The sequence below is a fragment of the Bos taurus genome, chromosome 15 (assembly GCF_002263795.3).
Source record: "Bos taurus isolate L1 Dominette 01449 registration number 42190680 breed Hereford chromosome 15, ARS-UCD2.0, whole genome shotgun sequence".
Taxonomy (NCBI): domain Eukaryota; kingdom Metazoa; phylum Chordata; class Mammalia; order Artiodactyla; family Bovidae; genus Bos; species Bos taurus.
Genome location: NC_037342.1, coordinates 23,969,071 through 24,112,861, shown reverse-complemented (window position 1 = coordinate 24,112,861; position 143,791 = coordinate 23,969,071). Strand labels below are relative to the sequence as shown.

General features: G+C 47.7%; 1 protein-coding gene and 1 long non-coding RNA gene across 4 annotated transcripts; one reads left to right on the top strand and one right to left on the bottom strand.

Moving 5' to 3' along the window:
* Window positions 1-70,561: 70,561 nt before the first annotated feature.
* On the bottom strand, window positions 70,562-72,077 carry LOC132342280 (uncharacterized). The gene is made up of 3 exons (XR_009490594.1): window positions 72,012-72,077; window positions 71,667-71,746; window positions 70,562-71,262 (listed from the first exon to the last, which is right to left on the bottom strand). It is a non-coding gene; the product is annotated as an uncharacterized lncRNA (long non-coding RNA).
* A 403-nt stretch (window positions 72,078-72,480) lies between these two features.
* Window positions 72,481-143,122, top strand: DRD2 (dopamine receptor D2). Of its 3 annotated transcripts, none has more exons than XM_024974984.2 (8): window positions 72,481-72,558; window positions 130,123-130,438; window positions 135,511-135,620; window positions 136,626-136,762; window positions 137,938-138,128; window positions 139,033-139,119; window positions 140,674-141,001; window positions 141,877-143,121. In XM_024974984.2, the coding sequence occupies exons 2-8, from the start codon at window positions 130,154-130,156 to the stop codon at window positions 142,068-142,070; spliced, it is 1,332 nt and encodes a 443-aa protein (XP_024830752.1). In that variant the 5' UTR covers window positions 72,481-72,558; window positions 130,123-130,153; the 3' UTR covers window positions 142,071-143,121. The 3 variants fall into 3 exon arrangements, with proteins under 3 accessions (XP_024830752.1, XP_005215857.1, NP_776468.2); XM_005215800.5 differs by lacking the exon at window positions 72,481-72,558 and adding an exon at window positions 115,060-115,136; NM_174043.3 differs by lacking the exon at window positions 72,481-72,558 and having other exon boundaries at window positions 141,877-143,122.
* Window positions 143,123-143,791: the final 669 nt, after the last annotated feature.

The window sequence follows — 143,791 nt, the reverse complement described above, 5'->3', positions numbered from 1 at the left end:
AAGTTTTAACTGGAGGATAATTACAATATCGTGATGGCCTCATACATCAACATGAGTCAGTCATGGGTATACATATGTGCCCTTCCTCACAAACCTCCCTGCTACCTCCCCCCCCATTCCACCCCTCTAGGCCGTCCCAGAACACCAGCTTTGGGTTCCTTGTGTCATACAACAGGGCTTCCCTGGTGGCTCAGATGGTAAAGAACCTGCCTGCAATGTGGGAGAGCTGGATTCTCTCCCTGGGTCGGGAAGACAGCAAATTCCCACTGGTTGCTACTGAAAAGATCAGTAGCAGTTGTTTCCTGATCTTGGACTTAAGAGTACCTAAACAATAACCAAATATAGCTTGAAAGTCTGTGGTGGGCAGAATTCTGAAGATGGCTCCCTCGAGATCCCTGCCCAGATTATTCAATCAGACACTAACTTAGCTACTGCTGTGAAAGGACTTTGCAGACACAAATAGTCCTGGGTTGCTTGGCCTTAAGACACAGACATTATTTGAGGGGCCTGATGCAATCAGGGGAGACTTTTAAAAACAGAGAGTTTTCTCTGGCAAGTGACAGGAGAGGAAGTCATGGGGAGACAGGCCCCCGCTGGCTTTGAGGAAGAAGCAATAAGCTGTTACACTGCAAGATACTGTGGAGGACACGTGCCACCAAACCAGGAAAGGGACCCTAGCCGCAGATAAAAACTGCGGCTCCACTGACACTATGATTTCAGCCCCTGAGACCTGAGCAGAGGATTCAGGTCAGCTGTACCCTAGCCTCCTCATCCACAACAATGAATGTGTGTTGTTTTACAGCAGCTGAGTTTGTGATGACTTGTTATGGCAGCAAAAAATGATGATTAGGAGGATGCCTCCTGCAGCCAGACTGGGTTCAAATATCCACTCTGGCACCTCCTAGCTATGTGAGCTTGATGAAATTACTTAGCCTAAGTTCCTTCATCTAGAAAGTAAGGATAAGTATAGAACCTGCCTCATAGTTTAGTTGAAAGTTAGATTGTGTGAGTTAATGCATGGAATACATGCATACAATGCTTAGAATACATCTGGTACAGAGTCCGTGCTCTATAATTGTTAATCATTTTTATGCCTCTAAATTTAGATGGAAAAGTCATCTGTTGAAAATAACCAAAGTGAAAGTGTCAGTTGCTCAGTTGTGTCTGACTCTTTGCAACCCCATGGACCGTAGCCTGACAGGCTCTTCTGTCTATGGAATTCTCCAGGGAAGAATACTGGAATGGGTTGCCATTCCCTTCTCCAGGGGATCTTCCTGACCCAGGTATCGAACCCAGGTCTCCTGCATTGCAGGCAGATTCTTTACTGTCTGAGCCACCAGGGAAGAAAATAACCAAGGAGAAGTGTAAAAGAAGATGAACGAGAGGGTTGACTCTGTCAGATGTTTTTTTATTAATAAAAAGCAAACTTATGAAGCTATGATAATTAAATCAATATGATAATGATTCAAGAGAATAGAACTGAGAGCCAAATACACACATGCACACACATGTATTCATTCATTTAACAAATATTTATCAAATGGGTGCTATTCTATACACTGGGGATATGACAATAAAAGAAAACCAAAACGTAACACATAAAGTTCTTTTTCTTAGGGATTTTTAGTCTAATAGACAGAGCCAGACAATAAATAATATGTAGCATTAAATAAATAAAGTATATAACGTTATGGTGGGGGATGAACATTACATAAAGAACCAGTTAGAATGAGGCCTGGGGAGAGATGGACTGTTGTTCTAGATAGAATGGTGGGAGGCAGGAGGGGCTTTTAATAAGTGGATAAGGAGTCATGCAAATCACAGGGGAGGAGTGTCTAGGTAGAAGGAGAAGGAACAAGGGCTGAGGCTGTGGCAGGCACAGGTGACCTGTGCCAGGTTGATACGTTTGCAGAAGAACAAAGGAAGGAAGCCAGTGGCTAAAATGAGACTTGCCTGAGTTTTTAACCAGAAACTTGCCAGATAAAATATAAGACACCATTTATATTTTAATTTCAGAGACACAATGAATAATTTTTTTTAGTATAAGTGTGTCCCATGAAGTACTTAGGAAATACTTATGCTACAAATTTATTTACCTGTCTCCAAAATTCAGTTTTAACTGGGTGTCCTGCATTTTTGTTTGCTAAACTTGGCAGCCTTATCTGAGGAAGATGGTCATGAAATAATATTACATTTAAAAATCACTGTTATAGACTGAACATTTGCATGCCTCCCCACAGTTCATATGTTAAAATCCTAACCTCTCAGTGTGATGGATTTAGGAGGTGGGGCTTTTGGAAGGTGATTAGGTCATGAGGGTGGCACTCTCATGAATGAGATTAGTGTCATTATAAAAGAGACTTCAGAGAGCTCCCTTACCTCTTTTGCCATGTAAGGACACAGTGAGATGACCAGGAGGTGAGCTCTCACCAAACACCAAATCTGCTGGCACCTTGATCTTGGACTTTCCAGCCTCCAAACTGTGAGAAATAAATGTTTTTTCAGGCACTCTTGTATTTTGTCATATAAGCCTAAATGGATGAAGACAATCATGATACAAAATTAGGTTTGTCCAATTTGTTCAAATCGGTATTATAAACACCTAGAAGAATGCCCTTGGTAGATACTGAATGATTGTTGAATTATTGAATTAATTCTACATGTGTTACTTTTAAATCAGGACATCTTCAATTCAACCACGGGGCAAAGTTGCTGTAGGTAAGTTCACAACCTATAGGGCTTAGAAGGGAGAGAGGAGAGAGTCCAGGAGGACCTCTGGGTGCTGACTGCCTTGTCTGTCCCAGCAGGAAGAAGCTGAGTGCTTATCTGAGGCTTCCATTCAGTGGGTGCAGGTTCCGTGAGGTTTGGCTTGGATGGTGTGATTCTGAGACCACGAGGTGTAAGGGACCATAGTGACAGGACTGGATGACTGTGGACCCTGTGAGATGAATAAGGGCCTCTAAAACTGGGTAGGTCTGGGGTTTGCAGGAGTATGCTTCAGGCTGCAAGTGGCCTGCCTTAGGGACCTACAGTTTCTTGAAGACAGTCTGAGTCACTTGCATCCCTCCATGCCCCTAGGTTAAGTATTTAGGGGAAATTTTAATTCTTTCAAAAGCTTAATGGATTCTGGATTAGTCCCTAAAAAGCATTTGCCTTGAATGGACTGACCCCCTCATGGCCTGCAATCTTATAATCGCCAGAGATTTGGAGTGTACTATTAGCAAGCATAACACTTCAATAATGCATCCTCCTGTTGGCAACCACAGCTTCCAGAATTCCAAACCTCAATGCCTGTGTTTGGGCTCATGTTAGAAAACAAACAAAAGAGCAATAAGCAGCAGTTGGAGAGCGGCTGTCAAACCCACACTGCGATCTTTTTCTGTGGCTTTGCAGGAGCAAAGCCCTGGACAGTTACTGATCAGCCTGACAGTGTAGGTGGGCCTTTGTGTTCTGTTTATGAGGCTGTCTCTTCTTCTAGGCTACTCTTCATTCATCCTCAAACCCCCCAGGCCAGTCTACCGCCCAGCACTTAGCAGACCAGGGCCGCACAGGTTTGTCAATCTCAGTTGGACGCTGCAGGCAGTCCTGCCAACTTACAAGTGGAAACCACGCCTAAAACACCTCCCCTTAGAAAACAAACTCCTCTGCCCCACAGAGCGAATGGCACCAGCATGGGGAGTCCTGAAGGCCTTGTCTCCAGCCTGGGTCTTTGAGGGTAAACCCAGGAGAAGCTCCAGGCAGCGACAGGACCTCAGAGTCCCTGAGTGTCTACGGCATCCTTCGTGGAAAGAGGGTTTGGTCTGGACGCTTCAAATAGAAGCGTCCCTTTTTTCCATATAGGGGTTGATTTCAGTATCCCAGAGACAAGCTTTTTCTGCAAAGAAGAGGGACTGAAGTCAGCTTTAGGGTCTCCCAGCTGAGAGATCCTCATTTTGATCTATCCCTTTCTGCTTTAGTAATGGGTTCCTGCCAGGAGAACCGCATGGCGGGGGGTGAGGATTCAAACCTGGAGGGCTGGAGGAGGTCTGTAATGGGAAAGCCATCAGTCACCACTTTCATCCCCCCAGGGCCACCCCTCACGGATGAATCTAGGCCCTGTCTCACGTATGTGTTCACTCAGCAGATACTTTTTAAGCACGCGTTCTCTGAGAACTCAGCTAGGCTCTGGGGCATGGAAAAGAAGTGAGGTTCTCCTGGGGCTCCCCTTGCTGACTGAGCCTTCCAGCTACTTTGCCTTCAGCTTGCATCCCAGCCCCTCCCTTCATTTACCAGGTGCTAACCACGCTCACCTCCAGCTGTCTCTCCAGCACACCAAGTTTCGGTCTATCTCGGGGCTTTGGTGTGTGCTGTGCTGTCTACCTAGGACTTTGCAAGATGGATTTCTTCTCTTCATACTGCTGTAAGATACCTCATTACCACCTTGGAGGGGTGCCCATAAACACATTTCTATGTCCTTATTATTCAAAATTCACTTTCTAGCATTTGCTCAGCACTGTGCTGTGTGCTCCCCTCCTCTAAAAGTTAGTTTCGTCAGAGCAGAGGCCCTTTCGGCTCTGCCTGTGCTTTCTACCTGGAACATGGAACAGGACATGGCAAAAGGCAGGTGCTGGGGAGGAACGCATTGGCTGGCTGGGCGTTCATTACCTCACCTGGCCTCTAGGGGCGCTCTGCTCAGCCAGAGGGATAAGCATTAACCCAGCCTTGCAATGTTGGAGACCCGAGTTTGAACCCTGAGTTGGGAAGATCCTGTGGAGAAGGCAACCCACTCCAGTATTCTTGCCTGGAGTATTCCATGGACAGAGGAGTCTGGTCGGCTGCCGTCCATGGGGTCGCAAAGAGTAAGGCACGACTGAGTAACTAACATTTTCACTTTGGCTCATACAGGCTGATGTATTTGGAAAGAAAAATTATGAAGGAAAGATAGAAAACTCAGTTCATTCCAAAAGTTGACTGTTAATCAAATGTGTATCCTAAGGTGACCTAAAATCTCATGGGCGTCTTGACTGCCACTGATACTGGTTGATCCTGCTTTCATTGGACATCAGGCAGCTGTGCCTCCTCACTGCCGGATTCAGAGGGACTGTCAGGCCTGCTGCCCAGCCTCCTCTCTGGCTGAGTGTTCTCCATGTGCTTCCTGGCCCTGAGTTGCCATGTGTATCCCTCTGCAGCTGTCCCGGCCTCTGGGGTTGACGTGGGCTTTTGCTCTGGCACAGTCACTTTACAGAAAGTGTCATGGGCTCCGGCTGTGCTGCACGGAACAGCAGGCATCTCCACTGTATATTCTGCAGGAAAGCCTCTCCCTTTGATCCTTTTAGCCTCCCTTTCTGTAGCATGATCACTAATTGACATATGGATGGTTTTCTTTCGTCTCACTACCTCATCTAACCCAAGGCCTGCCCCAGCTGCACCTGGGGCCTTATGGCCTTGAAATGAAAGGCGTCCACTCCCTATGTGGAATCTTGGGATGTTTGTTATAGAACTTCTGAGTTTTGTTGCTCTCAGTCTACAAAGTAGAGGTGATAAGACATGGCTCATAAAATTTTGTGAGGTCCAAAGAGATAATAAATGTACAGACATTGCAAAAAGTGGGGGAAAGGCAGAGATGATGATCCTTGTGACCATCATCAGGTCTTTAGCCCCATTACCTGCTGAGCTCCTGATTGGCTGGTAGGGGTTTCAGGACTCCCTGAAAAATGGGTGAATTTCTTCCCATTCTTAGGGGAAGGGCACTCCCAGGTTTCCCCCAGGCAGGCAGTGTGCTGAAAGGCAAGGACATTAGACTGGAAGTCAGGACCTGGTATGAGCCTGACTCTGGGTGACTATAACCAGGTATCCCCCATGTGATCAAGCATTTCCTCTTCAGATCTGCTGTGCCGGGCTTTGCAGCCTGTGTGTTCTGAAACCTACAGGAATAGCTGGAGAGCTGCTTTCAAGGACTGAGGAGGGGGATGTCGAGCCTTGTAGAGTGAGTGAGGGCTGTAGACAGTGCTTGCCCAGACCTGAAGGTGGTTTTTTAGAGATAAGGGGATCATTTGGATTCATGAAACCAATTTTGAGTGATCTCTGAAGCTGAATCCCTATTGAGAGTAAGATCCACAGGAGTTTTCCAAGCTCCTGAGAAAGCAGAAGGGGTTCTTTGCTTTGGTTATATTTGAGACATGGAACAACAGACTGATTCAAAATTGGGAAAGGAGTATGTCTAGGCTGTATATTGTCACCCTGTTTATTTAACTGCAATGCAGAGTACATCATGTGAAATGCTGGGCTGGATGAAGCACAAGTTGGAATCAAGATTGCCAGGAGAAATATCAATAACCTCAGATATGCAGATACCTCTCTAATGGCAGAAAATGAAGAGGAAGTAAAGAGCCTCTTGATGAGGGTGAAACAGGAGAGTGAGAAAGCTGGTATAAAACTCAACATTAAAAAAACGAAGATGATAGCATTCTGTCCCATCACTTCATGGCAAATAGAAGGGGGAAAAGTGGAAACAGTGCCAGATTTTATTTTCTTGGGCTCCAAGATCACTGCAGCCATGAATTAAAAGATGCTTGTTCCTTGGAAAGAAAGAGATGACAAACCTAGACAGCACATTAAAAAGCAGAGACATGACTGCAGAGAAAGGTCCATATAGTCAAAGCTATGGTTTTTCTATAGTCATGTACGGATGTGAGAGCTGGACTGTAAGGCTGAGCACTGAAGAACTAATTCTTTCGAATTGTGGTGTTGGAGAAGACTCTTGAGAGAGTCCCTTGAACTGCAAGGAGATCAAACCAGTCAATCATAAAGGAAATTAGCCCTGAATATTCACTGGAAGGACTGATGCTGAAACTCTAATACTTTGGCCACCTGATGTGAAGAGCTGACTCATTAGAAAAAAACCCTGATGCTGGGAAAGATTGAAGGAGGGAGGAGAAGGGGACAACAGAGGATGAGATGGTTGGATGGCATCACTGACTTGATGGATGTGAGTTTGAGCAAGCTCCAGGAGTTAGTGATGGATGGAGAAGCCTGGTGTGCTGCAGTCCATGGGATCGGAAAGAGTCAGACATGCGCAACAAATGATCACGGCAGTGGGCCCCACGGCCCTGGCACAGAGACATCTAAGGAATGTCCCTCAGGCACAAGAGAGAGAGAGAGAGAGGCTGGGCTGCTTTGCTGGGGATGGTCCAGGCGGTCCTGTGCTTCTCTGCTGCCACAAGCCATGAGCACAAGTCTCTGTCCGGGTCCTCAGGAAGCAGAGTGTAACGAGAGGGTCTAACCTCATTTAACGGCAGATGCTCCAGGTGCCCTGTTAGGGCACTTTGGGGAAAGCATCTAACCTCTAAGCCCCGCCCCCTTCCTCCTGCTGTGAACCAGAGAGAAGTATTGTGGTGTGATGATCTTTGCCTTGCCAGGATGCAGTGCAGTCAGTGAGACTGAGAAAGTGACTTCCTCACTTGGAAGATGCATTACTACTGATAAAACTCCTGGAGGAAGGGCGTCCACGTTATTTCAGGTGAAGAGACCTGAAACTGACTGATTTATTATTTATTTCCATGCTTCACCTCAAGTTAGCAAGCATTTAGTATCTTCTACTCTTGGTGATGCAAAAATGAACTGAACATGGCTTCTGCCTGTAGAACTCACATTGTAAGTCCCCACTGTCTCCCCTTGGGTACTGTCACCCTTCATACGAAAGGCTCTGAGCCTGTCAGCATTCTGCTTGCCTTCCAGCCTCCTGGATGTGCTTATGTGTTTCACTTAAGTCTCATAGTGACACCCGCTGCAGTTGCTATTTAAGCATTGCTTTGCAGGTGTGGCACAGAGGCTCTGAGATGTTTCTAGTGGGGTGGAGCCAATGTGAGTGTGAGGAAGGGGCAGGGCTCCTCCAGAGAACCTGGAGGGCTTCATGGAGGATGTGACACCTGCCTGGATTTTCATGGACAAGCTGAAGGTCCCTGGATGGACAAGAGGGCAAGAGGATTGCAGGCAAAGGGAAAAAGTTTGCTCAAAAGCTTAGAGGTGGGAACCAGCTGCCCATGTAATGCAAAGAGCAGGCAGTTACAGTGGCACTTTAGAAAAGTCAGGAAGACCCTTGTGTACCAGGCTGAGGAACTGGGACTTCATCCTGGGGCGGGGCTGTGTTTGTGTAACCCTGTGTGTATGTGTGCATGCACGTGTGTGTGATGTGTTTACACTGCACAGAGTCGTCGCTTGGTTGTAGATGTGATCGCTGCTCTGATGAGAGGCAGATGATGCAGACGGAGATGGGGCTGGTGGTGGACAGACCAGTTGAGAGGTCCTCGCAACCGCCCAGCGTGTCAGCGTGCCAGCATGTTTACTGAATACTCTCCCCACGCCAGGCATGGTGCTCAGCGCTTGCAGAGCTTATCTCAGAAATCTTACAACAGCCCCTGAGACGGTACAGTGATTCTCCCCAGCATTACCCAAATGGAGACTGAAATTTTGAAAGGTTCAATAATTTGCCTGAGATCACACAGCTACCTGTGTAAACTGGGATGTGAACACAGTTCTCTCTGATCAGATTCCAAACTCTCGGCCAACATGACTTACTATGAACCTACGTTTGGGCAGAGACAGGGGGACTGACAGTAGAGGAAAAGTCTAAGGAACATTTGGGAGGCAAAGCCATTGAATTTGATGAGTGGATGGATGTGGGGAATGAGTGAGAGGGAGACTCCTCTGGCCCAGATGACTCTGGAGTGTGAAGAATAAAAATAATTTATGGAAACAGTGTTGCCTTTCTAACCCCAGATTCAGTTGGCACAGGTGTATTAGACCTGACTCTGCTCCCCAACACACGAGCTGCCTCTTCTTGTTTTGTTTATAAACTGATCAGCAATTCATCTACGCTGTTCTCCAACTGATAAAAAAAAATGTTGACCAAGATAAGCGCCCTGCCTGAGGACTCCAGGACCTCCTCACCAGATTGGTTATGACCCAGCTAATCTAATCTCTTTGGTATGGTCAACCCGTCCATCACTAAGCCCCTGACTGCATTATCGTCCAAGCCACATTTCTCCACTTGGGACCATGATCCTCAAGACACTGCACTTTGGCTATTCATTTATCAACTCTTATCAGAAAAGGAAATGAAGTATGTCAGGTGTGATGTATTCTTGATGGACCCACGTTGAGGATCACAGCATCTCTGCCTGAGGATTCAAAAGCCACCTGTTTAATAAGCAGTTCTGGAGTTGCACCTAGAAGACACTGCAAGTGTGCCATCTATCCCTTTGAGAAAATCAAGGCATTTGTTAGTCTCTTAACACTTCTCAACTGCATCCAACAGATTCTAACTTAGCACTTGCTGTGTCCCAGGTATGTCTTTTGTTTCCTTTTCCATTCTGTGGGATTCTTTGAGGATTCACAGCAGCAAGTCCGTGCTCTGCATGTTATCCTCAGACGATGGCATGTAACTCTTCTGGGGCAAGAAGCTTGACCTCATTTTAACAATCCATGGGCTACCGGATGCATCACTTCTCCTCGAGTGTCCATTCTAGACATGCTGATCTGAGGACTATTGTCCTCAACAGGAAGATGGAATCTGAAGAGTGATGCTTGGGGTTAATTTTAAACCATTAGTCACAGAGGATGGGAGGACACTGATAACTAGTACTTTTGGAGAGCTTTCCCCTATGCTAGGGTTTAAACAATTTTTTTTTTTTTTACAATGTATCATTCTATGTAATCCTCACAACAAACCCAGTGTCAGAACTATTATTTCCCTCTTACAGATAGGAAACTGAAGTTCTGAGAGGTTAGGAAAGTCGCCCAAGGTCATCCCGCCAGTCCTTGAGAGCAGGACGTAGCCCTTCCCTGCTCTCGTTGCTCTGACTGTATCCAGGGAAGCCTTTTGTGTTGTGGGTTCCTCAGCTCCTTCTGGCTTCTGCCTTGCTGGAATGATACTTGAAAGTTTGTATCACTCCTTTGTATTCATCCTGTGCAACCACGTTTCTCCCATATTAGAGTTATTTGCAGTTGTATTGTCAGAATTTCATTTTTGAAAGTCATCCCTCCAGAGCTGTCTTTCTCAAGAGTGTAAGGTCATGAGATCAGCCCATCTTGTCCTCCGAAGGTTTTGCAATCTGCCTTCATAAAGACTAAAGTACATGTCAGACCATGCCCAGCTTTATTCTCTGTGAATAGCATGACCTTTGAGATGACCGGGATACTTTTTCTCAGGATTTCTCTCCCTGTTCCTTCTCCAAGCTGTTCAGCCTTGTTGGAGCAGAATTAAGTGCAAAATAGATGTCTTACCCTGTCCCCAACCTCTGCTTTGTGAGAGATTAAATTGCCATGGCAGAATAAGAAGGTGTTGAATATTCCCTGTTTTTACCTGTGGTGAGAGTTCCTGCAATGAAACGTAGTTGTAAATAGAATTGATTAGGTAACTCAGACTGGGAAATGATATTTCTGTGGGGTTTTTCAAAATAGAAATTTGATTTGTCTGTATGTCAGCTTATAGCAATTTACTTGAGTTTCTATCTGTACTTACGTAATATGAACACATGACTCTAAGAAGAGCTATATCGGAGTGCATGTGCTATTTTAGGGAAAACAACATTAAGTGACTTTCTATGAAGTAGACAATACAGAGGAGTGGTTAAGAGCATTAATTTTTGGAGACAAACAGACAGGGATTTCAGTGCTTTCTCGGCACTTCATTAGCTCTGAGACTCAGTGGATTCCTAATATTTTTAATCTTTAGTTGTCGTACCTGTAAAGTGATGATGAAACAGGGTCTCTATCAATCTCTCAAGGGTGTGTGAAGACTGAAGGACATAATGTATGTAAATGCTTAGCACAATGCTGACACGATAAACTATAAAATTCACTTGGGATATCATTATTATGCGTAAGCACACCTGTTCTTATGGGACATTGTTTTGGTTTGTGTCAGTGGGTGTGAATCTTAATGTGAAAGTCTGAGTATATGCTTCTGGAATATTTTAGTCTCATTGCTATTAATTAACCTTCACAGACACATTCTAGTGTGCCCTAGAGACAGGGAGACCTTAAGAGTGAGGAGACTGGATTCTGAAACCCTTTTATATATATATTATATTCCTTTTTAATATATAGATTATACTCCGTTTGTATTTACTATAAAATGTTGACGATAGTCCTTGTGCTGTGCAATATATTCTTGTAGCTCATTCATTTTACGTATGGAAACCTGCACCTGTTAATCCACGACCTCTATCTTGCCCCTCCTCACTTCCCGCTCACTGGTAACCACTAGCACGCTTTCATATCTGTGAGTCTGTTTCTGTTCTGTGATAGTCTCTAGTTTGTTTTATTTGTCAGATTCCACATATAAGTGTTAGCACACAATTTGTCTTTCTCTGTCTGACTTATTTCACTAAAGCATAATACCCTCCAGGTCTATCCATTTTGTTGCAAATGACAAAATTTCATTCTTTTTCATGGCTAAGTAGTATTCCATCATGTGCATATACACACACGTGTGTATCTATGCTACTCTTCTTTATCCGTTCATTCCTTGATGCGCACTTAGGTTGCTTTCATATATTTGCTATTGTAAATAACTGAGGTTCAGTCGTGTCCGACTCTTTGCAACCCAATGGACTGTAGCTTGCCAGGCTCCTCTGTCCATGGGATTTTCCAGGCAGAAAATCTGGAGTGGATTGTCATTTCCTTCTCCAGAGGATCTTCCTGACCCAGGGATCGAACCCGGGTCTCTCACATTGTAGACAGATGTTTTACTGTGTATGAACATTGAGGTACATATATCTTTTTTGAACTAGCATTTTTGTTTTCTTCAGATATATACCCAGGAGTGGAATTGCTGGATCATATGATGGTTCTATTTTTAGGTTTTTGAGGAATCTCCATATTTTTGGAGATTTTTTGGTTGCAAAAATTTACATTCCCACCAACAGTGTATGAGGGTTCCTCTTCCTCCGCACCCTCATCAGCATTTGCTATTTGGGCTCATTTTGGTCATGGCCATTCTGACAGATGTGAGGTTATCTCTTGTGGTTTTGATTTGCATTTCCCTGAGGCTTACTGATGTTGAGGATCTTTTCATGTGCCTGTTGGCCATCTGTATGAAAGTGTTGCTGTTGTTCAGTTGCTCAGTCATGTCCAACTCTTGTGACCCCACGGACTACAGCACGCCAGGCTTCCCTGTCCTTCACTATCTCCCAAAGATTGCTCAAACTCATGTCCATTGAGTCGGTCATGCCATCCAACCATTTCATCCTTGGTCACCCCCTTCTCATCCTGCCCTCAATCTTTCTCAGCATCAGGGTCTTTTCCAATGGGTTGGCTCTTTGCATCAGGTAGCCAGAGTATTAGAGCCTCAGCTTTAGCATCAGTGCTTCCAGTGAATAGTCAGGGTTGATTTCCTTTAGGATTGACTGGTTTGATCTCCTCACTGTCCAAGGGACTCTCAAGAGTCTTCTCCAGCACCACAGTTCAAAAGCACCAATTCTTTGGCACTCAGCCTTCTTTGTGGTCCAACTCTCACATCCATACATGACTACTGGAAAAACCATAGCTTTGACTATATGGACCATTGTTGGCAAAGTGATGTCTCTGCTTTTTAATATGCTGCTGCTGCTAAGTCGCTTCAGTAGTGTCTTACTCTGTGTGACCCCATAGACGGCAGCCCACCAGGCTCCCCCGTCCCTGGGATTCTCCAGGCAAGAACACTGGAGTGGGTTGCCATTTCCTTCTCCAGTGCATGAAAGTGAAAAGTGAAAGTGAAGACACTCAGTCGTGCCCGACTCTTAGCGACCCCATGGACCTCAACCTACCAGGCTCCTCTGTCCTTGGGAGTTTCCAGGCAACAGTACTGGAGTGAGTTGCCATTGCCTTCTCCCATTTTTTAATATGCTGTCTGGGTATTTCATAGCTTTTTCCTAGGAGCAAGCGTTTTTCAATTTCGTGGCTGCAGTCACTGTCTGCAGTGATTCTGGAGCCCAGGAAAATGCAACTGGAATGCTTCTGAACCCAGGGTCAGAAGACCCAGGGAGCATTTAGTTGGAGAAGAGAATTGGTCTCGGAAATGCATGGGCCAGAACTTGAAAGAGCCTCAGCAGGGAGGGAAGCTGAGACTTGTGTGTTTTCTGCCAAGGGCAGAAGGAAGATCCGTAGCTGAAGGCGGTATTGGATTAAACTAGAGGCTCATGGAGCTCTGACGGCCAAGCTGGCTGTGGGGTGGGACGCCTTCGCCGGGGGCAGTGCTCACACTGGGGCTGGCCGGCTATCCTCACTCAGCCTCTCTCCCCAGACCAGGGGCCAGACTTAGGCTCTCCTGCCTGTGCTTGTGAGAGTGAGAAAGAGTGCAGACTGCATGTGTGTGCTTTCCCAGCTGAAACTCCAACTTTGATTTCCAGGCAGCACAACATTTGTTTTTAGAGAAAAAAAAAAAAGCACGCAGCCAGCTCAGAGGTGACGAGGGAGACAGGGCTACAATTACCACCCGCTCCTCAGCACCTAGCGTATTGTGAGAGAGGCGCTGACAGCTCTGAACTCTCTTTGTGTGGGGAGCTGAAGCCCCCAACCTCTGCTCAGAATATCTGACACAGACAGACAGCTGTGGGACCGGCGTGGGGGTGCCTGGGGGTGGTGGGGGCGGTCACCGCCTCCCTTCTCTTAATTGGGCGGGAGGGGGCTGAACAGTCCTCCACGTGATTCCGTTTTTGGACGTACTTTTTATAATGCTCAACTAGCCTTTGTTTAAGAGTTTCTTCTGGGTGCTGGACTTTACCAAAAAAAAAAAGGGAAGGAAACCAATGGGTATTAATTTGAAAGCTCACTGGTAAAGAATCTGCCTGCCAATACAGGAGATGCAGGTTCAATCCCTGGGTTGGGAAGAACCCCCAGAGAAGGAAATGGCAACCCACTCTAGTATTCTTGCCTGGAGAGTCCCATGGACAGAGGAGCCTGGTGGACTACAGTTTGTGGGGTCACAAAGAGTGAGACATGGCTGAGTTACTGAGCGTGAGCAGGAGCCCGACCTTTTAAGGGGGCATGATGGAGGAGGGACCTGCAGAGGGCTCCAGAGTGATTCAGTGTTAAGAGAAGTCCTTCCTGCCACAAGACCCTGGTTAAAAGCTGATTATGCTTCTTATTTAACACGTGACCTTGCGTAACTTATTTAACTTCCTAGAGCCTCAGCTTTCTTATCTGTAAAACGGAGGTAGGTATATCTACCTGTGTGTGAAGGTTGCTCAGTTGTGTCCAACTCTTTGCGACCCTATGAACTGTAGCCCGCCAGGCTCCTCTGTCCAGGGAATTCTCTAGGCAAGAATACTGGAGTGGGTAGCCATTCCCTTCTCCAGGGGATCGTCCCAACCCAAGGATTGAACCCAGGTCTCCCACATTGCAACTGGATTCTTTACCAGCTGAACCACAAGGGCAGTTCAAGAATACTGGAGTGGGTAGCCGTTCCCTTCTCCAGGGGATCTTCCTGACCCAGGAATCAAATCAGGGTCTCCTGCATTGCATGTGCATTCTTTACCAGCTGAGCTACCAGGGAAGCCCATCTACCATGCAGGTTGTTATGAAGACTGTATGTGCTCAGTCTCTCAGTCGTGTCCGACTCTTTGCAACCCTATGGATGGTAGCCCACCAGGCTCCACTGTCCATGGGATTTTCCAGGCAAGAATACTGGAGTGGGTTGCCATTTCCTTCTCCAGGAGATCTTCCTGATCCAGAGATCGAACCTGCATCTCCTGCATTGGCAAGGGAATTCTTTACTACTGCTGCTCCCTGGTCATCTGAATACTTGTTAGAAATGTAAAATCTTAGCCCTCTTCCCTCCCCAGATCTACTGAATTAAAGCCTGCATTTTAACAAGATCCCCAGGTGACATTTCATGTATTAAAGTCTGAGAATCATGCATTTAATTCATATATGGACTCCCATCTCTGCTCAATTATCTTGTGACATTTAATGCACATATGGACTTCCATCTCTGCCCAATCTAAGTATTACTTGTAGCTACTCAGCACCAGGGGCAGAGGACACAGTACTGAGAAATGGTCATAGACATCTTGGCCGAAGGGCAGAGTAAGCCAGTTAGCATCATTAAGCCCTGTGTGCTAGGCCTGTTATAGGTATGATCTAATTTATCCTAACATCTTCTCTCCAAGACATCATGGTCCCCATACATGGAGGAGCAAACTGAGGATTGAGGAGGTTTGAAACTAGCTCACCGTTCCAGAGTTAGTAAGAAGGCTGAGTGCCAGTTAGACTTGGAGAGAGAGGGAATTCCAGGCAGAGAAACAGCCTATAGAGAGGCATGAAGATGGGAGAAAGCATCACTGGCATCATTGTTAAGAAATCCTATGTGCATGGCACTGGGCTGGATGTTCATTCATTTATTCATGTGTTCATTCCATAGCTACTTACCAAGTATCCATTCTGTGCCATGGTCTGTGCTGGGCAAGGTAGTTACAGTGCAAAATAACACAGACATAGTCTCTACTGTTACAGAGCTCTCTTTCTGCTGGGGAAATAGTGATTCACCAAAAAGGATTTAATTGAAATCCATTGAATTAATTGAAGTAAGAGCCATAAAGCTCCAGCTTTATGCTCAACCACGTTAGTTTTGGAGGAGGAGATACTTTATACAATCTTTCAACTGAAAGACATTGCTTCCTTTAGGGCTCTCAGATTTTTCAGGACTCCTGAGGGCTGCTATCTTCTGTCTGATTGACAGTTTATCTCCTTTTGTTCATAAGTCAAAATCATGGGTTTGTACACAGTGCCTGGCACAAGGGATTCTGGACAAAGGGAGCAGGAGCTGGCACTGATCCTGCTGGAGAAGGGGAACAGAGTGCAGAATTCCCCTTGGGTGGTGCATGGAGGAGGTGCTGTTGAACATAACGGTTTTTTCAAACAGCAAAAGTCCTGGAAGGCTGGAGTTCCTTGTGTTTTTTTGCTGCCAAGTGTGCTTGTGGAGAAGCTCCAGACAAAGGCAGCATCAAAGCTCAGCCTGACCTTCTTTTCTTCTCCCCAGCAAATGCCACTCACACTCAGACACAGGTGTGGCTCTTCCCCAGGTATTTCTGTTTTATGGTTGTGCTTTGATTTGGGGGTGTCTCTCATTTTCTCACTTGGGTTTGCTGCTCTGGTCCCAGAAAATGACCTTGGCACATAGAGCAGCTGCAAGACCAGCCAGGGTTGCCAGGGAGACTGTATTGCTACACTAGGAGTCAGGAACATGGGAATTTCCACGTGGGCCTGTTTCAGTTGTCTGTTGCTACAGAACAAATCACCCCAAAGCTATCGTAACGAATAGTGGCTGAAAGGAACAATGACATTATTTCTTGCAGTTCTGTAGGAAGACTGGGTTCAGCTGGGAGGTTCTTCTCTGCTCCACAAGGCGTAGCTGAGATCACTCATGAGGCTGCATTCAGCTGGAACCTGGATAGGGGCTGGAATTCCCTAGATGACCTACCATCCTTCACCCTCGTGGCCTCTCCTTGTTCAGTAATTCACTTCCAAAGTTCTCTACAATATGGCAGGTGGCTTCCAAGAGGGAGCCTTCCAAGAAGACAAGCCCCATTGTGCAAGGACTAACCTACCTTCTGTTTACATCATGCTTGCTGATGCCCCACTAGTCAAAGCAAGTCACATGGCAAAGTCCAGAGTTACTGTGGGAAGAAGAATGCTGTAACTTAGAAGGGTGCTGGAGACTGGGACAAGGATGTGAAGGTGAAAGTGTTAGTGGCTCAGTCATGTCCCCTTCTTTGTGACCCCATGGACTGTGACCCACCAAACTCCCCTGTCTGTGGAATTCTCCAGGCAAGAATACTGGAGTGGGTTGCCGTTTCCTTCGGCAGGAGATCTTCAAGACCCAGGGAGAACCTGGGTCTCCTGTACTGCAGGCAGATTCTTTACTGTCTGAACCCCAAGGAAGCCCCAAGAGAAGGGTGTAGCTATTCAGACATGTGGTGTAACGAGGACCACTAATGCAGCAGCCTACCATGCAGCCTGTGGGACTGCAACTGTGCCAATAAATGCTTAGGAAAGTAATGCAGGGTTTGATCGATAAGTCTTGAAAGTGGAAAAGCAGTCCTTGGAGGTGCACATGGCTTCAGCATATTTCATTCAATCAGTGTTCAAGAAGCAGTAAACCGCTCAAACAAGCACCAGGCCCCGTGCCGCCTACTGGGCACACCGAGATGACCGAGGCACTGTCCCTACTTTGAGGGAGCTCACAGATCACTGTTTACAGACAGATGAGGGTCTTGTATGTATGATCTGTACTGAGACCGAGTTTTGCCTTGGATCCCATAGAGTCAAAGAGGAGAGGAGTTTACATCAGACTCAGAGAGATGGCTTTCCTAGGAAGGAATAACTGAGCTGCATTTCAGGACAACAGTGGGAGCTGCCCCTGTGCATTTACAGTTGGGCATTCTGAACACAGGAGATCGTATATATGAAGGTCCAGGGATGAGAGATGCCTTGAAACCACCAGAAAGTTGGATGTAGCTCCTTGTTCCCCATATCTAGAAGGAAGAAATGGTGTGTGAGATGAGCCCAGAAAGCATGTAAGTTCTTGTATTTTTCATCCCCCAAGCCTTTGAAAAGGGAGAGCATTAGAAAGACATCTTCTTTGTGCATAATATCACTTAAATGGTTTACTATAATAAACACATTTACTTGTGTAGAATATAATATAAATGGTAAATCATTATTCTGGCCACCACCCACTGAATGAGGAGGTTGACGCCAAAATTTAGTTATGATTTGATGGAAGTCTGAACTGAGTCAGAGCCTGATAGAAGGAGGAAGAAGGGAGACACAGAGAGCCACTTAAGGAGTCATAAATGTGAGATTTGCTGCAGTGAGGACTGAAGACAAGGAGCTATAAATAATGCCATCTCCTAAAAGCACCCCACCCCCCATTCATACATCTATCTTCAGAGGATGCAGAAAGTCTAGCACTGACCCAGGGAATTGCTCTGTAGGCTGGGTGTCTGAAAGAACATGACTCTGAAAGCAGGAACCTCTCAGAAGGGACAGACCTGATCTATATTAATACACTGTCCACCTTGCGGGCAACCCACAAGTAGACATGCAGTGTGTGTATCGGAGGGATACTGGGGCTTCTGAGTACCCTTACTAGAACTACCCGGGTTCAGTCTACCTGAGTACCCTTGCAGCCAACCCACAAGTAGACATGCAGTGTGTGTATCAGAGGGAGGAACACCTGGGGCTTCTGAGTACCCTTACTAGAACTACCTGGGTTCAGTCCTGGCTTGAGTGCTGGGTATTTTCTAGTTCTGTGATTTTTAGATAAGTTACCTGTGCCTTAGTTTCCCCACCTATGGAAAGTAGGCTACTATATAGGGTTATTGCAAGCATTACATGGAATCATGCTTGTAAAATCTTAGAAGCATGCTGGGAAGTAGAAAGCAATTGATAAATGGAAGCTAAAATAATTATTAAAACAGTTTTTTCTGCTTCAGCACACTCTGGTCACTGCATCCAGAGATCCTGCTGCCCAGCTCTGCCCACCAGTGAGGCAGTACCAGCTCTAGGAGCCCCTTGGCTTTGACTCTGCTCACCAGTGGTCTGATACTGACTCTGAGACACCTGGTTCCTGTAGCCAGAGACCCCAGGGCCTGGCTCTGCCCACCAGTGGCCAGCACTAGCCCTAGGACCTGGCTTCACCCACCAGCAGATGGACACCAACCCCGGGACCACCACAGCACCACAGCCTGACTTGTCAGGACCCAGCCAATACACTAGCAGGCTGGCACAAGCCCCAGGACTCCTGGGTCCTCAACCTACCACCAGCAGGTTGACACCAGCCCTAAAGTGTGTTGAACCCCTCAGCCAGCCACCCCAGGATCCAGCCCCACCCACCTTTAGACCAGTACTAGCTTTGGGACACCTCAGAAGCTGCAGCAAGCTGTGTCAGGAACTGGCCCAACCCACCAGCAGGCTGACACTAGCTCTGGAAACTTTGGAGCACAGCCGCCCACCCCAGAACCTGGCTCTGCCCATCTGTGAGCCAGAACTAGTCCCGGGGCCACTTGGGTTCCACAGCCAGCTGCCTCATGAACTGACCCTTTCAACTAGTGGTTGCAGCCTCTGCCCAGGGCAGGGCCTCACATCCAACTAGACTGCCCACAGTAGCCAGACCACCAAAGCGGACAACCACACAACCCACATAGGGAGCACCTGTAGAGCAGATAGCTCCAGTGACAAGAGGGAAGTGTGCTGCTGGGATGCATAGGATGTCTCCTCCAATAGGCCTCCTCTCTAAGATCAGGAAATGTAACCAACCTACCAAATGCACAGAAATAAAAACTGCAAATTAGGTGATAGAGGAACGTGTTCCAACTGAAGGAATAAGATGAACACTCCAAAAAAGAATTGAGTGAAAGTGGAGACAGGCAATCTACTAGATAAAGAGTTCAAGGAAATGATCATAAAGATGATCAAAGAACTCAAAAAAGAATTGTTGAACAGAGTGAGAAATGAGAAGTTTTTAACAAGGAGTTAGAAAATATATAGACCCAAACATAATGAAGAATACAATAACTGAAATGAAAAAATACACTAGAAGGAATCAACAGCAGATTAAATGACACAGAGGAATAAATCAGCTAGCTGAAGACAGAGCAGTGTAAATCACAAGCTAAATAGAAAAAAAAAAAAAAAAAGAATAAGAAGAAGTAAGGACAGACCTCTGAGACATCAAGTATACTAACATTCACATTATAGGAGTCTCAGGAGCAGAAGGGAGAAAAGGGGGCAGAAAACATATTTGAAGACGTAAGAACTGAAAACATCCCAACTGAAAAAAGAGACAGATATCCAAGTATAGGAATCAGAGAGAGCTCCAAACGGGATCAATCCAAAGAGGACCACATCAAGACACGTTGTAATTAAAACAGTGAAAATGAAAGATAAAGACAGAACAGCAAAGGAATAAAAATAGCAAAGGAAAAGCCACATTACATACAAGGGAACTCCCATAAGGCTATCAGCTGACTTTTCAGTGAAAACTTTGCAGAACAAATGGGAATGGTGTCATACATTTAAAGTGATGAAAGGGAAAAACCTACAGCTGAAAAAACAAAAAACAAAAAAACCTGGAGACAAATGCAAACAAAAGCACAATGATCCACAACCTGCATGACAGCCAAAGCAGTTCTAAGAGGGGAGTTTACAATGATACAAACCTCCCTCAGGCAATAAGAAAAAATATCAAATGAACAGCATAACCTTACACCTGAAGGAACTTGAGAGAGAACAAACAAAATCCAAAGTTAATAGAAGGAAAGAAGTAATAAAGATCAGAGCAGAAATAAATGATACAGAGATCATGCTGCTAAGTCGCTTCAGTCGTGTCCGACTCTGTGCGACCCCATAGACGGCAGCCCACCAGGCTCCCCCGTCCCTGGGATTCTCTGGGCAAGGACACTGGAGTGGGTTGCCATTTCCTTCTCCAATGCATGAAAGTGAAAAGTGATCATAATACAGTAGAAAAGATCAAGGAAACTAACAGGTCCTTTGAAAAGATAAACACGTGATAAAATTTCAGCATCCTTCAGGCTCATCAAGGTAAAAAGAGAGGGGGCCCCAATCAATAAGATCAGAAATGAAAACAGAGAAGTTACAACAGGCACCACAGAAATACAAAGGGTCATAAAAGATTACTATAAACAACTATACACCAATAAAATGGACAACCTAGAAGAAAGAAATTCCTAGATATGTACAATATCCCATGACTGAACCAGAAAGAAATAGAAAATTTGAATAGCCCAAATACTAGTAATGAAATTTAATCATTAATTAAAAAAAAACTCCCCCCAAATAAAGGTCTAGGATTAGATGACTTTACAGGTGAATTCTACCAAACATTTAGAGAAGAGTTAACTATCCTTCACAAACTATTTCACAAAATTTAAGAGGAAGGAATGCCTCTGAACTCATTCTATGAGGCCAGTCTCATCCTGATACCAAAACCAGACAAAGTTATCACAAGAAAAGTAAAGTTCAGGTCAATATCACCAATGAACATAGATGCAAAAATCCTCAATGAAATATTTGTAAGCCAAATAAACAATATATTAATAGGATCATATATTATGACCAAGTGGGATTTATCTCAGGGATGCAAAGATGGCTCAGTATCCACAAATCAATATGATATACCACATTAATGAACTGAAGAATAAAAATTGTATGATCATTATAATAGATGTAGATAAAGCTTTTGATTTTCATTTATAATAAAAACTCTCAACAAAATCAGTATAGAGGGAGCATACGTAAATATAATAAAGATCATATGTGACACACCCTATTAAAATAATGGCATTTTTCACAGAACTAGATCAAATAATTCTAAGATTTGTATGAAAACACAAAAGACTCCAAGTAGCCAAAATAGTTTTGAGAAAGAACAGAGCTGGGGTGATCATGATCCTGGACTTCAGGTGATACTACAAAGCTACAGCCATTAAAACAGGATGGAACTGGCACAAATAAAGACACATAGATTACTGGAACAGAAAAGATAGTTCAGAAATAAACCTACACGCTTATGGTCAGTGAATCTATGACAAAGTGAGCAAAATTCACAAGAGGAAAGACAGTCTCTTCAGTACGTGGTGGTGGGAAAACTGGACAGCTGCATGTAAAATAAAGAAATTAGACTATTTGGTCATTCCATATACAAAAATAAACTCACAGTGGATTAAAGACCTAAACATAAGACTGGAAACCATAAAACTAGAAGAGAACATAGGGAGAAGCTCCTTGACATACAGTGTAGCAATAATCTTGGGGGATCTATCTCCTAAGGCAAAGGAAACAAAAGCAAAAATAAACAAGGGGACCTAATTAAACTTAAAGGCTTTTGACTAGAAAAGGAAACTATTGACAAAACCAAAATACAAACTACTGAATAGGAAGAAGGATTTGCAAATGCTGTGAACATGAAGGGGTTAATATCCAAAACATATAAAAAGCTCATACAACTGGATATTCAAAAACCAAACAATCCAATTAAAAATGGGCTGAAGATCCTTATAGACATTTTTCTAAAGAAGGTATACAGATGGACAACAGGCAAATAAAGAGATGCTCAACTAATCATCAATCATTGCTAATCATCACATAAATTAAAGTTAGAATGAGATGCCCTGCACCTGTCAGAATGGCTATTATTAAAAGATCTATAAATAACAAATGTTGGTGGAAGTTGTGGAGAAAAGAGAACTCTAGCACACTGTTGGTGGGAATGTAAATTTTTTCAGCCTCTGTGAAAAAAAAAACAGTATGAAGCTTCCTCAAAAAATGGAAACTAGAACTAGCATCTGACCCAACCATTCCACTCCTGGGTAAAAATCTGAAGACAGTGGAAATGCTAATTGGAAAAGAAACACTCCCAGCATTCGTTGCAGCATTATTTACAATAGCCAAGCTATGAAAGCAATCTAAGTGTTCATCAATAGATAAATGGATAAAGAAGATGTGGTGAATGGTAGAAAGTGAAGAGGAACTAAAGAGCCTCTTAATGAAAGTGAAAGTGGAGAGTGAAAAAGCTGGCTTAAAACTCAACATTCAAAAAACGAAAATCATGGCATTCAATCCTGTCACTTCGTGGCAAATGACAGTGAAAGTGAACGTCGCTCAGTCGTGTCCGACTCTTTGTGACCACGTGGACTATACAGTTCATGGAATTCTCCAGGCCAGAATACTGGAGTGGGTAGCCTTTCCCTTCTTCAGGGGATACTTCCCAACCCAGGGATTGAACCCAGGTCTCCGGCATTGCAGGCGGATTCTTTATCAACTGACTAGGAGGGAAGCCCTCATGGCAAATAGATGGGAAAAATATGAAAACAGTGTCAGATTTCATTTTCTTGAGTTCCAAAATCAATGTGGATGGTGACTGCAGATGCTTGCTCCTTGGAAGAATAACTACGACAAACCTAGAGTATTAAAAAAGCAGAGACATCACTTTGCTGACAAAGATCCGTATAGTTAAAGCTATGGATTTTCCAGTAGTCAAGTATGGAGGTGGTGTTGTTATTCAGTCGCTCAGTCGTGTCTGACTCTTTGTGATCCCATAGACTTCAGCGTGCCAAGCTCCTCTGTCCATGGCATTTCCCAGGCAAGAATTCTGGAGTGGGTTGCCATTTCCTTCTCCAGAGGATTTCCTGACCCAGGAATCGAATCCGTGTCTCCTGCATTGGCAGGTGGATTCTTTACCACTGAACCACCAGGGAAGCCCTACATTTATGGGACATCTTCCAAATCAGAATTCAAAAACTAAAAGATTATATATGTGAGAAAAGTCTTCTCTTACCACTGTCCCCTAGACATTTAGGTCTTCTCCCTGACAGTGACAAATGTTACTAGCTTCTTAGGCATTCTTTAAAGACACAGCTTAAAGGTTCAGTTTAGTTCAGTCACTCAGTCGTGTCTGACTCTTTGCGACCCCATGAATTGCAGCATGCCAGGCCTCCCTGTCCATCACCAACTCCTGGAGTTCACTCAAACTCATGTCCATTGAGTTGGTGATGCCATCCAGCCATCTCATCCTCTGTCGTCCCCTCCTCCTCCTGCCCCCAATCCCTCCCAGCATCAGAGTCTTTTCTAATGAGTCAACTCTTTGCATGAGGTGGCCAAAGTACTGGAGTTTCAGCTTTAGCATCATTCCTTCCAAAGAACACCCAGGACCGATCTCCTTTAGAATGGACTGGTTGGATCTCCTTGCAGTCCAAGGAGCTCTCAAGAGTCTTCTCCAACACCACAGTTCAAAAGCATCAATTCTTCAGTGCTCAGCTTTCTTCACAGTCCAACTCTCACATCCATACATGACCACAGGAAAAACCATAGCCTTGACTAGACTGACCTTTGTTGACAAAGTAATGTCTCTGCTTTTTAACATGATACCTAGGTTGGTCATAACTTTCCTTCCAAGGAGTAAGCGTCTTTTAGTATCATGGCTGCAATCACCATCTGCAGTGATTTTGGAGCCCCCAAAAATAAAGTCTGACACTGTTTCCACTGTTTCCCCATCTATTTTCCATGAAGTGATGGGACCAGATGACATGATCTTAGTTTTCTGAAAGAGATGGGAATACCAGACCACCTGACCTGCCTCTTGAGAAACCTATATGCAGGTCAGGAAGCAACAGTTAGAACTGGACATGGAACAACAGACTGGTTCCAAATAGGAAAAGAAGTACGTGAAGGCTATATATCGTCACCCTGCTTGTTTAACTTATATGCAGAGTACATAATGAGAAATGCTGGGCTGGAAGAAGCACAAGCTGGAATCAAGATTGCCGGGAGAAATCTCAGTAACCTCAGAGATGCAGATGACACCACCATTATGGCAGAAAGTGAAGAGGAACTAAAAAGCCTCCTGATGAAAGTGCAAGAGGAGAGTGAAAAAGTTGGCTTAAAGCTCAACATTCAGAAAATTAAGATCATGGCATCTGGTCCTGTCACTTCATGGGAAATAGATGGGGAAACAGTGGAAAGAGTGTCAAACTTCATTTTTTATACATATCCTATATATATATATGTATATATATATTTCCTCTTTCTTTTTACAACATAAGTGGTGGTATACTTTATAACGTTCTATTGCAACCCTTTGCACTTTTGGCCACAATTTCTCATAAGTACTTTCTTTAACTAGTTAACTACTGTCTAACTTTTTGCAGTCACAGTGGTGATGGAAAGAACAAATGAGTCTATTTCACTCATGCTGGAGTCTAGCCAAGAATAAATTTTTGGCAGTAGAATTTCTGGATCAAGAGTGTTCATGCATTTTTAATTTCACTAGATATTGCTAAATTATGTAGATGTTATACCAATTTACACCTCCATCAACAATGTATTGGGATATATGTTATCGTGCATTGTTAGAAGAAGTGTAAATTGGTATCACCTCTATGGAGAATAATTTAGCAATTTCTAACATTTTGATAATTGCCAATTTAATAGGTGACAAATGATATCTCAGCATAATTTTATTTTGTAGATCTCATCATCGGTGGAGTTATTTTTTCCCTGTGCTTAAAACCCATTTGCATTTTCTATCCAATAAAGTGTTCCAAATGTTTTGTGCCTTTTTCTATTGTTCTGTTAGATTCTTTTTCTTATTGATTTGTGAACTCTTTATATGTTAAAGAAATTGTGATACGACTTGCAAATATTTCCTCGGTTTTTAGTTTGTCTTTTCATCTTACATATGGTTGCTTTTGCTATGCAGGTCTTTAAAAACGTTTATGTTGATAATCTTTTTGGTGTTTCTTTTGTGGTCTTTGAGGTTTGGATCATATTTAGGTCATTTATACTCTAAGGTGATAAAAAAGTGTTCTCCCATGGTTTCTTCTGATAGTACCATGGTATCAGTTTTGCATTTGAAACTGTTGTTCAACATTTGGAATTTCTTCCTGTGGAGGTGTTGTATGAATAAAAATTAATTTCTTTGGGGGGGCGGTTTCTTCCTATTTTCCCAGAATTAATTTTTTAACAAGAATCCATTTATCCCTTCTGATTTCAGATGGTTTCTTTATAATGTACTAATTTCACAGGTTATTTGGATTTATTTCTGTTTTTTTTTTTTTTCTTCTGGGCCAATGATCTGTCAGTCTATTCATATGCCATATCACAATGCTTTAACTTTTGTAGCATTATATTTGAATATACTTTTATACTTGCATATACTTAAATGTATAGTTTACATGAATTATATTCATAGATAGAGGAGAATTTGTATCTTCGCACTGTTAAGTGTTGTCAAGACCATTCTATGCCTTTTCATTTGTTCAAGTCTTCTTTTGTATTTTTAGTTTTCTTCACATCAATCTTGCACATTTACCATTCATTTTCATTGCTTAGTATTTCATCTTTATCTGTATGTGTATTTTTTGCTGTTGCAAATGGAATTTGTCTTCTATTATGCCTTCAAATTGTCATTTGTTGTTTGCTTATGTGAAGCTCTTAAGTTCTATGTACTAATTCTGCATCTAGCCAGTGCAGTGAAATCTCTCACTGCTTGTAATAGTTTATTTGGTGTTTTTTCCTCCTTGTTGTATTTTTAGGGTTTCCCCAAATGAAAATACTGAAAAATTTTCCTCCTCCTTTCCAATATTTATAACTCCAATTTCTTTTTGTGTCTAACTGCATTGGCTAGTACTCTAGAATAGCTTAATACCAGTGATAGTGAACATTTTTTTTCTGAATTTCTACCATCAATGCAAATGCTTCTGATGTTTCCTCTTTAAACTCTGGGGTTCAGAGAGATATATTTTATCATGTTGAAGGAGTTGTCATTAAAACCTCTTAGTTAAGAGATTCTAATGAATGAATGTGACTATGGTATGATTCAATTTATGTGAAAATTCCTAAAGAGACAAAAAAATGAGGACAATATTTCCCCTGTGGAGAAATTACAGGCTGCGAAGATGGATTGAAGGAGTTCTCTGGAGGGCTGGAAATATCCCGTATTAGGATCAGGACGATGACTGAAAAGTGAAAGTGTTAGTTGCTCAGTAATGTTTGACTCTTTGTGACATTATGGACTGTAGCCCGCCAGGTTCTTCTGTCCATGGAATTCTCCAGGCAAGAATACCGGAGTGGGGTGCCATTTCCTACTTCTACTTCCTGACCCAGGGATCGAACCTGTGTCTCTTATGTCTCCTGCATTGACAGGCAGTTCTTTACCACTATCGCCACCCGGGAAGCCCCCACATATACAGCAAAGAGCACAATTCGCTAAGTATATAACTCAGTAATGGTTTGCACACGCGCGCGTGTGCGTGCGCACACATACACACACACACACACACACACACACACACACACACACACACACACAAAATCATCATCCAGTATTCTTGATTGGAAAATTTCACGGGCAGAGGAGCCTGGCTGGCTGTTGGGCATGGGGCTGCAAAGAGTGAGTAGGATGTAACAGAGCATCTGAGCACTAGTACGTATAAATGAAAACAAAAAGAGTGAGTATTGAATTCTATCATGTGCCTGTTTAGCATCTGTGCGGATAGTCGTATCATTTTTCTCTTTCTATCTGTTAGTACAGTCAATGTGTTAATGAATTTCTTCACATTGACTCTTCCTTGCATTACTGGAAAAAAAACCTCACCCAGTGTTAGTGTGTCCCTTTATTCAGAATTGTTGCTAATAATGTTTATAAGAGAGTCAGTTTATAGTTAGGTTTTGGAATTAACTTTATGCTTCCTTTATTCAAAAGAACTTGAAAGAATTATTTTCTTCTATGCTCTAAAAAATTTTCAGGGCTATTAGAAACCACTATTTTCTTTTTCTTCTTTTAAAAGTAGGTATAGAAAATTATAAACATTTCTCGCTTGGTAGTTTCATGGGGAGAAAATTTGCCAACATTCTCTATTTATTCTTTTGTAATTTTTCTATTTAGGTTTTCTATCTTTTATAGTCAGTTTAGAAAATTATACAATGTATGCCATTATTCATGTTCTTGAATTTTCAGATGTATTTATGTAGAGTTAAGTGTTTTAATTTCCTCTATATCTGTGGTTGTCCCCCTCCATATGCCTTATTTAGTAGTTTTGCTTTCTCTCTCTTTCATTAATTAGATTACTTATTTATTTTCCTAAAAGTCAGCTCCTAGATTTATCCAAACATTTTCCTTTTCAAATTAATATATTTATTTCTGCCTCCAGCTATTAAATCTTTCCTTACGCTTTCCAAAGGGTTGTTTTATTACTTTTATGGCTTCTAGAACTGAATTTTAACCCATTTATTTTATAGTCTCTTGATTATTACTACTATTTACTGAAATAAATTTCCTTCTTGATATTACTTTAGCTGCATTTTGTAGAATTTTTATATATTGTCTCAGTTGTCATGTTCTAGCTCTTCTACCACATTTATTTGTATACATTTTTTTGACTTAAGAGTTGTTTTAGAAAGTCTTTAAATGTTTTCCCCAGTGTACAAATTTTTTTGGTTTTGGTTTTATTATATATTTCTAGTTTTAGTGCAGTATGACCAGAGAATAAATTTTATACTAAAAAGTACTTTGAGTACATTTCAGATGAAGACATTTTGAGGATACAGAGTTGGAAATATATAAGCTAAATGTACTTACTGAGCTATGTTATTTTGGTATTCTATAAGCTTAATCTTTATCCACTTGACTTGTGATCATAGCTGAATTAAAACCATTTACTACTGATAAATTTTCATCTGTTTATCCTCGTGTTTCCTTTTATTTTTGTTTTGTAAATATTGGTGATATGAGATTAATATTTATCCGTAGGTAGTCATAACTTTAACTTCACTGTGAGTTATTATAAAGTGTTATTCTTTGTCTTACTGAGTACTTTCATACACATTCAACCTATCTGGTATTAGATGATGGCCCGTTCTGTTTTCCTGTACAAGTTCCTGGTATACCACTGTCTACCCGTTTGCTTTCAACCTTTCAAACCCCTTTGTTTTAGGTGGCTTTTCTATGCAGCAGAGTTGGTTTTGCTTTGTGATACAACCTGGTATCTTTTTCTTTTAATAAATGAGTTTAGTTCATTACATGGATTTATATGATGTATATGTTTGATCTTTCTTCTGTCATTGTGTAGTCAAGGCTATGGTCTTTCCAGAAGTCATGTACGAATGTGAGAGTTGGATCATTAAGAAGGCTGAGCACCGAAGAATTGATACTTTCCAACTGTGATGCTGGAGAAGACTCCAGCAAGGTGATAAAACCAGACAAACCTAAAGGAAATCAACCCTGAAAATTCATTGGAAGGACTGATGCTGAAGCTCCAGTACTTTGGCCACCTGATGCGAAGAGCCGACTCATTGGAAAAGACTCTGATGCTGGGAAAGATTGAAGGCAGAAGGAGAAGAGGGTGACAGAGGATGACATCACTGATTCAGAGGCAAGAACTTGGGCAAATTCCTGGAGATGGTGAGGGAGAGGGAGGCCTGGTGTGCTACAGTCTGTGGGGTCACAAAGAGTCACACGACTTGGAGACTGAACAACGACGACAAACATGTTTGGTCTACATTCTGCCATTGTTTTATCGTGTTTTCTGGTTTTTTACTTAAGAAAGTTCATCTTTGTGAACCATTTTCCTCCTTTTTCTTGTGTGTGTAATTTGGAAGATTTGTGTTTTTCTGGCAGTTACCTTCATAACTATAACTTTATATAACATGCTTAATCCTCTATTTCTTTAGACAGTCTGTTAATTATATAATGCATTCAATTCTCGATTTCCTTAGATAATAGGTAGTAATTTCGTTCATATCTTTGTTCAGTGCTTTTGCTTCACTGAGATAATTGCCTCATTACTTTCTTTTTACAAAATCATAGTGAAATATTTAGTCACAATTTGTTCAGCTCTGTGAAAACTGTTTCATGTTGACTCTGTTTCATCTGCTGTTTGTTTTCACTGTTTCTCTCCTCCTTTATTTTTGCTTTTTGTGCATAGACCTTGTTTTGGTTCCTTTTCAAATACTTTTGATGGAGGAGAGTTTTTCCATGAAGCAGCTCTTTCCGGTTGGTTTGTGTGGGGCGGGGTGGGTGGGTGAGTCTGTGATCTAGGTAACTAGAGTATCTTGTTAGTACTCAGAGTGTTGTATATGAGTGGCTGGGGCTTTACTTCTCTCTAGCCAGAGAGGACAGGCAGTCGTCGTGTGAATCACAGGGGAAAGACTCTCCTCCTCACTGTCAGAAGGATGGACCGTTTCTCACAATTATGGCTTGTTTGTGTGACACCTGGTCTCACCCCACCATCTCTGCTTCGTGGAACTGGGACCATGGACTCTCCTGACTCCACCGCATATACTCCATTCCTGTTTTTGAAACTACAGGGTTTAAGTTTTACATCTTGAGGAGGGCTGGCCTCTCACCTTTCAGAAATGTACTTTGAAAGTTCTTTCTGAACTCTGCTGCAAGGACTTCCTCTCCTAACTTCTTCCACCTGGGTCTTCACGGTGGATGACACTTTCCTCTTTCTATGGTTCTAAGACTCAGATCTCTCCTACTTTGCAAAGATGGTATTTGTGCTGCAGCCTGTCATTTGCCTTGTGGCTTGGAGGTGATTTCTCAGAGAAGAAAGGGACGCCAGCTTTATGTCACACCAGTCACGCTGGGAGCTGACTGTCCTAGCTAACATTATCATGACAAGTCCGTTGCTGGGGAGTGGGTCACAGTAAGGGTTGGCCCTGCCAGATGTCGAGAAGGTCTGCATTTCCAGGCTTAGAGGGGACCAGGTGTGGATGAAAATGATCTTACTGACAAGTGGGGCCCCAGCTTCTGATGACCAACCATAGGGGCAGGAGCTGAGGAAGTAAATTCAGCTCTGCCTCCTGAGCACCCAGATTCCCTCCACACGGCAGGGGTACCGTGACCTTCACCATGTTCAGTGGACAGAGGAGCAAAAGCATTCATCTTGCATGTACAGATGGTGCAACCAGGGGCTAGAGGGTAAAAAACATCTCCGCAAATGAGCTTTCCAGTTTCCAGCCAGGAGCTCGCTCTCATTTTGAACTTCCTGCTTCACAAATCATCCTGCGAGCCTTGCTCTTTAAGGAAGAGAACACCGTCAGCGTCCAGAAGGCTCTCTGCACTCTCAACCTCGGGGCCTGGCTTATCTGGCTCCTGGATGTGACTTCTTCCTCCAACTCCATTTCCAAGCCCTGACAGGCACAGTCCTCTTAGGCATCTCTCAGAGGTCAGCCCTCCTCGACTCTTTCCATTTCTCTCGCTTTGGTCTGATTAGGTAACTTGGACTTGAACTCCCTTTGTATCTCTCACTTGACCCATTGTTTGGAAAGATCCCATGCTTGTTCCTTTGCCTTCACTCTTTCCTATGCTTAGAGCTCTCTTTCCTTCCATTTTCCATTGTTTATTCCTTCATCTTCCTTAGGTGTTTGCTCAAAAGTTATCTGCTCAGAGAGGCTGTCCCTATCTTCCTTGCATAAAATAGCACCTCTGATTACCTTCTAACCAACTTGCTTCATTCATACAAAAATTACTGTACAGATGTTTTGTTTTTTACTTGTCTCTCTTCCTCATTAGAACATAAGCTTCATGAAAACAGGGATTTTATTTGTTACATGTGGCACGATGTTCTCAGAAACTAAAAAAGGGATGGTACATAACAGACATTACATAAACATTTTAGGGGGCTTCCCCAATGGCTCAGGGGGTAAAGAATCTGCCCGCGATGCAGGAGACACAGGAGACCCAGGTTCAATCCCTGGGTTGGGAAGATCCCCTGGAGGAGGAAATGGCAACCCACTCCAGTATTCTTGCCTGGAGAATTCCATGGACAGAGGAACCTGGTAACACACAGGTACTCACTGAGGGAGCTGGAAAACAGTGGCATCCAGTCCTCGCCAGAACTCTGGGAATTCACTGACAGAAAGGAGAATTCAGATGGAAGGGACTCGCTGGGGTTGGGAGTGCCTTGCTTTATCCACCCCTCACAGGAAATTGTTCGCTCCTCCTCCTGATCCCGTCACTCACCCTTGCTGTCGTTGTGTAGTCACTAAGTCGTGTCCGACTCTGCGACCCCTTGGACTGCAGCACGCCAGGCTCCCCTGTCCTTCAGTATTTCCCTGAGTGCGCTCAAAATTCGTGTCCAGTGAGTCAGTGATCACCATCACCCCAACATCGACTCACTCACCCTTAGCTTCCCCCCGAAGAAATCACTGCTCTGCAGCCACATTCTGAGAGCGTTTCTACAGAGGATCCATCTGGTGCTACCCAGCCGCGGTCCTCTGTAGGAGCCTGCGGTGCTCAAACCAGATTGTTCAAGCTTGAATAATTAATTGTGATGTTTAGTTCACATGGAAGAACATGAAATTGCTCAACATGCTGAGCAAGCAATTTGCCAAAAGAGGAAGAGACACCCTCAGGCTGGGGGAGCCAGGTCCCATACACAACACCTTGGCCTGTCCACCCACTGGAGCTGGTGGCATAGGACAGGCCGTCAGAGGGCGACTGGCTCTGAAGTTTCCAACCAGGGAGCTGGGAACAGCTGATGTGTTTGCTGGGACTTGGAGTGTGTGCTGCACACAGCTGGGGACAAATAACCAAGTAATAAACAATGCAAATGATTTATTGCATCAAAAAAAACATAAATTATAATGGATCTTCAGTTATAGCTTGATCAGTTATAGTTGATACCCTTTCTAGGGGAAGAGAAAGAGCTGGGGGGTTATACTCACATGAGTGCCTTAGAAATCTCTATAGAAAAGGACTGAAAATTGCTGAGCTGGTCCAAACTTCTTATCAATGATGGAATCCCTTCTGTACATCCTTGACATATTATCCGGCCTCTGTTTGAAAACTGCCAGCATGGCCTTTACAACCTCACACGGCAGCTTGATTAGACAGAAAGCTTTTATTGCTATTGAACTGTCTGTGGTTTCCACCCATCGCCCTAGTTTTCCCTCTTAGAGAGAAAGAATCTCTCCTGCAAGCTGCCTAAAGCAAATGCTGTGCTAATACCACCTTGGTTGCCATCATCATTTCTTTGTGACACCAGCTCCTGCTGGCAGGGCTACTAGAAGCTACTTGCCTGCATGACCAAGACAGAAATATCTTGGAATTAATATCTTCTCAGTGGCAGCCCTTTGCTGATAAGTGATGCAAGGAGGGGGTCCCTGGTCCCTTGGCTGAGCTAACTCTGAGGCATGTTTATTGATCTGTTTTTCCAGAGTTTTCCTGCAGGATTTGGCTCCAGTCATCTATTTGGAAGCTGGCTAATTTATGCAGGCTTTATTGGCTACCTTCCCTGGTGGCTCAAATGGTAAAGAATCTGCCCATAATACGGGAGACCTGGATTTGATCTCTGGGTCGGGAAGATCTCCTGGAGAAGGGAATGGCTACTTACTCCAGTATTCTTGCCTGGAGGAATCCATGGACGGAAGAGCCTGGCTGGCTAGAGTCCATGGTGTTGCAAAGAGTTGGACCCAACTGAGCAACTAACACTTTGACTCCCCACCCTGCTGCATTTCTTGTTTGAAATACATGGTTGAACGAAACCGTGCATTTGGTTTCAATAAACTCTTCACAATTGAATCTTTAGCTCAGAGACTGCTTCTGGGGGATCCCAAACCAACCTAACCACAAAAGTACAAGGCCTTTTTGGAGAAAATTGTATGAAAACAGAGAGATGTAATGTATTCGTTAACATGAAGACTTAGCACTATAAGGTGACCCTTTCTCCCCAGTTAATCTTTACATCTGATGAATTTGACTCAGACTCCCAGGAGGATACTTCAGAAATTTGATGAAATGATCCCAAAATTCACACTGTAGAATCAAGGGCACAAATAACTAAAACAATTTTGAGAAAGAAGAACAAAGAAGGGGACCTCCCTTGGCCGTCTATCAGGATGAATTTAAAGCTGTAGAAATAAAACCAGTGTGGCACTGGCCAGGAATGAACAAGTTGATTGTGACGAGAATGAGCTTCCCAGGTGGTTCAGATTGTAAAGAATCTGCCTGCAAAGTGGGAGACCTGGGTTCAGTCCCTGGGTCAGGAAGATTCCCTGGGGAAGGGAATGGCTATGTACTCCAGTATCCTTACCTGGAGAATTCTATGGACAGACAGATCTGGTGGGCTACAGTCCATGGGGTTGCAAAGAGTTGGACACAAATGAAGCTACTTAACACTTTCACTTTAAAGATGGCAGCCAAAGCTAAGCATGTGGGTGTGATGTAGGTGGTGGCAGCATTTAGGAGAGTGGGGGGGAACTTGGGAGAGGGTGATGGGCTATTGTCCATTTCTACAGAGACCAGAATAAAGGAAATGGGTTTGAACTCTGGGAGGGGTGTGGTTTAGACAAAAGTGAGAGGGTCAGGTCCCAGGCCTGATGGGTAAAGCAAACAGCAGCATATCTCACCGGATAATTGGGAGTGCCTGTCGTGCTGCGATTCATGGGGTTGCAAAGAGTCGGACACGACTGAGCGACTGAACTGAACTGAACTGAATTTTGAGGACACCAGAGTTTGTCCATCTCTCTGTATTCTGCGTGCCATTTCCTGGTTTGATAAACACATGCCACAGGCTTCTTGGGACAGCTGATTGCTGTATCAGCCGAGCCCTGAGCTCTTTGACATGACACTCCCCACTTAGTGCTGCTGTGATCTTGTAAAAAAAGGCCTGCACAGCAGGGTAATGGGAAACTCCCTGGACACTCTCTGATGTGTCATTATCACTGGGGAAGTGGCAGACAGCACGGCTGTGAAGAACAGGTGCTCATTTCCCTGGCCCTCAGTGAGCGCCACAGGCTTCCTGTCACTATCTGGTCACTTCCTGATACTCACCTCCAGAACCTGGACACAGAGCAACACTGGCACACCGCTCCTGCAGACGGGGACCCCCACCAGGAGACAGGCAGCGTCACACTGGCCGGGAACACACCCACCTGGACACAGAGCAACACCGCACACCGCTCCTGCAGACGGGGACCCCCACCAGGAGACAGGCGGCGCCACACTGGCCGGGAACACACCCGTCCTCACCGGCCTGAGAGCGACCCTCCCGGACTTACTTTGAGGCCATCTGCGTGAGCGTTGGTTTCTCATCACTGAATTCCACGGGAAGGACGCTTCCTGGTGCAGGGAGCTGGCGTGGGTGTGGGAGGCACTGTGCCTTCCACTCCTCCCCAAACACCATGCAAACACATGCTCTGTGACACGGTTAGTTTCATGTGTCAGCTCAGCTGGGCCGTGCGGTGGCCAGGATATTTAGTCAAGTTTTATTCTGGGTGTTTCTGTGAGGGTAGGTTTGGAAGAGATCAATATTTATATCTGTGGACTCTGAATAAAGCAGGTTCCCCTCCCTAATGTGGGTGGGCCTCATCCAATCAGTTGAAGGCTTGAAGAGAGGGGAAAAAAGCCAGCATCCCTTGAGCGAGAGATATTTCTTCCGCAAATAGCTTTTGGATTTCATCTGCAACACTAGTTTTTCTTGTTCTCTAGCGGATGGCCTTTGGATTCAAACTATAGCGTCAGCTCTCTGAGGTCTCCAACCTGCCAGATTCTGGCAAACTACAGATTCTGGATTTGCCAGCTCCATAATTGCATGAGCCTATCACCCAAAGCCTTATAATAAGTCTCTTTATTATACACACACACACACACACATATACATATATATGTATAGGATATGCATGTGTGCTAAGTCGCCTCAGTTGTGTCTGACTCTTTGTGACCCTATGGACCATAGCCTGCCAGGCTCCTCTGTCCATAGGATTCTCTAGGCAAGAACACTGGAGTGGATTGCCATGTCCTCCTCCAGGGGATCTTCCCAACCCAGAGATCGACCCTCGTCTCCTACGTCTCTTGCATTGGCAGGCAGGTTCTTTACCACTAGTGCCCCTTGGGAAGCCATATATGTGTATATATATTCTATATATAATATCACAGTCACATCCCATTGGCTCCTTTTCTCTAGAAAACTCTGACTAGCACATGTGCACACACACACACGTGCACACACACACACCCACACACACACGAGTTGAATTTGCCTCTGAGGCTGTAGTTTAGAATGCGGTTTGGCAACATGACTGTCTCTCTCTCTGCCCATTTCTTGCCTGTTTCTCTGCCTCACACCCATCTACACAGCCCCTGCAGAGCCCAAGGATAGATAAGGATGGACGTAGGATCTCTAGACTCAGCATCTCAAGAGCAGACAGGGGACCCTGGGGCTGACCCTGGGAGACCCATCTAGAGGAGCTCGGCCCCCACTCTGTTCCCATAATTTCTTCAGCCTTACCCAGACCTTCTGGAAATTTCCCGGAGGGCACTGCAGAATTACCTCTTCTGCCTGGGGGACAATAAGGCCTTAACAAGCTCCCATTTCTCTAGCCGATTCTCTTCTCTGCTGTCTCCCTCCCTCCTTCTCCCCCACCCCCACTTCATTTCCACTCCCCATACTCCTGGATGATGCAATCACTGCTATTCACTAAAGCTCAGGAACAGACCTCTGGTCTCAATGTCAGGAAGGAGCCAGACAAGGAGTCAGGAAGCAGGTCCCCGCGCTCAGATCACTACGTTCTGTTCAGTGACCTTGTACCTGTCACCGGGCAGTGCCCTTTCCCTCATCTGTGAGAGGAGGAGGGTGGATAAGATGGTCTCCCAGGCTGGGATTTGGGGTTGGTGGGGGCGCTCTGTTCTGTCCCAGCTTGGGTGTTGTGGAGAGAATGGCGGTGTGCCCAGCACTGGTGGGGGCCCAGTGCATTTTTGCTGAATGTCTCTGATGATGGAGTGAAAAAAACCTAGATTTGAGGTCGCTGGTGTGACTTTCGCCAAGCCCTGCTACTGCTGCTAAGTCACTTCGGTCGTGTCCGACTCTGTGCGACCACATAGACGGCAGCCCACCAGGCTCCCCCGTCCCTGGGATTCTCCAGGCAAGAACACTGGAGTGGGTTGCCATTTCCTTCTCCAATGCATGGAAGTGACAAGTGAAAGTGAAGTTGCTCCGTCATGTCTGACTCTTAGTCACCCCATGGACTGCAGCCTACCAGGCTCCTCCGTCCATGGGATTTTCCAGGCAAGAGTACTGGAGTGGGGTGCCATTGCCTTCTCCATTTGCCAAGCCCTAGACTTCCTTTAAGTCTCGGTTTCAGCAGAGATCAGTATCTCTGAAATGACCATCCTGGGAGGCTACACCTGGGAAAGGAATATTCCCCCTCAAGGTCGTCTAATTTCCTGCATAGGGCACAATCCTAGAAAACTTACATGTTCAGAGTCATATTCTCTCAAGAATTTTCTGACATTTCCTGAGTGTCAGGCATTGTACTAGCCTCATAGCCACAAGTCCTCATCTCAGCAATTCTACGCCGGACGCTTTGTAATCAGTGTTCAAAGATGTGGAAGGTGAGACTCAGCTGGTGAAGTGACCCTTGCAAAGTCCTAGAGCTAGAAAGTGCCTGAGCTGGGATCTGAACACTCACTCACTCACTCGTTTATCCACTCACAATTCCTCCATGCCCTGTGCTGACGTGCGCCTGCAGCCTGGAGTCAGGACTGCAGGGCTCCTGCGTCCTCGGAGCTTGGGTCTCAGAATCCCGCCCAGAGCCATTCCGCCCTCCCTTGTCATGTGGGCTCTAGGATGCCCCAGTCCCAACACTGATTCTAGGTCTTCTGATGGTTCTTGGTCTGGGGCTGTTGCCCTCTACCCCAGGCCAGCAGGGCCTTAGCAGCCCTTTGGGATCAGGTTGGGGGAATCAAACGGTGTCATTAGTCCATGTGGTATGATTCCCATTGGTCGTCCTGCCTTCAAACATTTGTCCAGCTGCTGGACACACCAATTCCAGAAGTCCAAGGTGGGTAGCATCCTGGCATCACTGTCCCTGTGGAGCCGGAGTCCAGAACAGGAACAGTGGAAGGAGACAAGAGAGAAGGCAGAAGGCAGCCAGGGGTGCTGGGCGCCCTGCGGTGAGACGGAGCAGACGTGACCACGTGACACTCTGTCTTGATCCTTCCAGTGGCTCCTCTTGCAGGGAAGTTAGAGAACCAGCCCTTACATGGCTCACAAAGGTCCCCAGATAATTCCTCCAATCCAGGCCACCCCCAGACTAGGTTAGGAGCCCATGCTTCGGGTGAATGTATCCAGCAGAATTTATTCTTAAGTATCTGATTGTGCACCTGTCCCCAACAGTCACCAGATTTCAAGGTCCTCCCAGGCACAGACCTCCAGGCCTTACTGCAGAGGCCTGGCACACACAGACGGTATTTAAGAAATAGTTGCTGAGTGAATGAGTGAACCCAGAGTTCAGCAAACATTCCTTGGGGGGCTGAGTGTGAGCCCTGGAGGCTGGGCTCAAAGTCATGGGCACCTTCCTCCTGCCACCTTTTCCAGATGGTCCCCGAGCACAGCTTCCTTCTTCCTTCCAGAGTCCATAATATATGCAGCACCCTCAGTAATAAACATGCGCCTTGCGGCCCCCAATCTTTCTCATTAGAGGCTGAGGCAGATTGCTTCTCTTCTCTTCCTGGTGTTAATGAATGAATCATGCTGCCCAGCAGATGGCCCTGTGCTGCCCTGGGGGGAAAGCACTCCCATCCTCTCAGGATCTGAAGCCAGCGGCCAGCACAGCCCTGACACTGAAGGGACACAGGCCCAGAGTTGGGGTCTTCAGGTGGAAGGTGGTCAGGGTGGCACCCAGCCCTAACGGGCTTCATGATAAAGCCACTGCTTCAGCCTGACACTCAAGGCCCTGCACAGCCTTAGTCTCTACCTGCCAGGTTGGACCTTCTGTTCTCTAAACACATCCCTGCAGAGCACAATTTCCTCCTCCAGGAGCTACTCATGAAGTTCCCTGTTATTGATACCTCTTCCTCATGTGTCTCTCTGAAGTTCATTCTTTGCAAAAAAGCCTATGAAAGTGACACCTCTTCCATGAAGCCCTCCTTGATCAGCTCAGTGCAGAATTCCCAGGTCCTCCTCATGCACTTGGCACACAATGTCTTCTAGCCTCAGCTCTGTCACTAACTGTCACTTTCCCTTCCTGTATCTCAGATTCCTTGTCTTTAGAGGAAAGAAAATTCCTCCAGAGACTTTTTTGTGAAGTTTAAATGACCTTCATTCATTGACCATTTACAAACATTTATTCTGTATTTAGTTGAAAACATGCAGGACTGGGTGCAGAGGACAAAAATGTGAATAAAATATAGCTTCACCCTCAAGTAGCTTGTAATTCAGTGTAAAATAAGGTAATAATAACAATAATAACCACATTTATGCTTTCCAGGACACATTGGACTAAATGCTTTGTATAAAGACAAATATAAAGATCATAATCAGTACAGTTCAGTTCAGTTCAGTCGTTCAGTCATGTCTGACTCTTTGCAACCCCATGAATTGCAGCACACCAGGCCTCCTTGTCCATCACCAGCTCCCGGAGTTTACCCAAACTTGTGTCCATTGAGTCGGTGATGCCATCCAGCCGTCTCATCCTCTGTCATCCCCTTCTCCTCCTGCCCCCAATCCCTCCCAGCATCAGAATCTTTTCCAATGAGTCAACTCTTTGCATGAGGTGGCCAAAGTACTGGAGTTTCAGCTTTAGCATCATTCCTTCCAAAGAACACCCAGGACCGATCTCCTTTAGAATGGACTGGTTGGATCTCCTTGCAGTCCAAGGAGCTCTCAAGAGTCTTCTCCAACACCACAGTTCAAAAGCATCAATTCTTCAGTGCTCAGCTTTCTTCACAGTCCAACTCTCACATCCATACATGACCACAGGAAAAACCATAGCCTTGACTAGACTGACCTTTGTTGGCAAAGTAATGTCTCTGCTTTTTAACATGATACCTAGGTTGGTCATAACTTTCCTTCCAAGGAGTAAGCGTCTTTTAATTTCATGGCTGCAGTCACCATCTGCAGTGATTTTGGAGCCCCTCAAAATACAGTTTGACACTGTTTCCACTGTTTCCCCATCTATTTCCCATGAAGTGATGGGACCAGATGCCATGATCTTAGTTTTCTGAATGTTGAGCTTTAAGCCAACTTTTTCACTCTCCTCTTTCACTTTCATCAAGAGGCTTTTTAGTTCCTCTTCACTTTCTGCCATAAGGGTGGTGTCATCTGCATATCTGAGGTTATTGATATTTCTCCTGGCAATCTTGATGATATCAAGTACTAAAATGCTTTGAATTAAAGTTGTAAGAAAGTTGAAGATGATCTTGTTATCACGACTCATCTTTATATGTCTGTCTTTCTTAGCTTCCTCTTTAGACTGTAAGTTCCATGAATCAGGACAGGACTCACGCTTCTTTGTGGTTTCCGTGGTGCCATCAGCAAAGTGGGTCTCCATCCATGACTCTGCTGGCTGCTTACTGTCCTTCCAGAACCAGAAGACCAGAGGACATGCTACCCAGGCGGAGGTAAATGCCGTTGAAGCCCAGTCCACAGGGCCTTAGAGAGGTTGTTTTGTCCAGTTCTGCCCTCCACCAGGCCTGGCAGGCAAGGAGCAGTTGCCCTTCCTAGAAGGGCTTCAGAGTAGAAATGTCTGCTTCTCCCAGTAGGTCCTGAGTTCTGACTTGTTCCTTATTCTCTGAAAATTCTTCTCTTGGTCTTACATCCCTCTCTCAGATCTTCTCTTCTCAACATCCCTCGACTGCAAGAACAGAGTCATGCCCTCACGGCCTCTGTCCTCACTTGTCCCCCACCTGGCAAAGTCTCCTCCTTCCCAACTCAACAGGTGCCCGATGGGGTCAGCCACTCCAGGGCCCACCTGGCAGGAAACGCATCCACGCTAGGTTGGTGGGAAGGACTGAGCATCGGAAGGCCTGGATGGGGGTCTGCCTCTGGAACTGGCCCGCTCCCCACCCCAGTTCTGCCTCAGGAACCGTGAAGAGCATCTCCTGTCCTTCCCCACTTAGGGTCACTGGGAGAATCACATGGTCTCTGTATTTATGGGCTTTACCACCTGGATCATGTGAAACAGAGTTGACAGGTTGTGATTACCTGCATTTTAAAGAGAAACACGTAGGTTTTGTGTTTTAAAGTGGCTTTACTAAGCACACTGATGGAAGTTCGGACCAAGTTCAGACCTTTCCTCCTTTCTGTGGAGAAAAGTAATACAGGGACACTTGCTCAGACCCAAACAGGGGCCACCATACAAGTGAGCGCAAATCTTCAGTCACCTATTATCCCGTCATCATCACCCCGGGGTAGGGGTAGGCACTGAGGGGCAGTGGGGATGGGAGATGAACTCGTGTTGCCCTGGGCAGGAAGTGGGGCAGGTGGGGAGATGGCTACAGGGTCCAGCTAGGTGCACGATGCTCCTTGGGGTCGAGCCAGTTTCTAGGCCACTTCACAAAAGGTCACTGCACCTGCATGGAGAATTTTCCAGCTTTTAATGAAGCCACCAAGGCAGCGCGTCGGTAAAGTTCAGCCACTAATCCCCAATTAAGGCGCTGGGCCTTAGCCGCATCTGGCATCTGGTTGCTGGTGGTGACGGTAATTGTGTTTCTCACTGTCTCTCCCACAATCCCCAGTACAGTTTCGAGTGGGAGAAGGTCCTTCCCTCCGGCTCCTGAAGATCAGAGATGTCTGGTCTCAAGGTGGTCTCAAGGTGACATCTCAGGGTGAGAATGGGGAAAAGGCTGGGCTCAGCCCTGCCTCCAGCTCCCCAACACCCCTGTCCTCCTTGACTCCCTTCAGTGTCCACATCCAATATCCCTAGTGGCTTGGATCTGTTTATTAAGAGCCTACTCTGTGCCAGGCGGGGCTTCCCAGATAGCTCTAGTGGTAAAGAACCTGTCTGCCAATGTAGGGGACATAAGAGATGCGGGTTCAATCCCTGGGTTAGGAAGATCCCCTTGAGGAGGGTATGGCAACCCACTCCAGTATTCTTGCCTGGAGAATCCCATGGACAGAGGAGCCTGGTGGTCTACAGTCCATGGGATCACAAAGAGCCAGACACGACTGAAGCGAGTCAGCACACACACACACACACACACTGTGCCAGGCACTTTGCGTCTGTAATCATGGATTCTGTAAAATGAGTTTTTGAGAAAGACTGACCCCCCTGCACCCCACTTTCACCAGAGGGAGAGCTGGGGATCATAGAGCATGATATACTGCAGCCCCACAGATGGGAGAGGACAGAGCTCAGACTTACTCTGGGTCCGTGTGAACCCACCAGTTCGTCTCCATTGATGACGTGACATGGACTCTGCAGGGGCCTGGGGCTTAGGACAAAGGATGACCAGATTGCGATCAAACAGCCTATTGCAGTAGTAATGGTTGCCATTTTTGAGTGAGTGGCCAGGCATTTAGTAGATGGCGAGTTTTCAGTTTTTACATGAAAACAGTATATTCAGGTACTGTCCCAGCACATTATCACCCATCTCACTTAGCTTCACTGCAATGCTGCCAGAGAAGTAAATTTATCCCCATTTTACAGATGAACAAACAGAGACGCAAAGAGATTAAATTCTTTCTCAGTTGTAATACTTTTAATTGAAGTGTAGTTGATTTACAGTGTTGTGTTCATTTCTGCTGTATAGTAGAGTGATTCAGATATCTACATATATATAGGCAGATATATGCACAATCTTTTAAAAATTTTCTTTCCATTACGGTTTATCATAGGATATTGAACATAGTTCTCTGTGCTATGTAAGACCTTGTTGTTTACCCATTTTAGACATAAAAAGCTTACATCTGCTAACCCTAACCTCCCACTCACCCCTCCCACAACCCGCTCCCCCTTGGCAACCACCAGTCTGTTAACTATGTCTGTGATTCTGTTTCTATTTCATAGATATGCTCATTTGTGTCATATTTTAGACTCCGTATATAAGTGATTTCATAAGGTATTTGTCTTTCTTGTTCTGACTTACTTCACTAGTATGCTCATCTCTAGTTACACCCATGTTGCTGCAAATGGCATTATTTCACTTTTTATGGCTACTATTCTATTATACATATATATATATATATATATATGCCACATATTCTTTATCATTCATCTGTTGATGGTCACTTAGTTTGTTTCCATGTCTTGGCCACTGTAAATAGTGCTGCTGCAAATACTGGCATGCATATATCTTTTTGAATTACAGTTCTGTCTGGATATATGCCCAGGCATGGGGTTGCTGGTAATTCCATTTTTAGTTTTCTGAGGAACCTCCATTCTGTTTTCCACAGCAGCTGCACCAACTTATATTCCTACCCACAGCAGAGGAGCATGCTATTTTCTCCATACCCTCTCCAGCATTTATTTGTAAACTTTTCAACGATTATCATCGTGACCAGTGTGAGGCGGCATCTCATCGTTGTTTCAATTTTCATTTCTCTAATAATTAGTGATGTTGAGCATCTTTGCATACGCCTATTGGCCATCTGTATATCTTCTTTGGGGAAAAGTTTAGGTCTTCTGTTCATGTTTCCATTGGGTGGTTGCTTTTTGTATGGACTGTTTATATATTTTGGAAATCAAGCCTTTGTCGGTCACATCATTTGCAAATGTTTTCTCCCAACTGAGCAGCAGAATAGCCTGGGAATGTTTTGCAAAATATACGAGCCCCTTCCAACCCCCCAATCTCCTCCATGCATGTCTCCATCCCCTACTAACGCAGATTCAGTTTGCTTGCCTACAGTTTGAGTTGTGTGCTTTCAAAAAAACTTTTCAGGTGACACTGATGTGCAGATTTGGTTAAGAAAAACGAACAAGTGAATGAATGAATGAAATATGAGCTAATAGGAGGAGTTTTAGTTGGGACCAAGAAACTGCAGGAGCGAAGACAGATGAACCTTCTTTACGGTTTGGGAAATTGGTAAGGTTGATCTCTCACTAGTCTTCTTTCCTTTCACTCAATTGGCAAAATAAACACCACTAGCTGGGGAAGCAAGGAGCCGCTCCCTCCCCTTTCCTATCGCTCCTTCTTCTTTCTAGAAGTCAATAATTGCTCGGAAACAGGAGTCTGTTGTTAGTAGTAGGTTGGATTGGAAATTGAGGTCATGGTGAGGGAGGGAGCTACAATTGGGAGGAGGAATGAGCCAGTTCGAAATCTGGTGATTAATGCACCGTGCTCAGCTCAGTCCAGCAGGACTCTGGAGTCTGAGCAACGGTTTAAGCTATTTAACCTGGGCAGTAACAGAAAAAGTCAGAGATGAGGGAGAGAAAGAAAGAGACTAGCCAGTCAGCCCTGCAGGCTGTGTGGAGGGGACCCCTCTTGACTCACCTGCTAACAGAAAGAGGCACAGTATCTGCTCTGCTCTGTGAGGACACATCTTCTCGTTCTTCAGGGCCCTTAGCAGTCAGGCAGGAGGAAGCTAGGGGTGTGAATCAGGAACGTGAACCGAGTCCAGGAATCTGCAAACCACCAGTGGCTGGACTTACAGTAATATTTATTAGAAATAGCAAGATAACATACACAAGAGTAATGAAGCCCCAGAAGTGGTTTTGGCTATCAATGTCCAGTGATATTTTCTGCAGTGGTGGAAATGTTCTACAGTGGGCTGTCCAACAGGCCAGCCACTAGCTGCATGGCTTCCCAGGTGGCGCTGTGGTAAAGAATCTGCCTGCCAATGCAGGAGACCCCAGAGGCATGGGTTCAATCCCTGGGTCAGGAAGAATTCCTGGAAAAGGAATCTGCCTGCCAATGCAGGAGACCCCAGAGACATGGGTTTGATCCCTGGGTCAGGAAGAATCCCTGGAAAAAGAATCTGCCTGCCAATGCAGGAGACCCCAGAGACATGGGTTCAATCCCTGGGTCGGGGACATTCCCTGGAGAAGGAAATGGCAACTCATTCTAGTATTCTTGCCTGGAAAAGTCCATGGACAGAGGAGCCTGGCTGGCTATAGTCCATGGGTCCCAAAGAGTTGGCCATGACTGAGCACATGCGCACACACTCAGCTAGTGTGTCTATGTGTAAAGTGATTAGAACAAGGAACTGACTTAAATTTTATTTCATGTTATTGAATTTAAATTTAAATAGCCATGTTAGTCAGTGGCTGCTATATGGATAGCTCAGCTCTAGGCAGAGAGCTGAATGGGTGGGCAAGGAGTAGGAAAACACTGGCACATAAGTTGGGCAAAAATTACAAGTCCCTGTTGTGTGGGGTGGATTACTTTATAAAACATTGACCCTCATAGTGAGAGCCAGGCTTTCTGAGCTGTGGCTTCCTGAGATCTTGGCCTAATGCAGAGAATTCTCATTTTCATGGCACCATAAGGGGAGGCTACCACTGCATCTTACAGCATTCTAGGGAGAAATGAATCTGTTCTTCCACTGCAACTGTTCTCAAAACACTTGCCTTAAGTTGGTGCAGCCACTACAGAGAACAGTATGGAGGCTCCTAAAAAACTAAAAATTAGAGCTACCATATGATTCTGCAATCTCACTCCTGAACATATATCTGGAAAAGACAAAAACTCTAACTCAGAAAGATACATGTACCTCAGTGTTCATAGCAGCACTGTTTACAACACTCAAGATGTGGAAGCAACCTAAATGCCCATCAGATGAATGGATAAAGAAGATATGGCATATACACACAATGGAAAGTTATTCATAAAAGGCTTCTCAGGTGGTGCTAGTGGTAAAGAATCCGCCTGCCAATACAGAAGACTCAAGAGACAGGGGTTTGATCCCTGGGTCCAGAAGATCCCCTGGAGAAGGGAATGGCAACCCACTCCAGTATTTTTGCCTGGGGAATCCCATGGGCAGAGGATCCTGGTGGGCTACAGTCCATGGGGTCGCAGAGTCGGACACAACTGAAGCAACTTAATACATACACTTGAACACATCATTGTAAATTAACTATACCTCAACTTAAAAAACCCTCCCTCTTGAATCTCCCTCCCACTCTCCCCCATCCCACCCATCCAGGTCATCACAGAGCATGGATTGAGCCTTCATGAATGGGATTAGTGCCCTTATAGGAGTTAGGAGAGAACTTGCTTTTTCTCTCTTTCTGCCACATGAGGTTATAAAGAAAACTGGCTGTTTGCAACTTGGAAGAGAGTTCTCACTAAGGCCCCTTTTCAAGTCCTATTCCTCTTTGTCAGTGGTAGCTGAGAAGCAGGGGAGGGGAAGACCTGTTGTCTCTAAATCTGCAGTCAGTCTGGAGTAGTGAAAAGAGCCCTAAGTCTGGGTTACTGGCCATAGCTACCACTTATGAGCCTTGTGTTCCCTCCAAGCCTCATTTTTTTTTTCATCTGTGAAATGAGAATGGAACACCTCCTTCACTGGGGACCTTATGAGAATGGAAAGGGTAGTAATAGATACCCCTTTGTCTTGGATGGTGGACGGTGGAGTTTGGTTAACCTGGAAGCCAGGGGATGGACTCAATAACCTCTTTAGGTCACTGCCTTCCTTGAGAATCTATAACTCTAGGGAAACTTAAGTGAGTCCAGAAATGACTGTGCAATTGGCTGAGATAGGTGGGGCTTAACAGCTCATTACTTGTGTGGCTGACAAAGCGACAGGGCCCTCAAGCAATTTCGAGAGAGTCAAGAGAAGGTGGCAATAATGGGCATCTGTTTAGCATCCGGAGCGAGTATCTCAGGCATCACACATCAATTTCCACGGCTCCTGCTGATTCGGTTTTCATGGTGGTGTGGTGCGGAACAGCTATCGCTGATGCGCTGCGAAGGGGAGAACAAAGGGAGCGTTGTCACTATTGAGTAATGTTGCCACTCAGCCAGGAACAAAGGCGCTTGTTATGCAATAGACATAATGGGAAGGGCCAGCCCAGGGCAGCAGCCTTGAATTGTAGAGCCATGGAGCGATTTCACCAAGGGAGACAGAACCAAACTAACTTCAGCTTCCAGCCTTGGGCAATGGGAGGGAAGTGGCTAAACTGAAAGACACTGGCCAGCCTTCAAGAAGAGAGATGTTCTTGATAACTACCCACCAGGGCCACTACTGGTTACTAGTCCAGTGTTACTAGTTTGGGTAGTAGCATAAGCTTGAGGGCAGTAAGTGATGGGTGCAGGGCTATAAAGAAAGGGCAGGTAATAGGTCAGTTACGGGAGCTGAGATACCAGGAAGCTGGTTAAGATAAAGGATCAGGTAAGTCTCAGTGACCAAGGGCGATGTGGATACCACTAGGGCCAGAGCTTACGGTGCCAGTGAACCAGAGGCACCTCCCCACAGAAGCTCCCTATCATCTCTGCAGGATTAGTGAGGTTGAAGGATGCTGGAGCCAGAGGCAGAATGCAGAAGCTTGCTTAGGACCAGGGCAGAGCTATGAGGTGGTGTCCCTCATAGCTCTGGGGCTTTCTTGTGGAAAACGAAAAGGCATCCCACATTCTGTGATGGATGATTTATTTAAAGAAGGGTGGCAGATGGTGCTAGTGGTAAAGAACCCATCTGCCAAAGCAGGAGATACAAGAGACACAGGTTTGATCTCTGGGTTGGGAAGATCCCCTGGAGGAGGGCATGGCACCCCACTCCAGGATTCTTGCCTGGAAAATCCCATGGACGGGGTTGCTGGCAGCTTGCAGTCCATAGGGCTGCACAGAGTCGGATATGACTGAGTGACTTGCACACACGCATGCAAGACGTCCTGACATCTGTATCTGCTGAGGAAAGAGAGTCTAATGGAGCAGTAAGACTGCCAGTGAAATCAGAGGAAGAGTTTCCTGATTATGAAGATGGTGAGCATGTGAACAGAAAGTTGGGGGATTTCTTTTCAAAGAGACAGGGTGACAAGCAGTATGGGAGGGGTTTCAAGGAGACTTTCTTTCCATCTGGGATGGTTAAGGGTAGTTTGTCTTATAGGAAAGGGCATGCAAATCATCTCTCTGATTGTCTGATTCTACAATCTTCTGATCCACCTGTACAGTCCCCCTTGCTCCCCAAACCATCTAACCAGACTCAACGTATATGATAGGGGTGGGTGACTTAACAGCCATACTGTTTATCACAGCAGATCATGTTCCATCTAAATACCCGCCAGGACCCAGCTGCATGAATAGGAGGGCTATCATTTTTTGATTTCCATGAATAATATTTCAAATATCTTGATATTACCTCCTTCTTCACTGCGCTGCTGTGTGAAAGTAGTCAGCCTTCTCTACCTCTTTTGTCTCTATTTCTGTCTCTGTCTGTCTGTCTCTCTCACACACACACGCCCCGATCAGAATCCAGCCCTGCACCATACATCTGAACTTGGTCTGCAAATCCTGATGTATTCATTGGCGGAGGGCACACAAGGGCCATTTGCATAAGTGAATCGAGACTAGTTATTACCAGGATACTGTTGTGATGGTTCTTCCCTTGGCTTCCTGCCATTCAAGTTGTCTGAGGACTGCATTCCTCAACTGCATGCGGAAATAACCAAAGAAGAAACACAAGGAGGTTCCAGAGTTGTGGAGCAGACAGCAAGGAGGGCAGAAGCAATTTTCTTGCCCTCTTTCCATCTCCAGGGGTCCTGGGAGACACTGCAGTCATGATGATAATGGTCACCATTGCTGAGCCTGCTGTGAGTGGATATGTACACAGAGATGCTGATATTGACATGTGTCACTCTTGAGTATCTGTCACTAAGATGTGTGTATCTGACATACATCACTGCATTTATTCATCTTACCAAGCTCAGGAGCAAAACATCATTATTCTCATTTTACAATTTTTCCATTTTACCACAGATACCTTCTACATAGGGTGAGGCATCTGCTCAGCCTCGCAGGCAACAGAACAGTCAGAATTTCCAAACCCAGGTTACTCTGGGTCTAGAGTCTCTGTACTCAGTTACCCACTGCTGTTTCCTGTTCACACATATATATGAATATACAGATTCTTTTCCAGATTCTTTTACATTATAGTTTGTTACAAGATATTGGATACAGTTTGCTTTCTATGTCTGTGAGCCTGTTTCCATTTTGTAAATAAGTTCATTTGTATCTTATCTTATTTAATTTTTTTGACAGCACAGCACAGCCTGTGGGATCTCAGCTCTCTGAACTCGGATTGCTACCAGAGCCCTCGACAGTCAAAATACCGAGTCCTAACTATTGGACTACCAAGGAATTTCCTGTATCATATTTTAGATTCCACACATAAGTGATGACAAATGATATTTGTCTTTCTCTGTCTGATTTACTTTACTTAATATGATTAACTCTAGGCGCATCCATGTTGCTGCAATTGGCATTATTTCATTCTTTTTTTATGGCTAATATTATATTCTATATATCTACTACATCTTCTTTATCCATTCATCTGTCAATGGACGTTTGGGTTGTTTCAAATACAAAAGTTGCTTGACTATTGTAAACAGTGCTTCCATGAGCATTATTGGTCTGAAACAGTCTGAAATCAACACCAAGACAGCTAAAAATGTTCATACTTTGTGACCCAGTAATTCCTTTAATAAGAATTTATCTTATAAAAATGTTTACAATGTAAAGGCAAGTAAACTTGCAAAATACTTGTATAAATGGATGTGTGTATCTTTTTGAATTATAGTTTTACCTGAATATAAATATAAAACTAATTTTAATTTGTAGTAAATGTGAATCACTTATTTTTTTCCAAGAAAAGTCAATAAACTGCAAACACCTATTAAAACTCTTAAATAATAATAGTAATAATAAAAAGAAAACACCTTATTTCTATTCAGCTGAAGGATCTTGTTTAAAATTATAAATGAATGTCACATTTTATCAAAAGACGTTCCCACAACTATTGGGATAGTCATATAGTTTTTCTCCTTATCCTATTAATAAGGTAAATGACCTTGGTTGATTTTTCTAATGTTGAACCAGCTTTGCATTTCAGCATTAAATCCAACTTACTCATGCTACATATCTTTCTACAAATCATTGGATTTGCCTTCTAAATTTTTTTTGAAAATTATTGCATCTATGTGCAAGAGTGAGATTTGCCTATAAGTTTCATTTCTTTTAATATTTCTGCCAGGTTTTGGTATCCAGGTTATGCTTATGTTGGAATGTATTTACTTTTTATTTCTCAGGATCGTACACAAATTCAGTTTTCAAGGTACACTTACAACTTCCTGGACACTAGTTCCTTCAAAAGGTGGATCTATTCCACAAATTTCTGATAGACTCATTGGTGAAATCATATAGGAAATTTATATGGTGAATATAATAAAACTTGGAGTTTTATATTCAGAAATGTATATTTCCTAATTCAATTTCTTTATTGCTTACCCAGAATTTTTCAGTACTTCTCCATAATTTAATTGACCTTTATTAATGGAAATGCTAATCACTTTGAGTTTTCACTATTACAAAGGATACTACAATGAACACACTTGTACAAGTATTTTGCAAGTTTCTGTGTTTTTACAGTGTAAACATTTTAATAAGATAAATTCTTATCAGAGGGATTTCTGGGTCACAAAGTCTGAACACTTTTAGCTGTCTTGGTGTTGAGTTCAGACCGTTTCTTTCCTGGAGGAGCAGCACTGGAGACAGCAACGGCCTCTGTATTAGTTATTTATTGTGGATAACAAACAACTGCAAAACCTGATGGTTTAAAACAATTATAGGCAATGATTATCCTCACAGTTTCTATGATCCAGAGGTTGGGAGTGGGTTAGCTGAGTGGTTCTGACATGAGATGGTCATCAAGATGTCAGCCAGGATTGCAACATATGAGGGCTTGTTGGAGGCTAGAGCACTACTTTCCAGACGGCTCCCTCATGTAGCTGAAGGTTGGTGCCAGTCCTCGCCGGGTGACCTCAGTTTCTTCCCCAGTATGGCCCCATCACACGGTTCTTGAGTATCACAACATGGCAGTCGAGTTCTCCAGAAGAAGCTATCCCAGAGGGAGAGGCAGAGATACACACACACACACACACATGCAGAAGGAGAGGTGGGATGGGAGCAGCAATAGCGTTTGAGCAAACTTTGCAAATCACACATCATCACTTCTGCTCTACTCTATTCCTTAGAAACACATCATGGACTGTAGCCCACATTGAAAGGATGGAGAATTAGACTCCACCTTTTGAAGGAACAAGTGTCAAAGAAGCTGTAAGTGTGTTTTGAAACCATCACAGCCTCTCTGTACACCTAGTTTAAGTAGATCGATCTCCTTGCATGAACCTTCAGAAATGTGTTTCGTTTCAATGGGACTTCAGCCACTGAAGTCTCCAAGGCAAATGGCATCAGCTGGTGAGAGTGTAAAATTGGAGCTGTAAGCTGTCAAGCACCTGCTGCCCTTAGTGTCCAGTGTCTTTAGTGTCCTGGCTACTATCCAGCCTCAAGATTTATGTCTTAATTATGTAAATAGAGCAATTATCCCATCAGGGGCTCTGGTAAGCTAATTTCTAAACAAGAAATCAATGCCGCTGAAGTCAGGCTTAATGAATCCCAAGGCACCCAACACTCTGACTGTAACCACAATATTGGGGATCTTATTTCAATAGATGATGCTAGAGAGCTTGGAGGGATGAGGGCCCTTCTCGCCATGACCAATGCACTGAGACTCTATCCAAGCTTCCTTTTCTCATGGATATTGGGACCTGGAACCAACCCCTGGTCTTCCTCTCCCATCCCATGGCCACCTCTGCACATACCCAATCAGAGCTGAGGCTCTGGGAAGTGACCATGTGGATGATTAAATGGTGCCAACATGCAGGGAGAGGCTCCAAGCAGAGCATTAGCTCAGCTGGATGTGACATTTACGTTGAAACAGAGAGAGAGGGTTTCGATGGGACCCCTTTCTCCCCAACTCTCTGCCTTGCATGAGATATTTGATTGCCCCTGACAATGGACAAGACCAGACAGAGAGGCCTCCTGACCCTAAAGGTCCATGGAGGCACAAGAGTACCTACTCTCCTTTTCCAACCCTTTGTCCTCCCCTACTTCCAAATCACAGGGCTCTGGGCTCTGTCTCTCTTGCTTTATGTAGCAACTTTCCAAACTGCTTTTCTCACCCTCAGCTTTTATCCAGTGCTGCTACAAGGAATAGCCACGTGCAATCTGGTTCTGCAATTATTAAAAAAATACTGTTGAGGACCCTGACTTGTACATCTGTAACAGATGATGGGGGGATGGTGTTGTCTTCTGTCCCAGAATCGTGAACAATGTCCAAGCCAAAGCAGCTGACAAGAAGCACTGAGGAACTCTTCATTCTATACAGTGCTGCCCAAGGACTTCCAGGTGGTTCAGCAACTAAGACCTTCCCATGCAGGGAATGCAGGTTCGATCCCAAATGTGGATCAGGGAGCTAAGATGCCACATACCTCGCAGCCAAAAAAACAAAAAACCCGAAACAGAAAGAAGCGAATTGTAACAAATTCAATAAAGAGTTTAAAAATGGTCCACATCAAAAAACAATCTTAAAGAGCACTGCCCAAGAGCAGAACCCCTGCATCCTGACAATAACAATGTAGTTTGAACACAGGCTGCAGAATCAGGCTGCCCCCTTCCAGCCACTCTCCATCCTGACCCTTGTCCCTTCACTCTTGTTTATATGAAAAGAGGGTCAGGGAATGTGGGGAGATGGCATCAGAGCTGCCAGCACTTAAGGTGCTCCTGGTGAGGGGCAATTCCATTTTCTCCCCATGGGAAGACACAGGTGATAACAGAGACCGCTGGCTACTTCTGGTCCAGAAGTTTCTGTAAGGTTTCTGTGGAGGTGGCCCATGCCAGCAGAGGGAGAAGGGACTGCAGAGGACCTAGGAAGGAAGAACTAGAGGAATCCACATCCCAGTTCCCCTTGCTCTTGGAGAACATGAAGGAAGTGCACAGTCTTCACTGCGGTTCCACCTACAGGAGCGTGGAATGAGGGGAGTCAGGAGCTACGACAAGTGAGGAGAGCCTCCATGCAGAGGAGGCTGGGGACCATAACCTAGGTTGAAGGAGGACTCTGCCTTCTCCACTGCGAGTGAGTCCTCCTATGAGAAGAAACGCAGGTCGAGTCGAGCATTTCTCCAAAACACGTGCCCCTCCCGCTTTCCAGGTAGAATCCGCCAGCCTCACAGGGATCAGACTGAACCAGGCCAAGGCTGAAGACGCCTCCTCCCCAGCACTGGCCCTCAACCGTGCTGAGACGTCTCCTGCCTCCCCATCCCTTCTTCCTGCCTCTAAACCTAGAAAGCAAGATCCAGGAGAGGGAGGAACAGCAGAGAGGAAAGAAGACACAACGCTGCTCATTCCTCCGGGTCCTTGGAGCCGTGATCTTCCTGGGCTTTGAGGGGGAGGAAGAGCTTTGAATCAGATGCAAATGAGCAGTTTTAATATGGACTGAGTTTTTAATAACTGAAAGTGACAGGAACATACACTTTCTGCCCAAAATTTCATTAAGTGATGAGGAAAAGGGATTTGACAGAACACACAGAAGGCAGTGACTGGAAAAAATTAACTTTTGTGTTTATACCTCACTGAGTTGAGACCCTTCAATAACCCACTGCACATCATTCCAGTCAGTGCTCCCTAAATAAAGCCCTGTGGAGGGGAATTATTTTCAGAATTTTTTGCAAGGCTCTCCAGCCAGTGAGGAAATGAACACACATGCACACTATGGGAGTTAAGGTAACCTGGGAAGGTCTTTGAGGAGGACAGTTTGGAAATGTGTATCATAAGCCTTGGAAAGTGCATACCTTTGACCCAGCAGCTTTATTCTTAGGAATATACTTATTTATTCAACAGAGTTTCACAGAGTCCCAGTTATATGCCGAGCACTGTTCAGGTACATTGAACAAGACAGGCATGATCCCTATTCTACGGACCTTACAATTTACTGAAGGGGAGACAGAGAAACAGGATATTACAGTATAGCCTGAATGATGCTCTAGCAGAATGAAGGGCAGGTGACGGTGGCCACGATGGGAGGGATGTCTGATCCTGGTGATAATGGTGATGGCAGGGTGACAGGGAAGGTTCATCTGAGGAAGTGATGTCCAAACAATGAGGAGGGTGAGCCAGGCATGGGATCACAGGTGATGAGAGAATGCTCTAGCCCGGAAGAGTACGTACAAGGTCACAAAGGCAGAGAGAGCACGGCATGCTTCAGGAACATAAGGAAGTTTGGTTTGGCCAGAAAGAGAAGCAGAGCGAGAATATGAAAGCAAGGAAGGATGCAAAGGGAGGCAAGGGACCCTAAGGAAATAATTGCGGGTGCATACGAAAACTCACCACAGCATCAGTGATGGTTATACAGCTGAAGCCCAAAGACACCTTAGATGTCAAATAATAGGTTCTCAGTAACACCAGTACTACAGAACACTTTGTAGCAGAGCTACAAAGGATGCTGTGGAAGAATAATTGACACAGGAAGTGTTCAGTGCTATATTGTCAAATAAAAATTAAAGATATACAATTTTATGTATAGTATGGTCTTATTTTTATGTTTAAAATTATACAAAGACTCTCGGGGGGGGGGGGCGGAGAAGAAACGTAAGTTTTTAACACTTATCTGGGTGCTCGGGTCATGCGTAAATTTCATTCCTTCCTTTTTGCTCAACTGTCGCTGTTACTGTAGTTGATCTGTGTGCAGGTACTGCACAAGTTACAAGACACAAAATCACTGAAATGTAAGCTGAAGCAATCAGGTGCCAGGAAAATCTTGGTCTTCCGGTTAAGCATGAATACATTATTCAAAATTGAGAAGGGGAAGTTGGTGTAAGAGCAACTGACATGGGATATTAATTTTAACATGTATGGGCTTCAATCGACTCTGCAGGCACATTCAGACTGCCCACCCCCATGCATGTTGCCATGTCCAGCCTCACGCAGGAGTGGCAGGGCCTCCAGGCAGCAACCACCAATTCTGGCTTCTTGGTCCTTGAATAACAAAACTACATTCTCTAGTTTCATCTCAGATGCTTCCTTTATTTTTTTTTCAGGCAGCTTTGTTGAGGCATAATTTATATACCAAAAAACCCCACACTTATTCAATGGATACAATTTGATGAGTTTGGACTTATGCATACACTTCAATCAAAGTAATAGACATGTATCACCTCCAAAAGGTTCCTGGTGCCTCTTTGTGATTTGTTTGTGTGCCTGTGTGTTAATAACACTTAACATGGATTCCACCTTCTTAAAATTTTAAGTGCACAAGACATCATTGTTCACCATAGGCTCTATGTTGTATAATGAATCTCTGGAATGAATTCATCTTGTATACTTGAAGTTCTAGGCCCTCTGAAAGATTTGCAAGCATGCAAATAGTGAATTCAAATTCACTATGAATTCCAGTGAACGCAATTGGATCATGTAGCTTTGTCTAAGGAATAAGCATCTTTTGCTGCTCTTACCAGGGTGGCCCACTTTGGTACCTGCATACACACACACACACATCTAGCAATTATGAATAAATATGGAGATTTGCACAGTCCAGGGTAGAGGAGCTTGTGGCATGCTTTCTCCCATTGGAGAACAATTCTTCGTTAGTCATCGTGATTCCTTTTTTCCCTCGATGCTTGTAGTCAGAGACCATGTGGTGCTCAGTTATTAGGTGAAAAAGAGCTGCTGAGAGTCAGCACTTTGAGTCCCATCTGGCCCTTGTATGTGGCGTTGCTCCAGCTCTGTGGTCCCTCTGACTCAAGCAGACCAGTCTCTTCTCTGTCCATTGAAAGAAGCATGCTTTCCCCTTCCCCATTCCTGTGTTCACATTGGTCCTTTCACCAAAGAGTCCTTCTCTCTACCACTTACAGTCTAGCCAAATGCCACCTGATCTGTCACAAGCAACTTGAGTCTCACCCGTGGGTCAGCCTCCCGGATGCCACAATTTACGTGTACCTGGAGTCTACATTCTTCATGGAAAGAGCATAGATTTTACCACTAGAAGCCCTAAGATCCAATTGTGACTTCACTACATACTAGTTGAGTGATCTTGGGAGGTTTACTTAACCTTCGAGAAATTCAATTTTTCACAGAAATGTCACAGAGATTATAAGATAATTTAAGTCCCTTAAATTACCAAACACTACATGTGTTCAACAAGCATTTATTGAGCACCAATTGTGCAACCAAAATTAAACTAGACGTTACACAAATGCCAGTTCTGTTATAAGACTCAATAATCAATAATAGTCTCCCAGGGAATCTAGAAAATAACATTCTGCTTTGTGTTTTTTGTGTGTCACCTGTGAATATCTTATTAACTCTTTTGAATTTTTTTAGGTTAACTATTTTGTGTTATGAAATAGTTATCAAATTCCTACTGTGAGCCCAGTGGGAATAAGATGGTGAACAAGAACCCGCCCTGCTGTAGTGACTTGAGTACAGAGATGAACTTTTGAAGGCTCTAAGGAAGGCAGTACTTTGGCCACCTCATGTGAAGAGTTGACTCGTTGGAAAAGACTCTGATGCTGGGAGGGATTGGGGGCAGGAGGAGAAGGGGACGACAGAGGATGAGATGGCTGGATGGCATCATTGACTCGATGGACGTGAGTTTGAGTGAACTCCAGGAGTTGGTGATGGACAGAGAGGCCTGGAAATTCATGGGGTTGCAAAGAGTTGGACACGACTGAGCAACTGAACTGAACTGAACTGAACTGAAGGAAGGTGGTGATTTGATGTGATCTATACCTTCAAAAACATAGTTTTATCCAGTTTAGTTGGAACTTTCTTCTCTTCGTTGCCTGGCTAAGTCTTAATGTTCGTTGTTTCTCAAATTTGATATCACCTACTCTAAGGATGACTTCCCTGGTGGCTCAGATGGTAAAGCGTCTGTCTACAATGTGGGAGATCTGGGTTCGATCGCTAGGTTGGGAAGATTCCCTGGAGAAGGAAATGGCAACCCATTCCAGTACTATTGCCTGGAAAATCCCATGGACAGAGGAGCATGGTAGGCTACAGTCCATGGGTTGCAAAGAGTCGAACATGACTGAGTGACTTCACTTCACTTCACTTCACAAGGATGGGCCTCCTAGATGGCGCTAGTGATAAAGAACCTGCCTGCCAGTGCAGGAGACATAAGAGACTGGGGTTCTATACCTGGATGGGGAAGATCCCCTGGAGGAGGGCATGGCAACCCACGCCAGGATTCTTGCCTGCAGAATCCCATTGACAGAGGAGCCTGGTGGGTTACAGTCCATGGAATCACACAGAGTCGGACACGACTGAGTGACTTAGCACATACACTCCAGGAATACTTTTCTGACCTCCCATCCTGGGTTTGTGCCCTCCCACATGCACTTTTTGTTTAAATGTAAGTATAGTTGATTAACACTGATGTGTTAATTTCTGCGGTAGAGCAAAGTGATTCATATATATATGTATATATAATATACACATTCTTTTTTTAAATATTCTTTCCCATTATGGTTGATCATAGGATATTGAATATAGTTCTCTATGCTATACAGTAGGACTTTGTTGTTTATCCATTCTAGACATAAAAACATCTAACCCTAATCTCCCACTCCATCCCTCCCCCAACCCCCTTCCCCCTTGGCCAGCACTAGTCTGTTCCCTATGTTTCTGATTCTGTTTCATAGGTAATTGATAATCTCTAGTTGCATCCATGATTCTACAAGTGGCACTATTTCATTCTTTTTTATGGCTGAGTAACATTCTATTGTATATATGTATCACATCTTCTTTATCAATTCATCTCTTGATGGACATTTAGGCTGCTTCCCTGTCTTGGCTATTGTAAATAGTGATGCTATGAACATAGGGGTGCATGTATTTTTAAAATTCTGGTTTTGTATGGATGTATGTCCAGGAGTGGGATTGCTGGATCACACGATAAGCCTATTTTTAGTTTTCTGAGTAAACTCCATACTGTTTTCCACAGTGGTTGCATCAACTTACATTCCTACTAAAAGTGTAGGAGGGTTCCCTTTTCTTCACTCCCTCTCCAGCATTTGTTGTTTGTAGACTTTTTAATGATGGCCATTCTGACTAGTGTGCGGTGACATTCATTGTAGTTTTGATTTGCCGTGTGCACTCTTTACGTCTCCATACAGCTCTCAGAACACTGTCTTGTAATTATTTGGTTACCTGTCTAGGTAGCCCTAGACCATGAGCTCCATGGGCCGACAGAGGTCCTGTGTGTCTTTTAATATTTGCATTTTCAATATCCAGCCAGAGCACAGAGTACATGTTTGGTAAACACTGCTGAAAAAATAGTGATCCTGGCGAGAGCAGTTTCAGAGAAGTAGTGGAGCAAAGTCAGACAGCAACAAGATGAAGCACGAATGAGGGTTAATGAGACGAGACACTTCTTTTGAGACTCTTGAGAAGAATATGAATGAGCAAGGCAATAGCTAGAAAAACACAAGGGGAGATGGAGGGCATGTTTTGCAAGATGGAAGAGACTTAGACACATTTAAATACAGATGGAGACTGTTTGGAAGGAGATTCAGATATCAGAGGCTATATTAGTCAATACTACTAATGCAATAATGCTGAGTAACAAGCGAGCCCCAGTCCCAGCTGTTTATGGTGAGAATGAACATTTAATTGACTCACCTGTGTGGCTTCAGGTTGGCTCTGCGCTGTGTTGCAGGTCTGACAGAGGATGAGATGGTTGGATGGCATCACCAATGCAATGGACATGAGTTTGAGTAGGTTCCAGGAGTTGGTGATGGACAGGGAAGCCTGGCGTGCTGCAGTCCTTGGGGTCACAAAGAGTCAGACACAACTGAGCGACTGAATTGAACTGAACTGGGTTGGAGGAGAGGTTGTGAGGCAGGTTGTCTCCAGGGAACCTGGAGAAGATACAGGTGGAGCGGGGAGGGACATAGGAAGGCAGGGCCTTACACATAAGCAAAGGCACAATTTGTGAAAGCTGCAACAGGGAGCTCGAAGGATGTCATTCCTGGCTCCTGACAGAGACATCTATGGGTGGTGGAATAAAGAGCAATTCCTCATTGAGAAGCCTGCAGGGGAAACAGCATTTGAAAGAGGTTCCAGTTAAGCTAGAATGAGAAGAACCATTCAGTTAAAGAGTCTGAGGGAATGGGAAAGTCTTTACTGAAAAGTTGGTTCTACAGGAAACCATGGGATCTGGCATTGTGGTGGAGGAAGCCCAAGGCAGTGGTAGAGGACAGAGACACCAGAGGAAAGAACATGGATGTGAGGCATGGTGGGGTCAGTGTGGGAAAGAAGTTTCCTGGGTATTTCTGGAAAGAAGGAATCCAAAGCCAGGGAGTTAGTTCCTGGTACTCTCTCTCATTATGTGGGGCAAACGACAGGTGTCCTCGAGGATGAGGCAGCCCTAACCAACTAGAAAAGTGCCAGGTGCTTGAGAGACACTTAATAGAATGAATACATGTCCAGAGAAAATACTGGATCCATGAGCCACCTTCTCCTCTGCCGGAAAGGGTGAGGGCTCTCACCTTGTCCCGAACAGGGAAAAGTCAGCAGCCAGCTGTGCTGTAGGAACCTGACCCCTGCAGCTCCCAAACTTGGGAATTTCCTGTCCAGAAATTTCAAAACCTTTGATTATTGGTTTTAATTTCTCATTCACTTTATGGGGTTTACCTTAGCAATTAAATTACATGTGTTATTTACCAGGTCATCTTCTCCAGTTGAGATGATAATGAGCTTCTGCGTTCTGCCAGATATGTATCAGCCTCTCTATGAAAAAGAGCTTAATGAAACACTCAGGACAGGTAATCACATTAATAAGGGGGAGCCCCTGGGGAGGATTTGAGATGTCTAACAATGGAGTGGAGGGTAATGGGACTTCATGGTAAACAGTACAGACAGTCACAGACCCAGTGGCCCTGGAGGAGAGTCTGGGCCAGCTGGGAAGACTGGGTGCGTCTTCCGTTGGCAGGTCTCGCAAACAGGACGCTGGTGCAACAATGTGGGCAGCAGGTCTGGACAGAATGAAGGCCGATGACAGTGTCTACTGCTGCTAAAGTCTGTCAAATGCCTACTATGTATAAGGTGCCAAGGGCTCTAAAAGCATTATGCCAAGTCAGACTTGCTGAAAGCTTCTAAGTACTACACTAAGCTGTATTTTCCTGACAAAGCAACTGAGGCCCAAGGGATGCAGTGACTTGCCTGAGATCATATGGCAGATAAGTAGCAAAGCTGAGAGAAAAACAAATATGTATTAATGCATACATGTGGAGTCTAGAAAACTGGTACAGATGAACCTATTTCTAGGGCAGGAATAGAGACGCAGACACAGAGACTAGACTTGTGGACAAGGGATGGGGAAGGAGGGGCTGGATGAATGGGGAGAGTACCACTGAAATACATATATACTCAGTCAGTTCAGCTCAGTCCTCAGTTGTGTCGGACTCTTTGTGATCCCATGGACTGCAGCATGCCAGGCTTCCCTGTCCATCACCAGCTCCCAGAGCTTGCTCAAACTCATGTCCATCGAGTCAGTGAAGCCATCCAACCATCTCATCCTCAGTCATCCCCTTCTCCTCCTGCCTTCAATCTTTCCCAGCATCAGGGTCTTTTCCAATGAGTCAGTTCTTCGCATCAGGTGGCCAAAGGATTGGAGCTTCAGCTTCAGCATCAGTCCTTCCAATGAATATTCATTTCCTTTAGGATGGACTGGTTGGATCTCCTTGCAGTCCAAGGGACTCTCAAGAGTCATATACTACTATGTGTAAAATAGATAACTAGCAGGATATAGCTGCTGTATAGCACAGGGAGCTCAATTCGGTGCTTTATGACAACCTAGATAAAAGGGATGGGGTGGGGGGGAGGTACGAGAGGGAGAGGATACATGTATACATACAGCTTATTCACTTCGTTGCACAGCAGACACTAACACAATATTATAAAGAAACTATACCCTAGTTTAATAAAGAAAAGAAAAAAAAAGTAATAAAGCTGAAACTTGAATTCTGGTTGAGAGTCCGCCATGAGGCAGGAGAGCAATGTAAAGCAGAGAGGTTCTGGTTCCAACAGTGCCTGCCCCTAAGCCCGAGTGGCTGCCACAAAAATGGCTTTGACCAAAGGCGGCAAATATGTGACACATGTACTGCCTGTCACTCCCTCCGGTTCTCCCTGCGCCAGACATCTCTAATTTATCATGATACTCTCTCCCACGGAGCACAGATGTGGCCTTGTAATCCTTCTCACCACAGCACTCCAGGCAGTGACTAAGTCAATCAGAACTGACAGGTGAGATGAAATCTCTTTGCCAGCCCTGGTGTAGATGCTCCATAAAAACACGAGGGACCAAGCACTGGGGCGTGGAGTTCGAGGGACCCAGCTTTGAATCCTGGTTCTCCCTCTTTGAATAGTCCCAGAGCCCACCTTGCCATCTGTGACATCCGAGGGCTGTGGGGATTCAACATCAACGTAGGAAGCACAGAGCCTGCAGCAGAGTAAGCCCCAGGGAGGTGTCGTTTCCTTTTTCTGTAAACAATGACCAATGCATTCAGATTTGGATAGGAGGCAAGGATGTGTTTTCAGATCCATAGAAAATTCCCTGGAGGACACAGGCAGTGAGAGAATAGCCTGGATCCCAGGGAAGGCACGGAGACAGTCAGGGTCCCAGGGTGAGGACCCATAGTGATGAGAGTGACTGAGGTGCTCAAGAGCAGTCTCTCCAGGTTTGCAGAAAGGCTGCCAGGGAGCAGAGAGGCAAGGAAGCTACCAACTGAGGACCGACTCAGACCTCATTCTCTTCTGATTTCTTTCCAAAGATCCCAGAGTACAGTGGGCCTTCATGCAGTCCATGCAGTTCAGCTCCAGGGAACACCACAGATGGAGAAGGCTAGAGAGCAGGCTTTTAAGCTTTTCCCTTCTCCAGGAGATCTTCCCAACCTAGGGATCGAACCCAGGTCTCCCACATTGCAGGCAGATTCTTTACCAGCTGAGCCACAAGGGAAGCCCAAGAATACTGGATGTGTAGCCTATCCCTTCTCCAGCGGATCTTCCCAACCCAGTAATCGAACCAGGGTCTCCTGAATTGTAGGTGGATTCTTTACCAACTGAGCTATCAGGGAAGCCAGAAAGCAGGCTAGGAAGGGCAAATTCTGACATCTCCAACATGGAGACTTTTTTTTTTTTCCTTTAAAGATGTTTTATATTTTTATATTTTTAAAGTCTTTATTGAAGTTGTTACAATATTGCCTCTGTTGTTTATGTTCTGCTTTTTTGGCCATGATGCATGTGGGATCTTAGCATTCTGACCAGGGATGGAACCCTCACCCCCTGCATTGGAAAGCGAAGTCTTACCCATCGGACCACTAGGGAAATCCCTGGAGATGGTTTTAAATTGAGAACTTGATCACTGCTCTGTGGTTCCTTCATTTCCTGGTTTGAGTTTAGCCTGTCTATTACCCTGTGGCTAGCAAAGAACCAAGCAATCAAAGGAGAAGGAAGCCAAGGTAGCAGTAAAGCCCACCTGCTGTTGAAAGAGCAGGCCCCAGAAAACAGAGCCCTGCAGGCCTGGAAGGCTGGCCAGTCTGGCAGGTGGGTGTCTGGAGGACTGGGGACCAAGCAGCAGGGCACAGGGGGTCCACGTGGAGGCTCACAGATGTCCATGCAGCTGGTTAGGCACAGCTATGAGGATGCTCAGGCTGGCTTGAGACCTCAGCAGATAAACTCAGCTCAACATTAAACAACATGAGTCGTTTTCTCTATTTCTGGCCTCATGGTAGGCACTGAGAAACTAAAGATGGGTGAAATAATCCTTCCTAGTAATTCCAATACAATGGTAAGTGTAATTAGGTAGCGGTACACACGGTGCTCTGGGGGCCCCACTGGGGACCTGCTGGAGAGAAGGATGCCTGGGGACAGAAAAGCATTCCACCAGATGGAAGAGTCTGAGCAAACACCTGCAGATGTGAAAGCCTGTGGCACGGTTGGGCACTGCTGCAGAGGAAAGTGGGAGAGGAGGAGGGGCGAGAGGTGTGGCTGCAGGCTGCTGGGAGGCCGGAGAGGCTGTGCAGCACGTCAGGAGCAGACATGGAGGACCACTCTCCCTCGGAGCCCATGGGCAGCCCTAGAAGGGCTTAGCAGAGGGGCAAGGTGGTTACATCTGCCGTGGGATGGCTCTCTCTGGACCCTGAGCCAAAGTTGGATCTAGTTAGGAGTTGGGGTAAGTTAGGAGGCAGAGAGAGCAGTTAGGAGGCAGAGAGAGCAGTGAGGAGGCAGTTACAATGGTCCAGATGGGAGGGGACCAGGGCCTGAGCTAGATAAGTGTGCCAGCCAGAACTGGTCCCGCGGACCCCATCAGAGTTCAGCTGCCAGCCCTGTGCCCACCGTACCCACCGTGGTGCTGGGAACCCTCCCTCAAAGGACTGAAGGTATCGCTGCTGCTGCCTTCTTCTTGCAGGTGGCTTTCCCCAGCTGTCTGAGTGAGCAGCAATCTCCCCTAAACCATCCTTAGGATTGTCATGGTCCCCAACAAATTATATTGCCTATACATAATTATGGGACTATTTATGAGGCTAAGGGAAACCTGAGCAGTTCTCAGGTTTCCAGCCTGAGTGGCAAAGAGGGAAGCCAATGCCCTCTAGGAAGGCTTGATGGATGCTACTGGGAGCTAGGCAGGGTGGGGAAAGATGAGGAAGGATCCCACCCCCTCACTGGAGAAGATATTCCCCAGGAGAGTCACAAGAGAGAATGGCAAGCCTGTGAAAGCAGACAGGTTTCCTCCATAATTCCTACTAAGTCAGTGGCCATCACTAAAAAACAGCAAATCCCATGTAAAGAGCCCTTCCTATGGGTCAAACATTCTTTCTCAGGAAACTCCCACATACAGGATCACATGTAATTTTCACAAAACTTTTAAAAATAAATTATTATATCCATTTTGCAGATAAGAAAGTATGACTCATTCAAAGCCGCAGAGCTAGGCAGAAGCATACAACTTTGGGGGCCCTTCATGGGTGTGGTCATCTCAGTGCAGACCCCTGTAGTGAGTGTGTGATGAGAACTGGGGGAGGGAGAATCAGACAGGAAAGCTGGTTGCTTGGCTCTGTGGGAAGGTCAGGACACAGGCAAGGGAGCTCTGCTCCTAGAACCCAAGCAGACCAGGGGCTCAATCGGGCCTGGGAGACTGGTGCGGTGTCTTCTTTCTGTACTAGCCCTTTGCGGAGGAGAAGGGGCTACACCCCAAACAGGAATATGTCACACAACAGAGAGGGTCAGGTATGTCTTTAGTCTCATCATCCTCCTCACCTTTCTCCTTCTCTCTCTGCTACCTCTCACCTCTCCCTACAGTTCCCTCCCCCATTCTTCCCTTGTCTCCTTCGCTGGGACTTCAGAGTCAAGTCAACACCCAATGACCCTCTCAAAAGCCCTGATAATGAAACCCACTTGTCCAGCAACCGTCTGTCTACACTCTGGGCATCTGGACCTCTCTCCTTAGCCCCCAGCTCTCCCCATTCCTACTCCTATCAAAGCTTCCACATCCCCAGAGACTCTCAGCTACAAAGTTAGGAAGCAATGAAATAAAACAACTCACAGTAAATTGGGTACAACAGACAACTCTCCTTTAAGCCCTCAGGGGTGTCTGTTCATTAAGCCAAATGGATGACTAATTGGGGAGATTTCTCTTGATAAATATTACTGAGAGTCTGCTCGGTGCTGGGGGATGGAGCGAGGGATGCAGGGGAGCCAGGGGATTTCACTGTTTAGTCAAGAAGTAAGACAAGAACACAAATAATCATGCCATGAATGTCACAAAAAGGTGCATGAGTTTATTAAAACTGGGGAGGGGCATTATGTCTGGGTAGGGTGAGGGAGATGAGGAAAGGCCTGTGGAGCACAGCTATTAGAGCTAGGCTTTGCAAGACCAGTGGGAATCAGACATATAGATGGTAGCGGGGTGGTGGGGGGCAGTGTCAATCGTTTCAGACAAAGAGAGCACTGTGGACACAGCCCTGGAGATGGGCCTGGAACATGACTCAGTGGGCAATTCCAGTGTGTGAGAAAGAGGCTTCTGCTTGAAAGTAGGCAGAGAAAGGGATTTCTTTAAGTCTCATCCCCTGGCTTGTTACTGCAATGGAAGGAAAGACCCAAGATCTAGGATCCCTCTTCCTCTCTCTTCCCATGACACCCCACCCAGTCAGCTCCCTTCCTCATTGGGGGGAAGGGCCAGGGGTTATTTTGTCTCTCTCCAGTCTTTTTTTAAAAATATTTTTTCATTTATTTGGCTGCTCCAGGTCTTACTTGTGGCATGTGGGATCTAGTTCCCTGACCAGGGATCAAACAAAGGCCCCCTGCATTGGGAGTGAGGAGTCTAAGCAACTGGACCCCCAGGGAAGTTCCCTTTCTCCAGTCTTATCTAAGGGCTTGCCTTGAATCACCTCCCATCAACTCACCTCCCAAATGACTCCAAATCTGTGGGCAATCTCACCTGCCATCAGACCTGCTGGAGCCCAGATGATAGACCTGGGGGCCCTCTATGGAGCCTTAGAGCTGCACCCCAAGCTTTCCCAATGGATCCTTTCACTCTCCCCATGAAGCTGATCCTCCCCAAATCTTTGATTTCTATTCAGTTCAGTCACTCAGTCGTGTTCAATTCTTTGTGACCCCATGGACTGCAGCACGCCAGGCTTCCCTGTCCATCACCAATTCTCAGAGCCTACTCAAACTCATGTCCATTGAGTTGGTGATGCCATCCAACCATCTCATCCTCTGTCCTCCTCTTCTCCTCCTGCCTTCAATCTTTTCCAGCATCAAGGTCTTTTCTAATGAGTCAGCTCTTCACATCAGGTAGCCAAAGTATTGCAGTTTCAGCTTCAGCATCAGTCCTTTCAATGAATATTCATTTCCTTTAGGATGGACTGGTTGGATCTTCTTGCAGTCCAAAGGACTCTCAAGAGTCTTCTTCAACACCCAGTTCAAAAGCATCAATTCTTTAGCACTCAGCTTTCTTTATAGTCCAACTCTCACATCCATACATGACTACTGGAAAAACCATAGCCTTGACTACACGGCCCTTTGTTGGCAAAGTAAGTCTCTGCTTTTTAATATGCTGTCTAGGTTTGTCATAGCTTTTCTTCCAAGGAGCAAGCATCTTTTAATTTCGTGGCTGCAGTCACCATCTGCAGTGATTTTGGAGCCCCCCAAAATAAAGTGTTTCACTGTTTCCACTGTTTCCCCATCTATTTGCCATGAAGTGATGGGACCGGATGTCATGATCTTCGTTTTCTGAATGTTGAGCTTTAAGCCAACTTTTTCATCTCCTCTTTCGCTTTCATCAAGAGGCTTTTTAGTTCTTCTTCACTTTCTGCCACAAGGATGGTGTCATCTGCATATCTGAGGTTATTGTTATTTCTGCCAGCAATCTTGATTCCAGCTTGTGCTTCATCCGGCCTGGCATTTCGCATGGTGTGCTCTGCATGTAAGTTTCTGTAACTGCAATTATAGTCCCCCTCCGAGGGAGGACTCACTCCTCTGTAAGTTTACCCACTTATTCTTTAGTCGCTGTGTCTGACTCTATGCAACCCTAGGGACTGTAGCCTGCCAGGCTCCTCTATCCATGGAATTTCCCAGGCAGGAATACTGGAATGGTTTGCCATTTCCTCCTCCAAATTACCATGCTCTACATGCCCAATAATGACATGTACAGAACTAAATGGGTCCAATCAACTTTGCTCAAAGTTTTGCTTCATTGCAGCACGAAAACTGATTCATATACACTGAGTATTTAACCTGTCCAGGCCTTGGCTCACGTGTCTATAAAGGGAGGGGGCTGGATTAGACAGTGTTTCCTCACCTGGCTGGTGCTCAGAACCACTGGTTGAATTTTTAGAAATATTGGAACCCCTGTCCCCTGAATTCTGATCTGGTAGGTCTGATTTTGGGCTCCCATACCTGTATTTCTCTCTTAGTTTCCCCAGCATTTCTATTGCATCTAACCCAAGGACTGACGTTTGGGAAGCTCTAGGGTACCTCATCTCTGTGACTCTTCCTGACACTCACTGATTCATTCTCTGCAGAGGGGGCACCAGCAGAGATAAGACTGGAGAGAGGCAAGGGACAGATGTGGCAGATTTAATCCATTTTAACAAGATTAGAATTTATCTCAAAGGCAAGGGAAAGACTTTGCAGGGTTTTCAGCAGGGGTGACATGATCAAATTTATGTTTTAGAAACAGCCTTCTTATGCAGCGTGGAAGATGGGCTGGAGGTGGGGGACCTGAGAAAAGGCTTTGGTAATAACTGTCTGAGATGCTCGCTGGTGGCAGCAAGGGCATGTCCAGAAAGTAGAGCGGACAGAACTGGGTTGTCTCTTGTTTCCTTTGGATCTGGGATGCGGTGGGTCACCACTGTTCGGCTCTGCAGCCTCCTCCCAAATCTGGAGAGCCCCTCACTGTGTGGTTCTCAGTCAGCTCAACGAGAGACAAGTGCCCCAGATTTTGACTAGGTGCTGATGACTCAGAGAGGCAGAGACCATAGAGCATCCAGTCCAGAGGCCCCACAAGCAGCCACAACTTTCAGTTTCCAGAAGCACCATGACAGTGTTGGGGAAGGCCGGAGTTGGATGCCGTCTGGTGCCCTGGGTTTCCCTGCAATAACTGAATTCTTCCTGGACCACTAGGTGGGCTTGATTTTAGTTACAGATCTAACATCATCAGGCTGTTTTGTTGCTGCCTGTTTTATAAGGCTGATGTTCTCCTCTCCCTCGTGATTCTGTGAGCCTTACAATATTTTCAGTGACTTCCTTTTTCGCTTAAACTGCCCAAGTTGTTTGTTTCTTGCATCCACGTTCCCTGATTGATACCCTGACTGCTTCGGAGGCAGCAAGGGCACGAGCAGCTGGGTAGGGTCCTCAGACAAGGCAAGCGTGTAAAGGCGCAGGGTGTGAGAGGGAATCCCGAATGCTGCCGGTTGGCTTACAGACTATGAACACCTCTGCTTCTGAGTTGTTCACCCTGGATGAGGAAAGCTCGAATTGAGCCTTTCTTCACTATTAGAACTTTCTCTGAACTGTACCACTCCATTCAAAACCTGAGTGCTTGATTATGAGCTTGGGATTAACATATATACACTGCTATATATAAAATAGATAACCAACAACGACCTACTGTATAGCACAATGGATTATACTCAACATCTTGAAATAACCTATAATGGAAGAGAATGTAAAAAAAGAATACATATATATATATATATATGTACACACACACATATAATTGAATCACTTTGGTGTTCATCTGAAACTAACACAACATTGTGAATCAACTGTATTTGATAGAAATTAAACAAACAAAGCTGAGTGTTTAAATGTACAGACTGTCTGAAAACTATCACTCTTGTCCGTTCCTATGTTCTAGCAGGGGAAGCCCCTTAACCTTTCCAGTGCTCACCCCAAATCGTAATATTTTTGACATCATAGAGCTCCTGGAAGGTAGATGAATCACAGAAAGGGCTGAGGAAATCTGAGGCAGTACTGAGTGAACTTCCCTAAATACAACTTCCCAAGTTAGATATAAATTGACCACTTTCTAAATTCAGTCACTTTTCTACCTATTTAATATCTGGTAACTTCCAAGATGTTTTATTTTGTTTTCACATATATGGTGACCTCAGTGGCTACTGAAACACAAGATTTATAGTATACATACTATATACAGTAAAATATAGATAACATATAATTTACCGTCGATGATTTTTAAGGGTACAGTTTCCTGACATCAAGTACATTCTTATTGTCACCACCATCCATCTCTAGAATGGCTTCATCTTCTGAAGCAGAAACTCTACCTTTTAAACACTAACACCCTATTCACCACTCCCTCCAGCCCCTGGCAACTGCGACTCGAAGCTCCTCCTTCTCTAGATACCTCACCTAAGTGGGATCATAGCTATTTGTCCTCTGTGACTGGCTTATTTCACTTATCTTAAAGTCCTAAGTTTCATCCATCTTGGAGGATGCGACAGGATTTCCTGCCTCTTAAGACTGGATTAATACCCCCATTGTATGTACATACTTTGTTTCATTTATCTGTTCATCTGTTCATCACCATAGACACTTGGGTTGCTTCTACCTTCTGGCTGCTGTGAATAATGCTACTATGAACACGGGTGTAAAAATAAGGCATGTATTTTTATGACCTCTGCCCATCAAGCATTAAGTAAATTTTTCACATGAATAATTGCATTTTAATTTATCTGTTTTGTAACTCTGAAGTGTTGTATAATAGATGTTCTTAAAGTGGGTCACACCTGTATTCTTTACTGTTCCACAACAGGAGGATGCAAAGAGCATCTATAAATGTCCATTTCACACTGATGTGGAAAATCCCTGTGAGGAAATGAGTCTCTAAATGTGAACTGCACACACAGATGTCAAAACTCTCAGGTAACTCTCTCTGCTCTCCTGTCTTGGTCAAGGAGTGTGCCCTGAACCTCGCCTTTTATAAAATCCTCTCCTTCCCACCCACCCCTCTCCTTCTCCACCCTAGCCCTCCCACCCCCCGCCCCGCCCTTCAGTCCCTTCACTAGACTATTCTGACATGGGGCCATGGATCTCTCAGCAACATTGGTAACCAAGAACTCTCTATCTCTCTAAGGTTTTCTGCACTTTGATAAAAATAATGAATTCTAAAAAGGACAAGTGCATTTTCTTGGTGCCCCACACCTCCTCTGATGCAGAAAGATTGCCACCTTAGCGTTCTCAGAGTCATCTGCAACTGGGATAAGTGCAAAATGACAAAAGGGAAGAGGGCCAGAAAAGAAGCATTCCCAGAGCTTGAAAGTAACGATTCCCTTTTCATCTGTGAGGTAGGTTAAGAAATCTGAAAAGTAGGTTGGACACCACAAAGAGTTGTGTGCATTTCCGTCAGCGTTTCTCTGGTTGAAGTTTTCAGGGAGAACAGAAAACAGGCAAAACGTATTGATTGAGCACCGATATGCTGGTAGTCATTCCCACTTAATTTCCATGATAACGCTGCGATAGGATCAGCATCCCAGCTTCACAAACGAGGAAGCGAAGCAGGGGCTGGGAGACATTCAGAACTTCCCCGAGAGCATGGAATGTGGCCACGAACTTGTGTGACTCCAGCAATGCAGCTTCCCTGGTCCAGCTCTGCTTCCAACCCCTCCAGTGAGCATACAGCCCTCGTCTCTTGTGGAATGATTTCCAGAAGGGGTCCTGTGACAGCCTGTGTATGTCTCTCTCTGTGGGTGCAGGGCTTGACAGAGACCAGCAAGGGACTCTCCCTTCCAAGCCCCAGCCATCCCTCCTCCCCTGGCTCAGAAGCCATTCCTGGAGCACAGAGGGAGTTCTAGGTTTTCCTTCCCGTCTGTTGGATCCATCCTTTGCTTCCTCGTTACCATGGGCCAGCAAAATTTCTACCTGCCTCAACCCACCCTCTGCCCCTAATACTCATTGCTAGACATTGCTTTACCATTTTCAAGGATAAAGAGTAGAAATAAAGGTATAGGTAGCACACCAGGAACTACTTCCTGACTCTGAGGTTCTGGAACATACGGAAACTCAAGGAGGCTCCTGTGACCCCCTTACCAGGAAAGCTATAAGGAAAAGGGCCACCCTGCCCCCGCCCAGCCTACTTGGACTGGGGACAGTTCTGCCTGGAAGGGAGGGGAGGGACCCCATGACCTCCAGAGGGCCCTGCCAGTCCAGGAAGCCTGAGTCTCCGGTACAGCCTCCTGCTTGGCCACAGATGTTCCCTGTCATCAATCATTGAGGGCATCTGTTTGCTGTGCCGCTTGTTTAAAGAGCGAGGCGTTTGCTAATTGAAAACTAAAAGATCCATCCGTCTCACTCAGAGCCAGCATGAAATCCACTCAGCCATGCAAGACCAGGGTGGAAAAGGCAGCACAGAGCTACCGCTAACGTATCTTCAGGTTGGCGCACCCCACGGAAGTCATCTCCTGTTTCCTGAGCAAGCCTGGCTCCCCTCCTCACCTCGAAGCAGCCAGGGGCTGCCCATGCTACCGTTTATCTAATACTTCCTCATCTATTATCCCCAGTGTAGTCCAGAGAGAAAGGTATTTTTAGCCCCAATTTATAGATGGGGGATCTGAGGCTTAGAGAGATTAAACTATTTATCCAAGGTCACACAACTGGTAGGTGACAGAAGCAGGACATCAGTCCAGGTCTTCTGACTGGTCAGGAGAGGAGTGGCCTGTCCACTGAGTGACTGTGTCCCTCAGTCGATGTACAGGTGCTGAGCTGGGAGGCACCAATTGCTTCCTTAAGTGGATTTTAAACCTTGGGAAGAGTGATGTGAGGCTATGCAAGGCAGAACCCTGAGATTTCAACTATGTCTGCAATGTTTTATTGCTTTAAAAGCAAATATGGCAAAACGTTAGGATTCCTGATTGTTATAATATCTCGCCATCAAGCCTGCAGGGAGACAGGAATGGTCCAGATCCACGTAGAGTGCCAAAGGCATAGAGTAGGGGAAGAGACATGTCACGCCCACTGACATCTCCTTCCGTTCCTCCAGTTTGCCTCCAGAGATGGTAGATGTGCTGGTCTGAGCCCCCAGAGATGGGGGACTGATCCAGAGCTGGATCTCCATGGCATCTGGAAGGGATTCCATTTCTCTGTACGTCTGTTCTTTCTTGCAGAGTGGTAAGAGTGGGATTTAGATGAATGCTAATTTGTTTTTCCAGCTCTAACTTTTGATAATTGTCTGTGTCATTGAAGGAAATGCTGAGTCAAATTTAACCTTTAGGGCCTAGAGCCTCAAAGTCCTGGAGCGGCTTGATTCCAGCCACAATGGACTGACTCCCTGATATATAGGTCTAACTCTGTCCTTGTTGTTCCCCTCTGCCTGGAACACCGCCTTTCCCCAGGGAACTGGTATTTGCTTCAATGCCTAGCTCCTGTCAGGCTTCCCTTTTTGTCTGTTCCATAGCACCGGTTTAAGCTGCAGGCATGTTGGCTTAAACTGGCAGGAGGTGACAGCAGGAGCCTGGTTTCATTCCTCTTTGTGACCCTTGAATCGGACACAGAGCCTGGCAAAGGAAGGACAGTCAGTAACTACAGCTAACCCTTGAACACAGTTGGGGCTAGGGGTGCTAACCCTCAAAAATCAGCATTTAATATACAGTCCATCCTCCTTACCCACCTTCTATATGAGTGGTTTGACCCAAACCCAGATAATGTAGGTGGTTTAGTCTCTTGTGACCCCATGGACTGTAGCCCATCAGGCTCCTCTGTCCATGTAGTAGTGTATTATTTACTGTTGAAAAATATCTCATTTTTGACCTGTGATGTTCAAGGGCCAGTTCCTTAAAGTAAAGGGAAGGGGGAAAGGTGGGGGGAAGGCGGTTCCTCTGCAGGCAAAGACCAGCGGCCGAGGACCAGCAGCAGGGCAGCCCTCGCCACCATCTCCCTTCCTCTCACTCCAACCCCTTACTGCTTCTGGAATGAAAGGTGAGCTGGAATCTCTGGGCCTCCTCTTGAACTTTCTCAAGTCAGCTCCAAGCAGGCTTTCCCCTGAAAATGAGTTAAGCAACGAAGCTTAGCACAGCTCTGTCCACAGCTTTGAAGAGGTCCTGGATCTCTCCTTCGATTCCCTGGATGGGAGGTGCCTCCCCCAACCCTCGTCCTCTGACTCCTCAAAGGAGAGAAGAGACAGGCGACAACACCTGTCCCTGCCGCCGGTCATTTACAGATTGTTACTTTGGGGGTGTGGTGGGACGGCTCAGTTCCTGCCTGGGCTCCATCTGCCTCAAAAGTCAAGGATGGCGGCAATCCCCACCTGCTAGCGCCTCGGGTGTTGCGGGCACTAGAGGCTGGCTTACCAACGCTCAGGGGGAGGGGCGGGAGGGGCGGGGCCTGTCCCGGGGGCGTGCCCTGTCCCGGGGGCGTGGCCTGTCCCAGGGGCGGGGCTCGAGGCGCCCCGTGGTCCAGGCGGCCCCGCCCCGCCCACCCGCGCTCCCCGCGCTCTCCGCGCTGGAGCGCCGCGGAGCTGTCCAGCTTTTCAGTGCCGGAGCCGGCCGCCTGCCCCGTGCACCGCGCCGCCTCCGCGCCAGGTCTCTGCGCCGCTCGCCCGCCCAGCGCCCGGCCGGCCCCGCCCCACCCCGCCCCGCCGCGGCCCGTCCACTGCTCCCCGCGGGCCGAAGCCGGCCAAGCGGCTGCCCGCCGGGGCTCTGAACGGCGCGGCGGGGCCGGGAGCCAGGGACCCGCCGAGGAGAGCGGCGGCCCCGGACAGCTGCCGGAGGGGCGGCCGCGCGTGGATGCGGCGGGAGCCGGAAGCCTCGTGCAGCCGGCGCCGTCTCTGCCCCCGGGCGCCCTATGGCTTGAAGGTAAGCGCCAATAGGGTGCAGGACAGGCGGCCCGGGCCCAGGCAGGGTCAGTGGGAGAGGAGGAGGGAGCTCGAAGGGCGGAGCGGCTGGGATCAGAAGTTTGTCCTGCCACTCTGGCGCTCGTCTGCCCGGGGACCGACCTGCCCTGATCTTCCCGAACTCTCCGTCCGGCCGCTTCCCCGGGGGCGAAGGGAACGTCGGCGGCTGTCCCCTCTCCCACACTCTGGGCATCCTTCGCGCCGCCCGGGTGCGAATCCTCGCTCCGGACACGGGCGGGCAGTGCCGTGCAGCCTCCGGCGGAGCGCCGAGAGCGAGCCCCGCGGCCCGCGGCTTCGCAGGGCGGCCGGCTCCCGGACCATCTCGGGAGGTCACTTTTCGCCCGGCACCAAAGCTGGGGGCCCCCCGTGCGCGCGGCCAGAGTTCCGATCGCCCTGGAGGGAAAAGGGTTGTTCTTGGCAACTCTGCATTTGTGCGACCTGGAGACTTCATTTTCTAAGGACCGAAGCCAGGGGTGAGGGAGAGGCTGGTTCTAACTAATTGCTCTCATGGCTAATATGCCGCTGTCCTTGGTTCTGAATTTACGTTCTTGGCCGTCTCTCCGTTTGCGATTCAGTTGAGGAAGGAGGTTGGGGTTTCAGACCCATCTCAACCTGGGAATGGGGGTGACGATAGGCGCAGAGGCAAAGAGTGACTCTTCTACTTTGGAATGGACCAAAAGCCCCGGTAGGGTGGTGTACAGAAACAAGAGGCAGCTGTAAGCGCCAGACAGAGCGCGTGTCCATCCCTGGCTGCCGCCCTTAGCCTATGAGCCGTTCCTCTTGAAGAGCAGAGGTAAGAGGGTGCCTGTGCGTCTACACAGCAGGCTTCGTCATGGACACAAGTCACAGCACCGCGGCTCCGTAGGGACAGGTCCTTTCTCTCAGCCACAGGGAAGCTATCTGAGTGAATGAGTCATACTGTTCGCCCCCCAGCACCCCATACTTTTTGTCCTGGGGGATCCTGAGGCTGGTGAGGTGCAAGACACTTTGTGGATCCCTCTCTAGTTCCTTCTTCAGATCCAACTATTTCTGGATTTTGACCAGGCTACAAACCTTTCAGGCTAATTCTTTCTCCTCCCCAGGACGGCATGAACAGTGATTCTTACCCCATTGGATGCAAATACTCTGCTTACCCCTGATTCATCCTGTGGCATAAGGACCACTTGAAAAAGAAATCATTTTTTTGTTTCATTTTTCTCCCTGTTGCTGCTATTTAATGAGGGTGGACAGAAAGAGAGGCTTGTGGTGCATGTGACCAATTGCAAGAGAGTTAGTGAGCTGATTCATTGTGTCCCAGTCCCCTGCCTTTGACTTGTCTGCTTAGTATTCAGGATTCCTGATATATTTGACTGGGAGGGGGCTGCTGATGCCAGCTCTGAAATTAGACATCTGGTGGGGAAGACATTTGACAGGGTTAGACTGAGAGCCAAGTGAGGGCCACCATGGTTCCAGCCTTGGTCTCTTGAAGAACATTCTGAGTTCCTTCCATCTTACCTATACATCCTGGGGTGAGGGGGGGGAGGAAGGTGCCTGAAACATGGGAGATTCTGAATTATTACAGAGGTCTGGGATAGCATTTCTCTAAGGGTTGAGTTTTGTTTTAATAAACTCTGTATCTGAATCACCAGAGAAGCTAGTTTAAAATGCACGATTTTGTTTCTTATCTGAAGAACTGCCGAATGAGAGTCTCAAGCAGAGGCCCAGGAATGTATATTTTAACAATATTTCTGGGTGATTCATATGTACACTGGGTTAAGAAATCATCTCTCATACAAGTTATTACTTCCTTAACGAGAGAGAACATGATTAAGGTCTTGAGTCAACACCCTTGCCTTCTGCAGTTACACGTGTTAAATTCTTCGGATGTGGGACTGTGGATGAACCAACCTCCTGGTTCAGTCCCTTTGCTGTGATAGAGGATGCAGCCCAGTCTCCTCCCACAGGATCTGCCTGGGCCTCCCTTTTTTTCTAAAACAGATTTTTGGTCTCTCTAGGAATCACCAATATGGTTTTACATTGACCTGTGTAAATACTGAGTCTCCTCTGGGGGCCAACCCAGTGTGTTTTCCCTCCCCTCCCCTTCTAGGGGAATCATCGTCTTTCAGTATGCTTATGCCATGATCTGCTAACCCAACTGCTCCTTAAATGCCAAGGAGTGATTAGTTCAGCTTAGTAGCACACCATGTTCCCCAAGGCTGGTAGCCACATGTGCCCTATTGGCAGTGACATATTGACTGCATCGATTTGGTTCTTGTGCTCTATAAAAGCTGGGAAGCTTGTAGGGGCGAATAAGGCCAGTGATAAGGCTTGTGGGCTAGTCAGTTTTTTTTCTTCACCTGCAAGGTTGAATTATTTCTGTCTAGAATGTGCAGTGATGTAGGAGAGTCTGAACTTGAAAGAAAGCCTGTTTTTTCCCTCCTACCAGTGGAAACAAAGGGAGCTCAGGATCTCATAAGAATTTGGCCTCACACGTACCTTGGGCTGACCTGCTGAAGCTAGATTGGTCTAAGGCCCCTGTTCTCTGTATAAACATGTATCAGGGGAAAGGCTTGTGGACTCGGTCTGGAGGGAGCTGTCTCCATCTTCCCTGCATGTGGAAATTGTGTTTCGGTGTTGAGGAAGAAGCTATGAAGATAGCACAGGTGATGTGTGTGGTGGGGGTGGGGGGCAGAGGGTGATGAGACTTTCTTGAGCCAATCCTTCCCCTTCCAGTGACTCACACGTTCTCACCTGCCACCCTTTATTTCTCCCTCCCATGTGGTGTAATATCCAGAAATCTCCAACAGTGAAGGCTGAGGAGGGGAGAGGAGAATCAAAGTTGATTTACAATGCTGGGACCCCAAGCCATATCTCCAGCATCTCCCAGAATCAGGTCGTGTATCACACGTCACAGCAGCCTAAGATATGAGGGCTTGAAAAGAACAGAATGACTGCCCAGTCGGTTCCATTTCCCCTCAGACATAGTTACCAGGACTTTTTTTTTTTTTTTTTTAAACCTCCCAGCAGGCCGCCCGCGCGCCGGACGCCGCCACCGGAGACTGGCAGCGCCCGCGAAGCGGCCCGAGTTTCCCGGGGCAGTGCCCGGCGCAGTCCCGCCTCTACCAGGACTTTAAATTCCTTAGATTATTTGGACTTCCTCAGAAGTCATTCTGGATGTTCCTGACTCCAAACACGACAGCTTTTTCTTTAGTCTGGAAATATGGTTTCTGTCTTCTGTTAGGAAAGTTCTCCAAAAATTGAGTGGTGCAGACTTATAGAAAGAACTTACGGTTGCTGGGAGGAAGGGATAGTTATGGAATTTGGGATGGACATGTACACACTGCCATATTTAAAATAGATAACCAACAAAGAGCTAATGTATAGCGCAGGGAACTCTGCTCAATGTTATGTGGCAGCCTGGATGGGAGGGGAACTGGGGGGAGAATGGATGCATGTATATATGTGGCTGAGTCCCTTCAGCTGTCCACCTGAAACTGAAGCTATTGCAACATTGTTAATCAGCTACACCCCAATACAAAATTAAAAGTTTAAAAAAATAAAATAAAGTAGGAGATCAACTTTAAACATATAGCCTATAAATAAATTTCTTTAAAAAAAAAAAAGAGTGGTGTAAACTTTGCAGTTCCAGTGTACCAGGATTGAGTTTGGCAATCAAAGCTTCTCTGTCTTATCAGGAGCTCTGCTAGCAGGAGAGCATCCTGCATTTAGGAAGTACTTGGAAACCACAGGCAGCAGGAAGGGCTCGACTTCCCAGTAGGCATCCTCCCCTGTGTGCGGCCTCTCACTTAGATGACCCCCAGTGTCATATTCCTTCCTTTCACCCCCCAGTAGGGCCTCTTACGGCCCTGGGAAGACTCCAGCATTTGCTTTGGGATTCTGTATGAGCTCTCCAGGTTACTAAATAGAGCCACTAAGCAAGTTGCTTATTTACCAGTTCTGGGTGGTAGACTGATATTATCTCCAGTCTATTTAATTATTGCAGCAGTGTTGGAATCTGATGTTAATATACCGCTGCCTCTAACCTGTCCCCATCACCAATGTAATGGAAGATTTCTTTCTTGTTGTTATTTTTTTAAACAATAGAATCATATTATCTAAATGCATAGGCTTGGAAAATAGCTTGATTATAGTGTCAGTACATGTGGGTGGAGGAGAAAAACTCCACGATTCAGCTACTTGGTTTGTTCGTGTTTGGGTCCAGAGAAAGGAGAGAAATTTGCCCTTCCGGTCTTGTACATTTCCCCTCTTCTTCTCCCTTTCAATCTGATGAATGAGGTAAATCAACACCCTTGGCAAGTGTGAAGCCCCCTGGGAGGGTGCAGCCTCCTCTTTCCCTAGGAGACCTGGGACTGTGTCTCTAAAGGAGCAGAGGCCCCTGCTGGCTTCAGAGAACAGGAAGGAGCCAGAGATGATGCCCTCGGGCCTGGGGACTCCCCCATCCCAGGGATGGAAAAGGCTGTGTCCACGCAGGGTCCCAAACTCAGAGCCCTGGAAGCCATGGGGGCCTCTGAGAGTGTGGAGCTAGTGTCATGGATGTGGGAGCTGAGGAGAAGTGAACTCTTGAGGGCCCTTGGAAGCAGTTGATGTTCAATATGCATGTGTAAGGCATCAGTGTGGCACAGATGGGCGATTTGTCATAATCTGATGGCACCTGCGAGGATTTGCACTTTTTCTAGGAACAGACAGGGGAAATTCTTTACTGTCTCCAGTGATGGGGGAGGGAAAGAAAGGAGGACCCCTGGCTTTCCCTGGAGCCCTCTGAGTGATATCAGCGTGTTCCCAGACAGAGGATGGTTAAGTGAAGTCAGATAGACTCGGCCCCAAGGGGCCTTGTCGATAAGCCCGCAGTCAGCCCGGGCAGACCCAGCTTCCAGGGCGCTGAGGTTCAGCACACAGAATGGCAGCCACAGTCCCCAAGGACATTCCCCCGCAGACGTCTGGGAGCCAAAGTGAGTCGTGGGGCCCGTGCATTTGTCACTGGGCTCCTTCAGAACGTGCCTCATTTGCACCCCCACGTTGCTGTTATTGTTTAGAGTCTAAGTGGCCCAGCAGGGGAAAGGCATTAGAAATGAAATTATTTTTGTTACATGCTGTATAATTGCCTCCTCTCCTTTCTATTACCCCAGGCAGCAACATCACTAGCAATTCCCCGGGAACCTTTGGTCTGGGAAAGTGGCTTACTCACAGGCTTCCTTAGAAGGGCTGCTCTGAACAAGTGACCCCACTCACCAGTCCCTCTGTCACTGACCTAATCATCATAACAGCCATCATTTGTCACGCATTTGCTCTGTGCAGGACCCTGTGCTGCACACGTGACATTTTTATTTCAACTCCCATTCTTATGACAACTCTAGGAAACAGGCACTATTATTATCCCCATTTTACAGAAGAAGTGTGGACTTAGAGAGGTAGATAGCTTGCACAAGGTCATGGCTAATAAGCAAAGCCAGACCATCTGATGCTAAAACAGTGCTTCTCTCTGACCTATGTAAGGGGCATACAGAATGAGGGAAGAGAATATGGATAAGAAGGCATTTTCTTTGATAAACTGAAGTGACTGTGACCTTTGCATATGAAGGCAGGAAAGGAGGAGATAGCAGAGGGGGAAGAAAGGATGAAATAACTTCTTGGGATTCTGAAAGCCGAGGACCATCTAGGAAGTAGTTTGGCAACTGGATCTAGGAGTTTTTTGGATGAAATGCACTGGGAATGAACCTCAGCAAGTCCTGGGGGCAGAGGTGGGGGAGGTGGGAGCAGGAGGAGGCCTGGGAGTGGAGGAGCAGGAGTGTATGGACTGATACAAGCTTTCCTGAAAAACACTGATAATATCACCTCCTGTGTCACACCTCTCCAAGGTGAACTGAACTGTCCAAACGGTAAAACCCAGACTTCTTCCAACCTTTAGGCCTTTGGTGTTGCTTTCTTATTATCACGGGATGAAAACTTGTTACATCTCCAAGACTAAACTCCTAGATTTTCCAGAGGCAGCAGGGGAGTGGGGTGGGGGAGTAGCATGGCCTGGGACTCTGCACAGATGCAGGAGTAAACTCACGGGAGCTTGGTTGGTGGTCAGTGCTTTTCTGTCGGACAGAGGCAGTAGAGGCCCAGGAGCCCTGAGCAGGATGCTTGACCACATTGATTTCTTCAGGAATAAAATCAAGGGATTGAAATTCAGCAGCACAGAAGGCTCCACTGAAGTGATGAGATCATGGTGTTCACTCCGTAATGAGCTGGAAGACTTCTAGACCACCGTGTTGAATCTCCCCATGAATTCTGTGAATGATACTCACCAGCATTGGTTTCCTTTCTTAAAGCCTTTAAAAACAGTATAGTGTGGTAGTTACAGCTGTGGGCTCTGGGGCAAGCCTGCCAGAATTCGAATCCTGACTCTAAATACTGAACTGAACTGATGTTACCTTAAACAAGTTGGTTAGCCTCTATCATCTTGAGTTTCTCATCTATAAGTGGGTATATTAATACTGACTTCATTGGGTTGTGGTGATTGATTAAGGCATTTAGATGTAAGACATTTGGGAGTCCCTGACAAAAAGAAACACTCTATAAATGTTAACTCCAATGACTGTTAGTTATTATTAAGAAACTTCAGGAGGAACATTTTCAGCTGTTTTTCTTCTGCACGAATTCAGCCTCTGATTTTACATGTCTGAAATTAAGCATGTTTTTAGAACTTTCACAGAATTCAAGCTTACATTTCTTTCTTCCATTCTATTTATCTGCACCACAATTCTTTGGCACTTGCCTGTCGAAAGCTCTTACTCATCTTGAGCGAGAGGGGTTCAAGTTGCTTGTCATCCCTTTGAATTAGGTTCCGCTGAGCTCCCATCTTACCACGCACAAGCCAGGAGGAGGCGTTGGTCTTCGTGGTGATGCTTTGGCACAGCCTCAGTTTTCTTCCTGGCTTCTCAGGCCCTTCATCTGCCTCCTCCTCCTCCTCTGATTGAAGTCTTCTTGACTGTCATTGTCATATGGTGTGGGGCACTCTGGCACAGACCACTTTTTATTAAACATGAAAAACAAAGAGAATATATTGGTGCCCAAGGACAAGGAGATTTTTCTTTTTCTAAGATCTCCGAAGCTGGTGGAAATGCACACTGTCCATCTTTTGGAGTCATTAATGGCAGTGAAAGGAGAAGGCAATGGCAGCCCACTCCAGTACTCTTGCCTGGAAAATCCCATGGACAGAGGAGCCTGGTGGGCTGCAGTCCATGGGGTCGCTAAGAGTGGGACACAGCTGAGCGACTTCACTTTTCACTTTGATGCACTGGAGAAGGAAATGGCAACCCACTCCAGTGTTCTTGCCTGGAGAATCCCAGGGACGGGGGAGCCTGGTGGGCTGCCGTCTATGGGGTCGCACAGAGTTGGACACGACTGACGCAACTTAGCAGCAGCAGCAATGGCAGTGAAAGGTTGTTGCTGAATCACACAAAGACGGCAGGATTCTTGGCCTCCAGAGGAGAAGAATTCAATCCGAGGTCAGAGACGAGGCTTGATCACTCAGAGCTTTTGTGTAATAAAGTTTTATTAAAGTATAAAGAAGATAGAGAAAGATTCTGACATAGACATCAGAAGGGGGTAGAAAGAGTACCCACTTGCTAGTGTTAGCAATGGAGTTATATACTCTCCAATGAATCCAAAGAATGTCTGGAGGTTGTAAAGACCTCACCAGACCTACTCCCATAATTTACATTTTAAAATAACAGGATTAGCCAGAAGGTTTAATCCAGAGACTGTCCTCAGGCAGGATACATTATTGTTATATAATTCTAAGGAATGTAGAGGAAAAAAAGTTTGTCCTTTCTTCCTCCTTGAGAATTCCAGACCCCTCTCGCTTTGGGGACCCCTAGATTTCTTATCAACCTGCCTAGGAAATGACTCTCTCAGCAGGAGCAAATGCTACCCATTTTTTTTTAGATGAAGTATGGGACCTGCCTGAGAGAAGAGGATGAAACATGATAGCTGCAGCCTTAAGAGTCTCCAATCATGAAAGAAACATCCATCTGTGGGGCTTTTTCTTTTCTCATGAAGCCTTCCTTGGGCAGGACTCTTTCTTAATTGACACATATACTTCTGGCCAATTAGAAAGGCTTATGGTAGGAGATTTCTGAGGCCACACTGGTATTCTGTTCCCTGATCGTCTTCCTTAGGTCATGTGGTCGCTCCTTTCTTACACTCTGGGCTCCCTCTCCTCTTTCATTTATTAATGGCAGGATCAACAGGAGAAATGTGTTGGCAAGCAGAAGCCAGCATCCAGGGTCCCAGGTGGAAGAAGTCAGGCACCCTAAAATGGATCCATGTTTCCATACATTGCCTTGAGCACTGTGTACAGCGGAAGGCCTGGAGTTGCTGTTGATGACTCGTGGCACAAACTCTGCCCTCTGGCCAGTCATCTCTGGTGAGCCAAAGGGGGTGGCGAGAGATGATGACCGCTTTCCATAGACCCATGATGCTGCCACACATTCTGCATTCTTCCTGAGTTTCATTCTGTGGTAACCAGCCTCCAAGATGACCCTCAATACTCCCTGCTTTCTGGTATTCATGTTATTTTGTAATCTTCTCTAACATTAAGTAGGGCAGACCTGTGTAGCAATAGAATAATACATCAATGACAGATTGTGACTTCTGAGGATAGATCATAAAACATATAATGATTTCCACCTTCTTCTGCTTTTGGATCACTCATTCTAGGGAAAGTTGGCTGCCATGTCATCAGGATGTTCAAGCAGCTCTGTGGAAGGGTCTACATGGTAAGGGACTGAAGCCTCCTGCCAACAGCCATGTGAATGAACCATCTTGGAAGCCCATCTTCCCTCCCCAGACAAGCCTTCAAGTGACCATGGCCACTGCCAAGGTCTTAACCACGACCTTTTGAAAGACCCTGAGCCAGAACCACCTGACTGAGCTGCCTGAATTCCTGACCCACAGGAGCTATGAGATAATAAATTTTTGTTGTTTTAAATTGCTAGGATTTAGAGTAATTTACTATACCTAGTAGAAAACTAATGCACACTCTGAAATATTCAGACTTTTCTTCTACAATGACATGGAGTCTCTTTGCTCAGTTGTGTCTGACTCTTTGTGACCTCATAAACTGTAGCCCGCCAGACTCCTCTGTCCATGGGGTTCTCCAGGCAAGAATACTGGAGTGGGTTGCCATTTCCTTCTTCAGGGGATCTACCCAACTCAGGGATCAAACCTAGGTCTCCCACATTGCAGGTGAATTCTTTACCTTCTGAGTCACCAGGAAAACCCTTTAAATTGCTAGGATTTGGAATAATTTATTATTCATAGTAGGAAACTATTGGAAATTATTCAAACTTGAAAGTTATTCACACTTGGAAATTATTCAAACTTTTCTTATACAATGACATGGAGTCTCTTCATTCTCCATGTATAAAGATGGATTCCTCCTATTGGATTAAAACTGCCTCTGTGAGTTTTAAGTTGTGCTCTCTGGTTTGTTATTTTAGGATTCTAAACCACTCATGCTTCACACATTGTGGTCATGAACTTCTCAGCCACCATCTTCCCAAGACCAGGTTGCTGATTTCTGTATTCTGCCTTCCTGTACCCAATCTTGCAAGAATGTCTTCTGATGTGGCAGCCATTCAACATACATTTCACTTTTCATTCTTTCATTGAGCAGAAATCATTGAGAAGCTACTCTATACTAGGTACTCATTTTGGTTGCAAATACACCAATGAAGAAACAAAGATCCCTGCCCACATTTTGGTGGGAGGAGAAAAATGATAAACAATAAGTATAAAGAGTGAATTCATAAATGTGTTAGAAGGCAATAAGTACTTGGAAAAAGACAAAATTAATTAGGGTTAGGTGATGTGGAGTGCTGAAGGGTGGGAGGAAAGGAAGGTTTGCATTATTAAATAGGTGGTCAGGATGGACATCATCGAGAAAGTGACATGTGAAAAATGACAAAGGACATAGGAAAGTGAACTACGTATATATCAGAAGGAAGAGCATTCAAGGCAGAGAGATTCTACAGTCTACATGAATTTTTAAGCATTTTAAGTAATTGTCTTATTCCCTAAAGAGCAACGGTAATGATAAGCTGCATTTGGAACTCCATTTTCATTTTTAAAACCCATGAGACAATAGTAATCTCTCTCATTTGTAACTCACTTTCTCATATTGTTGTTGTTCAGTCACTAAGTCATATCTAGCTCTTTGTGGCTGCATGGACTGCAGCATGCCAAGCTTTCCTGTCCTTCACTATCTCCCAAAGCTTGCTCAAATTCATGTCCATTGAGCTGGTGATGCTATCTAATCATCTCATCCTCTGCCACCCTCTTCTCCTTTTGCCTTCAATCTTTCCCAGCATCAGGATCATTTCTAATCAGTTGGCCCTTCGTATCAGGTGGCCAAAGTATTGAAGCTTCAGCTTCAGCAACAGTCCTTCCAATGAATATTCAGGGTTGCTTTCCTTTATAATTGACTGGTTTAATCTCCTTGCAGTCCAAGAGATTCTCAAGAGTCTTCTCCAGCACCACTTTCACAGTCATTAACCTTATTGATCTTTGCAAACCACTGAGATAGCTATTATGACCCCCATTTTGCAGATATGGACACTGAAGCTCAGAGAGGTTAAGTGAAACTTGCTCAGACTTGCACAGCTAGGGGGTATTGGAGTTACTGCTTTTAATTCAGTTCAGTCGCTCAGTTGTGTCTGACTCATTGCAACCCATGGGCTGCAGCACACCAGGCTTTCCTGTCTTTCACCATCTCCTGGAGCTTGCTGAAACTCATGTCCACTGAGTCGGTGATGCCATCCAACCATCTCATCCTCTGTCCTCTCCTCCTTGTGCCTTCAATCTTTCCCAGCATCAGGGTCTTTTCTAGTGACTCCACTCTTCACATTAGGTGGCCAAAGTACTGGAGCTTCAGCTTCAGCATCAGTCCTTCAATGAATATTCAGGACTGATTTCCTTTAGGATTGACTGGTTTGATCTCCTTGTAGTCCAAGGGACTCTCCAACACCCCAATTCAAAAGCATCCATTCTTTGGTGCTCAGCTTTCTGTCTGGTCCAACTCTCACATTCATGCATGACTACTGGAAATACCATAGTTTTGACTAGATGGACCTTTGTTGGCAAAGTAGTGTCTCGACTTTTGTAGAGCTTTTCTTCCAAGGACCAAGTTTGGCATAGCTTTTCTTCCAAGGACCAAGTGTCTTTTAATAGCTTTTCTTCCAAGGACCAAGTGTCTTTTAATTTCATGGCTGCAGTCACCATCTGTAGTGATTTTTGACCCAGGAAAATAAAGTCTGTCATTGTTTCCATTGTTGCCCCATCTATTTGCCATGAAGTGATGGGAATGGATGCCATGATCTTAGTTTTCTGAATGCTGAGTTTTAAGTCAGCTTTTTCATGCTCCTCTTTCACTTTCATCAAGAGACTCTTCAGTTCGTCTTCACTTTCTGCCATAAGGGTGGTATCATCTGCATATCTGAGGTTATTGATATTTCTCCCTGCAGTCTTGATTCCAGCTTGTGCTTCATCCAGCCTGGCATTTCACATGATGTGCTCTGCATGTAAGTTAAATAAGCAGGGTAACAATATACAGCCTTGAAATACTCCCTTCCCAATTTGGAACCAGTCATTGTTCCATGTCCGGTTCTAACTGTTGCTTCTTGACCTGCATACAGATTTCTCAGGAGACAGGTGTTCCCATCTCTTGAAGAATTTCCACAGTTTGTTGTGATCCACACAGTCAAAGGCTTTAGCATAGTCAGTGAAGTACAAGTAGATGTTTTTCTGGAATTCTCTTGCTTTTTTTAATGATCCAATGGATGTTGGCAATTTAATCTCTGGTTCCTCTGCCTTTTCTAAAACCAGATTGAATAACTGAAAGTTCTTGGTTCCTGTACTGTTGAAGCCTAGCTTGGAGAATTCTGAGCATTACTTTACTAGCGTGTGAGATGAGTGCAACTGTGCAGTAGTTTGAGCATTCTTTGGCATTGCCTTTCTTTGGGATTGAAATGAAAACCGACCTTTTCCAGTCCTGTGGCCACTGCTGAGTTTTCCAAATTTGCTAGCATATTGAGTGCAGCACTTTCACAGCATCATCTTTTAAGATATGAAACAGCTCAACTGGAATTCCATCACCTCCACTAGCTTTGTTCATAGTGATGCTTTCTAAGGCTCACTTGACTTCACATTCCAGGATGTCTGGCTCTAGGTGAGTGATCACACCATTATGGTTATCTGGGTCATGAAGATTTTTTCTGTATAGTTCTTCTGTGTATTCTTGCCACCTCTTCTTAATATCTTCTGCTTCTGTTAGGTCCATACCATTTCTGTCCTTTATCGAGCCCATCTTTGCATGAAATGTTCCCTTGGTATCTCTAATTTTCTTGAAGAGATCTCTAGTCTTTCCCATTCTGTTGTTTTCCTCTATTTCTTTGCATTGATCACTTAGGAAGCCTTTCTTATCTCTCCTTGCTATTCTTTGGAAATTTTCATTCACATGAGTATATCTTTCCTTTTCTCCTTTGCCTTTAGCTTCTCTTCTTTTCTCAGCTCTTTGCAAGGCTTCCTCAGACAACCATTTTGCCTTTTTGCATTGCTTTTACTTGCGGATGGTATTGATCACAACCTCCCATACAATGCCATGAACCTCTGTCCATAGTCCTTCAGGCACTCTGTCTATCAGATCTAATCCCTTGAATCTATTTGTCACTTCCACTGTATAATCATCAAGAATTTGATTTAGGATATACTCGAATGGTCTATAGTTTTCCCTACTTTCTGTAATTTAAGTCTGAATTTGGCAATAAGGAGTTCATGATCTGAGCTGCAGTCAGCTCCTAGTCTTGTTTTTGCTGACTGTATACAGCTTCTCCATCTTTGGCTGCAAAGAATATAATCAGTCTGATTTCGGTATTGACCATCTGGTGATGTCCATGTGTAGAATTGTCTCTTGTGTTGTTGGAAGAGGGTGTTTGCTGTGACCCGTGCATTCTTTTGGCAAAACTCTGTTAGCCTTTGCCCTGCTTCATTTTGTACTTCAAGGCCAAGCTTGCCTGTTACTCCAGCCATCTCTTGACTTCCTACTTTTGCATTCCAGTCCCCTATCATGAAAAGGACATCTTTTTTTGGTGTTAGTTCTACAAGGTCTTGTAAGTCATCATAAAACCGTTCATCTTCAGCTTCTTCAGCATTAGTGGTTGGGGTATAGAATGGATTACTGTGATATTGAATGGTTTGCCTTGGAAACAAACAGGTCATCCTGTCATTTTTGAGACTGCATCCAAGTACTGCATTTCGGACTCTCTTGTTGACTATGAGAGCTACTTCATTTCTTCTAAGGGATTCTTGCCCGCAGTAGTAGATATAATGGTCATGTGAATTACCCATTCCAGTCCATTTTAGTTCACTGATTCCTAAAATGTCAGTGTTCACTCTTGCCATCTCCTGTTTGACCACTTCCAATTTGCCTTGATTCATGGACCTAACATTCCAGGTTCCTATGCAATATTGCTCTTTACAGCATTGTACTTTACTTCCATCACCAGTCACACCCCCAACTGGCTGTTATTTTCGCTTTGGCTCTGTCTGTTCATTCCTTCTGGAGTTATTTCTCCACTCTTCTCCAGTAGCATGTTGGTTACCTCCCAACCTGGGGAGTTCATCTTCCAGTGTATCTTTTTGCTTTTTCATACTGTTCATGGGTTCTCAAGGCAAGACCACTGAAGTGGTTTGCCATTCCCCCTTCCAGTGGACCATGTCTTGTCAGAACTCTCCACCATGATCTGTCAGTCTTGGGTGGCCCTACATGGCATGGCTCATAGTTTCACTGAGTTAGACAAGGCTGTGGTCCATGTGATCAGTTTGGTTAGTTTTCTGTGATTGTGGTTTTCATTCTGTCTGCCCTCTGATGGATGAGAATAAGAGGCTTGTGGAGCTTCCTGATGGGAGGAGCTGACTGTGGGGGAATCTGGGACTTGTTCTGATGGGCCATGCTCAGTAAACCTTTAATCCAATTTTCTGTTGATGTGTTCCCTCCCTGTTGTTTGGCCTAAGGCCAAGCTATGACAGGGGTAATTGTGGTAAAGGCAACCTCCTTCAAAAGGACTTATGCCCGCACTGTTCAGTGCCCCTGACCCACACCTCCTCCTCCGTCAGAGAGTCCTGGACACACACAGCCAAGTCTGGCTCAGTCCCTTGTGAGGACACTGCGCCTTTCTCCTGGGTCCTTGTGTGCAAAAGGTTTTGTTGTGTCCTCCAAGTCTGTTTCCCCAGTCCTGTGGCAGTTCTGTAATCAAATCCCACTGGCCTCCAAAGTCAAATTCCCAGGAGGTTCTCAGTCCCTTTGCCGGATCCCCAGGTTGGGAAATCTGTTGTGGGTCCTAGAACTTTCTTAACAGTGTGAGATTTCTTTGGTATAATTGTTCTGCAGTTTGTGGGTCGTGTGCTTGGTGGCTCTGTGTTGGGGCTGATGGCGACCTCCTCCAAGAGGGCTTATGCCACACACTGCGTGTCCCAGGTCTGCTGCAGGCAGAACCCCTGTCCCCGTGGCAGGCCGCTGCTGACCTGTGCCTCTGCAGGAGACACCCAAACACTTAAAGGCGGGTCTGGCTCAGTCTCTGTGGGGTCTCTGGATCCTGGTGCGCACAAGGTTTTGTGTGAGCCCTCCGAGCGTCTCTGGCGGGTATGGGTTTCATTCTAAATGCGATTTTGCCCCTCCTACCATTTTGTTGGAGCTTCTCCTTTGCCCTTGGACGTGGGGTATCTTTTTTTGGTGGGATCCAACATATATCCTGTGGATAGTTATTTAGCAGCAGAGTTGCAATTTTGGAGTTCTCACAGGGGAAGATGAACACACATCCTTCTACTCTGATGACAATTCTTGTGCTCCTTTCTTATATTGCCATCTTAATGTTCAATGCTAATCTCTCAGTGATGCATTTCTGGTCTTCCCCACCTGACTGAGATCTCCTTGAAACAGAGAGTCTGTCTCAAATTTCTCCTGAAGCTATGATAAACAAAAATGATGTTAAGCATTTGTTAGTCACTTAAATTTGTGAGTGAGGGAGTTGGGTGAGTGACAGTTTACCTCCCTGTGGCCACACTTACTTGAAGCCCAGCAAGGATGTCTGCTATATCTGGGGAATCCGCTACAGGTGGAGGGGTTCAGCAAGATGCTTCATCCCTCTTTCATCGTTAGCACTCTCTGGGTACCTTCATCAGTGAGCACCTTATAGTTTGGCTAGAAAATCTTCACAGTTGTGGGCATGGAAGTAGGGGTTATTGAATAGTTAGAGCCTGCTTCAATCAGACACGTACGCAGAGGAGAAGGTATTGGGTGAACTGTCAAGGAAACACATACAGATGTGTTGGTCCAGATCAGCCTGGCGGCCTGAAAACAAACAGGATGGAACACTCCTTGGGAGTGAGCTTTGGGGCTTTAGGTGGTTTGTTCTGAAGCTGGAATTTAGAGATTGGGGAACTAGGCTGAGCCTTAGTTTAAAAAGTACAGAGAAGCATTACCTAAGACCCTTATTTATTAAGTAATAATAGTTTAAATCTATCTCCTAAAATCACTTCCAAAAAATGAGATACCTACTCCCTGCCCATCTAACTATTCAGTATAACAAAGTGATTCAGAAGATGAACTTGGAAGCCAGACTGATGCAGGCTCAGACTTGTGTTCTGCCAGAAACCTCAGTCAAATTACTATAATCCCTTTGAGATCAGCATTTTCTTTCATAGACTAGGGATGACCATGACACTTGCTTCATAAGGTTTTATAGGAAGTGAATGAATCATGCACATAAAGTACTTGGCCTAATGCCTGACATGTGGCAAACTTTTAGTAAACATTCACTATCATTATTCTATCATAATTAGTAGGAAGCATTTAAATGTCTACAGGATCCTTCCCCATCTCCTAGTTTTATCTTCTGTCTTCTGGAGGAAAGAAGGATGTCATTGCAGATGAGGAAATTAGACAAGTTGGGATTTGACTCATAGAGCATTATTCTGGGAAGGACCCACTGTCACACGGCAAGAGAGCAGAGCAGAGCAGGACTAGGATTCACTTCTGCCCACCAGGGCATTTTCTGCCATATTCCGCTGTCGCTAACCTCAGGTTAGAGTGTGGAGTATTCAAGGGACTCAAAGAAACTAAGGGCTGAAGAATGGAGTTTGAGCTGGGCACGGTAGATCCCCTGGAGGAGGGAATGGCTACCCACTACAGTATTCTTGCCTGGAGAATTCCATGGACCAGGCTACACTCCATGGGGTTGCAAAGAGAATGGATGTGACTTGGCAACCCAATCCAGTGTTCTTGCCTGGAGAATCCCAGGGACGGGGGAGCCTGGTGGGCTGCCGTCTATAGGGTTGCACAGAGTCGGACACGACTGAAGCAACTGAGCAGCAGCAACAGCAGCAAAGTGACTAACACAACAGTCCCAGGTGAGGCCAGAGGCAGGGGCAGGAGCCAAACTAGGAACCCTGAGGCTTTTGTGAAGAAGACTGGACTCCATCCTGAGGGCAACAAGAAGTCATCTCATCCTGAGGGCATCAAGAAGTTTTAGGCAGTAGAATAATTCAATTGATTTCATTTGCATTAAAATAAAAATCACAGAGGCTGCCCAGCGGGAGACCTGATGGTAGAGAAGCAAGTTGGAAGCAGAGCCACGAGGAGGGTTTCCAGTTGTCTGGGACAGTCATGCTGGAGGCTGATGGGCAGTGGCGATGGAAAGACAGGGGTGATTTGAAAAATTATTTAAAATTCAATAGAACTTGATGATTGATGGCCCAAGGAAGATGAAAGCAAGGGATAAGGCAAGGATGATTTAAGGACAACGAAGCAAGGAAATAAGGATATTTGTAAAAGTGTCTGAATGCTGGGCTAGAAATCTGATTCATCTAGAAAGGAAAGTGAAGACAGTCTGTGGATTTTAAAGGGGAATTAGAATCGGTGGACTGATGGCATGGATGAGGTCAGAGACCTGCTATACTTGGAGTAATTGATCGACTGAACTGGGATGCAGAGAGAGAGAACGAGATGTGGTCACAGAGGGAGAGAACAAAGTTTCTGACTTCAGAGAGGAGCAGTCCTGGCAGATGACAAGGTCCAGGACGCAATCATGGAAACAGGTGAACTGAAGTGGAGCGTGTACTGGAGATGGGGGGCGGTCAAGGAGCTGAGAGGCCAAGGTACTTGGAGCCGACTCCACCCATTCAGTGGCAGGACATGGGCTGGAGTGGAAGATGTTGAGCTACATGCCAGTCATCAGTGAAGTAGGGGATGTGACTGGGAATCTGTGGGTGACCCTGACAGAGAGGGATGGAGGGATCATGGAGGGGTGGCAGGTTCCTCAAGAGAACAGGGTCTTATGAGAGGATGGATGAGGTGGTCATGAGTCACAGGGAAGGGATGCGGGGGAAGAAGTGCCCTGCTGGAGGCTAGAAGGGGAGGAGCCCCCTCCTGGGACCCAGTACACACCTTTCTACACCTCAACACGCCAGATTTCTCCTCGCTTCCTCATTTGCTCATGAACTCATTAGGTTACATTCTTCTCTTTGTCTAAAGAGAATGGAAGAGAAAGATGAAAAGAAAAGAGAAAAAAAAGGGTAGTGTGATGGTATAAAGCTGTGGATTAGAGAGGTGAAAGGATTGGAGATTACAAGGAAGAGGAACAAAAAGGACTGGTGGACACTCGTTCCTCTGCGCTCACTTTCCCACACTCAGCCCCTGAGTATGTTGTTTTCTCTGCCTGAATGCTCCAGCCCTTGACCTGAAAGGCTAACTTCTAGTCAGCCTTTAAACTGAGCAGAGGCACCACCTCTTCCAGGCAGTCTTCAGTGATTTCCCCTATGCTGTTCCACCAGCCTGGGCTAGGGACCCTCTTTTATATTACTGTAGGAAGAAGTGTAAGATTTATCATGGTGTACTGTAATTGCCTGTTTACTTGTCCATTTCGCCACTAGATAATAAATTCCTCAAAGGCAAAAATGCAGTCCTTACTTTTCCAAGCTTAGTTACCAGCTTCACTGAATTCCACATGGCAAGACTGTGATCAGGGGAATTCCCCCGCACCCCACGTACATACAATAATAAGATAGGAGGGCATGCTGTCTTCTGCTCATCCTTAAATTCCCCCACATTATTAAGGCAGGCTAGAATGTTCCTCCAGCAAGAGATTTAGACAGGAGAGCCCCCAGAGTGTCAAGGCTGTAAATAACCTTAGGAACCTCAAATAACTCTTCACGCGTGGATGAAAAAATTGTGCCCAGAGAGGTATTGAGTGATGCCTCCAGAGTGTTGTTGCAGGAAGGGCGACCCCCTTCCAAGGCCCGAAAGTGGGCTCTTGTCTAACACTTGGAAATGAATTGTCTGAGGAGACACATATGCTGACAAAGCAAGAGACTTTATTGGGAAGGGCGCCTGGGTGGAGGGCAGCAGGGTAAGGGAACCCAGGAGAACTGCTCTGCCACGTGGCTCGCAGTCTCGGGTTTTATGGTGATGGGATTAGTTTCCGGGTTTTCTTTGACCAATCATCTGACTCAGAATCCTTCCTGGTGGCACATGCATTGCTCAGCCAAGATGGATGCCAGCGAGAAGCATTCTAGGAGGTGGTTGGACACGTGGTGTCTCCTTTTGACCTTTCCTGAACTCTTCTGGTTGATGGTGACTTAGTTCCATGTTCCTTACTAGGATTTCCTGTTGTAAAATAAGTCACGCAAATGGTTACTATGGTGCCTGGCCAGGGTGGATGGTTTCAGTCAGTGTGCTTCCCCTAACAGTCTCAGGGCTGCTACACCCAGACCAAACCCAGATCCCAGACCTGCCAGTGACCGACCCATTTCCCACTGCACCAAGCCTGTGTCCTGTACTGTGCTTGATAGACAGAGATGGTGTTTGCCACACAGTTTGGCCTCAGGTAGCTGCGGCAAAAGTTTCCTCAATGTAACCAAGCTCCAAAAACCATCCCTTTGTCCTTTCTTCCTGTTTCTAGGTCCAGAATTGTTGAGTCAATGACCCTTATTACTCAGATCTACTCTGTTGCCTGGAAAATACAGATAAGTGAAATGAAGTAGGACAAGTGGGCACTTTACGTATTTTGAGGGGCTTACAGCTTTGAGTGATGGGGTTGCCTTAATGGCTATTAATGTTCCCCTTTTCTCATAAAGAAGAAGACTGCTGGCAAGCTGGTGCTCGCTCTATATAGCGTATGACGTGTGAAGGCCTTTGAATGCTATGTTACTGTCATTCACAATAACATAATAAGGTACACTGGTCACTCCTTGGTCATCAGTCAGATCTTAGGGCTGGGCAGCAGGGAAAGAACAGGAGAAGGAGGAGTTTCCGGGCCCTACCTTGAGCATATGCTTGGTGGTTGGTAGGATATCAGTAAACAATTGTTGTGTGAGTGAATGAAGACTGTTCTCATGCAGAGCAGACTGAGATTTGCTCAAAATTGATCTGATTCATCACATCTTGAAGAAGCTGGATAAAACCCAGGAAACCAGGCTGGAAAAGCCAAACGTCTGCTGTCTTCATTTCTAATTACTTTTGCTTGGCTCCCAAGTGTGATAAGAAAAGAATTTGAAAAGAGATGGGTGCAAACCTCTGTGGATTCCCTGAGCTCTGAGGCATCAAGAAACCCGAAATCAAGGTGCCAGCAAGGCTGTGTTCCCTCTGAAGGCTCTAGGCTCTCTTTACCTCTTGCAGCTTCTCATGGCTCCTGGCTTCGTTGGCTTGTGGCAGCGTAACTCCAGTCTCTGCCCCCAGCTGCACATCGTCTTTGTCTCCCTGTGTCTGTTTCCTCTTCTCTTAGAAGGGTACCAGCTTTTGGATTTGGGACCCACCCTAACCCCATATGATCCTTTCTAGATCCTTAACTAATTATCTTTGCAAAGACTTATTTGCAAGTAAGGTCAGACGCTGAAGTTCTGGATGGACATGAATTTGGGGAACACTGTTCAACCCACTACCAGGAGCTTTCTGCCTCCCTCCTTCCTGGTCCCTAGAGATATCCTTTGCTTCCTCCCAACAGGACCACTTCCCTTCCAGACACCTGTTCTTCGAACAGCTGCTTTCTTATCTGATTGAAACCTCAAATCCTGAGTTAGAAAGCAAATGAGGACAAGAAAGAAAGCAATTAGTAAGACTGGGACTTCAGGATTAAAAGGGTCCACTGACTTGCTGCCTAGGTGGTTAGTAAGGGGGAGGCTAGGGGAAAAGTTTAAGGGGTGAGAGGAGAAAGAAGGGGGTCCCTCGAATGTTTCAGAAAGGAGAAGGTTTGTGGGGACCCAAATTCCTGCAGCAATTTAGCTGAGGCCCCATGAGGGTGGTGGTGGTGGTTGTTTAGTTGCTAAACTGTGTCCGATTCTGTGACCCCATGGACTACAGCACTCCAGGCTTCCCATCCTCCATCATCTCTCAGAGTCTGCTCAAGTTCATGTCCATTGAGTCGGTGATGCCATCTAACCATTTTATCTTCTGCCACTCTCTTCTCCTTTTGCCTTTTTCACCATGATGCTGGTGGCTGGGTGCAAATATTAAGTGCCTGATGTAGTTGGAAGGAGCACAGAGATGTGGAGTTGCTCACTCAACTTTCGTCCTACAGACATTTACTAAATGTCTCCTGTGTGCCCAGGTCCTCAGTCTAACACTCATTTCACAGGTGAAAACACTGAGGTTCCAGGGGGCCAAGGGAATCATCCAAGGTCTCTTAGGGGCAGAGTCAGGACCAAAAGCCAAGTCTTCTAACTCAGTACCTTGTACTTATACAAAGCATTGTTCTTCTCTCATATGCTCCAGTCTGCCAGGGAATCTCTGGACTCCACCAGGGAATAGTAATAATAGTAGCAACCTGTGTGTATGGACAGGGCTTGATCACGTGCAGGGTGTGTCTCTGGAAGTCATTTTACTACTGCTCCTTGAGGCAGGGGGACTGGAGGCAACAGTGCGGAGAGCTGGGCTCCTGCCCCGGAGCTCAGCTTTGCTGGGAGTAGAGGAAGGGAGGAATGAGATCCCCCTGGAGAGAAGGGCTGGGACCACAGTCAGAGGCTAGCAGACTCTGCATTATAAACCACAGATCCCGAGGGAACCCCATTGTCAAGTTTGTCCAGCTGGCCAGTCCTCCAGAACCTGGGAGATGCCGAAGGTGCTAGGGAGCCTTCTGGGCCCTTAGTGTGGATTACATGCTTACAAATAAGGAACCCACAGCCTTGCAGATTCACCTCCTTGGAGTCCTGCCTTAGAAGCCAGGGTGGCAGCTGCTTTTAGTGCTTCCCAGTGGGCCTACCTCCCTCTGAACCTTCCCTCCTGGACTTTTCAGTCTGGATGCTGGTCTATAATGACCTGGTTCATAGTAGATGTTCAGTGATTCTGTGTCAAGTGAGTGAATCTCTTCACTGTGATAGGCGTGTGTGTGTGTGTGTGTGTGTGTGTGTGTGTGGTGGGGGAGGGTGGGAGTGGCTATAATCAGGGAAGGAGCTGCCCTGAGCCCCGCTTTGGGATTTGAAGTCTTAGAGGTTCAGCCTGAGGCCTGGCTTGGGACCTGCACCAGCATCCTGAGCATCAGAATGCCAGGGCCTCCCAGCTTCTCTGGTTTCCTGAGCAGTTACCTGCTCACCATAGCATTTCTCTATCTGTCTCCATGGCAATGTCATCGCCCAGGGGTCCATGGTCCTGCTGGGGGGAGAGGTGGAAAAGGACAAGGGCAGGAGGCCGTGTGTGTCCACGTGCCTCTTCTGGGCAGTGAGACTCCAACAGGCGAGGGCGGGGCCCCCATCCAGGCTGGCAGTGAGGAGGGCCTCATGCAGTGCCCCTGGACAGTTCAGAAAAGGAGCCCGGAGCTCTGGAGCAGCAGGTGGAGGGGACTTTTGGAGGCTCAAGGATCTCTTTGGATCCCTGCAGGGTCCTCAGCTACCAGCACTGGCTGCTTGGGCCCTGGGAGCAGCTGGATAAACTTAGGGTAATGGTCAAAACGTGCAACTTGTCTGAAGACAGCATATCGGATGGTGCTTCTCAGCATATGCTCTGAGTTTCAGTCCACCAGCCAGAGACCCAGGAAAACCTAACAAAATGGACACAAAAAGCGAAGATACACAAGGCCGAGTTGGACTCCAGCATGTTTCTGTCAGGTTATGGTGCTGCCCTTTGGAGCCCACTGCCCAGTTGCTCAGTGATCCCATCTGGCAATCTGCTCATTTGCTTTCTGTTTGTGCAACAAAGACGCACATGGGCCTTTTTAGGGGTCTAGGGAGTCAGGAGTCTTCAGTTATAGTCACAGAAAGCATTATTCTGACATTTGTGAAGACAGTAGGGGAGACTTGATTCTGGACTGTGGTCATAGGTGTCAAGATGATCACAAGACAGGCTGGAGGGCTGCCTCAACGCCAAATACACAAGGACGGTGGTGGTGGTGGGGGGTGGATTATAATCATGGGTAGAATGGGACTAAGGGTGGGGAGTCGGGGGCAGTGGATGGAAGATTGCTAAGCAGAGACATCAGGGAGAGGGGAATTCTTGCTCAAGGCAAAGCCAATGTGATCAGGTGCCAGGGGTGAGGAATTCTCTCTAAACCGACAGCAGGATTCTTGCTAAAACTAGGCTGGGCCAAGACAGGTCCCAAGGACAAAGTCTAGTAGAAAAAAGTTCTCCGTGGAGCCTGAGGAAAGCTTGATCAACCCTAGCTGGTGGCCTAGGGATATTTAACCTCCTTTGTCCTCTGATTCCTATTTCTGAAGATGGGATTGGATTGGATGAGGTCTCTTCCAGTGCAAACAGACCATGGCCAGCAGCAGCTGCTCTAATCCTGTCTCCCTTCACCCAGAGTGGCATTTGAGAGTCACAAACATTGCTTTGAAACACATCTACTATTTAGGTGTTAATTTTATAATCAGATGCCTTCTTACCAATGGTAGTATTCAAATTACAAGTGAATAATATCCACCAGTTTAAAATCCTGACTTTGCTACGTATGCTACATATCTCATACACATCGTCTTTAATCCTCGTGACAGCCCTTGAAAGATAGGAACCATGATCCTCATTTTACAGATGAGAAAACTGCGTTTCAGAGATATTAAGTGAATTTTGTATTCAAGGCCTCACAGACGTTAGGCAATGAAGCTGTATTGAGCACAGTTCTGGCTGGTATGGCTGCCCGCACGTTGCCCCTGGGCCAGCTTAGGTTCTCCCATGTGCTTAGTTTAATCCTTCACTTTTATTACAGTACCTGCCACAATGTATTATAATGGCTCACCTCCCCAACTTCACCCCTGTAAATCAGGGCAACTTCCCGTCCTTGGTGTTTAGTGGACCCTCATGAATGATGCAGAGTGAATATATGAATGAAGGAGGATGTGTATTCCAAAAATTTGGAACCTGGGGAAATTGGAGAATATATGTATATATATTCTATAGTGTTATGCACAATAATGGAAATTCAGTGAATTCTAATTCATATGCGCGCGCACACACACACACACACACGCACACACAGACACATACCCATAAGGAATCAGCGTTTGCTTGTGGTGATATTCACACGGCCTAAGTGGTGATGGACCAGCATATTTTTTTTTCCAGATCACAAATGATACATGTCCTTTCAAATAAATTAGTTCATTAATCGTGGCTGACACACTTAGAGGAAGAGTAAGCCTGCCCACCAGTGCAAGGGTGACCCCCGTGGCCTCTCCATCAAAATCCACCCAGAGCTGCCTCTCCACATGGCAAGAACATCGAGACGCAGTACACACAACCTTTTTCTCATTTTTTTTCCTAGTGATATTTGTAGGCCTACACCTGGCATTCTGTGTCACCCATGTGGGCCAGAGATTACAAATATAAGAGAGTCAAGTCATGAAATGAGGGAATTGGAGAAAGAAGCATTTATCAAAATATGAAGGAAGCCTGGAAAACGATCATATAATTTGAAAAATTATATTTGTGTGTTTATATATAAAAATTACTAAATACTCAGGTTAGTTACAATTAACCAGCTGAGCTATTGCCTCGGGCTGTTGTTTTTCTAATTACAGGTCTCCTCTGTGTCACCAGCAAGCTAGGAGCCCCAGGGGGAGCTAAGAAAGTCTCGTTCTGTCCTTTTAATCCCTTTTAGAGAGTCTTGCTCCCTTATTCCCAAACCCCCACCCCGGCTGCATCTAGGAAAGTGCAGGTCTTCGGAGCCCCTCCCCAGATAGTCCTGGTGGGGTCCTGCCCCATGCCCAGTGGGCAGCCCTGGGAACCAATGGTTCCTGGCAAGTCTAGCTTCCAGGGCCAAGCAGTAATTGGCCCAGGCTGTATTGAGCAGGGCCAAGATGACAAAGCCCATCAGCTGCTTAGAAGTGCTACCTGCAGAGGGACCAGGCTGAGCATCAAACCAGCCACCTGGAAAGCTGCCACTTGGATGGCGCACATAATTTCCAAATTAGATATTTCTGAAGCTTGGATTTTGCGGTGCAGACACGCTCAGAGGTGGCTCTGGCTGAAGCTGCAGAAAGCAAACAAACGGAAATCTTACAAAGAAAGTGATTTCATTCACAGTCCATATGCTCAGATTTCCCTCTCCCTCTCCACCTTTTTCATTAAGATGCAAATAGAGCTATTGTTGCCAGGAAGTCCTGCTGCTCTCGTCCTGGTCCTGGGAGCAGTGGTGATCGCTAGAGATTCCAGCTCTGGTTACTGAGGACCCAGTTACCCAGTTACAGGGACCTGGAGGAGGGAAAGGCTTCCCTGGTGGTTCAGACAGTAAAGAATCCACCCGCAATGCAGAAGACTGGGGTTTGATCCTTGGGTCGGGAAGATCCCCTGGAGAAGGGAACGGCAACCCACTGCAGTATTCTTGCCTGGGAAATCCCATGGACAAGGAGGAGCCTGGCGGGCGCCAGTCCAGAGGAGGGAAAGGAGATGTTGGAGTTAGCGAAGGTGGAGCTGGCTAAGAGCCGTTTCTACCACACAACTTTGGTTCAGTGGAAGCAGAAGTACTATCAGCCCTATAGATTAATCCTCAAGTCCCCTGCCTAGAATGATACAGACACAGACCACCGAGAAGTCCTGTATGAGAGTGCAGGGTCACTGTTCCAGTCGCTGAGAGCTGTCCTTCTTGCTGTTTACATATAGCTCTCTCTGATAGAAAGGATGGATATTCATTGAACAAAGCAACACACTGTACGAGGCTTATATCCTTTAATCCACTGAGGGAAGAGATACCATCTCCACTCTACAGATGTGTCTGCTGAGCCTCAGAGAGGTGGCGTGACTGATCCAAGGAACAGGCACAATCAGAATTCAAAAGCAGCTCCATGCGACCTTTCCCACAGCTCCCCTGCACTGGCCTGCCTCTCCTACACACACGTGAGCTTTGAGAAGGAGCATACTATCTCTTTATCACCCCCACAGGGCCTAGCAAAGTGCTTTGCATCCAGTAGGCTGCTGCTGCTGCTAAGTCACTTCAGTCGTGTCCAACTCTGTGCAACCCCACAGATGGCAGCCCACAAGGCTCCCCTGTCCCTGGGATTCTCCAGGCAAGAACACTGGAGTGGGTTGCCATTTCCTTCTCCAATGCATGAAAGTGAAAAGTGAAAGTGAAGTCACTCAGTCGTGTCCGACTCTTCGCAACCCCATGGACTGCAGCCTACCAGGCTCCTCCGTCCATGGGATTTTCTAGGCAAGAGTACTGGAGTGGGGTGCCATCTCCTTCTCTATCCAGTAGGCATAGATGCATATTTCTTAAAATGAAAGCATACCTTTTTAGAGTTCTTCTGAAACTACTGAAACTTGTAGAATTCTTCTAAAACTGCTGAAACTCAGTTAGCTACTGAGACTTGGGCAAATTACAGACATTTTGTATCTCCGATTCCTCCCGGGAGTATCTTAGATGACAGCCACCTCCAGAGCTAGTTGGATATTGGATTGTCTGAGGTCTGTCTCTCAGCACAGTGGCTCTGGAGAGGAAGTCTGCCTCTCAGACAATGCACTGGAAGACTCATGGTAAGCCCCATGGTGCGTTCATACTTTTTGGGGGGGAGGTGAATTCCATTCTGAATCACTATTAATTTCTTTTTTTTTTTTAAATTTATTTGACTGAGCTGGGTCTTGGTTGTGGCATGTGAACTCTCAGTGGTAGCATATGAGATCTAGTTCCCTGGTGGAACTAAATCCAGCTGGGGCTCCCAGCATTGGGAGCATGGAGTCTTAGCCACTGGACCACCAGGGAAGTCCCTTAATTTCTTTTTCTTTTCTTTTTTTTATGGTGGTAAAAATAAACCCATATAACATAAAATTCACCATCTTAAGTGTTTTTTTAATTGATTTTTATTGGATTGTAGTTGCTTTACAATATTGTGTAAGTTTCTAGTCTGTAGCAAAGTGAATCAGGCATGCGTATACACATGTCCCCTCTTTTCTTGGATTTCCTTCCCACTTAGGTCACCATAGAGCACTGAGTAGGGTTCCCTGAGCTGTACAGTAGGTCCTCATTAGTTATCTATTTTATACACGGTATCAATAGTGTATAGATGTCAATCCCAATCTCCCAATTCATCCCACCATCCCCCCTTGATGTCCACAGGTTTGCTCTCTGTGTCTATGACTCAGTTTCTGTTTTGCAAATAAGATTAACTCCCCAGGTGGTGCTAGTGGTAAAGGACCCATCTGCCAGCGCAGGAGACCTTAAGAGATGCCAGTTCTATCCCACGCACAGAGGAGCCTGGTGGGCTACAGTCCGTGGGGTTGCAAAAGAGCCAGACGTGACTTAGTGACTAAAACAAAAACAACGACTAGTGAGGTTGAACATCTTTTCATAGGTTCATTCATTCTTGGTGGAACTGAACAAGAATCTTCACAGTGGATAATCAAAAGGCAGGTATCACAGGGCTCCTTGGCCTGGGTCCAGGGAGCCCTGCTTGTACAAGGAGACTGAAGAGAGGGTGAAGCTCTTCTGTTCTGTCCTTCAGCCAGGACAAAGTGCTAATCGGCTGTTGATCGAGTCCACAAGGGCCTGACGGGGGAGGAGGGCAGTTGTAATTTGCAAAGAGAAAAGCCAGGGCTTTAGAATGGGAGCAGTTCAAGTCCTAAGTCTGCTTTCTGTGGCCTGTGTGATCTGGAGCAAATTACTTAACCTCTCTGAACCTTAATGTCTTCATCTTAAAATAGATTATTGTGGGAGATCCATGTGGTTTTGTGTGGTTAATGTTTTGACAACGAGCTTTCCAAGAGAAAATAATGCTGTGGTTTGTAGCATTTGCAGATTTTGTTATGTAAGTACTCAGACTGTGGCTAATTTCAAGCCACCGACTTGGTGTCTTTGGACGCAGTGGGGAGGAGGGATCCGCAGACCGGCTCCAGCACATCACTGTCCTCCCGTGAGATGCCTCCCCCAGAATGAGGCAAGTGTCAGGGTCTCAACAAAGTTCCCTTCCTCACTGCCTTCCACTGTAGGGACTCTGTGTGACCTGAGAAAGAATTCTTGGGTTTATTTAACATGTTTATTCAACTATGTATTCGTATGTATTGAGCTCCTATTATATACAAAACCCTGTCCTTGGAGCAGAGTATAAGCGCAGGAAGAACAGGCAGGAGGTCTGCTTTGAGTCTGTTATTGTCAGAGACTCCAGGGTGGCTAGGAGATCCTCCCATAGGCTGTCATCTCTCTCATGTAGCATTTTAACCACCTTTGTGCTTATCTTTCCCGCCAAGCTGTGATCTCCTTGCAGACAATGACTGTGTGCTTGGTATCCATGCTGTCTGGCACCCTGAAGGTCTCCAACAAGTATTTGTCAGGTGATTTCTCAAACTCGAAAGCTATCTAAGGAGGAGATGAAGTTAATGCATCTGAAACATTCAGAGAGTAACACAAGAGCCATAATTACAAAACTTTCAATTTGATAAGCATCCTCGTGCTTCAAAGCATTTTCAGTTCAAACAGTTAACGCCCACTGAATGCTTGGGTATGTCAGGTATCAACAACCATTCAGTGTTGTCTCATTTAACATTTGCAACAGCCCAGTGGAATTGGTGCTCTTATTACCATTATCCCCATTCCGTATATGAGTAAACTGAACAACAGCCGTTAAATATTTGTTTGGGAATGGATGGGCCTTTTGGCCAACCCAATGGATTTCCCAGTGGTTTTGATTATATGCATAGTGCCAGGATGTGCACCTCAAACTCGATCATGACTGCCCCAAGAAGTAGAGAAAGGGGTTATGTTGTTATTTCTATCAATATTACAAAATTTCTTCTCCGTAAAGGTGAGAAAACAGGCTTCGAGAGGGAGAGAGAGATTAAGTGACTTGTCCAAAGTCACACAGGCTGTGGAACCAGGACTAAGGCCTAGGCTTTCTAACAGGATAATAAAGTACAATGTGAGGGGACGTACAGAACAAACGCTGTGTCAGAGAAAGGTGGCACCACTGGATGTCAAGTGGTCAGGGAAGCTTCCAGAAGACACTGGGCTTGATTCGGAGCCTGGGGAGCTGGAGGTGGACCTGGATCCGCAGATGTCATCCTCCTGTCCTCAAACACGGACACACACACGCACAGCCCAGTGGCCCTGACCCCCGGTCTCCAATGTGGAAAGCAAGGGGATAGCGTTCAGACAGGCTCACCCCATCTCGTGGAGACTGCACAGGAGATGTGCCCAGCAGCAGCTGCTGTTTCTCCCATGTGGATGTTAGTTATTTGTATAAAGGATCCACCAGCCCCTAGGTTGCTTAGACGGCATTGACCTTTCTCATGGCCTTCATCTCTGACTCCAGGAGAGGCTGTCATGCTTCCAATCACTTAGAAAGTGCCTGTCTCCTACACATAACCTAGAGTCAGCCCCTCTGACTTTGAGGGCAGCGGTGCAGCCACAAGGGCAGAGCCTGAAGCCATGAATCACCGCTTAAGGGGGCAGTGTGGACGGCATCCTCCAGGCAGGCAGAGTGTGAACCGCGCTCTGGGCTTCTGGGCAGGAAGCCAGATAAGGGAGAGAGAAATGAGACAGTGAAGTTCATTGCTCCATCCCCAGATGCTGGAATCCCTGTCAGTGCTTAATTTGTGAGTCATGCTGCTGCTGCTGCTAAGTCACTTCAGTCGTGTCCAACTCTGTGCAACCCCATAGACGGCAGCCCACCAGGCTCCCCCGTCCCTGGGATTCTCCAGGCAAGAACACTGGAGTGGGTTGCCATTTCTTTCTCCAATGCATGAAAGTAAAAAGTGAAAGTGGAGTCACTCAGTCTGACTCTTAGCGATCCCATGGACTGCAGCCTACCAGGCTCCTCCATCCATGGGAGTTTCCAGGCAAGAGTACTAGAGTGGGGTGCCATTGCCTTCTCCGTTGTGAGTCATGTGAACTGTTAAATAATTTTCAAAAGGTTAAAAACATATTAATCAAACAATTACATGTCAACAACTTATTTACCTTATTAATGAAGCAACCGGTGAGATGACAAAGCTAGATTCGAAAGAGGATAAAGGAAGAAAAAAAATCAGTGAAAGAAAGGAAGCAAGCTGGAATAAGATTGCTAAATTTGATAAAGAACACGGATGTCTTATAGGGCAATAAAATCATAGAATCTGGGACTATCTTCTCTACTGGACGGAAGACATTTGTATATTACTGGTTTCTCTGTTAACATCTGTCTTACAGGGTTGGCCCCTAGTGGATAGTGAACAGCAAATAAACAAAGGACACGTCCCTCCCGTGGCCTTGTTGCCTTATATCCACGTTTTCTGAACAGCTCAAAGGAACCCAGCTGGTCCTGTGCTCCTCGGGATTCTGCCAGTTGCTGAGTATGTTTAGTTCACATATGCATTCCCAGACTGGGGACAGAAGCACAGCACGGGTTCGGGGACCTGTTGGACCTATTGGGAGAAGCATTGAGCTCAAAGACCCACTGATCACCTGTCCTCCCTAAGCTCCTATGAGGACTGGTGGATCGCAGTGATGTTTGGGTTTCCTGGCACTGGTGCCTGTTCACAGCCAGAGTGCAGTATAAGCAGAGCTCAGAGAGAGAGCGGCTTCCGTTCCAGACCGCCCCAGTAAAGCAAGTATCTCAATAAAGTGAATCACATGAAATTTTTGGATTCCCAGTGCATACAAAAGTTATGTTTACACTATACTGTAGTTTATATGTCCCCAAAGTACATACCTTTATTAAAAAATACTCTATTGCTCAAAAATGCTAACCATGGCCTGACAATGCAGGGTTGCCACAAACCTTCAAATTTGTAAAAATGTAACATCTTTGAAGTGCAATAAAACAGGGTAGGCTGCAGTCCCAGAAAAGTCAGATTATTTCCTTTTCTCCAGTGCACGGTCACCCTGGTAACAGACTAAAAATCCTTTGGGGGAAGGCTGGGAGAAAGATTAACTATTAATTTTTCACCATGTAGTAAGGATCTTCCTCCAGGGGCCCTGGCCTCCCCTTCATTCAAGGGATGCTGGGTAAATGAATTGGGTCTGGGAATTGACTGAGGGGTGATGACTCCCTTTTTTGGTTATTCAAGTTAGACTTCTGTTCACTTGATCTAGAACTCTTCCACTTAAACACATCAGGTAAGCATTTAGAAGATGACCATTCACGTCTCTTCTGGGAACACCACGGTCAACTAGCTGGTTCAACAGATCCCTGTGAGTCAGACTTTTCTGACTGCTTCTTTGACTCTGCTGTCCATTAGGGCCTGGAGACAACGTGGGCTCTGCGGAAAGAGCCCATGAGAAAGAATAAGATGTGAATTCTGGTTCTGCCTTTGCTACTAACTAGCTGGGTGACGTTGGGCAAACTAATAAGCCTCTCTGAGTCATCTTCCTTAACCTTTAAAAAGGGAGTGTTAACCCTGCCCTGCTGGGAAAGAAGGCTGTTGTGGAACCTTTGAAAAATATAACCATGTCTTTATTATTATTTTTTAATTGGAGTATGGTTGATTTACAATGTTGTGTTAGTTTCAAGTGTACAACAAAGTGATCCAGTTAAACACAGTGTCTTTAGACTGTGGCTACCTGTGTCGTTTTGGTGATTTAGACGGTGTGAGTGGAGGATGCAGGCTGCATCTGGTCTGTCAAAGTGCTTTGGCTCAAATGATGTGATGAATGTGTTGCCAGCATTTTTAAAATAAGGGGATTTCAACTAAACATCTCAATTCTGGTTGTTTTTGAAGCACTGGAAGTTCTGGCACATTCTTGTATGAGGATGATAGACTGTAAGGTATCCTTTAAGAGCTGCTCTTTCCAGTTTACCTGCCCTGCCCGCTACTCCACTCCTGAGGACTGAGTTTATGGAGGGAGACCACAGGTGCCTGGTATGATGCTGGGAAGAGATGCTTATCAAATGCAAACGCTGGATTAACAGTTCAGTGTGATAAGTGCCACACAGGGGTCGGTGCCAGTCTGAGTGGGAGCTAAGGAAGCCATCAGTTCTCCAGGATTGGGATGGACCTCTGCTTGCTAAACACCACCCTTAGACTCCTTCCTGGTTTTCAGCCATCTTGCTCTGACTTTGGGGCTGATTTTCACTTCTCTGGTCATCTCTATAGTGCCAGTTCTTAGAAGACCCATCTGACTTGTCTGAGCTGATTCACTTGCCAGATACTAAGGCTAGATCTGTTCTCTTTCAACTATGACTCCAGCTTGAAATCTTGGCTTTGAACTCCCCATTGCTATCCCCCCCGGCAAATGCCATCTTGTTGGGAACAGCTCCAGGTCACCCTGCTACTCTGCCAGCAGAGCGTTTACTAATTCAGCACCTTTTCCTGGGCATCTGCTATGGCTGTGCCCCGTGGGAGAAGCCCTGCACTCTTCCACCTGCCCTTGGCTGCAGTGACCTGTACTGGTGGGGGCAACAGCCGTCTCTCACAGATCAGGGCATGGCACACACTTGCCTCACCTGAGCCTTGTGAATTCTGAGTTCTTGCCATCTGGCCTGACCACCTTCCCACCTGCCCAAGGCATCTTGGGCACCCCCTCCCCAGGGATCTAGGCTGCTTTTCAGCCTTATAATGGAAGCTAGTTAAGAATGTCTCCTTGTCTGAGCCTTATGTCACTGCTCTGAGGGAATTGGGGTGCCGAGCCCAGTGGTCAGGGAAGGTCTCCTTTAGGAGGTGGGCTTTGCCCTTGAAGGGTCCATGGGATGTGGAGAGTGGGGCAGCAGCTGGATAAATGGCAGCTTTCAGAGTTGAGGGAACGGGGAGGGTGAGGCAAGAGGAGGATGGAAAAGCACAGATCAGCTCCAACTTGAGTCTCCTTCCCACAGCAGAGCAGCAGGTTTCATTTAGGGAGGTCAAAAATAGAAGGATCTAGACTGTCTTCTTTGGGGGAAGAGGTTGGTTGAAGGTATTTTGAGCGAGATGGTGACGGCAGCCAAAAGCCGTGGCTTGAAGAGGTGATCTCAGGAGAACTTGCAGGCAGTCTGGAGGTGAGGCTGGAGATGGGTTTGGGGGAGAGACTCTGGGTTCCGGCTCCCCCATCGTGTCGCCTCCATCTGCTCATGGCCTCTGGGCCTGATCTCACTCCACAGGCCACGCTTGGCGCAGCTCCTTGAGGGCGGCTGAGGAGTGCTGCCTGCTCCTTGTTGCCCCTTCCCACCTCAGGAGGACCCAAGTGAAGTCCGATCTGTCATTTACCAGCCTCTCTGGGAAGCGGGATGGGGCTTGAGGGAGGCACCAGGCAGATTGCATTGCCCTTGCCCTTGGGTGGGGCAGTCAGTGGCCCCAGGCCTCTCTGCTTCGGCCCTTCCCAGCTTCCTTCTTTCTTGGCTGGACTGGGCCTGGGAGAGGTGATTAATACTGCTGCCAGGAAGTACCACGTGGCAATTACGGAGATACCAGCTCCTTCCAAGGGGAAAATATTGTGGCAGGAACTCCTGGGCTTATTAGAGTGGGGAGCAGCTCTGGGAGGGTGCCAGGAGTCCTTGTATTTCTAGGAAAAAGCAGAACAGGGACTGTGGTCTCCAGCCACAGCTCCTCTGGGCAATGGTGGCCAGCCAGTTGCCTCCATGGCTGGTTTGCCCCTTGCTCTGGGTTCCTCTCTGGGCATGAGTGCTCTGCTGGCCCATGGACCCTAGATCTCATCAGGACTTTCAGAAGGGTGTCAGAAGACAGCTGAGCCTTCCTGTCTCAGAGCTCATTATCCCCGTGACTCACCCAGCTCTGTTTCCGGGCCCCATCTCACTGAGTGATGGTAACTTCTTGCCTGAAGTTCTTCTGAGCATGTTCTATTGCTGGCCCCCTCTCAGAGACCTCTTGGGGTCCTTTATGGGGTCTTGCCCTCATCACGACCACAGACATCTGCTTTAGTGTGCAGTAACTGTAGTAGACAGCTGTCCCCAGACTGATGAGGTGAATGGGGATCTGCCTAGGCCCTCTGATTACCCTCCTTCCACCCCGAGCCCTCAGCCCTAGCTGGGCTGGAGCTCACGTGGTGGCAGATGGGAGGACACTGAGGGGAAAGTCTTGGAGCTGCTCTAGGGTGGCCACATGTCCCTGTTAGAAAAGGAAACTGAGGCTCAGAGGTCGCATGGCTGGAGATGCAGGGCACAGCTGGCCTCCTGTGTCCATTCTTCCGTCTTGTCCCCAGGTATTTACCCAACTCCAGAGCTCTGCCTGGGTGCCAGGTGATGATAGCAGAATGGCTGGCTGACCTGTGTGTTCTCGGAACTCTGAGAAAGCTGGGTCTTTTCTATCTTTTTTCTTCCCCCCAGAGTGTGATAGGGGAGCCTTGAAAAGTGGTAAAGTTTTCTTTGTCTTGTTCTCACAGCCACTTCCATCAACCAGGCCAGGCCTCCTGTGCAACAGGGATGCAAATTCAACAGGAAACCTGAAAGAGTGGGCCAGGAAAGGTGCGGGAGTGGGAGACGATTTTACGATCATTAAAAACAGCCTCTCAAAGCCATGCACTTGCCAGCGCAGAGCAGTGGGCACAAACGCGGGGACAGAGGAACGGAACGTTCCTGAGCTGGGAGTGGGTCTCCGGCCCTCGGCCCATGCTGCTCCCGGTCCAGGCCCCGGGTGTGGGGGAAAGGCTGCTGTCTTTGGAGGCTGGAGCAGAGTTTGGACTTTCAAGGGCTTGACATGCTACCGGGTCCATCCCGGTGGGTTCTGAGGGCTTCTGCACAGATCTGTGTCAGCTCAGTGTTCTGGCTCTGCTGCAGTCCAGGCTGCCATGGGATCACAGGAGGCCAGTCGGGGTTCTGTGACCCCAGCCCGTCAGCACGGGCAGCAGGCGGGCAGGCAGAGGGGACCGTGTGGATGGTCCCATGGAGCTTCTCCCACTTCAGAACACAGAGAGCATGGCTCACTGTAGTGACATCATCACCTTCACAGACACCCACTTCCTAAATGGTGCCCCCATGACAACACAGCTCCCAGGGCTTCCTTCAGTTTGGTTGTGCTTTACCAACCAGTGGCCTGAGGCCTGGCTTTGATGATGGCAGAAGAAGTGTGGGCTTTGGGGAGGCCAAGGGACCTGGCTGAGAACCCCAGATCTGTCATTTACCAGCTGTGTGGTGGTCAGGAAGTTTCTGGGGGGAATGACAGGCGAGAACCGTGTGTGCATGTGTGCTAAGCCACTTCAGTTGTGTCTGACTCTGTGCAACCCCATGCCTTGCAGCCTGCCAGGCCCCTCTGTCCATGAGATTCTCCAGGCAGAAATACTGGAGTGGGTTGCCATACCCTCCTCCAGGGGATCTCCCTGACCCAGGGATCGAACCCACATCTCTTAGTCTCCTACATCGGCAGGTATGTTTTTTACCTCTAGCACCACCAGCAGCACGTTATTCCAGGAGAAATGGCATTCTGCTTTCTGTCTTCACACATTGGCATGATAGATGCTACCTGATTCTTCTTATTTTCATGATGACTTGCCTAAACCTGTGTTGTGAAGTGGGGTTGTTGTACTGACTCTGGAGGACTCCTGTGAGGCCGAGTGGTGAGACGGGTAAAACCTCTGAGTGTCTTGCTTTCCAAGCACTTGGTAGGGGCTTCACAGCCCAGTGGACAAGAGGGACTCTGCTACTAGACACACCCAGGCTTCACTTGCCCACCGTGCTAATTGTGACTCCCTTAGACTCCCCTGCTTCGTCTGTAATGAAAGAATTAATAGAATTTACTCCTTAAGGTGGTTTTAAGAATTAGGAAAAAGGAGTGTAAAGTGTGCAACACAGTACTGAGTACACAGTCAACAGTCAAGAAACAGTAGCTGCTATTACTATGACTGTTGTTGTTGTTGTAAATGAGAGCCCATTTTCTCTAGCACTTTCAGCAGTCCCATTTCTGACCCTCCATGACACAGGGGTAGACAATGGTTTTCTCAGCAGAAATGATTATAAAAAACACTTGGACGGCGAGGGTGCCTGGGTAATTAAGGGTGGGATACGTGGACCTCAGGCTCAGAGAGCAGTTCCAGGCGGAACTGGAGCTAAGACTGTCCATTTGCTTCCCGTGTGTGAAGCAGAGTCCACATGTCCCAGCAGAAGCAATCCAGGAAGCCCCAGGAGGAGGAACGGAGGACAGGCAGAGAGAAAAACTTCCTGGATCAGGACAGTGGGCAACTCACTGGAACTCACAGACTGAGGCCCCTGGAAAGGCACCGGAGCCTTGGCTGGGAAGCGCCTCCAAGCCAGGCGACTCTCAGCGTCTCTGTATCCAGCACGGGCTCTGGGGACAAGCTGACCTTGGGTGGAGATCTGCTTCCACCGCCTTCCAGCTGGGACTGTGCGTACATTGTTGACCCTCTGTGGGCCTGACTCTCTGTCTGTGCTGCATCCAAGGAGAAATGGATGGGGGACCTCCTCTTTGCTTAGGAGGAGTTCTGACCTCCTGTCTGCTGGTGGGAGCTATGGCCGTGCCCCTTCAGCCAGACACCTGGGTACTGGAGATGCCACCCATCTGACCATGCAACACTCCACACCTGGACGCCTGTTTTTGGTTGATATAATTTTAGACTTTCTGAAGAGTTGCAGAAGTAGTACAGAGAGTTCTCTTCTGCCTTCCACCTAGCTTCCCCTAATGTTAGCGTTCTATCTAGCCACAGCACAATGATCAAAACTAAGAAAGTAAAGTTTGTTCAGTGCTATAATTAAATGGCAGGCTCCACGTGGCACAGCAGTAAAGAATCCACCTGCCAGTGCAGGAGATGCATGAGATGTGAATTTGTTCCTGGTTTGGGAAGATTCCCCTGGAGAAAGAAATGGCAACTCATTCCAGTCTTCTTGCCTGGATAATCCCATGGACAGAGGAGCCTGGTGGGCCACAGTCCATGGGGTCGCAAAGAGTCGGACACGACTGAGCGGCTAACACTATTACTACTAGTACCCATTTATGATTAAAAAAAAAAGTCTTCAGAAAATGGGCATAGAGGGAATCTACCTCAACATTATAAAGGCCATATACAAGAAACCTACGGCTCGCATCATACTCAATGGTGAAAAGTTGAAGGCATTTCGTCTAAGATCAGGAACAAGACAAGGAAGTCCATTCTCACCCCTTTACACAGCAGAAGCCCTCTTGCCCAGCATGGTTGATCGGCCAATTGAAAAACTTCATTAAAGAGAAGATGCATTAAAAATGATACTTCAGACATTTCATTGTACCTTAGAATATTTATGTCCATTAATTTACCAGGCTTTTGGTATATATTTTGAGTTTTTTCTTTGAGTATGAATCCTCCTACTAGAGTTTTGCCTCATCTTATTTGCATTATATCCCCATAACGCTTTAGCTACAACTTCCAGTATTTTTACTTTTATTTTTCAAAGCAGAGCAAAGATTTAAACTTACAAAAGAATATAAATGTAGACTCCTGGATTTCAGAATTTTTTGTGTTATCTTATTCACACATAGCTAGTCAGTATTTTTTTAAAGCAATTTTTCTTTATCAAAAAATGTCCCCAGTCCATTCAAATTAGTTTTTATGGAATCAGTATTTTAATTTGGTATTCATGCCTTATTGTTCATTAAACAGTGAACTAGATTAATGGCAATTAGAAGGAAAACTAGCATGGGTGGGTTTGGGAACAGATGTGCCGGGAAAGCAGACAGCTCCCCAGGTGTGCAGGGAGAGTAGCAGAGCATGGGTTCCTACAGTGGACAAGCTGTGTGCCATGGGTACCAGTCAGCATCTTTTCCTGAGAGTGAGAACTAATTCAATGGGCCAGCAGCGTGGAGGGTCTTGGAGAGCTTTCAAAGTATATGATCTTTCTGGCTCTCTTCCCATCAGGAGGTGGAATCCACGCCCTTCCTCTTGGAGCTTGGGGGGACTTTGTGACTGCCCTGATGAGTAGAATGCAGTGGAAGTGGTGCTGCGTGAGGTCCAAGGCAGCATTTGGAATGTCTCTGAGGTATTTGCAGGCTTCCCATAGGACAGTCGCTCAAGGAGGGAGAGAAGAGAAATGCCCTAGAAGCCCCAGCTGCTTGAATCTTCCTAGCTCCAGCACCAGACCTGTAAGTGAAGAAAACTTCGAGACGACCCACATCCAGGCACTTTCTGACAGTAATTGCATGAGAGACCCTGAAGCGGAACTGACCCACGGACTCACCAGCTTTGTTAGTAACTAATGACATCATTACTGCTTTTCTTAGATGAGTCTGTTTATTTATTTATTTCTGGCTGTGCTGAGTCTTCCTTGCTGTGCAGGCCTTTCTCTAGTTGCTACGAGCGGGAGCTGCTCTAGAGTTGCGGTGCTCGGGCTTCTCATTACGGTGGCTTCTCTTGCTGCAGAGCATAGGCTCTAGGGCTCCCAGGCTTCTGGAATTCAGTGGTGTGGCCCCTGGACTCTAGACCTCAGGCTCAATAGTTGTGGCACATGGGCTTAGTTGTTCCTCCACATGTGGGATCATCCCAAACTAGGGATCAAACCCGTGACTCCTGCACTGGCAGGTGGATGCCTTACCACAGAGCCATCAGGGAACCTCTGTCAGTACTGTTTTTAAACCACTATTTTGGAGTGGTTTGTTAGACAGTGAGGACCAAAGGACTTTCACTGTTAATCCTTTATACATTTTGAACTTTGAATCACATCGATGTATTTCTTGTTTAAAAAAGTAAATAAAACTAAAATTATCCACCCCCCTCAGATAAAGCACATGATCTTTCATCTTAATTTCATTGTTACTTGTGGGGCTCCCACTTCAGGGCTAGCATGTCCCAGATGCTGGTGGTACAAAAGAGGAATAAGATATAGACCTTGCCTTGAAAGAGCACAGGAGATGAGAAGACACAGACTTGCAGGTTTTGATACCACAGATGCCAAAAAGAAAAAAAATCTTATTGTGAAATCCTAGATAGCATATTCAAAAGCAGAGACATTACTTTGCCAACAAAGGTCCATCTAGTCAAGGCTATGGTTTTTCCTGTGGTCATGTATGGATGTGAGAGTTGGACTGTGAAGAAGGCTGAGCGCCAAAGAATTGATGCTTTTGAACTGTGGTGTTGGAGAAGACTCTTGAGAGTCCCTTGGACTGCAAGGAGACCCAACCAGTCCATTCTGAAGGAGATCAGCCCTGGGATTTCTTTGGAAGGAATGATGCTAGCGCTGAAACTCCGGTACTTTGGCCACCTCATGCGAAGAGTTGACTCATTGGAAAAGACTCTGATGCTGGGAGGGATTGGGGGCAGGAGGAGAAGGGGAAGACAGGATGAGATGGCTGGATGGCATCACTGACTCAATGGACGTGAGTCTCAGTGAACTCCGGGAGTTGGTGATGGATGGGAAGGCCTGGCGTGCTGCGATTCATGGGGTCGCAAAGAGTCGGGCACGACTGAGCGACTGATCTGATCTGATCTGATTTGTGAAATGGAAGAGGAATAAACAAGTAATCCTCCCTTAAAGCAGATCATGGAAGGCTTCTTGGAGGAGGTGGCATCAGAGACCACAGGTGAGAATGGAGTTTGAAGAAGCAGGGATCACTGAGCATCATCCTCTCAAGGAACTCAAGATGGTAGTGTTCTCTGACAAGGATGCAGATGGTACCAGCTGTTCACTGTCATTAGCATCCTCCCTGGAGGGGACAGGACCCCTGGGCCTCCCCTCCAACAACTAAACCCTGGTGTATTTGTTAGAATTAACAGATAAGGGAGGAGGGTGGGGCGACAGAACCAGTCTTCCCTTGGGGAAGCCCAGCACTTCACAGAGTGAAGAAGGCAGCGGAGATACCTTGCGGGCACCTCTTCTAGCTCAGTAGCGGCGTGGCTGTCATGCTGGTACATGAGGCAAACTACAGACCTCGGTTTGCCACATGCCGGGAAGATGGAATGTTTTGTCTCAGCCTGTGATATGCACCCCATTTGCCGTAGAGATTACCGCTTCCTGGGCCGCAAGTGTAATTAGATGATCAATCACAGAAAGTCTAAAGCCAAGGCAGACTTGGGGGAGAGACATTTGTTTTACGGTGTCAGTTCGAATATCAGCTGGGCAGAAAGGGCCCCAAGAGAGGCTGTGCTTCAGAAACAAGGGCCTCCAGCAATAGCACAGAAGCCTTCAGGCAGAACGAGGAGTGGTAGGAAAATCTCAGCTTTGTCCAAATAGCACTGGTGTTTCCTAAAGCCTCCCCAGCCCTGAGGGTTCCCATCTTCCTGCAGCCACCAGGCTTAAGGGTGAGGATCAGGTGGGGAGATCCTAGAGTACTGTTCAGACCAGTCTGTACAGTTCAGCAATGTCTCTGCAACTCAGTTACCCCGGATACCGTTATAAAACAGGGGCTGCAAACTTAAATGTATGTGCGGCCTGGAAAGAAACGTAACCTGAGTGACACCAGCTGGGTGCAGGGTTGCAAGGCTTGATGAGGGGGTTTCCCTGATGGTCCAGTGGCTAAGACTCCATGCTCCCAACGCAGGGGGCCTGGATTCGATCCCTGTTGAGGGAACTAGAACCCACATGCCCAAACTAAAGAGTCTGTGTGCAGCAACAAAGACCGGGCACAGCCAAATAAATAAATGAGATTGGTGGGCGCTGTGCCCAACTCTTTGGAAGGGGGAAGGAGGGGGAGGAGGGGAGCTCTGCCAAAGCCTTGGGGCCTGGCCCCTTGCAAACTGGGATGAGTGGGGAGAACGCAGGGGGTGAGGAGCAGAGAGTAGGGATGTAGCTCCCGCCGCCACCTCCATCCTTGGAGTGCAGAGACAGTCTCTTCCCCAAAGCTGGCCCCTCCTCTGGCTGGGCAGGGCCACTGCTTTCTTTAGTTACTGGGTACTCGGTGTAAAGGGGGCCGCCTCTTTTGACCCCAGCTTGTTGTTCCCTTGTGAGAATGCTGACCCAGTGTTTCCAAAATCCAGTGATTCTTTTGATGAGAACCTGTATTTTCATGTGACATCTGCAAAGTTTAAATATTGGACACAAGTTGCAATCTTTCAACAATGCAATGTAAGCCCAACAAAACCTATCTGCAAACCAAATGTGGCCCAAGGCTGCCAGTTGGCAACTTCTGGTATGAAAAGGTTAGCTAGCCAGTACTGGGTCTCTGTTGCTGGGCTGGCAGAAACATAACCAAGGAGTCGGCAAACTTGTGACTAGAAAGGATTTTACCAGCCGGCCATTGCCAGCTTTCACTTTTCCCATACAACAAAATAGATGGATCCTGTGTTCTGGCATGTTCTGGCATGTTCTGGTGTGTTCTGGACTTTTTGTTGGGCTAATGGGCTGTCTCCTTCCTTTCAGAGAGGACTATGGCTCGGCTGTTAGGGACAGGAAGTGGGGGTGGACACCTACTTTAATGACAGACAGAACCACTGCTGAACTCCTATTCTATGCCAGTCACTGTGTGAAGCGCCAACCACATGCATTCATTTAATCTGCACAGCAGCCCTGTGAGATTCGATACTATTTCCATGTTAAGATGAAGAAATAGGCACAGAGAGAGTAACTCACCCAACGTCACCCAACCGCAGTGGCTTATGCACACAGCTGTATCTGCCTACAAGACCCATGCTCCTTATACCAGGGGGTGAGTCTGGGTCTAGAGCGAGGAGTGAGTTCTGTGGGACCAAGCCCTAGAGGCCCCCAGGAGACAGCTGCCTTTATTTCCCTGCAGACAGGCTTCCATCATGAGTGTGTCCGGAGTCTTACTTCACCAGGCTCTTAGGGCTCAGGCTGGAGCCCACAGGAGGCCCTCGGACCCTTCACAGCCTTCTAAAGAGGGAAGATGCAGTCCAGGCCATATCTGTGTTTCCTCGGAGTCCTGGGTGCCTTTCGGCAACCGGACGTTCTGGCATGTTCTGGCCGGGGCTTATGGCATGCAGCTCATTTGGAGGAAGAGAGCCAACTCTGTTTCTTGGATACCCAGCAGGTTAGACTTCTTGGACAGTGATTTAGTGTGTGACAGCACGAGGCTTGTGGGGAGAAGCTGAGGTGCCTTGGCATCAGTGGGTTATTTTCATGAACTTGGCAGCTCCAACTAATCCCCGAGGAGAACTTCCCCTCCCTCCTGCCACAGCCATCAGAGCTCGGGGAGCTGTCACAGCCTCATGACTGCTAATTCATCTTCACTTAGTGCATCAAAAGGCTGGCAGATTTATCAAATAGGGTGGGTGCACGGGAAGTTTGATTAGCGACGTTGTGTTGTTTGCCCTGTTGGGCTGAGAAAACTTAGCTGCTCTGTGTCCCAGGAGTCCTAAGACAAGACCGAAAGTATTTGTGTTCCGCCTCAGATACTCTCAGGATCAGAAGCTAGAGTGAGAACTCCAGCCAGAGGTGTTTCCTTAGTGACTTCCCCGAGGGGCACCTTCTCCGTGTGTCTCTCCTTCCCTCCCTTCCTCTGTCTCCTGACTCCATAGGTGGGTTCCCAGCTGAGCAGGGTTTCTGGTCACATCCCTCATCCTTTGTGGCAGAGCAGCTCTGCCCCCTGGGAATCCTCTATCTCACACATCCCTCCTGGACCCGGGTTATTGGCTTCTGCTGTTGTCTCCAGCCTTGGCCTTGTAGCCCGCCAGGCTCCTCTGTCCACGGAATTTAGAAAAGAAAAGCCTCCCCTAAAAGTCGTCTCAAGGAGCAGCATCACACAAAGAAACCTAACACACCCTATGGCCCCAGGCTGTTCCCTGAACAGATGTTCAGGACACAGTCCATGAGCATGTAACCTGCGATGTACAAGCCTTCATCAATATCCAGGGGAAAGCGAGAGCAGAATGTCAGGCTTAGAGAGCAACACTTATAAAGAAAGGATTATTTCCAGGGTGAACGGGCTGAGTGGGGACTGGATGTGCAGATGTATAGACTGGATGTATAGACAGCTGAGCAGGAACGCACACATGTCATCTATACACCCAGGATCTATACTCCTGGATGCCTGCTGTTGCTTATCTCTGCTGACATATCTCTAGGGGAGATGAGCATACACAAGAAACTGGATAAACTCAGGTTAGACTGAGGAGAGATACAGAGCCTCCAGAGTCTCTTTAGCTGACTAGCTGATGATGACGATTATAGAGGCCATGATGGTAGCTAATACCTGCTATTTATTGAGCCCTTTGTAGGAGCCACGGAGGCCATGTAAGGTCAAGCTGGGGGCCGATCTAGAGACCTTAATGGCAATCCTGGTAATGAAAACCACCAGCTTCGTGAACTTGGGTGAGTTTTTTCACTTTTCTGGGTCTTAGTTTTTTGATCTGTAAAATAAAGGGACTATATTAGATAAGATTTCTTTGACAATCAAAATTCAATATTCTATACTTTTTCCCCGTCAGGAGAATAGGAACAACTGAATGTCTCCTCTGGGCTAGAGACTGTGCTAAGGGCTTGATGTATCTCATTTAACCTTCAAAATAACCCCACAGGGAAGGTGGTCTCACCGTGTTTTAGAGCTGCACTATTGCTGTCAACGCCCACCAGCCCTACCGACATACATTAACTCTTAGCAAGCTGGTATCCTTCTCAATAGGGGCTCCCCAGGTGGTGCAGCAGTGCAGAATCCGCCTGCCAAGGCAGAAGACTCAGGAGACCCGGGTTCGATCCTTGGGTCAGGAAGATCGCTAGGAGAGGCAAATGGCAACCCACTCCAGTATTCTTCCCTGGGAAAGCCTATGGACAGAGGACCCTGGTGGGTTACTGACCATGGAATTGCAGAGAGTGTGTCCCACGACTGAACGACTGAGCAGGCACGCACGCATGTCCTTCTCAGTAGATGCTAAAGATATACATGGGTTTAAGACAACCTCTGCCCTGAAGGCTTCACAGACCCATTACAGAGACTGAACAGATACCGAAGCCAGGAAGTACCAAAGAATATGTACAACAGCGAGTGAATCGTATCAGCCCCCAACTCTCTAGTGGGGATGTCTGTGGGATCAATTTACAGATGACAAATGGAGGTCTAGGTTGAAGTGCTAATAGTTCACTAACATTTTATAGGACTTTAGACTTTGTAGGACACTTTGAAATATATCAATTTACATGATTATTTCAGGTATGACTGCTCTCGTTAAATTATCTATTATTAAATTGAGAATTAGGGAAGTAGCTCATCTAAGGGAACTGGATTATTCTTCTGCCTGTCAGACTCCAGCAGGTGGATGAAATAATCCAGTGCTGATGGTGGACTCTCAGAGTCCCTAAGGTCTCACTGGATGTCTGGCCCTCCTCTGCCTTAGAGAGTTGAGACAGCCCATAGCTGTTTTATCCATAGTATTTATCAGGAGGGTTCCTGGCCAACTAGAGTTTTCCTTGAAGTCAAGGTGGCTGCAGATCCACGTGGGACACCCTGAGAAGACTGTAACCAAGGTCACCTGCCAGGTGTCCCCAACATCTCATGGCTTTTAGCTCAGGGCTGGTTGCTGCTGCTGCTGCTGCTAAGTCGCTTCAGTCATGTCTGACTCTTCGCGACCCCATGGACTGCAGCCCACCAGGCTCCTCCATCCATGGGACTTTCCAGGCAAGAACACTGGAGTGGGGTGCCATTGCCTTCTCCGACAGGGCTGGTTGGTGGGAGCCAAATGTTGGCTGTGACTGGAGTCCCTCCAGAGTGTTCAGAGGATTGGGGGCCATTGAGAAGTAGGAGGTCTCTTTCTCTCAAGGGCACTCATGGCAGCGTGGGTCTTTTGCTAGTGGTACCGGTAGGCACTGACAGCAACAGTGCTGCCCTGCGTGGCCCTAAAACAGGGTGAGACCGCCTTCCTCATGGATTATTTTGAAGCTTAAACGAGACGCACTGAGCCTTTAACATAGTCTTTGGCCCAGAGGAGACCCTTTTGCTGGGACCTGGCAGAGTTCCACACCCCCTACCCCTGCCCCCAACAGTGATACTAGTTTCTGATTATTGAGCCTCTTCTTGACCCTTCATTTTGCATTTTCTACATTAATTTCACAATCACTCCAATGAGGAGGGATTTATTGTCCCCATTTTACAGATAAGAAAACCGAGGCCCAGAGTTATGACATTGTCAAGGCCACAGTGCTCGCAGATGTTGGAAATGAGACTGAAACCCAGGTCTATCTGTTTGATTAAAAACAACCAGGCTGCTCTCCTTCAATCCTCAGGATAGAAGGAAGCCCCTCCTCTTTCTTCTCTGGTCATCACTGCTTAAAAAAACCTTAATGTTGAGGACAGGGATGGGGGAGGGTAACGCAGTACCAGTGGGAACACAGCTCACCATCAAGGCTCTGTGCCCATCACCGACACTGCCCTTCTGATCTACCGCTGTCCTGTGGGAGAGGAAGGTGAGGCTCTATTTGAGACCCCCAGCCTTTTGCTGCAGCAGGGAAACTGCCCCCCACTGCCTTCTGTGACTGTGTGGTGCGCCCCTCCCCTGAGTGAGGTGCCAGCAGCCCGGGGCGGGGCTGGGGGAGTGGAAGGGGGCACTGGAGGCCTGGACCCGCAGTGCCCCACCCCATGGAAGGAAAGGAAATACAGGAAGGACAGGAGGAAGGTGGGGTGCCCTGGCCCAGAGGGATGAGCCTGGAGGCAGTCGACACTCTTCCCTGCCATGCAGAATCCAGCGTGTCTGTCCTCCTCTGCCTCACTTGGTCCAGGCAGCCTAATGCTCTGGAGACCTCTAGAGTGCTGTTTTCTGGAAAGCATCCGGTTGCCTAAAGGCAGTCAGGACTCTGAGGAAACATGGGTGAGGCTGGGACTGCATCTTCCCTCTTTGTAAGGCTGAGAGGGCTCTGAGGGGCTCCTGTGGGCTTCAGTCTGAGCCCTAATAGCCTGGTGAAGTTACTGACCCAGACTCATCCCCTGGTATAAGGAGCGGAGCCTTGGTCCTGTAGGCAGATACACCTGTGTGCATAAAGCACTGCGCTTGGGTGAACTTGGGCAAATTACCCTCTCTGTGCCTGTTACTTGGTCTGCAACACGGAAATAGTATCTAATCTCGTAGAACTGCTTTGTGGGTTAAATGAATGCATGTGGTTTGTGCTTCACACGGTGACTGGCATAGAATAGGAGTTCAGTAGTGGCTATGTTTGTCATTAAAGTGGGCGTCCCTCTTACCTCCTGTCGCCATTGTCCTCTGTGAAAAGGAGATAGCCCATTAGATCAAGGAAAGGTCCCAGAGCTCCAGCTGTCTTGGACAGGGCACAGCAGTGATGGGGAAAAGGAGACGGTCTATCGGGCCCCCCCACTCCCGGCAAGAAAGGAAGTCAGCATTTATGATAAGGGAGCAGGATGGGAAGGCTGGTTTATATCCAGGTTGTTTAGGGGGGAGAGTGGGTGATGAGAGCTAAAGAGAAAGTTAGATTTTTAAGAAACAGTTATAGAATATTGTAAACATGCACACAATTAGAAAGAATAATATAATGAACCTCAATGTATACATCACCCAGCTTTAACCATAATCAGCTTACAGTGGATTTTGTTTCATCTGTTCCATCTCATCAGATAAATCCCAGGCATCATATAATTTCAACTGTAAGTATCTCAAGTGTGTTTCTTTAAAAGATAAGGGCTCTAAAGCGATGAACTGGAATGCCATCGCCACAGCTAAAACTTGTTATCAGTAACTCCTTAATATCATCCAAAATGTACTCTTTAAATATTCAGTTGTCTCATGAATGTCACAAAAAGTTGGTTTCTTTTGAATCAAGATTCCAGTAAGGTCCACACGTTGCAATTGGCTGATAGGCGTTTAAGTTTCTGTTATTATGAAGGCTCTCTCCCCACCCCCAGCTTTTTCTATTGTGTCCTTGCAATTTAATTTTGGAAGAAACCATACCATTTGTTCTGGTTCATTTTCCACAATCTGGATTTTGCTGATTGCATTCCTGTGGTGAAGTTTTACCCTCCATTCGTCTTTGAGATACAGACGCCAAACAGCTATTTGCCTGGGAGTCCTCAAGTTATAGCTTGCTTGCCACCACACCCAACCCCCCACCCCCATTCAGAAAGGGCTTTATCCTTTGTGGAAAAGAAATGTCCCTGGTGTCCCCTGAGCCAGCCTGCTGGGGCTGAAGGATGGGGGGAGTCGGGAGAGGGGCTTCCAGGCGGTCTCCAGCATATGACGGATGTGGGCTTTTATTTGGACTGGCCGCTGTCTCTGTTTTTACGAACAGGGACGCCTTTTCATAAAGCAGAACAATTTTCTACCAGATAGCGAGGATTGTTTTTCATCCTTCAAGAGCAATAAGGTTCAGGATTTGTCTCCCTCTTGACTTTCAAGAGCATGTTTTCTCAATTCTTTCCTGAAATTAAAGTAAAGGTCAAGGAGGCTGGTCTGAGGCCCGGTCGTCCTTCCTCTCCAGCTCCTGCTGCTGAGTTCGGCAGCTAAGTGGGGTTCTGCCCACTGAACTCGGGTGACCCAGCCCGGCCCCGGGGGGCGAACCGAGCTCCATTTCCCAATTCTTTTCTTCCTGGGGGAAGCTTAAGGAGGAAGAGGAAGGAAAACGGAAAACAGAGCCAGCCTGTGGACTGCCTTCTGACTTTAGACTTCCTGAGCAGCTTCTGGAGGTTTGGTCCCCACAGGGTCGGGACCCAGAACCCCACAACTGCTGCCTGGCTTCCCACCTGCCCTTCTGCATGTGAGCTCCCCCAGGGATCGGCACTGCTGAGCGCTGAGAAGTTTTTTCATCAAAAGGCAGAGCAGGCAGAGAACGGTGCCGCCGCCCCCCACTCCCCACCCTCTCCCCACACTGAGTCACTCCAGCTAACAGTTAATTAATTTGTGACACTTTGACAGTTTGTGAGGAGACTTTTTTTTTTTTTTTACGGAGCCATCAAAATCCACAGAGACGGGGTTGTCAGGCAGAGATCCGTTCCCGCGTGCGCCCTTCTCTCTTCTGTTAGACATAGGGACCCTGGCCCAGCCCCCAGGAGACTTGGGGCGAGGCCATGATGCCCTGACGGCCTCTCCCAGCACTTCAGACCCAGGGACACTCGGCCAGGCCCAGGGACGCTGGCCGCCTTGGGGAGAAGCGGAACCTCAGAGGGGGCGTCCGAGAGGAAGCCTCAGAGAGGAGGAGGCTGGTTGCGTTCTGCTCTGGTCTCCTGCTTTTACTCAGAGGCCCCCTTCCCCAGCTATGGGAGCTGTGGGTGCCTCTCCCTGGGACGCCCCCACCCCCACTGCAGTTCCTCGGATGGGCTGGCCCTCAGCCGTGCCCTGCGTGCCCTGGGAAGGCTTTAGAGCTTCCGGCTGGTGCTCAGTGAGGAGCTGACTCCTGGCTACCGCCTTGGCCGGCTGTGACTTCACACCCACAGGGGGCGCTAGTCTGGATGCCGCCGCCAAACCCTGGGTCCCCAGGCCTTCCGGTAGACCAGAAGCCCTCCCCTCCAGCCTCTGTGCTCCCCTTTCTACAGAATTCTGTAGAATCTCCCCACCCATCTCCAGACACACCTACACTCACCTTCATGGGGTGTTCTCTTTTTTCTTTCAATGCTTCTTAAACCTGTGTGATCACGGATAGCCTACATGGATGACTCCCCAACCATCTGGACATTTAACCCCAGCTACCTTGTGACTGGGACCCAGGGGGCCAGGGAGCGATCTCAAAGGAGGCTCCTGGGTACCCCTTGAGGAGAATCCAGGGGAGAAACAACAACCAGGGTAGAGAAAGACCAAGGGGCTGACTCCTTCACACCGGAGTGAAGCACTACCTTCCGTAGACTCCTCTCAGACATTTAAGGCGCACCTGGCGTAGCCAGGCGCCGTGTTGGGAGGCGAGAAAGCCACGCTGAGTCGAGACAGGTGTGAGTTGTACACTGGTGAAGCCCACACTTTGGCAAAAACAGACACCAAATAAATAATTAGATAAGTAACAGCTTAATTTTACCTGTGATAATGCCACCAAGGAGCATGTGCACCGGGAGAGCTTGAAGTAACAGGATGGCTCTGTGCTGGAGCATCAGGGAGCCTTGCTGGGGAGGGGCTGCCCCGAAGGGTGAGAAGGAGGAGGACCTGAGCCAGGAAGGGGTCCTGAGCCTGGGTGGGAGGGCTGAGCAGGGAAGGACAGGAGACACGGCAAGTTCAGTCTGAGGCTCTGGTGAACTGATGTTGAGTGAGTGAGCGTCCCGGGGTAGCTTCTGTTGGCTCTGAGGTGGGAGATGATGCCTGACCACGTGTAACTCCAGGGCAGAGTGGGACCAGCTCACCAACTTTAGAGGTGGGGTAACTGAAGGCCCTCAAAGGCCCACCCTCCTGGCTCCAGCTGGGTGGGACCAGACACAGCGGGACAGCAGGGATGGGAGGGCTTCCCCCAAGTTGTTGCACACACTCTAAGGAGCCCTGGGCAGTTCTCCCCACAGATAAGCGGTCTGAGTTCTGCTGCCGAGCTGCCCTGTGGGACTCTGGGTTGGGCCAGGGAAGCTTGAAAGCTTGGAGGAGCACTAGGGGGTGGGGTCAGTGTGGCCTCCCCTCCCCCTAGGCCACTGCAGACGGGTTTACCCACTAAACCTTTTCCCAAACAAGGTTCCTTGTTTGTTATTGTTCAGTTGCTCAGTCACATCTAACTCTTTGCGACTGCATGGACTGCAGCACGCCAAGCTTCCCTGTCCTTCACAATCTCCTGGAGTTTGCTCAAACTCATGTCCATTGAGTTGATGATGCCATCCAACCATCTCATCCTTTGTTGCCCCCCTTCTCCTCCTGCCCTCAATCTTTCCCAGCAGCAGAGTTTTTTCCAATGAGTCAGTTCTTCACATCAGGTGGCCGAAGTATTCAGTTTCAGCAGCAGTCCTTCCAATGAATATTCAGGGTTGATTTCCTTTAGGATTGACTGGTTTGATCTCCTTGCAGTCCAAGGGACTCTCAACAGTTTTCTCTGGTACCACCATTCAAAAGCATTGATTCTTTGGGGCTCAGCCTTCTTTATGGCTCCTTATAGCAGTCCAGATCTGCCCCCCTACAAGCAGCACTGAGTTTCTGGGAGGAGGGAGGCAGCCACGTGGGCAGCCATGGGGAGAACCTAGGAATTTCTGGGAGCTGGACCTTGTCTGAGCCCCGGAGGGTCCCTCTCCAACAACTGCAGAAAAGCAACTGGGATTCTGTCTTCCAGCTGCTGCTGCCTGACAGACTCGCAGCCTCACCACCCAGCTCCCCTGTGTGTGTGGGCCTGGGATGCTGGGAAAGATGCTCAAGGCCAGGAGAGGCTGAGCCCTGGAGCAGCATTCATTCACCCATTGCACCAGCCCCACAACTCAGTCTCCCCTATTCTTCTCCCCAGTATGCCTCCATCTCCACTCCTTCTGCCCTCCCCCATTCCAAAGACTCTTCCCCACCGTCCCACCCCCTCCCCCAGCTCAGTAGCCTTTCTGCTCCTTAGCCTTTCCAGGTAAGACGGGACTGCACCTGTCAATGCTCCATGCCAGCCTTCCTAAGATCTGGGTGTGGAAGGCTCTTGAGGCTGCCTGTCCTCGGGCCCTGGGCACCCCCTGCCCTGCAGAGGCCGCTCTCCAGGGTCAGTAAGTGAGGCCTTGTTCAGGGACTCTTCTCCTTTTTCCTTTGGAGAAGGAAGGAATGGAGTTGGGGTGGGGGCTTCTCCCCCCCTTCCCCTCCCACCCTTCCTTCCCAGAGCTGCCTGAGGAGCTGGAGAAGTGCCCACCCCAAGTCACAGCCTGGACCTTGGTCTGGAGGCACAGAGGGTGACCTGAGTCACTGGGGTTGTGGGGAGGAGCCCCCTTACCACTCACTCCCAGTTCCCACCCAGCGCCAGCAAGCTGCTTTTGAGATGCAAATGCGAAGCACCTCCCGCCCCCCCCTTCTTTTTCATTGAAATGCTTCAAGTCTCAGAAAAGAGGGAAAAATGATGTGTTTAAGACAGCAGTGTCTCACCCGCCATCGAGCCCGGTAAGGAATTGTTAAATTTTAATTAGACAATTTGACTCCTTCAAATGCCAACCTCCCAGGGGAGGACGCAGCCGGGAAACAGGTTGCCGAGTATTCCTCACCCCTTCCTCCCAGCCCGTGCCCTGGAGTTTCGCTGGTAGATGGAATCCAAACCAGAGATCAGGATCCTCGCCCCTCTCCCCCCTGACGCCTCCAGCTCTCCTCCAGGGTCCCAGGCACCCTAGCAGACTGACCCTGTTGCCCTCACTCTGCTGGGCTAGGGACCAGGGCGACCACTGCCTCTCCGTCCTTCCTGAGAGGAAAATATCAGGCTGAGGCATCAGCCTCGGACTGTGGAGCTTCAGAGGAGTTTTCCCTCTTCCGACAGACCTCTTAGAAGCTGTTTCTGTTTACAGGCTGGAAAGTGACCTGTAGCTCAGCCCTCCTCCCAGCTGCCCTGTCTGCCCATTTCCCACCCCTGGGCAGGGCGGGTCTGAGCCTGGTGGGCTGCTGGCCTGGGCCCTCTCGGTGGGCCAGTTCATCCCCAGGTGGCTGTCTGGGCTCATAGAGCACTTCTCAGCTTGAGAGCTAGCATATTTTCAAATTAGAGCACACATACAAAATGCTAACGGTCAGAAAGCTGGTAGTGTAATGGCAGAGGCCCTGGGGGCTGGACAAGCCCAGGTCCACAGTCCACTTGCCCTGATTGCCCCACGCAGCTCCATCCTCCTAGACATCTCCTGAGGAAGCTCTGCTTCGGAGACTCTGAAGACAGCAGGTATCACACCAGGCTGGAGTCAGACTGGCCATTAGGGAGAACTTGATGGAGAGGTCCTGCCTTCCAACGCAGGAGACATAGGAGACGCCGGTTTGATCCCTGGGTTGGGAAGATCCTCTAGAGTAGGAAATGGCAACCCACTCCAGTATTCTTGTCCAGAGAATCCCATGGACAGAGGAGGCTACAATCCATGGGGTCGCAAAGAGTCAGACACAACTGAAGTGACATAGCATGCACGCACGATGGTGCGGTGCTGACCACCAGCGTGGATGATTCTGAAAGATCTTTCAGTAGGTCTTTGGCCTTCTACGAGGGGTGGGGCAGTGAGTCCTGAAGACACACGAGGCCCGGGTGAGCTCTAGCACTCTGACGGCCAGAGGCGTGCAGGCACCCACATAGATGGGGTCTTCCCTTGCTCCTGGCTCCCTCCACTTTCCCCCACACTAAGGCAGTTAAGGAAGAAGAGCCCAGGTGATGCTAGAGCACACCTGGAAGCCTTTGCTGGTGAGGCTAGGGGTCAGGGCATGGTTGCCACACCCCACAGTTGCCCCTCTGCTGGTGAGGCTGGAGGTCAGGGCATGGTTGCCACACCCCACAGTTGCCCCTCTGCTGGTGAGGCTGGAGGTCAGGGCATGGTTGCCACACCCCGCAGTTGCCCCTCTGCTGGTGAGGCTGGAGGTCAGGGCATGGTTGCCACACCCCACAGTTGCCCCTCTGCTGGTGAGGCTGGAGATCAGGGCATGGTTGCCACACCCCGCAGTTGCCCCTCTGCTGGTGAGGCTGGGGGTCAGGAGCAGTGGTTGCCCCACTTTGCTGCCCAGGTGAGGATGGTACTTAGGGGAAGAGGCCGTGAGTGAGGCCTGGTATCTGCATGTGTCTTTGTCAGCTCGTTTGGGCTGCCTTCATAAAACACCCAGACTGGGGGGCTTCAACGAGAGAAATTACTTTTCTCATGGTTCTGGAGGCTGGGAGTCTGGGACCAGGGGGCTAGGGTAGTCAGGCTGTGCTGAGAGCTCCTTTCCTGGCTGGTAGAGGGCTGCTCCTCACTGTGTGCTCACATGGCAGGGAGAAAGAGGTCAAGCTCTCTGGTGTTTTTCCTTATAAGGGCAGCCACCCCTACCCTCAAGCTTTCTTGTTGGCTCAGAGCCTGAGAAAGAATCTTGGCAAAGACTCTGCCTGCAATGCAGGAGACCCGGGTTCAATCCCTGGGTCGGGAAGATCCCTGGAGGAGGGCTTAGCAACCCACTCCAATATTTTTGCTGGGAAATCCCATGGACAGTGGAACCTGGCAGACTACAGTCCATGGGATCGCAAAGAGTCAGACATGACTGAGTGACTAACACACACATCCCTACCCTTATGAGGACCCTTACCCCCTTGACCTTCTAATGACCAAAGGCCCCATCTCCAAATAGGATCACGCTGAGGGTTAGGACTTCATATGAGTTTTGTATGAACACAGTTCAGTCCATTGCAGCAGGCTCAGATCATCCATCCCTCTCCCAGAAGACAGAACCAGATAGTTAACCCCCCCAAGAGCTTAGAAGAGGCCATGACCATGCATGTGTTTGGAGTTCACTGAGTGACATTGATTGGGGACTGCAACCTGGAGCTTTTATGCATGTGGCAGGTGCCACCTGGGAGGAAGATGGAGGTGGCATGTGGAGGCTGGTGAGCAAGTTGATCATATTCTCATAATCCCAAATCAACATGCTTGTTCTAACAAAAAAAAATTTTTTTTTCAATAATTTGAGATCTTACTTATCTGAGGTCTTTTAACTGTAAAAACAATTCTCCTTGGGTTATACAAAAAGCCTAACTCTTTTTTAAAAAAGAGCAAGAAATGTGGACCATCCTGGCATATCCAGGGAGCCAGCTTTGTGTGGTATTTCCCACCTATAGGAACCCCTGATCTCACCTGGCTGGTCTCACCTGGCTTCTCCAGACCCAGGGCCAGACCAGACTTACCTAGAGCTCTCCTCTCCCCCAACAGGCACAGGCTCTGACACAGATGAAGTTTGAGGGGCAGGGCAGGGGCAGGAATTGGGGGGTGCCTCTGGAGTGAGAAAGACCACAGCCTGGCTTCTCCTTTGTTCTATCTTCTGACGGATGCCCCTGGAAGCCCTGGGCAGAAGGAAAAGAGGAAGGGCTGGGGCTGGAGCTGGAGCAGGGGGAGCCTGGGGACCAGCAGGTTTTCTTAGAAAATTCCTCCTGAGAAAATGCCAGCAGAGAAATGCCTGCAGGTCACTGTTTTATGCATTCTAAGATGCGGATCCTCTCCGACATTTTAAAGTCTCTGAAGTCATAATGCCTTTTACAATCAATGCCATCTAAAAGCTGTATTGGAGTTTGATGGCATTTCTTCTTTCCGAGTGGAACATAAGACAACGGTGCACTTTACTTTTAATTCTGTTTTGAAACCTAGGAAATACGGCAGTCTCCAGTGAGGAGCAAGTGGCCTGGGAGAGCTGGTCCTTTCAGGCCAGCTGCTACCCCATCCCAAGGGTCTTTCAGATTTATCCGGCAACCACAGTCTGGGAATACACTTTACCTTTTCTTTCCTTCACTCCTTCCCAAGGGCTCAACTGCTGCATCTCAGAATTTTCTCCTCGTCTAGTGCCCACTTTCCAAGGATGAGCGGCCAGGTGTCACAGGAGGAGCCCAGCAGGTCCTCTGACCTTGATGGGCTGCATTTGGACAGCACCTGTCACTTCATCTCTTGGGGGTCTTAGACTTGTTGTCTGATTGCTTGTTTCTTTGGATTATTTTGCTTGGTTTGTTTTCTCAAAGGTTTGATTTTTCCATGAGGGTTTACCTGTGCTGGCCACATATGCATCACCTTACTCAATCCTCACAACAAAAACTGCTGTCCCTATTTTGCAGATGGGAAAACTGAGGCTTAGGAAAGCCAAAAAATATGGCTAAGATGCCTGAGTTAGGAGAGCTACAGTTGGTATTTAACCCAGGTGTTCTGGTCTCCAGCTCCTATGTTATAGCAGTGTCTCTCTGCCAATAAACCCCACCTGTGGGGGTGGATTTGCTGATGTCCAGATCCCAGATCAGTCTGAGAGCCAGCCGGGCAGCCCCTATGGTTAAGAGATGTCAGCCCCGCCCCGATTAGGAAGGTTGCTGAGGACACAGAAGAAGCTGGAGCTCACTCTGAGCACTGGTTAGCAGGGTCTACAGGTAATTAGGCATGTTCCATACTTTCCCATTTTTTTCTACAATGTAATTATGTTACATTTGTATCAGCAGAAAGCTACAAGAACAATTAAGAATAAATGTTCAATTTGAAAATTAAATGCATGAGGCCTTTCCAGCCTTTGGCAAGACTTACTCTGTGGAGTAACCAGCACCAAAGGGGAGTAAGTGTTACCCCCAGCCACCACCCCTGCCCCCCATCTCACCCATCAATACTCACATTTGCCATCAAAATTGCACCCATAATGTACGTCTCAGTTGAAGTTCTCCCCTCTCCAGGAAGCCTTCTGTGAACACTCCAGCTGTGCCCACGCACACATGCTCCCTGGGGCCTGAGCATCACTGTATCCCCAATAGATCTGCATGTTGCCCTCCTCCTCTGTCTGCCTTCTGGAGACCAGCGTGTAACACCCATGATATTCTTGGGTTGCATCTCCCCTTTGTCACTTGTTGATCTGATGGGTTACATTTCAAGTGTGGAGGGATTTTCTGCCCAGTTGGACTCACCCTTTGATTCAGTTCTGAAACATCTGTTAAATACTTACTGTCTGCCAATCATATCATTAAGAGTCAGAAGGGAAAAGCAAGATAGTATGCTTTTTGTTTATCCCACGAATAAGATGAGGCATGAGCAAGATATGGTGTAACCCTGGAGATGCTTACACACACACACAAATGAACCAAATAGACACATGAATGGAGAATGTTCCAGAACAGAACCATGAGGCAATGCCTTGGGAGCCCCCAGGAAGGAGGGAGATGGTCCAACCAGGAGAACTTGGAACAGATTCCAGGACAGGAGGATTCTGGGAGGGGCTTGCTTTGAAAGACATGTAGGACTAGCCAGTAGGGGCAAGGGAAAGAAGTTTTCCAGGTACTTTTCTGATTCGTAGAGTGAGGATGAGAACTACAAGCCTTAGAGGTTATTTTGAGGGTAAATGAGATAATATATCTAAAAAAGAAAAAAACTTGGCAAACGATCACATCCTTTGCCGGCAGATGAAGCTGTCATCATATGTAGGGTCAGAATCGTGCTGCAGAAATGAAAGTCTGGTTGGGCATGGAGAATGGGTGGGATGGGAGGGACAGGGGGCTGAGAGTCCCCAGCAGATGCTGCTGGCTCTACAGAGGAAGGAACCAAAGAGGTGGGAGCAGGGCAGAGGCGCAGTCAGGATCGTGGGGGAAGGGAGTGTGTCTCTGATTTCTCAGGCCCCTGACAGTGCTCGGCACAGTGCTTTCTGCCCAGCAAGCTCGATAGATGCTGATGGAGTAAATGAACAGCGGGAGCAGCCCCTGCTGCCTGATCAATACAGACATGCAGGTCTCCTGCTGTGGCCTCCAAATGGGAAGAGGAGCCAGTGGGCTTTGCAGAGGGCAGCCTCCACATGGCACAGTGCTTCGCTCCCTTGGCATTCCATGTCACTCCTCATGGAATTAGGCATTTTGCTTTCCCCTAAGAGGCTCCAGAGTGGTGGTGCTGGGTTGGACATCATCTACACTCTGCTGAGAGCTGGCAGAGCAGATGTGTTAGCGAGGTGAAGCTGGGCAGACTCTTCTCCAGGGCGCCCCTCTGACCCGTCGAGGCTGGTGTGCCCTCCTCCCTGATTTGGATATAGTACCATGTTCAGACCTATTGGAATAAACTGCTGGATTTCAAACCCGTTCGGGTAGCAAAACACCCAGAAGTTGTGGAGCTCTGTATGGAATGCCTTGAAGTACTGTTCATTTAGTTCCATTGTGTGAAATAGGAACACTTTTGTTAGCAGGAGAGCCAACTGTATTATGTGTGCATTATGTTTCAATCACAACCAAAACACAGGCTGTCAAGCTCATCCATGCCTGCTGCCTCTGAGCCCCTCCGCTTTCTTTTTTCAGGAAGGAGCATCTCCAAGCCGCTCAGAGCCCAATACAGAAATCTGAAGTTATCCTCGTCTCCTTCTTTCCCGACTTGCCTACTCCCACTCCCACCCCACATCTATCCAGTGATCAAATTCTATGAAATCGACAGGTTAGCTACTGACTCTGAACATGTCGCTCCATGTTCATCCCCACACCATCATTCAGAGGACCACCATCTCTTATCTGAATTACAGTCACAACCTCACTTCCTGCTAATATCCCTGCTGACTGCACAGTCAGCAACTTTTCCTAAAAACAAATCCAATGGAGTCATTCCTCTGTACCTGGACTTTCAGGGACTCCAAGCTTATAAGACACATTCTGCCCCATGAAGAGCCCTCTGGTTTAATTTTCCCCAGCTTCTCCATCATGCTTTACAGTTTTAGCCAAGCAGAATTGATTGCTATTTGGGACCACATTGTGTTCCCTCTGGCTGGGACATAGCCCCTGGACTCAGTTGCCTGGCTCACTCCTCTGTCTACTTCATCTCCAATGACGCCTCCCTCAGGAAGTCTTTTCCCTCTGAGATGAGATGCCCATTTCTCAGGGCTCTCAGTGCACAAAGGCACTCATAAGCTCTTCCTGGAGTCCCTGCAGCCTCCCAGCTGGTGACCTGCCTCTCCACTTAACAGCACCCTTCTATTCTCTGCACGGCAGTCAGCCTCTTCTCTCTGAAAGGCAAATCTCATCATGTGGCTCCTGCTGCCCTTGAGGTCAAGTCTAAACTCCTGGAGTGATTTATAAAACCTTCTAGGATCAAGCCCATTGCGGCCTCCAGTTCAACTCACTCTAAACTCTGCGCTCCAGCTGCCCCGGATCCCTTGCTATCCCTCTCACATGGCACCCACTCTCCAGCTCCATCATTTGCTTACCTGCTTCCTATGTCTGGACCCTTCCCCTGGTTCCCAACTGTTTACCTGGCGACACCCTGCAGGTGTTTGTTGAACATCACTTCCTCAGGAAAGCCTTTGAATCCCTAAACTAGGTTGTGTCTCTCTCCTCATTCCATTTCCTAACGCCTACCACTCAGACATTTAATTGCTTGGTTAATTGGCTATTGTTCCTTGTATATTTTTTTCCTGCCTGTTTCTGGCATTATACAGAACAATGTTCAATAAGCAATTACAGAATCAAGAGGGAATGAATGCATATCTCCTCGCGGATTTGTGTGGGGCATGGGATGTGCTTAATTGTTTGTTGAATAAGTGGGTGAATAAATGATCAGCTCTTTTCAAGCTCATTGATTTTATTATACTTTGAAAAATGGTACTTTCTCATTTGTTTTACCATCAGCAAGAACCTGCTAGCAGAAGAGTGGCAGTAGGCTGCAATATTTCAAGAAAATTTTGGGATGCAAACTTAAAATCCTGAGGCTGGAGAATTCTCTTGTAACCTCCAGTGGTGGGCGTTAGCCCCGAGCCTCCCATGGGTAACAGCATGCTTTGGGAGGTCCTCCTGCTCACTCCCTGTGTCCGTTTCTCCTGGCCAGAGCCTGGCCACCCAGTGGCCCCGCTGCCCCCATGGATCCGCTGAACCTGTCCTGGTATGATGATGATCCAGAGAGCCGGAACTGGAGCCGGCCCTTCAATGGGTCCGAAGGGAAGGCTGACAGGCCCCCCTACAACTACTATGCCATGCTGCTCACCCTGCTCATCTTCGTCATCGTCTTTGGCAACGTGCTGGTGTGCATGGCTGTGTCCCGCGAGAAGGCGCTGCAGACCACCACCAACTACCTGATCGTCAGCCTCGCTGTGGCTGACCTCCTGGTGGCCACGCTGGTCATGCCCTGGGTGGTCTACCTGGAGGTAGGTCTGGGCCCCCGCAGTGCTCTGGCACCTCCCCTGGAGACGCTCCTCACTGGTTCCCATCCGGTGAGGAGTCCAGGCTCCTCGCTGGTACCCCTCAAGAGTGTGGCTTCTCAGGAAGGCCCTCTCTCCACTCTGGGCTCAGTCTCACAAAAATGGGTGGATTGTCTCCTTAACAGCCCTGACTACAGGTTATAAGGTGCTTACTAAGTAAATGCCAGGGGCTTCCCAGGTGGGGCTAAGGGTAAACAACCTGCCTGCCAGTGCAGAAGATGTAAGTGATGCGGGTTCGATCCTTGGGTCGGGAAGATCCCCTGGAGAAGGAAATGGCACCCCACTCCTGTATTCTTGCCTGGAGAATCCCATGCACAGAGGAGCCTGGCGGGCTGCGGTCCATGGGGTTGCACAGAGTTGGACATAACCGAAGCATGCATATGCTAAGTGTCAGGCCTTGTGTTAGTCTTTCAAAGAAGCATCTTTGAAGCATCTTCCCACTGAGTCCTCACGGCATCTTCTAGATGGTGAGCTGGATGGTCAGAGAAGTTAGGTGACTTCTCCAGCCTCACACGGTGACTGGAGCCGGGGCCCCAGAGTTGGTTCATTAGGTCACGTGGAGGATGGGAGTCATTGACGAGGATCCCTGAGGACGGCAGAGGCTTGTGCTCCCAGGCCTGACGTCTTCACCCCTCTCCCCAACTTCAGAACGGGGGCTGCGGCTCCACACTCTCCTCTCTGCCTCCCCACCCCACCGTGTGTCCGGGACCTCGAGGTTGAGGTGTCTGTCAACTGCACTCCAGCTCCTTTCTTCAGGAAGGACCACGCAGTGACCCACTGCTAGGCTGGGGACAGAGCCCACCCAGCCTGAAGCCCCCACTGTGGGCCAGGAACTACCAGGCTCTTTACAGACCCACTCTTAGCAAATACTCCTGCTGCTCCTGAGTTGATACCATTCTTCACACTTTAAGGAAGGGGAAACAGAAGCTGTGAGAAGTTGCCTGTCTGTATCCAGATCATGCAGCAAAGGGAGAAACCTCTGGGATTCCCAAAGTGGGGCCCCGCCTCCAGGAGGACACACTCTAGAGGTGACAGGTAGATGAAGGGGGGACTAGGGGCCTGGAGTGGGCACAGGCTGGGTGCCCTTTTCTCTTCTCAGGGTTCTGGGGTGCTGTCTGGCTACATGGGAAACTGGGCATGTATTCAGACACCAAGGTCACTAAGATCTCTGTGTTGTGACCTTCCTGCCCTGGATGCGAGGGGAAATTACCTGTGCTATAGAGGCAAGCCCCTGCCTGGGAGGAAAGGCTTCCACCTTGCAAAGAAAACAAGAAACTGTTGTTGGTTGAGGTTGAGCAGAGGAGACATCAGGAGAAGAAGCAGAGGCAGGGAGGGGAGCTTGGTCCCTCTGTCTCCATGTACCCAGGGCCTCCTGTTGTCACAACCACAGGGAGCTCTGGGCCAGCACTCCCCTGGTTTCCTCTGGCATGACCCAGACAGGTTGTAGCTTTCAAAGTGACCGGAATGTTAAGAGAGAACCAGCAAGAAACAAACAATAGAAACAACACAAGCTAAAAACACACAGGTATCAGGGGCCAGACATCCGGTTCCTCCATGATGGCACGTTCACGGGGACCCCGAGCCTTGGTTGGGCCCACGTCCTTTCTGAGGGCCTCCCCCTCCGGAACGCCTTTCTGTTTCTTGGGGCTATTCCCCTCCTGCTCCCTTGTAAAGTGGGTTCCCAGGCCACAGACAAGTAGGAAAAAAAAATGATGGGTGTCTGGCCAAGCAAGCAACTTCTCTGTGCTTGGTCTTCTCATCTACAGAATGGAGATCATCACAGAACTTACATCGTAAGCGTTGTTTGAGAATCACGTGGGTTAATATATGAAGAGTGGTTAGAATGGCAGCAGGCACATAGTAAGCAGCGTGTGAGAGTAGCCATGCAACGGTGATGAAGACGAAGGTGACAGTAGATCGTTACCCCCTCCATACACACTGAAGGACCCTCCCCGTATCCAGGCAAAGAGACGCCCTCTTCCAGAGGACGGCATGCTCTACCCAGGGCTCTGGGTGTGGGTTCTGGGGCTTTCAGACCCACCACCCCTACCTAGACCCTCTAAGGCAGGACCCAACGTGTGTGTTAGGGCACCTAGGAATCTTTAAGTCCTTCACACGGATATTTTAAACATTATCTGTTCACATTATTTTAAAGGTGAAGTTCAGTCTTTCAGGGGAGAGAGGAGAGTGGTAGTTCGGACAGCAGTGCTCAAACTCTTCCATCAAAACAAGAGCTGGACAGTGGGCCTTGCTTGCATGACATCATCTCAGCTACTTATTGTCCCTAGAGAGTGTGGAGTCTCACCCTATGCCAATATCCTGTTAAAGCATCCTCTCAGCCTATACTGTGTTCTCTCCAGGAGATGCCCTGGTTGTCCAGAATTTTCCATCCGGTTCCATTTCCACGGATGTTAAATCCTCTGATAACATCAGCCGGCACCCGGCTAGGTGGGACTGGGTGTGCATCCTTTATTCTGCTCAGAATAAGGAAAGCACGCTGGTTTTGGGGTGAGAGGACCCAGTTCCGGTCTTGACCCTACCACCTTGCATCTGGAGAAGCTGAGAGAAGAGAGCCAGTTGCCAGCCCGTGCTGTTTTGGCCTCACAGTCCTTTGAAGGGAGGGTTTGCTGGGTGCATTTTCCAGAAGCGCAGATGTAACAGACTCAGATCACAGTCACTGACTTAGTCAACAGCCACGAGCATCCTTGGGGCTGGGGTCTGAGGCCCTGGCAGGGCCATTACAGTGGAGTCTGATGGAGATGACAAAGCCCGTTCTGCAGATCCCAGCCTCATGTAAGCAAGGATGTTGATGAACGTTGTCAAAGGTTCCGAGGAAACAGCCCTGGAGTGGGGCTAGCAGTTATAATCGCTGCTTTCCCACTTTATGCTTATCTAGTGCTTGTGCTTAGTCAGCCGTGTCTGACTCTGTGACCACACGGACTGTAGCCCACTAAGCTCCTCTATCCATGGAATTTTCCAGGCAAGAATACTATAGCAGTGGGTTGCCATTTCCTCCTCCAGGGGATCTTCCTGCTCCAGGAATCAAACCCATGTCTCTTGCCTCTCCTGCATTGGTAGGCAGATATTTTACCACTGACGCCACCTGGAAAGCCCTGTTTATCTAAGGACTTTTTACGTAATTGTCTCCTCTTCTGACAAACTAGATGGTCCCTTCCAAGGCAGCTCGGGAGAGAGCATAGGATGTGCTGCCCCCAAAACTCGCTTCAAATCCCAGCCCTGCTGCACATGATCTGGGTGTACTCCAGAGCTTCACCCCTCATCCAGGAGTGGGCGTAAGCAGCACCCTCTTGTATGAGCTTTCAGTTCAGTTCAGTTCAGTTGCTCAGTCATGTCCAACTCCATGAGCTTTAAGTTACAATAAATGAGGTAAAGTGCTCGTGGCAGATGTTCTATAAACAGTGGCTACTGACACACTTTCTTGAGCCTTTGATTCAGAAGCCCCAACCTGCGTTCTAGAGCAGCTGTTCCTGGGACCTTGCAGGAAGCCCCCCTCCCACTTCTTCTGTGCTCCGGGAAACCCTTTAGGGACAGGGGTTGAGAGCTCCCTAAAGACTTTGTCAGGATTGTTCACCGCTGTGCCCCAGAGCCTAGGACAGAGCTGGACACATAATAAGATGCTCAGTGTGTGTCTATTAGAAGTAAGGAAGGCAGGGAAGAGGGAAGGAAGCGAGGAGGATGGAGGAGACGACCCTGATATCTCAGACCTAGGTTGCCAGGTGGGTGAGAGCAGCTTGGAAATACTGGTCCTACCCTAGGAGGATGTCAAGGTGGGGCACAGAGCCAGGTGTGCCTGGGACTCTCCCAGGGGTGCCTTAAAGGTAGACTCTGTTGATGCCAGGGAAGCCCCTCCTATCCCACGCCCCCTACCCTGGCCGCATGGATGCCTGGCCAGCGCTTAGATACCCTTGCCCTACGTGAGCCCCAGAGATGGCAGTGCCACACAAGAAGCTTCCTGTCTTCCAGGAAAAGCTACAGTTTCCTCCGTGCACTGCCCATCACTGTCCTTATGCCAGCAATTGGCTTTATGCCTGTGAGCAGCTAAGAGGGCAGCACTGAGAAGGAGCTTTGTAACTAGCCCTGCTGTGCCGCACAGAGTGGCTACTGCTCTGCTCCCATCACCAGGATGGGCTTTCCTGCTCCTCTTTCTCCAATAGGTAGTGACCCAAGTTTTATCTCCCTGTCTTGACTCTTGTCCCCAGGGATGGGGCTGCTCCAAGCTTCCACAGCTGCCAGGGTAGCCTGCTAAGTGAGTGTGTGTGTCTGTATGTGTAAAGGGGAGTTGTGGGGTGGGGGTGTGCATGTGGGGTATGCGTGTGTGTGTCAGGGGAAAGAAGGGTATGAAATGCTTGTGTCATAAGCTGGACTCATGGTTCTGCACTGAACCAGGGATGATTTATTACACATCTCCAGCCCATTCTGTTCTTCCTAAAGCTTCCCCCTCTTTCATTCTCCAAGTGCAGCAAGGAGTAGAAATGTCTTCACTGTTTCATAATCACCATTGCTCTTCACAGACACTTACTGAGTCCCAGCTCTGTGTCATACCCCATGCTGGGCACTGAAGGAGCAGCCCAGTCCGCCACCCCAAGATACCTGGGCCAGGGCGAGTCCAGAAACTGAGCTGAAAAGCCTCGGGCGAGTCCCCACCCTTTTCTGGGGCAGTTTCCCTATTGGTAACATGAGAGTCGTAAGGTATTCACACAAAGGTTTTACAGATGAAGGTTCAAAGCTGAAGCACTTGTACAATTTCATCATCTTTCTTCTCCCAAACGTCTTGCACAGAGTGAGTGGCCTTACGTGTCTAGGAGGAGAGGTGAGCCGGGCAAGGACCTCACTGACCCACGAGCACAACTCCCATGGCTGCCCCTTTTCTCCCCAGGCTGGAGACCCATCACTGAGACCCATCAGACCGCAGCTGAGCCCATCACCCCAGGAGACCGAACTCTGGTGCATGGGCCAGTATCCTGGGCTGTCCACCCATTATGTTACTTTGTCTCCAGGTGGTGGGCGAGTGGAAATTCAGCAGGATTCACTGTGACATCTTTGTCACCCTGGATGTCATGATGTGCACAGCCAGCATCCTGAACCTGTGTGCCATCAGCATCGACAGGTGAGCCCAGCCAGGGCGGGAGAGGCGACCCAGACCATCCACCTTGTGGGCTGCCCTGCCTCTCCTGCAGGGTCAGGCTCTATCCATGATGCTGTGTGGCTGGCTGTGTGCCTGAGTCCACGTGTTTGTATGCATGTGTGTGTGCATATGTGTCTGGCTGGGAGAGGACAGACCCCATAAAGGGAGGTGTCTGTGGACAATAATGCGACCAAGCACCCCTGGACAGAGATCAGCATAGAAGAGAACGCGCTTGACATGACAACCCTATCTCTTCTTACTTACATGACCTTGGGCAGATTGTGGATGTTCTTAGAACCCGAGTTTCATTGTCTAGAAACCAAGATGATGACACCTGCCCATGTGTGACTCTACTGTCAGTTGAGTGTTTTCTGTCCCGTATAGGGCACCTTGCCAAGGGGGACTCAGGCTCAGCTCACTTTGCTAAGTTCCACATTTGGAGCCTTTTACTAAATTGCACACACAAGTCATATGGGCTTCCAGAAGCCCTGGCTCTCTGCCCTTAACAGAATTCTTGGAAGATGAATGGAGCTGATGTCTGAGACGTGCTGAGCAGAACCGTGTGTGGCATCATAAGCAATTACCGTTGTTATTCTTTTCTGCTGAATGAGACCTAATCCTTGCTTTATGGGTCCCAGGTAGCAATCCATCAATAAACACGTCTACCCTCCCTGGGCCCAGCACAGGTGCAGCAGGTCCAGTTTCAAAGATGCAAAGACCCAGGCCATGGCCCCTCACGCAACCTAAAATCCAAGCAGGGAGATTGGAGTGGCAGACACAGCCTAGGATTGAATGGTAGCCTGTCAGTCAGTAAGCACTTGATGAGCGTCACCAACTTCCTTGCTAAGTACGGGACAGGAAAGGGTTGATTTAGGGTAAACAGGAGGGGGACCAATTTTCCATCATCCCAAAGTGGGGTGTCTCTGTGGAGTGAGGAGTCCCTGGGCCTGCGCCCCAGACTCAGGGGCCACCCCCGCGCCCTTGCAGGTACACAGCCGTGGCCATGCCCATGCTCTACAACACACGTTACAGCTCCAAGCGCCGGGTCACGGTCATGATCGCCATCGTCTGGGTCCTGTCCTTCACCATCTCCTGCCCGATGCTCTTCGGACTCAACAACACAGGTGCGTCCTGCCTCTGTCCTCCTGGGGCTCAGCTGGCCCCTGAGGGAGCTGAACCCTGGCGTGGACATGGGTGGTGGCCCACCAAGAGCCTGTTCACCACCTTAGACTGAAGCCAGGCTGAGTCTCCTGGGTCAGGGTGACTCCGGTCTCCTGGATTGTTCCTGGTAAGGTCAGAGAGGAAAAATGGCTTGGAGCACAATGGTGTTGGGTGAGGAATGGGGATAATGTTTCAGGAGGATGCCTGGTGATTTTCAACTTTATTAAATTGGAGCCAACCAGACAGCCTGGCAGACTGCATGTCTGTGCCTGTCTGTGTGTGTGCACCCAGGGTGGGAGGCTGCTGGGCCTCCATCACCCCTGATAATGAAGCTTCAGCCCCAAGGACTGGCCAAACTCAGGCCAGGCCTGAGCCACCTGGAGCAGAAAAGGTAGAAAAAAATAAGAGGCTAGCCCATCGTGACCGGGTCCTGTGTGAGGCAGTCAGGAGCATCTCAGAGAAGGCACAGCCGCCATGTGGGAGCCTCTGGGGGCTCATAATGCCTCACATAATGCCTTGCACATAATGCCAGCGTGCCTTTGGAGACCATTACTGGACAGGACACAGGAAGACTCAAAAGCATGTGGTTAAAAATCTAAGAGTCATGGGAATTTCAAGAAGCAGGAATGGGGCTATACATGGTTGAATTAATCTGGAAAGGCCCTGGGAGACAGCACAGTCATCTGCTAGATCTGACAGGGAACGTGGAAAGCCAGTGGAACACAGGTTGAGTTCAGCAAAGAGGACCAAGTGGTCTTGTTCCTAAAATTAAAAGGTGTCAGATCTCCCCCCACAACACACAGGAAAAGCTAAAATAATAAGCTACTTTTTAAAAATTGTTTTCTCCCATTATTTTTTCCAAAAAAAACGTGGCTCCACTTGTGGGCTCATGGATGACAAAACCAATGACGAAGCAACGAGGGGTTATTAATGGAAACACTTGGAAGCAGCTTTTTGTTCATGGTTGTTTTTAATACTCTGATTTGCGTGTTTACATCTAAGGCTTCCAGGCCACCTTAGGCATCGAGCCGTACTCTCTGTAAACATTGCTCCTTGGTGGCAGGCAGACACTGTGGCCCCAGGTGGGGGGGCCTCGCTGACGCGCCCACCCCCAGGGCTTTCCTTCTTCCCTCCCCAGACCAGAACGAGTGCATCATCGCCAACCCCGCCTTCGTGGTCTACTCCTCCATCGTCTCCTTCTACGTGCCCTTCATCGTCACCCTGCTGGTCTACATCAAGATCTACATCGTCCTCCGCAGGCGGCGCAAGCGCGTCAACACCAAGCGCAGCAGCCGGGCTTTCCGGGCCAACCTGAAGGCCCCGCTCAAGGTCCCGAGACCCCCCCTCCCCCAATGTCTCTGCCTCACCGTGACCCGGGGGGCGGGGCGGGCTGGGGTCCAGGCTGAAGGAGCCAGGAGGAGGGCAGATTTCAGAGCTGGGACCTTAGTGGGCAACTTGAGTCTCCAGGATGGGTAGGTGGGGAGGGGGTGGAGACCACCTGGGAGGAAACCTTTGTCTGAGCGCAGCAGTTCTTGCACCCGGCTTGCTCCTCTCTTTTGCTTTCCTTCCTCTTCCTTCCCTCACTCTAGCCTTCCATCTCCCTTTCCGTCCCTCTGACACCTTCATCCCATCTTCTTTCTTTTCTGTGCTCTGTCCTCTTCTGCTCAATTCTCCTTCTGCTCACCTGCTCTCACCTGCTTCCCTCCTTTGCCCCCTTTGCATTTCCATCCTTGTATCTTGTGACTTCTTCCTCCCCTCCATCCCCACTCAACCCTTCCAGAGGAAGATGGTATGTGGGCACAGAAGGAATAAGAGCTTGGGGCTTAGACACATCATGTTCAAATCCTGGCACTGCTGCTTTTTTGCTGAGTGTCCTTGGGCAAGTTGCTTAACCTCTCTGAGCCTCTGTCTTCTCATCTGTTAAGCGTGAATAAGAACACTGATCTCACAGGGTGGTCTTGAGGATTCAGCGTGAGAGGGACTGGGCATGCCCGATAGGGTGCCAGATCCTTAGCAGGTGCCACTTAGAAGTCAGAGTCCTGTTGTCCCTCCTCCTGCCCACCTCATCATGTCACAGTACCGACCTTCAACCTTGCCTCAGTTGCCTGCTCAGGCCCCACCCTCCTAATCTCTGCCTTTCTCTGAGCTCCCGTGCCCAGCCTGACTACCCTGCATTGGGTTTCTGTCCCCACCCCCCTCCCCATCATGACCCATGTGCTGGCTCACTCCACAGGGCAACTGTACTCACCCCGAGGACATGAAACTCTGCACCGTTATCATGAAGTCTAATGGGAGTTTCCCAGTGAACAGGCGGAGAGTGGTAAGTGTTCAGGTCAGGGACCCAGAGCCCTGCCTGTCTACCTCCAGGGAAACGATCCGCCGAGACCTCACCAACTGGTCCGAGGGATGAGCCCCTCCCAGGACCCCCACTTTGCCTCAGCTGAGGCCAAGCTCACCACACACACTCATAAGTAGGCGTGGAGCAGGACAGCTCAATTAATTCTTCAGGGCACAAAGAATTACCCTTAGTGTAAGGAGGTGGATGGGAGAAAGCACTTAGCCATATAACAATAATATTAATGGCTATGACCATTAATAGAACATCTACCATCTTTCTATTTTCTCATCAAATCCTCACAGCGACCCTGAGAGGTAAGTCTTATTGATTTTATGGATCTTCATTTTACAGAAGAGGAAACAGAGGCTCAGAGAGGTTAGGTAACTCACCCAAGGCTAAACAGTTAGCGAGAGAATGAATAGCTGAGCCCAGACCTAAGTGACTCTCTGAAACCCATGCCCATGTTCTTTTTATTTGCACATACCGCCTGACAGACAGGCAGGTTTGGGGGCTGGAAGCTGGGAGCTTGTGGCAGGAGGGAGAGAGCAGAGCACTCAGGGCTCACAGTGCAGTGCAGCCTGTAATTAGAGCCCAGAAACCCACAATCCCAGCAGATCCCAGGCTTTGCCCAGGGATAGTAGCACCGGGGTCCAAGCAGCAGATGTCCCTTCCCCCAGCATGAGCAGAGGATGGGGGCCAGGGAACACACGGAGAACTGTACACTGAGTCCAGGTCAGGTGTCTTCAGCAAGCAGGGCCCCCACTTGTCATCTGAGCAGTTGACGTTCACCAGCAAAGGCAGGACTCCACGGAACCACTTGAGGGCAAGGATCAGGGCACAGTGAGGCTGCATTTCAGAAGCTCAGACTGAGACCCCAAAGCCTGGAATAAGGGGGCATGGGGAAGGACCTGGGGAGCCGTGAAGACCTGAGGTCAGGGCCCTCCAGATCAGCCCAGCAGGGAAGATGTGGGGATGGGGGGTTCGCCCTTCGGCACCTCCAGCAGTCTAGCAGAAGTGGAGCTCACCTGTGAGTGCTGGTGCAAGTGCCTCAGGTCAGCCGGGGCAAGAAGAACAGGGTGCCCTCTCTGTGGTTAGAACATGAGCTCCTGGAGAGGCAGGCACTAAATGTCAATCACTAACTTACTCTCAGCATCCAGCTTGGCTCCTGGCACTCAGCTTGGCACTCAGCAAGTGTTGCTCAGCTCCTGGAAGAGAAGTGCCTGGGTATGAAGCCCCCACAGAGTGGTGGTGAGATCACTGAGGCTGCTTGAGGATTGCTCCAGGAAGGGGCTGGGGGTGACCCGGCAGGCGGAGGCTGCCGTGGGCCCTGGGTCCTGTACCCACACAGCCCTTGCCTCCCAGTGACCATCCCCCTTGCCTCTCTGGCAGAGGGACCCTGGGATGCTTGCAGGGGTCTCCAGAGGAGATAAGGGAGCCTGGGTGAGGCCAGGTGAGGCCAGGGAGGCCAGGCGAGGCTGGGTGGCCGAGGGCTGAGAGCTTGCCTGGCTCCACCCAGTGCTCTCTGCCTCTGTGCAGGAGGCCGCCCGCCGAGCCCAGGAGCTAGAGATGGAGATGCTCTCCAGCACCAGCCCGCCTGAGAGGACCCGATACAGCCCCATGCCCCCCAGCCACCACCAGCTGACCCTCCCCGACCCATCCCACCACGGCCTGCATAGCACACCCGACAGCCCCGCAAAGCCAGAGAAGAACGGGCATGCCAAAGACCACCCCAAGATTGCCAAGATCTTTGAGATCCAGTCCATGCCCAATGGCAAAACCCGGACCTCTCTCAAGACCATGAGCCGCAGGAAGCTCTCCCAGCAGAAGGAGAAGAAGGCCACCCAGATGCTCGCCATTGTTCTCGGTGAGTCGGCCCTGGCCCCTGGCCACACCCCGGCCCAGCCCAACCCCGGCTGGGCGACGGACCCAGCAATGTAGTCCTGCCATTGCTCCCTAACCAGGGCTGGTAGGTCACAGGACTGGCACTTTTCAGGCACAGGTCAAACCCAATGACATACCTGACTAGGTAGATGCTATAATTATGCTCATTTTAAAGATGGGGAAATTGAGGTTCAGAGAGCTTCTGTCACTTGATCAGAGAGGATGCGTGATTTAAACTCAGGCAGCATTCTTGCCTGGAGAATCCCATGGACAGAAGAGCCTGGAGGGCTACAGTCCACAGGGTTGCAGAGTCGGGACACCAGTGAAGCAACTTAGCACACATTCAAACACGTGCTGATTCTAGAATCTGAACTTGACCAGTGTACCATGGTGGCTCTGAGAACCTAGTGACCCTGAGCAAGTCACTTCTCTCAGTCTCCTTGTCAGCAGAGTAGACTACCTCTCAGGGTTGTTGTGGTCATCAAGTGATGCACGGTGGTGAAAGCATTTTACAACTTCAAGTCAGTACCCTGCACTGTTGTTAATGCTGCTATTGTTGAGGAATCAGGAAGTTTACTTGCCTCAACCAAGACCCAGTGGAACTAACGCTGTGAACAATTAAAGGGGCAGTGAGGAACCCCCCTCAACACCCCCCCCAACCTCCCCCTTAACCGTCCCCTCGACCGAGATAAATGAGGGTGAACGAGACAAGGCTTTTGGGCGAGCGCACTGGTGCCTGGGCGGGGCTGCAGCAAGTGATCCGGGTCCAGTCCCCCTGCCCCTCCCCACCCCGTGCGCCCTGGGGCCCCGCCCTTCCCGCCCCCGCGCCGGCCCCCTGACCGGCGCCCTCTCCCGCAGGCGTGTTCATCATCTGCTGGCTGCCCTTCTTCATCACCCACATCCTGAACATACACTGTGACTGCAACATCCCGCCCGTGCTGTACAGCGCCTTCACGTGGCTGGGCTACGTCAACAGCGCCGTGAACCCCATCATCTACACCACCTTCAACATCGAGTTCCGCAAGGCCTTCCTGAAGATCCTACACTGCTGACCCTGCTGCCTACCTGCACAGCAGCCCGCCTCTCCCCTTCCCTGCCCCGCGGCCCCGCCTGGGGCCCCGGGAGCCGCGGGCAAGGGGGGCGCAGGGCAGCCTGGGCCATGTCCTCGCCCGCGGGCCCTGCAGTGTTAGCTTGGCTCCTGCCCCGCACCATCCGCGCACCTTGGAGCAGCGGGGGGCAGCGCTGGAGAGCGAGGCGCCACGGGCGGACCCCCGGGCTCAGGGGCAGCTCAAGGGGGCCCCCGCCCACTCCCAGACCCTCTCTCTTTGGCACCAAAGACGCAGCTGCCTTCTCCGACCTTTCTCTGGGGCTTTGGGGCTCTGCGGCTGCGGGGCCAGTATCGAGGCTCGGAGGCCTGGTTTTCACAGGCCATGCCGGAGCTGGTGGTGGGGAGGAGTGGACAGTCACAGCCACCCAGGGCCCACACCTGAGAAGCCAGAGCTCTGGCCACGACCCCAGGCAGTGTCAAGCCTGGGAGACCCGCGTACACCCCAGGTCTGGATGGACCCCAGAGAAGCAGAAGCCCAAACTCCTCACCCCTTCTCCCACCTGGCCTGGCAGGAGCTGCTCAGTTATCCACAGCAGTGGTCCTGATCCACCCGCTCACCAGGAGGTTTCCATGCCCCTGAGATGGAGGATCCTGGGTCTCCAAGGACCTGGGGCAGGGGTGGAGGTGGGGGTCCTGTGTGGACAGGACTCCCCCATCCCAAGCCCACTTTGCTGACGGACATGGGTACAGCCCTTTTCTTAGCAAATGCTGGGCTAGTGGGGGCTCTGGCAGAGAAGGTGGGCTCGTCACATGTCTGGGGCCGGGGTTGGAGGTGTCTGGGGTCCTTGGCAGGGGGCCTGCCACCCTCTGCCGCAAACCACTGTCCTTTTCTCTTCCTCTCGCCTTTTCGCAGTCCTGTCCCCTTTCTCTGTTGCCTCTGCCTTAGAGGAGCCCACGGCTGAGCAGCTGCTGAGGGGAGAGGGGAAGCCTCTCCTCAGGCCCCACACTCTGTAACATCACTACACATGCTCCACACTAATAAAACTTTGACAAGAGTCCCCTCGAGGCTCCCTCGGGCGAGGGGTGCAATGTCCCCTCCGTCCTCCTCATCAGGTGTGGCCAGGGCTCTGTGTGTGCGGGGCTGTGAGATGGAGAGACCCCAGGGAGGGGGGGCCCTGACACCGTCAGAGGGACAGGACTGGGTGCTGGTGGGGAGGGGGGAGGAGCACAGGGGCTGTGCCGGGAGGACCAGAAGAGGCATGTGCCTGTGTGTGTCCTACTCATCCCGGCCCCTCCTCCCCAGTGGATCTGAGCGCTCAGTGCTGCTGTGGGGTGGCCCTGAGCTTCAGCTGTTGGCCAGGATGGCAGGCAGAACATTTCCAGTGGGAATCATGTGGCGTCCCCAGGGCTCCCTAATCACCAGAGCCACAGGGCAAGCCAGGCTGCCCCCTGCCCTTGGCCTCCTCTCTCCAGGTCCGAGCACCTCTGCAGGCCCAGGCTTCAGCCTGGCTCACCCACCAGGGCGGACGAGGCTTCTGGAAACTGGCCTTCAAGGTGCAGCCCTGCCCGGGTCCGTGTCCACCCCTTGCCCTGTCTGGTATCAGGACCCACTTACTGCGCGACATGGCCTTGTGTCCTCCTGCCTCCTGGCCTCCAGACCAGTCACAGCTCCGAGCCTTCTGGGGCCACGACTCGGCACTGACACAACAACAGAAGTTTGGCTGT

What these genes read in the sequence shown, in the direction of transcription:
- DRD2 (NM_174043.3), top strand. Translation starts at nt 130,154, where the DNA reads ATGGATCCGCTGAACCTGTCCTGGTATGATGATGATCCAGAGAGCCGG. An exon ending in CCTGGGTGGTCTACCTGGAG is followed by an intron (nt 130,439 to 135,510) that starts GTAGGTCTGGGC and finishes CTTTGTCTCCAG; the next exon opens with GTGGTGGGCGAGTGGAAATT. An exon ending in GATGCTCGCCATTGTTCTCG is followed by an intron (nt 141,002 to 141,876) that starts GTGAGTCGGCCC and finishes CCTCTCCCGCAG; the next exon opens with GCGTGTTCATCATCTGCTGG.